Source organism: Jaculus jaculus, chromosome 2 (assembly GCF_020740685.1).
Source record: "Jaculus jaculus isolate mJacJac1 chromosome 2, mJacJac1.mat.Y.cur, whole genome shotgun sequence".
In the NCBI taxonomy this organism is placed as follows: domain Eukaryota; kingdom Metazoa; phylum Chordata; class Mammalia; order Rodentia; family Dipodidae; genus Jaculus; species Jaculus jaculus.
The window spans coordinates 13,362,592-13,480,403 of NC_059103.1; the positions used below are offsets into that span (position 1 = coordinate 13,362,592).

Here is a 117,812-nt window from a genome sequence, read left to right on the forward strand (position 1 = left end):
CGCAGCTCGCAGGCTCCGCCCGCCGGGCGCGCTCCCCTCCGCTCCCCTCCCCTCCGCCAGGCCGCCGCGGCGCTGAGCCCGGCGTCCCAGACCCAAGAAACCAGACGCGGCGGCGGTGGCGGCGGTGGCGGCGGTGGAGGGGGCGACGGCGACGGCGACGGCGGCAGCAGCGGTCCCGCGAGCTCCGAGCGCTTCGGCTCCCGGCCCGCGCTCCCCGCCTCCCGGAGCCTTGCCGGGCCGGCGGCGGGTGAGCTTGCGGGCCCGGCCAAGAATCTTGCAGCCGCCCGGCTCCGGTTCTCCGCCGAGTGCATGAGGTTGACGCTACTTTGTTGCACCTGGAGGGAAGAACGTATGGGAGAGGAAGGTGCGCCGGGGTCGGGGGTGCGGGGCGACCGGGCTTGGAGGATGGAGACGGGACACCTCGCTGCCGCGGGCGGGCGGGCGGGGGAGGGGAGCTGCAGACATCGGTGGGGACCCTTGGCTGCAGAGAGGCCGCGCCCCTGCCTCCTGGGGACGCGCTCGTCCTTCTGCGGGCCCCTCCCTGTCACCCTCTCCACCCGGGTTCCTCCTTCCTGGGGAGGCCCTCGGTCCCCGCACCTCGGGATGGACTGCGCCCCCGTGGGTGAAGAGAACCCCTCTTTCTCATCCTTGCCATCCTCTCTCTCCGCTCCATCCCCGCTCTCTCTCCGCTCCATCCCCGCTGGGCTCTACTCGGGCCCCCAAGGATTCCCAGGCTCCGCTACCTCAGCCTCTGTCCAACCCGGGGCCTCATCACCCACACACACACTCCCCTTCCCCGCCCCTTTCCCCACCCTCCCACCCTTTATCCAGTGTCCAGCCTCATCTGAGAAAACTCTAGCCGCAGCCGTGGGTCTGAGTCACCAGCCCGCATTTTGCAGGGCTCTGTGACCTTGAACCAAGCCAAGAGCTAACGCAACCCTGGGCCTCAGTTTCCCCCGTCTATGCATTTCAGGATAAGGTAGCTGGTTTCTGGTACCGCTCACCGGGATACGATGGGCACAGTTAAGAGATAGTTGTTCAGGGATCTAGTAACAAAATACTGCAGGGGGACCCCCCCCCTCTGGGCCCTCCCTTCTTTCTGCACCAAACCTGGTGCTTATCATCTGTCTTGGCTGGGATGCCCATCCCAGTGTCCACTTTAGTCTCTTCCCCTTCACTGGGGACCCCAGGCTTAAAGCTACACTGCTGTTAGCACCCAAAGACCCCCGAGACACCCTCAGCCTGCTTCAGAGTCTGGGGGGGTCTCACCTGGGTTCCCCCCCAAGTCCTTACATGGGCCCAAAGCAGGTGCTGATCTCACCAGCCCTCCCCTCCCCTCCGCTCTCTCCACAGGCCCATGATTACCAGCATGAGATATATAAGCCCACCTTAACCTTGTCACATCATCTTAGGTTTCTTGGGTACGTGGAGGGCCAGGCTTTGAAGCCTGGCTCTGTGGTGTAAGCAAGTCTTGCCTTGTCTGGGGCTCAGTTCCCACTCCTGGGACATCTCGCAGGGCACACCAGCTCCAGGGGTGGCCAGGTCCCAGGGATGACTAAGCATGGCTGGAAGCTGGCTTAAGGAGGTGTGAAAAAGCCTGGCTCATGCAGTTCCAGCCTTTCACTAAGGTACCCTTAAAGCCAGCACCCACCTTGCCCCTAGCCGCCCAGCGTGGTCCATCCCAGCCTTGCATAGTCCCTACCTTTCTGACCAGGCAGGAGACTAAAGTGGCAGTGACAAGAATGTCACTCTCTTCAAGGCCATCCTGAGACTACATAGTGAACACCAGGTCAGCCGGGGCTACAGCAAGACCCTACCTCAAAAAAAAAAAAAAAAAAGAAAAAGAGTCACTCTCTCTGCTTTCTTTCTCCCCATTTACTTTGCCAGATACTGAGTCAAAAGACACACTGCCTGAAGGGAGGTTGCAGAAGGGGAGACTGAGGCACAGAGGGACTTGGTAACTTTGCCATTGTCTAGCAGAACTCACTCCAGCAATCCTTGCTTCTCTCTTGCTTCTCTCGGATGGCGCAGTGACCATTCAGCCTGGGTGCTGTGTGTGCATGCTAAGTCGCCTGGCAGTCTACGGAACAGGCTGGAACACCAGCAAACTGCGCCCATAACAATAATGTCTTGGGCCAGAGAGATGGCTTAGTGGTTAAGTGGCTTGCCTGCAAAGCCAATGGACTCAGGTTTGATTCCCCAGGACCCACATAAAGCCAGATGGACAAAGTGGCACTTGCATCTTGAGTTCATTTACAGTGACTAGAGACCCTGGTGTACTCATTTTCTATTTTCCTCTCTCCCCCCCCCCCATATAAATAAATAAATAAGTAAATAAAATATTGAAAAAAAAAAAAAGAATGGGGTCGGAGAGATGGCTTAGAGGTTAAGGCGTTTGCCTGCGAAGCCTAAGACCCTATGTTCAACTCTCCAGATCCCACATAAGCAGACACACAAGGTGATACTAGTGCTGGTGCGCGCCTTTGATCCCAGCACTTGGGAGGCAGAGGTAGGAGGATCGCCGTGAGTTCGAGGCCACCCTGAGACTCCATAGTGAATTCCAGGTCAGCCTGGGCCAGAGTGAGTCCCTACCTCGAAAAACCAAAAAAAAAAAAAAAAAAAAACCACAAAGATGACACTGGTGTACAAGGTGGCACGTGCGTTTGGAGTTAGATTACAGTGGCTGGAGGCCCTTGTGCACCGATGCCCGCTCTCTTTCAAAATTCAAAAACAATAAAAAGAAAAGAAAAGAAAAAGAACAGTGTCTTACTCTGCTTCCACCCCTGCAGGAAGTGAGCTGCCCGTGTGTGCAAGCTGCGGCCAGAGGATCTATGACGGCCGGTACCTCCAGGCCCTGGACGCTGACTGGCATGCAGACTGTTTCAGGTAAGCTGGGCTGGCCAGGGTTGGGTGCTCTCGGCAAGGCGTGTCAGAGACTCGGATGCTCCTCCTGGTGCTTCATACGCTTGTTACCTGCCGGTAGTTGACCTCAGTTTCCCCGTGTGTAAAGCAAGGAGTGTGTTTTAATGTTGAGGATTGACCCCAGGGCTTTGTAATTGCCAAGCAAGCACTTTACCACTGAGCCATGCCCTTAACCACTGCAGGGGATTCTAGGCAGCTGTTCTACCACAGAGCCACACCCTCAGCCTCTTACTAGGGGATTCTAGGCAAATAGGCTTGCTGAGCCACGCCTCCAGCCCTTCACTGGGAATTCGAGGTTGGTGCTTGTTGCAGTCCGGTTCACATTGCTGGTAGAAATCACCCAACAAGAGTAGCTTCTGGGAAAAAAGATTTATTTTGGCTTACAGGCTTGAGGGGAAGCTTCACGATGGCAGGGGAAAACGATGGCATAAGCAGAGGGTGGACATCACCCCCTGGCCAAGAGAAGGTGGACCACAGCAACAGGAGAGTGTGCCAAACACTGGCATGGGGAAACTGGCTATAAAGTCCATAAGCCCGCCCCCAACAATACCTTCCTCCAGGAGGATTTGATTCCCAAATATCCATTAGCTGGGAACCTAGCATTCAGAACACCTAAGTTTATGGGGGACACCTGAATCAAACCACCACATTCCGCCCCTGGCCCCCATAAACTGATATCCATACATGATGTAAAATACAATGCTTTCAGTCTGACTTTAAAAGTCCCCATAGTTTTTATCAATCTCAATGATGTTCATACATCCCCATAGTTCAAGATCTTTTAACTGAGCCATATACCAAAATATAACCTCAAACCCATAATGACACAGAATAAATATTCACACTGCAAAAGATGGCATTGGGCATAGCAAAGGAACATTCAACCAATACCAGATTTAAAACAACCAGGGCAAACATCAAACTCTGTAGCTTCAAGTCCAGCAACTCTAACCAGTGACAAATCTTCAATTCCAATAATTCTAACCAGCAACAAGTCTCTGGCATTCCAATTCCGCCCCTCCAGCTAGGCTACTCACAGTCCTGGGAAACTTCATTGGGGCCGGCAGCTCCTCGGCAGCCATCTCATGGTCCCGGCATCTCCACTGGGTCTCCACTGCAAGCCACAGTTCATCCTCATGGCCCCATGGGGTCTCTATGCAGGCAACCAGCAAACCCGCTTCACACTGCCCATGGCCATTTCCAAAACACAAGACCGTGTTGCAAACTCAATGACCCTCTTTCCAGCATTTCTTATACTCCACGATATCAGGTAGGGTGCCAATTTGTTAATCCAGGGGGGATTAAAGCAGACTTTGAAGAACAGGGCCCATAAGCCCGCCCCCAACAATACACTTCCTCCAGGAGGATTTAATTCCCAAATATCCATCAGCTGGGAACCTAGCATCCAGAACACCTAAGTTTATGGGGGACACCTGAATCAAACCACCACAGTGCTCTACCACTAAGCCACACTCCCAGCCCCTCACTGGGGGATTCTAGGCAGGAGCTCTACCACTGAGCCACGCCCCAGCCTCTCACTGGGGATTCTAGGCAGGAGCTCTACCACTGAGTCACGCCCCCAGCCCCTCACTGAGAGATTCTAGGCAGGAGCTCTACCACTGAGTCACGCCCCCAGCCCCTCACTGGGAGATTCTAGGCAGGAGCTCTACCACTGAGTCATGCCCCCAGCCCCTCACTGGGGGATTCTAGGCAGGAGCTCTATCACTGAGCCAGGGCCCCAGCCCCTCACTGGGGGATTCTAGGCAGGAGCTCTACCACTGAGCCCTGCACCCAGCCCCTCACTGGGGGATTCTAGGCAGGAGCGCTACCACTGAGTCACGCCCCCAGCCCCTCACTGGGAGATTCTAGGCAGGAGCTCTATCACTGAGCCAGGGCCCCAGCCCCTCACTGGGGGATTCTAGGCAGGAGCTCCACCACTGAGCCACGCCCCAGCCCCTCACTGGGGATTCTAGGCAGGAGCTCTGCCACTGAGCCACACCCTCAGCCCCTCATGTGGGATTCTAGGCAGGAGCTCTACCACTGAGCCATACCCCCAGCCCCTCACTGGGGGATTCTAGGCAGGAGCTCTGCCACTGAGCCACACCCTCAGCCCCTCATGTGGGATTCTAGGCAGGAACTCTACCACTGAGCCACGCCCTCAGCCCCTCACTGGGGGATTCTAGGCAGGAGCTCTACCACTGAGCCACGCCCCAGCCTCTCACTGGGGGATTCCAGGCAGGAGCTCTACTACTGAGCCACCCCAACCCCTCACTGGGGATTCTAGGCAGGAGCTCTACCACTGAGCCATGCCTCCAGCCCCTCACTGGGAGATTCTAGGCAGGAGCTCTACCACTGAGCCACGCCCCCAGCCCCTCACTGGGGGAATCTAAGCAGCAGTTACCACTGAGCCATGCCCCCAGCCCCTCAATGGGAATTCTAGGCAGAGGGAGGAGAATCACTGTGAGTTTGAGTCCAGCCTGGGACTACAGAGTGAATTCCAGGTCAGCCTGGGCTAGAATGAAACCTTTCCTTGAAAAAAAAAAAAGAAAAAAAGAAATCAAAGAGTAAGGCGGAGGAGACTGGGGAGAAGGCTCACTGGTGATCCTAGCCAAGTTCTCTTGCTGAGTGAACCATGCCTACAGCTCTAAAAAAGGCATTTTTAATTTGATTTTAATTATTTGAGAGAAAGAGACAGACAGAAGGGGCACTCCAGGGCCTCTAGCCTCTGCAAACGAACTCCAGACACATGCACCACTTTGTGCATCTGGCCTTACGTGTGTACTGGAGAATCGAACCTGGGTCTTTAGGCTTTGCAGGCAAGTGCCTTAACCTCTAACCCACTCCATCCCTAAAAAAAGACGTTTTGGGTTGTCCTTCTGGATTTTTAAGGAGGGGGTGGAAGATAAACCACTTCTGAGCCAGCGCAGTGGTCCCTTGATAACCACAGAGCATTGTTCCAGAAACACCACACACACACACACACACACACACACACACACACACACGTCTTTTCTATAAAATGGCATAATACTCGCATATTGCCTACACACATCCTGCAACATACGTTTTGTTTTATTTTGCTTTGGTTTTGTTCTGAGACAGGGTCTTACTGTGTAGCCTAGGCTGGCCTTGAACTTGCTGTGTTGCCCAGGTTGGCCTTAAACTCTTTTTGGTTTTCTTTTAAGACTTTATTTAAAAAAAAAAAAAAAACTTTTTGTTCATTTTTATTTATTTATTTGAGAGTGACAGAGAGATAAAGAGGCAGAGAGAGTAAGAGAATGGGTGCGCCAGGGCCTCCAGCCACTGCAAATGAACTCCAGATGCATGCGCCCCCTCATACATCTGGCTAATGTGGGTCTTGGGGAATCTAGCCTTGAACCGGGGTCCTTAGGCTTCACAGGCAAGTGGTTAACTGCTAAGCCATCTCTCCAGCCTTCTTTTTGGTTTTTCAAGGTAGGGTCTCACTCTAGCCCAGGCTGACCTGGAATTCACTAGGTAGTCCCAGGCTGGCCTTGAATGCACAGCAATTCTTCTACCTCTGCCTCCCCAGGTTGGGATTGAAGGTATGTGCCACCACACTCAGAAAAAAAAAAAAAAACAACCCTCTTTAGATGACTTCTAATACTTAATGCAAGGTAGCTGTTGTGTCAATAACTACATTGTATTGTTTAGGGAACAGTGACAAGTCTGTATGTTCAAATGTAATTATTTTTCCCTGAATATTTTTTTCATGTATGTGTGTATGCACATGTGTGTGTCTCACATTGCCTGCATATGGAAGTCAGAGCAGGCCATCACGTGTCTTCCTCATTGTCCAAGCTTATGTCCTTATGACAGCATTTTTCACTGAACCCGAACTCACTTTGCAGCCAGACTGCCTTACCAGGGAGACCGCAGCTAGCGTCCTGCCTATGCCCCGCCCCCCCCACCCCACCCCAGCGCCGGGTTTGCAGACATCCGTGCCCATGCCTGGCTTTCTACATGGATGCTGGGGATTAAACTCAGAGCCTCATGCTGGTGCAGCAAGCCTTCCTCTCCACTGGGCCATCTTGCCAGCCCCTTTTCTGAATATTTTCTATCCGAGACTTGCCAAGCTCGTCATGGGGGGCCCGTATGAGAGAGGGGCTTGGCCTGTAATGCCGAGGCCTCCTGGAGCTCGGCGTGCCCCAGCCTCCCTGAGCGCTCTTGCTCCAATGGAAGGGGGAGACAGTTAGTCAGGGCCCCAAAAAAGATGAGCCACCGTCCCTGGGATCCAGCTGGTTGCGGAGATGCACAGGCCTTGACGACAGCCCTGACCTCCAGACACAAGCAAGGGCAGCGAGGGGACAGGGCTGTGGCCAAGGACAAAGGAGAATACTGGACACACGACGGTGGTCCAGTGACCCACTAGGAGCTTCCTGAGAAGGGAGGTGCAAAGGTTATTCAAGGTCAGCCTAAGGGACATGAGACCTTGTCTCAAACAAACAGAAAGGGTTGGGGGGGGGCGGTTATGGCTCAGTGGGTAAAGAGCTTGCCTCCCAAAGACCTGAGTTTGGATTTGCAAAACCCATTTAAAAGCCAAGCATAGCAGTATAAGCTTGTAATCCCAGAGCTACACAAGGAGAGACAGGAAGATCCCTGGAGCTCACTGGCCAGCTAGTCTAGATGAATTATGAGCTTCAGTTTTAGTGAGAGACCCTATCTCAAAAAATAAGGTGGGGCTGGAGGGATGGCTTAGCAGTTAAGGCATTTGCCTGCAAAGCCAAAAGACCCAGGTTCGATTCCCCAGGACCTACGTTAGTCAGATGCATAAGGGGGCACTCGCATCTGGAGTTCATTTGCAGCTGGAGGCCCTGGTGTGCCCATTCTCTCTTTCTCTGTCAAAATAATAAATAAATAAATTTTTTTTAAGAGAAGAAGGTGGAGCCAGGCAGGCATGTGGCACACACCTTTAATCCCAGCACTTGGTGGCAGAGGTAGGAGTATCACTGTGGGTTCGAGGCCAACCTGAGACTACATAGTGAATTCCAGTTCAGCCTAGGGGCCAGAGCAAAACCCTACCTCGATAAACCAAAAATAAATAAGTCAGTACTTTCTAGCATTTAGCAGAAGCTAAGCATTTGTCCTTTAAAAATTACTTTATTTACTTATTTATTTGCGACAGAGAGAGGCATGGAAGGAGCAAGAGAGAGAGAGAGAGAGAATAGGCGCACCAGGGCCTCTAGCCTCTGCAAACAAACTGCATGTGCTAGGGAATCGAACCTGGGTCCTTGAGCTTTGCAGGCAAGCACCTTAACTGCTAAGCCAGCTCTCCAGCCCAAACATTTGTTGTTACTGCTTTGTGTAGTCATATACTGAATTATGTCCATTTTCCCACAGGAAAATTGGGACACAGAGAGATTCATTCTCTTGCCCAAAGTCACACAGCCAGGGAGTGATAGGAACGCACAGCGCTCACTCTGGCTGGTGCAACCAGGAGACAGGCAGGTGATTCGAATTAGGTGCTCAGAAGGACACCTTGGGAAGGCTTAGAGGGTTCTTGACACACAGGAAGCCACCCACACAAGGGGACGCAGCCTTACCAACTACTGATAGGAGCAACATGAGGTGAGGGGTGTGGCTAATAGGCAAAGATGGGATGGAGCTAGGGCAGGCTTTGAATGCCAGGATTAGCCTATCTGAAGACGATAGAGAGGCAGCAGACGGGGGGGGGGGGGGGGGTTGCTGTTTGTTGAAGGGCGCCATCCCCGTTGGGCAGATGGTAGCAGGCTGCAGGGAGAGACTGTCACAGTAGTTCAGGGGTCTGAGTCATATGCTTGACTTAGGTGTGACTGAAGGAAGTGGATTCCGATACAGAGGGATGGTATTTGGCAAGTACCTTTGGCACATCCCTGATCCAAGCTGCTCAAAAAACTAAAAATAAAAAGGTTGGGGCTGGGCTAGAGGGATGGCTTAGCGGTTAAGGCACTCGCCTGCAAAGCCAAAGGACCCAGGTTCGATTCCCCCAGACCCACATTAGCCAGAAGCAGAAGAGGGCGCATGCATCTGGAGTTCGTCCGCAGTGGCCGGAGGTCCTGGCGTGCCCATTCTCTCATTCTTTCCCCCTCTTCCTCTGTCAAATAAAAAAATAAAATTTAAAAAATAAAGCCAAAATTCATTTTTTAAAAAAAAAGTTGGGGCTGGAGAGATGGCTTAGCAGTTAAGGCATTTGTCTGCAATGCCTAAGGGCCTAAGTTCAATTCCCCAGTACCAGTTTAGAGCCAGATGCACAAGATGGTACATGCATTTGGAGTTTGTTTGCAGTGGCTAGAGACTTTGGTGTGCCCATTCTCTCTGTCTCTTACTTCTCTGCTTGAAAATAAAACTTAAAAAAATTTTAAAAAGGTAACTTTCGAAGGTGGTCATAATGGCATATGCATATCAGGACTCAGGTGGCAGAGGTAGGAGAAATGCTGCTAGTTCAAGGCCAGCCTGGGACTACAGAATGGGTTCTAGGTAAGCCTGGGCTAGAGAGGGACCCTACCTTGAATTTTGAAAAGGTGTGTGTATGGATGGGGCGGGTTCTGGAGAGATGGCTTAGCAGTTAAGGCTCTTGCTTACAAAGCCTAAGGACCCAGGTTCAATTCCCCAGGACCTACGTAAGCCAGATGCACAAGGTGGTGTATGCATCAGGAATTTGTTTGCAGTGTCTGGATGCCCTGTCATGCTCATTCTGTTTTTCTCTGATTTATTTTCATTTATTTGTTTATTACAGACAGGGAGAGGCAGAGTGTATATATGTAAGAATGGGCACGTCAGGCCTGTAGCCACTGCAGACAAACGCCAAACACATGGGCCACCATGTGCATCTGGCTTGTGTGGGACCTGGAGAATCAAACCTGGATCCTCAGGCTTCTCAGGCAAGCACCTTAACGGCTAAGCCATCTCTCCAGCCCCCATTCTGTTTCTCTCTTATCTGGCTCTTCCTCTCTCCGTGTCTAATTAAGAAATAAGTAACACTGAATAAAAATTTTTTTTTAAAAAATTTTCTTTCTGCCATCTCTCTGTACTGCCATCATGGTGCACATCAACAATGCTGAAAAAGGCAAATGCCAGGTCCTTACTAAGCCCGCTCCCAAGTCCTTGTCAGGTTTCTACGTGCGGTGGTGAAGCAAGGTCACGTTGGCGAGTTTGAAATCAGTGATCACAGCGCTGGGAAGATTGCAGGTTAAACAGGCGTGGAAGTGATCAGCCCCAGATTTGATGTACACACTCGAAGACTGGCAGAATAGGAGCTGGAGAGATGGCTCAGAGGTAAAGCCACTTGCCTGGGAAGCCTAAGGACCTGTATTCCCCAGGACCCACGTAAGCCAGATGCACAAGGTGGCACATGCATCTGGAGTGCATTTGCAGTGGCTGGAGGCTCTGGTACAGCCTCTGTGTGTGTGTGTCTCTCTCTTTCTGTGTCTCAAATAAATAAAATACTAAATAAACGGCAGAATAGTTTGCTCCCATCCCGTCAGTTTGGTTTCTGTACCAACAACCTCAGCTGGCATCATGGGCCAGGAGGAAGCAAGATGAAAACACACAGGAGGGAGACTCCTAGGCTTCTTGTTCTAGGGGTGTAAAGAAAACAGACATAGGGCTAGAGAGGTGGCTTAGTGGTTAAGTGCTTGCCTGAGAAGCCTAAGGACCCCGGTTCGAGGCTCATTCCCCAGGACCCACGTTAACCAGATGCACAAGGGGGCACACGCATCTGGAGTTCGTTCGCAGTGGCCGAAGCCCTGGAGCACCCATTCTGCCTCCCTCCCTCTCTCCCTGCCTCTTTCCCTCTGTGTCGCTCTCAAATAAATAAAAATAAACAACAAAAAAAGGAATAAAATGCCGCACTGTAAAGAAAAAAAAAAAAAAAGTAAAGGCTGGAGAGATAGCTCAGCAGTTAAAGGTGCTTGTTTGCAATACCTGATGGCCCAGGCTCAATTCCCCAATGCCCACTTAAAGCCAGATGTACAGAGTGGCACAAGCATCTGGAGTTTGTTTGCAGGGGATAGAGGCCCTAGAATGCCCATTCATTTTCTCTTATCTCCCTCTCTCTCTGCTTGTAAATAAATATAAAAATAAGGGGCTGGAGAAATGGCTCACTGGTTAGAGTACTTTCCTGTAAAGCCTAAGGACACAGGTTTGATTCCCCAGTACCCACATAAGCCAGATGCACAAGGTGGTGCTTGTGGAGCTTGTTTACAGTGGCTGGGCTGCTATCTGCCTCCCCCCCTCTGCCCCCCTCTCTCTCTCACACACACACATGGAGAGAGAGAGAGAGAGAGAGAGAGAAGTAAAATACAAAAAGGGAGGACGCTGGAGGCATAGCTCAGCAGTTAAGGCACTTGTTTGTAAAGTCTAATGACCTGGTTTCAATTCCCCAATACCCATGTAAAACCAGATACACAAATTGGTACACGTATCTGGAATTTGTTTGCAATGTCTAGAGACCCTGGTATGCTCTTGCAAATAAATAATTTTTTTTACTTTATTTTATTTTATTTTATTTTATTTTATTTTATTTTATTTTATTTTATTTTATTTTATTTTATTTTATTTTATTTTTTTGGTTTTTTGAAGTAGGGTCTCAACTCTAGCCCAGGCTGACCTGGAATTCACTGTATAGTCTCAGGGTAGCCTTGAACTCATCCTCCTACCTCTGTCTCCTGAGTGCTGGGATTAAAGGTGTGCCACCATGCCCGGCAGCAAATAAATAATTTTTTTTTAATTGCACAAAATTACCTTCAGGCTCAGTGTAAGGTGTATCAGAAACATAAATGATGTCCTGTTTTGACTTGGTTTCCATTTCTAAGAGATCTCATTATGCCTGTGCAAACATTCAGAATCGTGCCAGGTCTGAAACACTTCAGGCTTTTGAGGTAAGGGGTACTCAGTCATTCTGCGTTAGTCACATTAACCATAACTTACCATATGCTTTTAAAATATTTTTCTTTCTTAATGAGAGTGAGGGCTTCCAGGGCCGACCACGTCTCTTGCCTCTTGCAAACAAACTCCAGACACAGGTGCCATGTTGTGCATGTGGCTTTATGTGTGAGTACTGGGGAGTTGAACCCAGGCCAGCAGGCTTTGCAAGCAAGTGCCTTTAAACACTGAGCCATCTCCCCAGCCCCATCAAATCATATCATATATCTTTTTGTTTGTTTGCTTTTCGAGGTAGGGTCTCACTGTAGCTCAGGCTGACCTGGAATTCACTGTGTAGTCTCAGGGTGGCCTCAAACTCATGGCGATCCTCCTACCTCTGCCTCCCGAGTGCTGGGATTAAAGGCGTGCGCCACCACGCCCGGCGTATGCTCTTTTCTTTAAAAAATTACTTATTTATTTGCAAGCAGAGAGAGATTGAAGAGAAACAGCCAGAGAGGATGGGTATGCCAGGGCCTCTAGCCACTGCAAATGGACTCCAGAGGCATGCACCACTCATCTGACTTCACATGGGTACTGGGGAATTGAACTCAGATTACACTGAAAACAAACTCCAGACACATGTGCCACCTTGTATGTCTGGCTTTACATGGGTCCTGGGGAATCGAACCTGGGTCCTTTGGCTTTGCAGGCAAGTGCCTTAACCACTAAGCAATCTCCCCAGCCCCTCAAGCATTCTTTGACTATGAACTCATTCAACTGGTGGTGTGGCCCTTAGAGCCAGTGTACGTAGGAGGGAAGCCAGCGCCTTGCTGAGGGGTGTGACCGTGGCAGCTGGGGTCAGACCCATCTTGCCTTTCTGGGTGCCAGTGAATGGAAGGTCTGGTTTTATAAGCTGTGCACTGGGAAGGGGTAGTCTGTTGGTGCAGGTGGAGTCAGGGGCCAGGTTGGTTGTGCCTGTCCGTGGCAGTTGAAAGATTTCAGAACCGGCACTCAGGTGGCAGGGAGATTTGCAGTGAGGCCATAGGAACCCAGAGAAGACCTTTCTGGGAGACCCCAGTGTAGTGCGAAGCAGGTTGCTGGGTCCCTGCCTTTGGAGTAGCCCGGCCTTGCATTGCCTTGAGTGGGATGAGGCCCAACGGGGGACTCTAGAGAGAAGGCATGTCCTGGTTGCCCCTGGCATGAGGGACACAAGGGTCCCATTAGTGAGGGAGGACCCACACACAGTGAGAACAAAACTCACATCATAGCAAGTCGGAACTTTGATCCCTCCCTCCCTGTGCTCAGAGCCTAGATTACACCCTGACTGTAGTCAGAGCCTGCATCCCTCTTCCCATCTCCCTTCCTGTGCTCAGATCCTAGATCCATCCTTGTCTCCCTTCCTTTGCTCAGAGCCTAGTTTGCACCCTGACTATAGTCAGAGCCTGCATCCCTCTTCCCATCTCCCTTCCTGCGCTTAGAGCCTAGGACCCTTTCTACCTATTGTTAGAACCCAGATCCCTCCCTTTCCACCCCTCCCATCTCTGTCCTGGTCCAAGGAGAGATGTTGCTCCCAAGACCCCTCTAACTGGCGGATAGGAAAGCAGGTCAGAAAAGGGTTGTTAACACCAGTGGCCAGGAGCACGGCTGACCGGCAGCCAGGCTGGCTTCCAGCAGGACGCCCAAGGCTCTAGATGCTACACTGTTGTTGACATTGAGACCTTTGTCCCTGAAACTCCTAAGGCAGGTAGGCTGTCCAGATGGCTCCTCAGCCCCAGGGGAAGGGCGGTAGTTCATGAATTGTCATCGTCCTGTCTTCCGGGCCCTTCCATGACCTTCTGTAGTGTCAGCCACTCACGAGCACCTACTCTGCACAGGCCCACTCAGGATCCCCTTGGAGGTGGTTGCTTGATGAGGCGGGAGGTAGTCATAGGTCCTCCCGGGTCTCCCAGGCAGCCTGGCTACAGAAGCAGCGCTGTACCCGCAGCCACGACTCCATCCCACCCTTACCAGGCACAGGAGCCCTGCCTTCCAGTGGGCAAGCAAGCCAAGGAGGAGACAGATGCAGTGTCAGAGGTGGGGAGCGAGTGGCAGGAAGCCAGAGAGCACACGGTGTTCAGACTGATGAGGAGTGCTGGGCACATCCAGGGATCAGCGAGCAGGCTGGTAGACTGGGTGGAATCATGGGCATCTTGCAGGGAGCTGCCGCAGTTCACAGCAGGTCGCTGGGCTGGTGTGCATCTGCGCTCCCCTTGCCCCCCCCCCCCTCGCCCTGCAGGAGGAGGCCTCTCGGGCTGGTGGGACGGATGGGGCCACAGATGCTGTGACCCAACGAGTACCGCCACCACACGCTTTCCGTGGACAGTGTGAGGACGCGTGGCATGTGCACCAGCTTTGTCTCCCAGAGGCCCTCGCCTCTTGTGGGCCCCACCTCCCAGGAGATTATGGTCAGGCCGGCAGACCGAGGTTCCCTTTGGCCCAGCTGCTACCACTACAGGCCATATCGACAAGGTCCCCTCCCAGAAACCTCTGGCCCAGGAGTCCTCGGGCTGCTGTAGCCTGGGTCTCTCTGGAGGCCGAGGAAACCCGCCCTAAACGAGGAAGGGTGAATGTGTAGCCGGCTGGCAGTGGGAGCCTGGATTTGGGCTGCAGACACCTCCTCTTCTGGGTGCGGGGGGGGGGGGGGAACCTTCCATGCATGGAGGATGAGCTGAGCCTGGGAAGCGGGTCTCCATTCCCCTGGGAGCGGCACCGGAAGAGCCAGCTGCTGTTAAGCTTGTCCTTGTCCCCAGGGAGGCCCAAGCTCTTCTCAGTGCCTTTGTCCAAGCTGAGGCCAAGGAGCACGCAGAGTGCTTTTTTCCAGATGTGGAGGACTAAGGGCAGCGCAGGATCAGATCTCAGACTCCTCCTTCCCCACTTCCCTGATTGGTGTCAGAGCCTGCATCCCATCCCCACCCCCTGCCTGTGGTCAGAGCCTGGATCCCCTACCTGCCTAACTGCCTTAGGTTGAGAGCCCTGGGGATGCACTTCTCGCCTGTGCTCCTACCTTTCTACGCAGGGTGGGAGCCTAGATCCTTGCCTCCTGGGATCCCTTCCTCTGCCTGGGGTCAGAGCTTAGATCGTTCCTTCCTCATTTCTCTGCCTAGGGTCAGAGACTGGATCCCTCCCCTCCCTACCTAAACCGAAGCCCAAGCTGAAGGCGGGTCAGAGGCTTCCTGTTGGAAACTCAGAGCAAGGTTTCTCTCACCCACTGCTGTTCTCTCCTCCCCTGTGGTGTGGCCAGGCTGGCCCCACCCTTCACAGCCTCCAATCCTGAGCCCCCGCAGTAGCATGGGGAAGCTCTGGCCAGGCCACCCGTGGGTTCCAGCAGGCCCACAGAGCCTCCAGCCACAGCTGCAGAGGATGCTACCGGCCCTGAGAAAGAGACGCTTTCTCCGAGGGGCTAAGTAAGTGCAGAGCTCGCCACCTCACCTGTCCCAGGGCCCTGGCCCCTGGCTTGATGGTTGGGACCGGCGTCTGAGGGCATTGTGGGACAGACCCATCTGGGGCTGGTTGTGAGGCAGAACCGAAACTTCTTGATCAGGTCAGCCGGCCGTGGGGGGGTGCAGGCCGCTTCTGCAGCCTCTGGGGTGAGCTCCTGCTTGAGGCAGACCTTCCAGCTGCTTACATGCCTTCCCCGGTGTCCAGGGATGCGGAGAGAGGGGCCTCATGTGTGTCAGAGCCTCCCCTGCCCACACTGTTCCCTCCTCCCCACGGCTGGTTCTTCCAGAGAAGACTAGAGAACCAGTCTCCTAGGGATTCCACCTTGCTTGGCCCTGAGCCAGCTCTGCAGTCAGCCCCCAGCGAGGCCTGTCTTGAACTCCTGCCCCTCCTGCCTCCACCTCCAAGTGCTAGGATTGCAGGTGTGCACCCCCACACCCAGCCTATGCTATGCTGGGGATCGAACCTGGGGCTACATGCATGCTAGGCAAGTGCTCTGCCCACTGAACTAACATCCCCTCTTGGCATGTTTTGCAGGGGGCCAAGCCAGTCCCCACCCCCACCCCGCCCCAGCCCTGCCCTGTTCTATCCTCTAGGGTTCCTAGCTGGATGCGAGCTAAAGAATGGACAGAGTCAGGAACTCTGTCAGGGCCAGTCACTGTGTGAGCACGGTTCAGGCCTCAGCTGGTCCAAAACAGACAGAAACCCAGTATGGTGACACATGCTTATAATTCCAGCATTCTATCAGAAGTTCAAGGTCAAATGTAATTTGGAGAGGGAGAAACAGAGATGGGTACCCTGGAGCAGTCCTGAGGCTGCTGGCTGGGATCTGTTTCCACCTGGGCACAACCTGCGCGCCTGTCCTGAGCAAACCTGATGTCCTCCAAAGTGTGTCTGTGAGGTCCAGGTCAGAGCGCCTGCCAGCAGGTGCCTGGCTGAGCTGGTGGATGAGCCAAGGGTGGCAGTGTAGCCTTGCGTGAGAGCCTTGGGGGCTGGGAAGGGCTTCAGGCAGGAGACCTTGAGCACTTCCAGAGCTCTTGGGCAAGCCACAGTCACATCTCTCTGTGGCTTTCCCTGGAAGGCAGCCTTGATGAGCGTTGGTGATGAGTGTGTTGTCACTCAGGAGTTTCTTCCCAGTTTTTGCCTTAGGGCGGCTGCTTCTGAATCCCCAAGCTCGGGAGGCAGGTGGAAGCCCCCTCCTTTCTGCAGCATGGCGCAGGACAGTGAGGGACAGACCTTGCGTGAAGCTTCTGTGAGCCTTGGAAGAGCAGGGAGTGGGTTTCTGATGGTGCCAGGCCTCGGGAAATGGGCGCTTGGAAGCTTTCCTGACCGGGCACAGTGAAATCCTTCCCACTGCGTCTTCCCTTAAGGGTGCACCCAGATCTCCCCATTTTAAAAAAATATTATTTATTTATTTGAGAGAGGAAGAGGCAGAGAAAAAGAGAATGGGCACGCCAGAGCCTCCAGCCACTGCAAACAAACTCCAGATGCATGCGCCTCCTTGTGCCTCTGACTTAATATGAGTCCTGGGGAATTGAACCAGGATCCTTAGGCTTCGCAGTCAGGTGCCTTAACCGCTGAGTCATTTCCCCAGCCCTCCCCATTCTTTTATTATTATTATTATTATTATTATTATTATTATTATTATTATTATTATTTAAGACAGAGAGAGAATGAGCGTGCCAGGGCCTCTAGCCACTGTAAACGAACTCCAGACGCATGCACCACCTTGTGCATCTGGTCTGTGTGGGTCCTGGGAAATCTAACCCCGGCTCTTAGGCTTCCGAGGCAAGTTCCTTAACCAGTAAGCATGTCTCCAGCCCCAGACCTCCCCATTCTGAGGCGCCTCCCACCTCCTTAGCTACCACCTCGTGTGATGCCGCTCCCCTTCAAGGCTCCTTCCCTGCAAGCCCTTTACTCACCCCTGGGGTGATCTGATCAGGCTCCCTTCCTGGGTGCAACCCCACTCTTAGGCTTCCTGCGGCCTCACTGGCCTCAGCTCCCGCCCACAGGTGCCCATACGAAGAGGAGCTGGCTGCATCTACTTAAAGGGACCCTGCCTCGCCAGCAGTCTGGCACCGTCCCACCACCCTCCTCATTCCCAGCCCCTCTCGCTTGATCTCTTAATCCTGAGTAAGCCCCCAGTGTGGTGGACGGGGAGGGCCAGGCAGTCTCACATAACTCTGGGTCTTTTTCTTCCCTACCTTTCCTGGACTGTTACCCAGTAGTGCTTGGCTCCCCTCCTGTTCAGTGCCCGCCAGCTTTCTGCACATGTGTGCACTCTGCCCCACGCACACCCGTGTGCGGGGATCCTGAGGCTCGCTCTCCAGATCCCACAGCACTAGGATGCTTCTGCTGGAAGTCACATCTCCCCAGCCACCCTTCAGCTCCCATCCCAGCCTCTTTGGAAGTTCCTTAAGTCTGGGGATGGTGGGGGGGGGGGGTCGTCACTGGCTTTGGATGACCCTGGGTGACTGGGCTGGTTTCTTCGGGGAAGCTGGGCATATTGATGCTGTGGTGGGCAATTGAAGGATTCTGGGCTCTGGGAATCTAGGGCATCCTGGTTCTTCTGTGGCCCAAGCCTGGCTCTCCATCCTGGTCTACACTAAGCCCAATCACTACCTTGCATCTTAGTGAAACAGAATAGCATTGCAGGGCCTGGGGCACCCACCCATGGGGCCTTGGGCCATCTTCCTGTGAAGGTTAAGTTTCACTAAAAAGCAGAAAGGAGGCTGGAGAGATGGCTCAGTAGGTAAGGAGTTTGCCTGCAAAGCCTAAAGACCTGGGTTTGATTCCCCAGTACCCACATAAAGCCAGATGCACAGGATGGACCATCTGGAGTTCATTTGTAGAGGCTAGAGGCATTGACATGCCCATTCTCTCTCAAATATTTTTTAAAAATATTTTATTATTTATTTATTTGACAGAGAAAGAGGGAGGGAGAGGGAGAGAGACAGAGAGAGAGAGAATGGCCTCCAGCCACTGCAAACGAACTCCAGACACATGCACCCCCTTGTGCATCTGGCTAACATGCATGGGTCCTGGGGAATCAAACCTGGGTCCTTTGGCTTTGCAGGCAAATGCCTTAAGTGCTAAACCATCCCTCCAGCCCTCTCTCTCAAATATAAAAAGAAAAAAAGAGAGATAGAGAGAGAAATGCTGCGGGTTTCATGGCCAGCTGCGCCTGCGACCTGAACTGCTGGGGGCTTGGGGAGAGGGGCGTAGGAAGCCCCGTGGCCCGTAGGAGCGAGGCCTTGGGTGACTCCATCCTGTGCCCCTGCAACCCACGCTCCAGTATCCATCCCTTCCTCTGTCTGTCCAGCTGGTGACTTAGAGCAAGTCACCCGCCTTCCAGATGGTGTTCCTTGCATGGTGGTCCAGATGAGAAGCACCTCTCACCCCCCACCCCCGCGGCTAGTAGGAGGGCCAGACCCTCTGTCTACAGAACTTCTACGGATGGCCACTCCCAATGCTGTAGGGGTCCAGTCTGTGCCCTGTTCCTCATTGCCTAGCCCTGGGCCTCAGCACAGGCTGCTTATGCCCAGAGACTCAGAGATGAGACATGGTCTTTTTCTATTATCGTTGTTGTTGTCATTTATTGTCATTTTGTCTCTGGATTGTGTGCATATGCATAGCATGTGTGGTGTGATGTACGCACGTGTATGTGCCAATGTGGTCCTCTCTGTGCTCACCTGTGGTACCGCACAGGGGCTCTCCTGCAGCAGAAGAACCTAGGGAGTTCTCCTCCATCACTTACCTGCCTGATTGTCCTTGCTACGCAGTCTCTTATTACTGGATCAGGACCATTCACGAGCCCCAGCGGTCCTCTGGTTTCTGCTCCCTGCAGGACTGGGCTTATGCATGTGTTGTGACCATGCCCCGCTATGTACGTGGGTCCTGGAGATTTGAACTCAGGCAGTGTCAGGCCCCCTCTGGCCTTTGTGCTTCTGCAGGAAGCACACTTTACCACTGAGCCATTTCTCCAGCCCATCTTCAGATTTTTGAGACAAGGTCTCATATAGCCTGGGCTGGCCTTAAACTCACCATGTAGCCAAGGATGATCCTAAACTCCTGATTCTTCCATATCCCCCACCCCAGTCTCCTCCTCCCCAAAACTGGGGTTATAGGCTCACTGCATCTAGCTGTATTTGGGTGCTGGGGATCTGAACTCAGGTCCTCACACTTATGCAGCAAACACTTTACCCACTGAGCCATCTCTCCAGCCCTTGGCTGGCTGGTGATGTGGTCTCAATAGGTATCCCACTCTGGCCTCAAATTTGGCAATCCTCCCAACTTCCAAGATTACAGGCATACAAATTTTTACTAACAACTTCCATGATTATAAAAAATATCCCATGGTAATACCCTCCCTCCCCCCACTTTCCCCTTTGAAACTCCACTCTCCATCCTATGCCCTCCCCCTCTCAATCAGTCTCTTTTATTTTGATGTCATGATCTTTTCCTCCCATTATGATGGTCTTGTGTAGGTAGTGTCAGGCACTGTGAGGTCATGGATATCCAGGCCATTTTGTGTCTGGAGGAGCACGTTGTAAGGAGTCCTACCCTCCTTTGGCTCTTACATTCTTTCCGCCACCTCTTCCACAGTGGACCCTGAACCCTGGAAGGTGTGATAGAGATATTGCAGTGCTGAGCACTCCTGTTACTTCTATCCAGCACCATGATGCCTTCTGAGTCATCCCTAGGTCACTGCCATCTGAAAAGAGAAGATTGTCTACCAAAAGTGAGAGTAGCATTAATAAACGGGTATGAACATTAAGAGAAGTGTTTACTGGGCAGTTTGATAAGCATAGTATATACATTTACCCAGACAGCAGCAGATGTTACACCCCTAGGGCTCATAACTACCCCTGTTGTAAGTTTCCAGTATCAGGGATGTATTTCCTCCCATGGAGTGGGCCTCCAGTCCAATTAGAGGGCAGTTGGTTTCCACCATGACAGACGTGCCACTATTTCACCCGTTGGCTCATTTGGCCTGGCTGGCCAAATATAAGGCTTGCAGTGTCCACTGTTGAGTATCTTCACTGGTGATTTCTCTCTCTCCCATTGAACTGCATGCAGAATGGCTTCTTCCAGCTTTCTGTCAGCTAGTCTACATGGAGGAGATTATCAGCTCAGTTCCATCACAAGCCCCCTTCTTATTGTGTGTCTGTCTGTCTGTTTTAAGACAGGGTCTCACACTATCCCAAGATGACCTGGAGCTCCTTGAACCCCAGGCTGGCCTTGAAGTCATGGCATTCTTTTTACCTCAACTTCCTGAGTGCTGGGATTATAGGTGTGAGCCACCACATGCAGCCTAATTTTTTTAATATACATACATATTGGGGGGCGGTTGAGATAGGGTCTCACTTTATCCCAGGCTGTCCTGGAATTCACTCTGTAGCCTCAGGGTGGTCTCAAACTCATGGCGAATGCCTGCCTCTGCCTCCTGAGTGCTTGGATTAAAGGCGTGCACCACCACGCCTGGATGTAAAATACTTTTGTTTATTTGAAAGAGAGAGAGAGGCCCGAGAGAATGGGCACACCGAACGAACTCGAGATGCCTGCGCCATTTTGAGCGTCTGGCTTTCCGTGGGTTCTGGGGACTTGAACCCAGGCCAGCAGGCTTTGCAAGTAGGTGCTTTCAGCTGCTGTGCCTACCCTTATTTTTCATTTTTGGAGGTCAGAGGGTAAAGCTGGGTGCCAGTCCTTCCTTTCCACCATGCTTTTTTTTTTTTTTTTTTTTTTTTGAGGTAGGGTCTCACTCAAGCTCAGGCTAACCTGAAATTCACTATGCTGCGATCCTCCTCCCTCTGCTTCTCAAGTGCTGGGATTAAAGGCGTGCGCCACCACGCCCAGCTCCACGTTGCCTGGGGCAGCTGTTTGCCACTGTGTAAGCCGACTCGCTGTCCTGCCATCCTCCACCTCTCATTTGGGCAGAGTCCCACTGGGATCGCAGCCACAAAGGCTGTAGACTCAGCTTTACATGAGTGCTGGGGGTCCAAACTCGGGTCATCGCGCCGGTGTGACCAGTGCCATTCACGGGCGGAGGGGGGGTTGCTTCTTTGGAATTCTTACGGAGATACCTACAGGCGGGTGGGGATGGTGGGCACGGCCCTCCTCAGCCCTACCCTCCTCTCCGCCCAGGTGCTGTGACTGCAGCGCCTCCCTGTCCCAGCAGTACTACGAGAAGGATGGACAGCTGTTCTGCAAGAAGGACTACTGGGCCCGCTACGGGGAGTCTTGCCACGGGTGCTCAGAGCACATCACCAAAGGGCTGGTCATGGTGAGCTCCCCTCCCCCGCCCTTCCCCCCGGCCAGGCGTGCGTGTGCACGAGTGCGCAAACATGCACATGTCTCCGCGGGTTTCCGTGCGCTCCAAGCGCATCCGTCGACGTTCCTCAGTCCGCTATCCGCGCAGCCAGTTGTGTGCAGGGCCATCCGTGTCTGTCCTTCTGACAGGAGGGTGGGAGCAGCAATGGGGGCTGCAGGCAGCACTGAGCCGCGTTGTCGCCCCCCCCCCCACCACCTCTCTGCCAGGTGGCTGGGGAGCTGAAGTATCACCCCGAGTGTTTCATCTGCCTCACATGTGGCACCTTCATCGGTGACGGGGACACCTACACCCTGGTGGAGCACTCCAAGCTATACTGGTAAGTGCCGCGGACCCTCTCCGCGCCTAGAGCACCCGCCCACGTCGCAGGAGCTCAAGGGCGCTGGTGCTCCCACGCCCGGGCTTGTGTTTTCATTGGGTGAAGTTTAAGGGGTGCGGATGCCATCCCTCCCTGCTTCCATTCTCCTCCTTGGCATCGCCACGACAGACGCTGTCACATCTGGTGGCACGGGCTTGTCATCCCAGCCTCCTGAGTGGGAGGCTAAGGCTGAGGGATTGCAAGTGCCAGGCTAACCTGGGCTGCAGAGTGAGCTCAAGGTCAGCTTGGGCAACTTGGTAAGAACCTGTCCCAACATAAAAACTAAAAAGAGGGCTGAGGATGTAGCTGACTTGCCTCAAATCCCCCGACAAGGAACTGGGGCGTGCGGTTCAGTGGTAAAACACCTGCCTAGAAACCCTCTCCCCCACCACACACACACACACACACCGAGAGGCTGGAGGCATGGCTCAGGGGGAGAGAGCACTTACCTGGCATACGTGAGGCCCTGGGTTCAAACCTTCCTTACTCCTGCAAGAAGACAACCAGACAGTGACAGACAGAGCCTCCCTCTTCCCAGCCCACCACCCCAGTGCAGTTCTGACACTGGCCACTGGAGCTGGCACAGTCCCCACAAGCTACAGCTGCTGCTCCCAGCAAGCTTGGCCCAGCTCCAGACATCCGCTGCAAGATCAAAGGTCCCCAGGTTATTCCTACATTTCAAACCACCTGGCTCCAAGTGCAGGGGTCCCCTCAAATGTGATAACCTACTGACGGGGAAGCACACTACACTTTGGATTACATTGCAGTTACAAAGGGTACAGCCTAGAAGCCACCAAGTGAGATCACTTCCCAGGTCTCCTGGGGGTTTCTCTCTGGGATTTCGTTAGGGAGTCATTTTAAAATCATCTCATGGTTAAGCTCTGTGTCTAGCTCTCTTGCCTGTCCCCGTCCCCCAACAAAGCCAGGCTGGCTGGAAGCCCCTAGCCTTCACCCCTTGTCAGTCTTCCTAGAGACCAGCCCTGATCTGACTCATCTCATTAGCATAGACGCAGGCACCCTCCGAGGGGCTCATAAATAACAAAGATCCCCCTGTTCCAAGGACTTAGAGTCTCTCTCCCAGGAACTGGGGACAAAGACCAGACAAATCCTTACTTATACAACACCAATAATGGTGGATTAGGGAACAGCGTGACTTCATCCCGAATGGGTTTTTAATGACTTCCTCCCAAACTGGATGTCTCTCTGGGCCTCATCTTGGCCATCTGACACTGTCACAGGGAAGAGACAAAGCCAAAATAACCGGGACGTCTGATCCCAAGCTCAGTGCTCACCCTGGCTCTCGCCACTCTGCCGTGGGCAACAGGAGAGGGGAAGGAGATGGAGCCAAGGGTTTGGGGCTGGGGTGGTGCTGGGAGATGAGGCTAACCCCTCCGCTGACACTGACCTTCTGTCCCTTTGGGTCCCCACCACCAATGGCCTCCACAGCAGGCACTGCTACTTTCAGACAGTGGTGACCCCGGTCATCGAGCAGATCCTGCCTGACTCCCCTGGCTCCCACCTGCCCCACACGGTCACCTTGGTGTCCATCCCAGCCTCCGCCCATGGCAAGCGAGGCCTGTCGGTCTCCATCGACCCTCCTCACGGCCCGCCAGGCTGCGGCTCAGAGCACTCACACACCGTCCGCGTCCAGGGGTGAGTGGCGGCCCGGCGTGAGTGATCGCGGTGGTGTGGCTGTGGCAGACCTCCGGCTGTGGACCCTTGAGAATGTCTTAGCATGTGCGTGCAGATGGGGCTTGGCTGTGGCTGCCCGATTAAATCAGCATTTCTTTCTTTCTCCATACATACATACATACATGTATGCGTGCGTGTGTGTTTATGTGACGTGTGTGCACATGTGTTTGCATCTTTGTACGTGTGTGGGCATGTGTGTGTGCAGGGTCTTTCACTGAACCTGGAGCTCCCCAATCCTTCTAGGCTAGTGAACCAGCAAGCCCCAGAGATCCTCCTGTGTCTGCCTCCCCAGCGCCAGGATTATACGAGGAGCAGGCCGCAATGCCCCGACTTTGATTGGGTGCCGCGGGTGCAGACTCAAGTCCCCACACTTGCACGGCAGGCACAATACTCAATGAGCCACCTCCCCACCCTTCTTAGTTAGCTTTATTTAAAATACTGATTTATTTGAGAGAGAGGCGGGTAGAGAGAATGGGCACGCCAAGGCCTCCTAGCTACTGCAAACAAACTCGACACATGCACCACCTTGTGCATCTGGCTTTCCGTGGGTCCTGGGGAGCCGAACCAGGGTCCTTTGGCTTTGCCGGCAAGCACCTTATTTGCCAAGCCATCTCTCCAACTCCCTTACTTAGTTTTGATTGCTGTGACAAAAGACCTGACTTAATGTAAGAAGGAAAGATTGATTTTTAACCCATGGTTTCAGAGGATTCAGTCCATAGTCTTTGGCTCTGTGGATGTGGTCCTGTGAGAAGGCAGGTTACCATGGTAAGGGGTGTGAGAAAGTGACTATTCACCTGTTGGCAGATAGGAAGCAGAGAGAGAGAAAGGGATTAGGGACTAGCTGTGACCTTCAAAGTTCCACCTCCAGTGACCTACTTCCTCCAGATAGGTTCCACACCCCCTCTTTTTTTTTTTTTTTTTTTTTTTTTCGAGGTAGGGTCTCACTCTGGCTCAGGCTGACCTGGAATTCACTATGTAGTCTCAGGGTGGCCTCAAACTCACGGCGATCCTCCTACCTCTGCCTCCCAAGTGCTGGGATTAAAGGCATGCGCCACCGCGCCCGGCTTTTTTCCCCTTTTTTGAGGTAGGGTCTCTCTCTAGCCCAGGCTGACCTGGAATTCACTATGTAGTCTCAGGGTGGCCTCGAACTCACAGCAATCCCCCAACCTCTGCCTCCCAAGTGCTGGGATTAAAGTCGTGCGCCACCATGCCCAGCTGATTCCACCTCTTAAATGTTTCCACAGCCTCCCAAATAGCACCACCCATTGGAGACCAAGCCCCCCAACACATGAGCCTTTGGGGGAAACACTTCATATCCAAGTCACAACACTGGTTCAGCAGACGCCTGCTGTAATCGTCTGTGAACATGACTGTAGATGCGAGACAAAATATGAACATGTTGGGCTGGAGAGTTGGCTTAGTGGCTAAGGTGTTTGCCTGCAAAGCCAAAGGACCCAGGTTCAATTGCCCAGGTCCCACATAAGCCAGATGCTCAAGGGGCGCATGCATCTGGAGTTTGTTTGCAGTGGCCCTGGCATGCCCATTCTCTCTCTTAATAAATAAGTAAATAAAATTTTTAAAAGATTAAGAAAACTGGGCATAACCATTTATACCTGCAACCCCAGCACTGAGGGGGATGAGATAGGAGCCTCACTGAGTAAACAGCAGTTTCCAGGTTCACTGAGGGACTCCCATCTCAAGGAGACCCCACAGAAGAGAGAGAGAGGAAGGCAGCCCATGTTGTTGGTCCTCTTCATGCACATGCATTGGGCTCATGTGTCTGCACACACATGTGAGTATTCTGCACATATACCATACCACACATATTAAACACACCTGCCAAAATAAACAAAATGATAATAAAAATAAATTTCAGGAAAAACAACTTTAAAAAATTGAACCACTTTAGCTGGGGTTGGTGGCATATACCTTTAATCCCAGCACTTGGGAGGCAGTAGGAGGAGGAACAGTGTGAGTTAAAAAGTTAAATCAGGCCGGGCGTGGTGGCGCACACCTTTAATCCCAGCACTCAGGAGGCAGAGGTAGGAGGATCGCTGTGAGTGTGAGGCCACCCTGAGACCACATAGTGAATTCCAGGTCAGCCTAAGCTACAGCAAGACCCTGCCTCAAAAAAAGAAAAGAAAAGAAAAAAGAAAGAAAAAAGTGTGTGTGTGTGTGTAAACAAAAGGCCCTCAGCATTCCTGATAATCTTTTGCAAGTTAGAATCATTGCCTTCTTGTCCCACATCTGGTCCCCCTGAATATTTGGCTTCCTGCTAGGATTCCAGGGGACAGGTGAGAGCCAGTCTGACCTCTATTCTATCCCCAGAGTGGACCCAGGCTGCATGAGCCCAGATGTGAAGAATTCCATACACGTGGGAGACCGCATCTTGGAAATCAACGGCACGCCCATCCAGAATGTTCCGTTGGATGAGGTTGGGAGTGAAGGCTGAGGAGTGGGGTGGGAATTAATGGAGGTAGAGCTGTCCCACCTGGGTCCCCACTCCACTGCCACCAAGGTAGACTCACAAGCCTACCTTAATTCCGCCAGATCGACCTCTTGATCCAGGAGACTAGCCGTCTGCTCCAGCTGACCCTCGAACACGACCCTCATGACTTGCTGGGCCCTGGGCCAGCGTCCGATCCCAGCCCGCTGAGTTCCCCAATACACACTCCTGGTGGCCAGCCTGGCACCTCTGCCCGGCAGAAACCTGTCTTGTAAGTCACCTGATATATTCATATAAAAAATATATATATATATGTAGATATAGATATAGATAAAACTATATTTTTTGGGGTGGGGTCTCACTGTAGCCCAGGCTGACCTGGAATTAACTATGTAATCTCAGGGTGGCCTTGAACTCCCTGCAATCCTCCTACCTCTGCCTCCCAAGTGCTGGGATTAAAGGCATGCGCCACCATGCCCGGCTTTAAAAATTTTTTTTTTTTTTTTAAATAAACCTGCCTGTCGTGGCATGGTGGCACACACCTTTTTTTTTTTTTAATTACCTATTTATTTATTTATTTGAGAGCGACAGACACAGAGAGAAAGACAGATAGAGGGAGAGAGAGAGAATGGGCGCGCCAGGGCTTCCAGCCTCTGCAAACGAACTCCAGACGCGTGCACCCCCTTGTGCATCTGGCTAATGTGGGTCCTGGGGAATCGAGCCTCGAACTGGGGTCCTTAGGCTTCACAGGCAAGCGCTTAACCACTAAGCCATCTCTCCAGCCCTAAAAATATTTTTTATTAGAGAGTAGAGAGAGAGAATGGGCACACTGGAGCCTCTAGCCACTGCAAACAAACTCTAGATGTATGTGTCACCTTGTGCATATGGCTTATGCTGGATCTGGGGAATCAAACCTGGGTCCTTAGGCTTCGCGGGGAAGCACCTTAACTGCTAAACCATCTCTCCAGCCCTGATATTTGACTTTTTAAAAATATACATATGTATATAAAAATATATGTGTATATCTATATGTATGTGTGTATATATAGTTTTTTGTGTTTTTTTTTCTTTGCTTTATTAGAAATGTACATACTCGGTGTGTAAACAGCAGATGTTGGTACCGTCCTCGTTGGGATTGCCAGTTATCCCCATTGGGATTGTGGATCATGCATTGTGGGGATAACGATCAGTTAATGGGGAAGAGGCAATGTCTCTGTGCATAATGTCCCAACTTGTGGCTCTAACAATCTTTCTGCCCCCTCTTGCATGAATATTTTTTGTTTTTTTGAAGTAGGGTCTCACTGTAACTCAGGCTGACCTGAATTCACTATGTAGTCTCAGGATGGCCCCCAACTCAAGGCAATCCTCTTCCTACCTCTGTCTCCAAAGTACTGGGATTAAAGGCATGTGCCACCATGCCCAGCTTAAAAATACATATTTAAAAAAACTTTTTATTTAATTTAATTAATTTATTTATTTGAGAGAGAGAAGCAGAGAGAGAATGGGCACTCCAGGGCCTCCAGCCACTGCAGATGAACTCCAGACGCGTGCGCCCCCTTGTGCATCTGGCTTATGTAGGTCCTGGGGAATTGAACCAAGTCCTTTGGCTTTGCATGCAAGTGCCTTACTGCTAAGCCATCTCCCCAACCCTAAAAAAAAATTTTTTATTTATTTGCAAACAGAGAGAATGAATACACCAGAGCCTCTTGCCACTGCACACGAACTCCAGATACATGTACCACTTTGTGCATCTGGCTTTACATGAGTACTGGGGAATTGAACCCAGGCCATTAGGTTTTGCAAGCAAGTGCCTAAGTGTTGAACCATCTCTCTAGTCCCTGATATTTTGTTTTGTTTTGTTTTTCAAGGTAGGGTTTCACTTTAGCCCAGGCTGATCTGGAATTCACTATGTAGTCTCAGGGTGGCCTTGAACTTACAGTAATCCTCCTACCTCTGCCTCCCAAGTGCTGGGATTAAAGGTGTGTGCTACCACACCCGGCTCCAGTCCTGATATATTTTTTTAATAGTTTATTTTTATTTTTTTATTTATTTATTTGACAGAGAAAGAGAGAGAGAGAAAATGGGTGCTCCAGGGATTCCAGCCACTGCAAACGAACTCCAGATGTGTGTGCCCCCTTATGCATCTGGCTAATATGGGTTCTGGGGAATCGAACCTGGGTCCTTCGGCTTTGCAGACAAATGCCTTAACCACTAAGCCATCCCTCCAGCCCCAGTCCCTGATATTTGACTCTTGCAGACATTGTCTCTGGTGCCAAGGTTTGGGGAACTAGGACCCAGGACCATCTACCAGCATAGAGGTGCAGGTGCCAGAGACTTTAAGGCTGACCAGGACCTCAGCTTCAGGGAGCAGTCAGTGACCAGCCCAGCATGATGAGAGCATCGGGGGCTTGGGAGGGTGGGCCTTGAGGCAGAGGCTAATTCCAGGACAATGAGGTGTGTGCCTGGCAGGCAGGTCCCCTTGCAGGGGTATCACAGCAAAGGCCTGTCTGTCACATGTGTATCCGCCAAATGGGAAGGACTTAATAGATGTCCTGGACTTAATGGATATCCCAGAGCAGAAGGTGGCTAGTGGACTACTGTAGTGGTCCAGGCAGCAGATACCAAGGCTCCCCTATCCTTGAACCTGCAAACGTAGTAGGAGGGGCACAAGGAACCAACCAGGGGTAGCCTGGTCCTTGCCTTCCCTCCGTACAGCGGGATCTGCTCGGGATGCTTGGGGAAGCCTTTTGGCGGGATACTTTCTTAGGTGACCACCTCCTTCTACTTCTAGGTGGTGCTGTTAATGGCACGTAATTTCTTAGTATTCATTGGAAGCTCTGGTCACAAGTGAGGAGGCTGTGTGACGGGTATCTCAGAGCATAGAGACAAAACATGTGACCCTGGGCCACCAGGCAGAGGAGGCCATGGGCACCTGCAGAGGAGAAGGCAGGTTTGGGACCACCACAGGACGCTGGGCTGTGGTACCAGAACGGGGGTTGGGCTCCATAGGCGGATGTGTGTATATGGGACCAGAAGTCAGGAGGAAGTAGAGGGCGGGGCGCCAGACGGATAGCCCGGCTCCCGTGTCTTCCCAGGAGGAGTAGCAGCATCGACGCGTCTCCCGGTGCCGGCTCTCTGGCCTCCCCAGCATCGCAGCGCAAGGACCTCGGTCGGTCCGAATCCCTCCGTGTCGTCTGCCGGCCACACCGCATCTTCCGGCCGTCGGATCTCATCCACGGGGAGGTGTTGGGCAAAGGCTGCTTCGGCCAGGCCATCAAGGTACAAGGCTCTGGGGTGAGGGCAGGCTGACTCCCCTTCTCTGAGCCCTGCCTCCTGGAAGTCCATTGTAGAGGATCTCTAGCCACGTTCCAGCCTTCACTGTGGTCTCCCTGAACCAGTGAGGGAACTAACACTTCCACAGGTAGACTCGGAATGTTTTGGGGTTTTTTTTTTGCTTTTAACATTTTTATTTTGTGTGCGCATGTGTAGCGTGTGAGCTTGTGGAGACCAGAGGCTGACATCGGGGTCTTCCTCGACCGTGTCCCACTTTATTTGCCGAGGCAGGGTCTGTTACTTGTATTCACCAGCTCATCTACTCCAGCTAGCGCCTCGCTGACCCCATCTCCACCTCTGTTGAGCTAGTATTACAGGTGGCCTCTGTGCCCACCCTGTGCTTATGTGGGCGCCGGCGGCTGGGGATCTGATCTCTCGCCACCAGCACCCCTTATTTGTTTTATCGAGACAAATTCTCATGTAGTATATATGCTGGCCTCAAACTCATTATGTAGCCAAGGCTGGTCTTGAACTCCTGATTCTCCTCCTGCCTCCACCTCCCAGATGCTAAGATTACAGACACATGCCACCCTGTCTGGCTTTGTCTTGTCTGCTTAGTCAGGCTAGTTTTTTTATATATATATATATTTTATTTTTATTTATTTGTTCAACAGAGAAAGGTAGGGGGAGGTTGGAAGAGGGAAAGAGAGAGAGAGAGAATGGGCATGCCAGGGCCTTCAGACACATGCACCCCCTTGTGCAGCTGGCTAACGTGGGTTCTGGGGAATTGAACCTGGGTCCTTTGGCTTTGCAAGCAAACGCCTTAACCGTTAAGCCATCCCTCCAGCCCCCAGGCTAGTTTCTTACTATGTAGCCCAGACTGACCTTGAACTTGAGATCCCTCTATACTTCACCCTCCCAAGTAGCTGGAATTACAGGCATGTGCCACCATGCCAGGCCTTGCCCTGAGTCTTTGTGCCTCTCCTTGTTCCCAATGTAGGTGACGCATCGAGAAACAGGCGAGGTGATGGTGATGAAGGAACTCATCCGCTTCGATGAGGAGACCCAGAGGACATTCCTCAAGGAGGTCAGTGGGGAGGAGCCATCAGAGGCCTGTGGACTAGATATGCAGGTCCCCGCCTACTTCTCCATTGAGGAGGGGTGACAGAGGGTTGTTCCAGGAGGATGTGAACCTCAAGCCACATGTTGAAAGGGAAGGGGTCTGCCTGAAGGACAACAGGGGTCCAGTATCATTGGAAGTGGGAGCAGCCTGAGCAAAGATACAAAAGCCACGGACTGGGAAAGCGGCTGGGCGGGTAGAGGGCCTGCCTAGCGCACAGGAAGCCCTGGGTTCCGCCCCCAGCACCGCATCATCTGGACACCATGTACACACACCTGCCATCGCGGCGCTTGGGAGGTGGAGGCAGGTGGAGCGGGAGTTCAAGGTCATCTTTGGCTACATAGCAAGTTTAAAAGTATCCTGGGCTACAAGTTCTTGTCTCACAAATACATCAATCAAGAGCTGGAGAGATGGCTCAGTGGTTAAGGCGTTTGCCTACGAAACCTAAGGACCCAGGTTCAATTCTCCAGGTCCCACATAAGCCAGATGCACAAGGTGGCGCACGCATCTGGAGTTCATTTGCAGTGGCTGGAGGCCCTGGCACGCATATTCTCACTCTGTCTCTAATAATTAAATAAATAAATAAGTAAATAAATCTTTAAAAAAAAAATACTGAGCCAGGTGGTGGCACATACTTTTAATCCCAGCACTCAGGAGACAGAGGTAGGAGGATTGCTGTGAGGTCAAGGCCAGCCTGAAACCACGTAGTGAATTCCAGGTCAGCCTGAGCTAGGGTGAGACACTACCTCAAAAAACCAAAAAAAAAAAAAAATCAGGAGGAGAGGACAGGGAGGAGGCTAACGATGGTACCAACATGACTGTATACATTGTGTACTAACTAATAATAATAATAATAATAATAAACATCAATCTGGGGCTAGAGAGATGGCTTCAGTGGTTAAGGTGCTGGCCTGCGAAGCCTAATGACCTAGGTTCAATTCCCCAGTACCCACATAGAGCCAGATGTGCAGGCTGGCACGTGCATCTGGAGTTTGCTTGCAGCATCTAGAGGCCCTAGTGTGCCCATTCTCCCTCCTTCCCATCCTCCTTCCCTCTTTCCTCACCCCCCCCCAATCTGCTTGCAAATAAATAAATTAAAATAAAAAGTCCCTGAGTTGCAGCAGTCAGCCTGAGCTGGGGGAGGCGGAGGCCCCCGCTCTTAGGACAGCGGGGGCAGGAAGTGCAGGCCCGCATGTGTCTGTCCCTCCAGGTGAAAGTCATGCGGTGCCTGGAGCACCCCAACGTGCTCAAATTCATCGGGGTGCTATACAAGGACAAGCGGCTGAACTTCATCACAGAGTACATCAAGGGCGGCACCCTACGGGGCATCATCAAGGGCATGGTGAGTGGGACTGGCACACAGCTCGGTGGGTAGAGCGTTTTCCTGGCATGCAGGAAACCTCTAGGTTCCAGTCCCCAGTGCCAGATATAGCAGGAATGGAAGTGTGCCCCAGTCACCCCAGCATTTGGGAGGAGGAGTCAGAAGGATTGGAAGTTCAAGGTCACCCTCATACAAAGCAAGTTTGAGGCCAACCTGGTGACGAACAAACGTCTGTAATGCCAGCATTTGGGAGGTGGAGGCAGGAAGATCAGGGGTTTCAGGCCAGCCACAGCTACATAGCAAGATCTTGTCTCAAATATAAAAAATTTTGGCTGGCCTGGTGTGGTGGCACATACCTTTAATCCCGGCACTTGGGAGGCAGAGGTAGGAGGATCGCCATGAGTTCGAGGCCACCCTGGGACTACATAGTGAATTCCAGGTCAACCTGAGCTAGATTGAGACCCTACCTCAAAAAAACAAAAAAGTAAAAATAAGTAAATAAATAATTTTGGCACTGGAGTGATGGTTTAGTGACTAAGGCATTTATTTACCTGAGAAGCCTAAGGACCTAGGTTTGATTCCCCAGTGACCACGTGAGCCAGATGCAAAAGGTGGCTCATGCATCTGGAATTTGTTTGCAGTAGCTGCAGGCCCTGGTGCTCCCATTTTCTCTCTCTCTGTATCTTCCTCTCTTTCTCCTTCTCTCAAATAAATAAAAATTAAAAAAAAATTTCCAGGCTTGATGGCACACATCCTGACTCTTGGGAGGCAGAGGTACAAGGATTGCTTTGAGTTCCAGGCCAGCCTGGGACTACAGAGTGAGATCCAGGTTGGCCTGGAGGCTAGAGTGAGATCCTACCTCAAAAAAAAAAAAAAAACAAAACATAAAGTAGGGGCTGGAGAGATGGCTCAGCAGTTAAGCACTTGGCCACAAAGCCTAAGGACCCAGGTTTGATTCCCCAGTATCCACATAAAGCCAGGTGCATAAAATGGCACACTCATCTGGAGTTTGTTGGCAATGGCTAGAGGCCCTGGTGCACCCATTCTCTCTCTTTCTTTCTCTCCCTCCCTCCTTATCTCTCTCTCTCCCCCCCCCACCTCTTGCAAATAAATAAAATATTTAAAATAAATCGTAAAATAAATTTTTAAAAAATCTTGAGGGGCTGGAGAGATGGCCTAGCAGTTAAGTCACTTGCCTGCAGAACCTAAGGACTCATTTCTACTCTGCAGTTCTCACATTAGCTGGACACACAAAGGTGAGGCAAGCACAAAGTCGCACATGCCCAGTAGGTGGTGCATTTGATTGCAGTGGCCGAGGCCCTGGGGTGCCAATTCTGTCTTTCTCTCCCAAATTAAAAAAAAAAAAAAAAAAAAAAAAAAAAAAAGTAGTTGTTGTTGGTTTTTAAAGAAAGCATGATTTGGCCGGGTGTGGTGGCACACACCTTTAATCCCAGCACTCGGGAGGCAGAAGTAGGCAGATTGCCGTGAGTTCGAGGCCACCCTGAGACTCCATAGTGAATTCCAGGTCAGCCTGGGCTAGAGTGAGACCCTACCTCGAAAAAAAAGAAAAAAAATGCATGATTTGTGCCTGGAACAGCCCACATCCACCATTGCACCCCTCCCACCGTGTGGCCCGCGCAAGGCAGCTCCCTCTCAGGGCATCGGTTTCTTTGTTCAGTGGGGACTGGCCACAGGGCTCTCCAACATCCTCCTAAGCCTGCGTTAATAATGGTCTTGGTACTGCAGCAGTTAACCTTCTTGTTACTGGGACGAAGCACCTGCCCTGAGGGAGGAAAAGGGTTTACTTGGGCTCTCCGTGTGAGGGGAGGTTTCATCATGGGGGGAAGGCATGACAGAGCCAACAGCAGGGCTCACATCTGGTCACAGCAGCAGGAAGGAACTAGTCTGAGCCAGCCACCACCAGCAAGTGGGCTGAACTGATTAAACCCCAAGGCCCCACCCCAGTGACACAAGTCGCTCCAGCAAGACTGCACCTCCCAAGGGCTGCACCAGCTAGGGAGTAAATGGGAGGCTTCATCACAGACACTGGAGGCTGTGGGGGACGATTGACATCCAAACCGCCAGGGGTGTGTTCTTTGTTTTGTTTGTTTTGGTGTTTCGAGGTAGGGTCTCACTCTAGCCCAGGCTGACCTGGAATTCACTATATAGGCTCAGGGTGGCCTCGAACTCATGGGGATCCTCCTAGTTCTGCCTCCCGAGTGCTGGGATTAAAGGCGTGCGCCACCACGCCCAGCAGTTCTTTTCTTTTTATTTTTCTTCCTCGAGATAAGGTCTCACTCTAGTCCAGGCTGACCTGGAATTCACTAAGTAGTCTCAGACTAGCCTTGAAGTCACACAATCCTCCTAAAGGTGTGTGCCACCACACCTGGGCTGTTTTGTTTTGTTTTGTTTTGTATGTGATGTGCATGTGTATGTATATGTGTGTTTGCATGTGTGTGGGCACACACGTTGCATGTGCATTTAGAGGGCAGAAGTCTTTGATTTCTTTCCATTTTTTATTTTCAAATTGTTTTATTTATTCATTTGAGGGAGAGAGAGAAAGAGAGAATGGGTGTGCCAGGGGCTCCAGCCACTGCAAAGGAACTCCAGATGCATGTACCAACTTGTGCATCTGGCTTATGTGGGTACTGGGGAATCGAACCTGGGTCCTTAGGCTTCTCAGGAAAGCACCTTAACTGCTAAGCCATTTCTCCAGCCCTCTTTCCACTTTATTTATACAGGTAGGGTCTCTCACTTGAAGCCAGAGTTCACCAGCTGGTTAGTTTAGCTAGCCAGCTTGCCTCAAGATTCCTCATCTCGAATATGATGGAGAATGGAGTTTCAAAGGGGAAAGTGGGGGAAAGGAGGGTATTACCATGGGATATTTTTTATAATCATGGAAAATGTTAATAAAAATTTAGAAAAAAAAAGATTCCCCATCTCTGCCTCCCAGGATTATGGGTGGGCCTCCACACCCACCAGGCTTGTGCATGGGTGGTAGGAATTGAAATTTTAGTCTTCATCGCCCCAGGCGCTGGTTATGGTGTTTTGTGAAATAGGGTCTCATTCTGGATACTAGGCTGGCTTTGAACCTTGCTATCCTCCTACCTCACCCTCCCAAGTGTTGGGATTATAAGCATGCTCCTAGCTTCGAGAAGTGGCCAAGAGCATGTACAAGCTAAGCGTCATGGAGGGTGGCAGTTTCTCTAAGGGCATCTGGCAGCTATTCCAGTCACCTGCCTACTGAGCTCTTTGTCACCTCCAAGCAGCCGGAGCCTACAACACGTATGCTACGCAGAAACTCTAAGAGGCAGGTGTCCCCATGACCAACCCATGGTTGGGCCTGTGATTTGCTATAGTAGAGCTAAACCGTTTTCACCACTTAACACATTCCAAGCAACTCAGACCTGTCTTTGGTGATTTGTCTGAAACTGCAAATCCAGCCTTTTTTATTTTTTTAAATATTTTATTTATTTATTTGACAGAGGATGAGGGAGAGAGAGAGAGACAATAGGCACACCAGGGCCTCCAGCCACTGCAGATGAACTCCAGATGCGTGAGCCCCCTTGTGCAGCTGGCTAACGTGAGTCCTGGGGAATCAAACCTGGATCCTTTGGCTTCGCAGCAAACACCTTAACGGCTCAGCCATCCCGGCAGCCCTGTAAATCCAACTTTAGGGAAAAAAAAAAAAGAGCTAGAAGACATAGTGCACACTTGTAATCCACATTTGGTGACAGCAAGAGGATCAGAAGTTCAAGGCTAGCCTCAGCTACATAGTCAGTTTGAGGTCGGTCTGACATTCTTGAGACTGTCTCTCTCTCTCTCTCTCTCTCTCTCTCTCTCTCTCACACACACACACACACACACACACACACACACACGAGCGCGGGGGTGGCACAGTGGGAGACACTTGCTGTCCAAGCGTGAGAACCTGAGTTGGCCTCCCTGGCACCCATGTAAAATGCCAAGTGTGGTGATGCACACACCTGTAATGCCAGCATCAGAGAGGTGGAGGCAGGAGGAACATAAATTCAGGGTTATCCCCGGCTTAAGGACAGCCTGGGTTAGAGACCCTGTCTCAACCAAAAGTAAATAAATAAATAAGGGCTGGAGAGATGGCTTAGCGGTTAAGGCGTTTGCCTACAAAGCCAAAGAATCCTGGTTCAATTCCCCAGGACCCACGTAAGCCAGATGCACAAGGGGTCGCACACATCGGCACTTCGTTTGCAGTGGCTGGAGGCCCTGATGCGCCCTTCTCTCTCTGCCTCTTTCTTTCTCAAATAAATAAAAATATATTTTAAAAAATAAATACAACACGGAAGGACAGGGGTTCTGTAGAACATACAGTCAGCCCTCCATGTCCCCTGATCCAGCATCTTCACATTCAACCATCCCAGACTGAACACAGCCAGGATGAAAACAGTTTCGTGTTTACAAACTTGTGCAGATATTTTCCCCCGCCATTAGGCCCTGACTACTGCGGCATAACCACCGTTTGCGCGGCCTTTGCGCTGTATTAGATAATGTCATCTGGAAATGACGTAAAGCCTATGGAAGCAAGGTGTGCTGTCACATGCACTCCCGTGATCCCAGCATGCGGGAGACTGAGGCATGAGGATCATGAGTTCCAGCCCAGCACGGGCTTCTATCTCAACAAGCCACAAAAAAAGGGGTAGGGAGGTGGCTTACTGGTTAAAAGTACTTGCTTGCTAAACATGATGACTTGGGTTCAATTCCCTGTACCAGATGCAAAAAGTGGTTCAAACATCTGGTATTCACTTGGAGCAGCAAGAGACCCAGGTGTGCACATACACACACATGCAAATGATGGATAGACGATTGATTGATTGGTTGATTGATTGATTGATTGATTTTTTTTTAGTATATTTTTTGTTCAATTTATTTATTTATTTATTTATTTGAGAGTGACAGAAAGACAGATAGAGGGAGAGACAGAATGGGCGAGCCAGGGCTTCCAGCCACTGCAAACGAACTCCAGACGCGTGCGCCCCCTTGTGCATCTGGCTAACGTGGGACCTGGGGAACCGAGCCTCGAACCGGGGTCCTTAGGCTTCGAACCGGGGTCCTTAGGCTTCACAGGCAAGTGCTTAACCGCTAAGCCATCTCTCCAGCCCAGATATTTTTTTTTTAAAAAGAAGTGGTAGATAAAAATAAATAGAAGTCAAGCATGGTGATTCACACCTTTAATCCCAGCATTCAGGAGGCACAGGTAGGAGGATCACCATGAGTTTGAGGCCACCCTGAGACTACATAGTGAGTTCCAGGTCAGCCTGGGCTAGAGTGAGACTCTACCTCAAAAAAAAAAAAAAAAAAAAGTATGCAGGAGAATTGTGTAGGTTAATACAACATTACTATAATTAAATATTTGTTAATATTTATTTTGATTTTGATATATTTATTTGAAAGAGAGGGGGAGAGAGAGAATGGGCACGCAAGGCTCTCCAGCTGCTGCAAATGAACTCCAGATACATGTGCCTCTATCTCTCTGCTTGTAAATAAATAAAATATTAAAAAAGAAAAAGAAAAACAAATACAGGTGTGGTTGGCACACGCCTTTAATCCCAGCACTCGGGAGGCAGGGGTAGGAGGATCACGGTGAGTTCAAGGCCAGCCTAAGGACTACAGAGTGAGTTCCAGGTCAGCCTGGGCTAGAGTGAGACCCTACCTAACCCTCAAAAACACACATACACCCCACAAAAAAGACGGGGAGGAGGAGGAGAAAGGGGAGGCAACAACAGACCTACCACCACTCGTGCCCATGGCTCCCATTTGTCACCATCCCTAAAGTCCGTGCTGGGCTCCAACCCAGACACTCCTCTGTGTCCCCAGGACAGCCAGTACCCATGGAGCCAGAGGGTTAGCTTTGCAAAGGACATCGCATCAGGCATGGTAAGTTACTTGCCACTAACCTGCAACCACAGGGAAACTGGGGTGAGGCTGTATCGATCTGTAGTACTCCAGAGAGAGGCCTCAGGGGTCACTCAGTAGTAGAGCCCTTGCCTAGAATCTCTCACTGGCCTGATGGGGGGGAGGGGGAGGGGGACAGTCAGGGCTGCAGCAGGGGCGGAGGGGGCCGGGGAGAGGGGGGATCTGCTGACCTCCCTTCCTCGGTTTTCCAGGCCTACCTCCATTCCATGAACATCATCCACCGAGACCTCAACTCTCACAACTGCCTGGTACGCGAGGTAAGCAAGGCGCCGGTGGAGGACGGGGCGGTGAAGCGGCCGTGGCTGTGGGGCAACAGCACCTGCTGTGTACTCCTTGCCTAAGGATTTCCCTGCCATCGGAGGGCAGGGCAGCAGCCTGTGGCGAAGTAGCCCCAGGGCAGGAGGCAGAAAGCAGACCTGGTGTGCCATCCAGGTTCTGCCACTCCCAGCATGGCAACAGCCTGCCCTCCAAACCAGCAGTAGCTCGGTAAGTCAGTGTTGAGAAAGTGACGGGAAGGGGTTTACGGAGGACAGCCACACCACAGGGACCACTGGCTAAAGAGGTATGACTTACAACGGGGGCATCGCCATACGGATAGGGTCATCAGGGCAGGCCTCCTGGCAGGATGCATTTCTGTGAAAGCAGGGCAGGTAGAGACAAGCAGCCTCGGGGGGGGGGTCTGCAACTTAATTGTTGAGGGGCCCCCTGGGGCTCCACACAGTGCGGAGGAGCAAGGAAGCAGGCTCCTTGTTTCGCTGCCAAACTCACCGAGGCCCAGTGGTACAGGTCTGTCATCAGAGCTACTCAGAGGCTGAGGCAGTAGAACCACAAGTTCAAGGCCTGCCTGGTCCACAAAGTAAGTTCAAGGCCAGCCTGGGTACTTTGTCTCCAAATGCAAAGTACAGAGGTGAGAGGATGGGGTGAAGGATGTAGCTCAGTTGGGAGAGTGCTTGCCTAGCATGCAAGAAACCTTGGGTTCTGTCCTCATCTCTGCTATATAAGCCGGGCATGGTGGCATTGCCTGTGATCTCTGCAGTCGGGAGGTGGAGGCAGGAGCATCGGGAGTTCAAGATCATCTTACACTACATAGCAAATTTAAGACCAGCTTGAGCTACAAAGGACTGTGTCTCGAAATATAGAGGCTTACAGCTGGGATGTAATTCAAACTTAGAGCACTGATTTGACCAGAATTGCCAGTGAGGGGCTGGGGGCGTGGCTCAGTGGTAGAGCACCTGCCTAGAATCCCCCAGTGAGGGGCTGGGGTGTGGCTCAGTGGTAGAGCTCCTGCCTATCATCCCCCAGTGAGGGGCTGGGGGTGTGGCTCAGTGGTAGAGCTCCTGTCTAGCATACCCCAGTGAGGGGCTGGGGGAATGGCTCAGTGGTAGAGCTCCTGCCTAGAATCCCCAGTGAGGGGCTGGGGGCGTGGCTCAGTGGTAGAGCTCCTGCCTAGAATCCCCCAATGAGGGGCTGGGGGTGTGGCTCAGTGGTAGAGCCCCTGTCTAGAATCCCCCAGTGAGGGGCTGGGGGCGTGGCTCAGTGGTAGAGCTCCTGCCTAGAATCCCCCAGTGAGGGGCTGGGGATATGGCTCAGTGGTAGAGCTCCTGCCTAGACTCCCCCAGTGAGTGGCTAGGGGCATGCTCAGTGGTAGAGCACCTGCCTAGAACCCCCAGTGAGGGGCTGGGGGCGTGGCTCAGTGGTAGAGCTCCTGTCTAGAATCCCCCAGTGAGAGGCTGGGGGCGTGGCTCAGTGGTAGAGCTCCTGTCTAGAATCCCCTAGTGAGGGGCTGGGGTGTGGCTCAGTGGTAGAGCTCCTGTCTAGAATCCCCCAGTGAGGGGCTGGGGTGTGGCTCAGTGGTAGAGCTCCTGTCTAGAATCCCCCAGTGAGGGGCTGGGGCGTGGCTCAGTGGTAGAGCTCCTGTCTAGAATCCCCTAGTGAGGGGCTGGGGGCGTGGCTCAGTGGTAGAGCACCTCCCTAGAATCCCCCAGTGAGGGGTTGGGGGCATGGCTCAGTTGCAGAGCTCCTGCCTAGAATCCCCAGTGAGGGGCTGGGGCCGTGGCTCAGTGGTAGAGCTCCTGCCTAGAATCCCCCAGTGAGGGGCTGGGGGTGTGGCTCAGTGGTAGAGCTCCTGCCTTGAATCCCCCAGTGAGGGGCTGGGGTGTGGCTCAGTGGTAGAGCTCCTGCCTAGAATCCCCCAGTGAGGGGCTGGGGGTGTGGCTCAATGGTAGAACTCCTGCCTAGAATCCCCAGTGAGGGGCTGGGGTGTGGCTCAGTGGTAGAGCACTTTCCTACCATGTTGCCTCTGAATTCAGTCACCACCAATACCAGTGGGGGAAAAGAAGAAAGTTCTTTAAGACCACCTAGCTTGTTAGTGACAGAGCTGACATCCTAAGCCAGGACACACAGCCCTTTTACTTTTATTAGAGGTTCAGAGTCCTAGGGTGCTGGACAGAAGCAAGGCTAAGTGCTAGGCTTCTCTAGCAAGACAAGAAAACCTGGGCAGGGGCATCCTGGGAGGTGAAGGACAAGGACAAAGCACTGGGCATTGGTGTGACAGCAGCCAGTAGCCCTTAAGCTAGTACACAGCCTGCTTGAGCTTGATGTGTGGGGTCCTGGTGACCTGCACCCTGTTTGCAGCTGCAGGGTCGGGCACTATACATAAGCATTGAGAAGTGGCCCAAAGAAAGAGAGGAGGCAAGGGTCACTCCAAAGGCAAGAACTTACCATAGCCACGGTGAGGAGGTCACCTGAAGAGATCTGCGGCTAGCTATATCCTCAAACCCGTTAGGCCACTTTTTTTTTTTTAATCTACATAGGACTGTTTCTCAAAAAGTAAAGGCTTAGGGCTGGAGGGATGGCTTAGTGGTTAAGGTATTTGTCTGCAAAGCCAAAGGACTCAGGTTTGATTCCCCAGGACCCATGTTAGCCAGATGCACAAGAGGGCGCATGCATCTGGAGTTCGTTTACAGTGGCCGAAAGTCCTGATGTGCCCGTTCTCTCTCTCCCTCTCTCCCCCTTTCTGTCAAAAAAAAAAAAAAAAGGGCTGGAGAGATGGCTTAGCGGTTAAGCGCTTGCCTGTGAAGCCTAAGGACCCCGGTTCGAGGCTCGGTTCCCCAGGTCCCACGTTAGCCAGATGCACAAGGGGGCACACGCGTCTGGAGTTCGTTTGCAGAGGCTGGAAGCCCTGGCGCGCCCATTCTCTCTCTCTCCCTCTATCTGTCTTTCTCTCTGTGTCTGTCACTTTCAAATAAATAAATAAAAAATTTAAACAAAAAAAAGCTAGGCACAGTGGTGCATGCCTTTAATCCCAGTACTTGGGAGGCAGAGGTAGGAGGATTGCTGTGAGTTCAATGCCACCCTGAGATTAGATAGTGAATTCCAGGTCAGTCTGGGCTACAGTAAAACCCTACCTAAAAAAAAAAAGCAACAATTATCTATCTCTCTATCTATCTATCTATCTATCTATCTATGTATATATATATGTATATATATATAATTTTTTTTTTAAGTAGGGGTTTAGAGCTGTGTAGTCCAGGCTGACCCAGGACTAATTCTCCTTCCTCTGTCCTGAAGGCTAGAATTACAAGCATGGGCCACCACACCAGGCCTTAATTTTGTCTTTTTGGTCTTGTTAAGCAAGTGTTCTGCTGTTGCACCACACCCCCAGGCCCCACAGTGGCACTTTTAGCCAACAGCAGGGAGCATTGGGGACAGAGGGCGTGGCTCCGCTCCCTGCAGTTCCTTGATGGCTGGTGTGTTCTCTGGTCCACTGTGGGCCGGAGGGGAAGCAGGGGTGCCCCAGCTTGGAGCAGACAGAGCTAGCCCCAGGTCTCAGTGCTAACCGTGCGTCATGGAATTGCCAGAACAAGAACGTGGTAGTGGCCGACTTCGGGCTGGCACGGCTCATGGTAGATGAGAAGACTCAGTCAGAAGACGTGCGGAGCCTCAAGAAGCCCGACCGCAAGAAGCGCTACACCGTGGTGGGCAACCCCTACTGGATGGCCCCTGAGATGATCAACGGTGAGTGGGTGGCTGGGCCAGCCACGTGCCCTCGGGAGTTACCCCCGGGGGCCCCAGGAAGAGGCACGCCACCCCACACCCCAGCCTCTTCATGCCACTCCACCCCTTGTTACCCCCCACCAAGTAACATAGTCACCTCTTTATTTTTTAACTTCTGTTTATTGATTGATTTCTTCATTTGCATGCGGGAACCAGAGTCTCTTGTGCTTGCAAACAAACACCAGCCAAGTATATCACTTTGTATCTGGCTTTATATGGGGGCTGGGGAATAAAATTCAGGCCGGCAAATTTAACCTCTGAGCATCTCCTCAGCCCCTGTATCAGCTATTACTAGTGCTCCTCCTCCTCCTCTTTTTTTTTTTTTTATTTATTTTTATTTTATTTTTTTAATTTATTTGAGATAGACAGACACAGAGAGAAAGGCAGATAGAGGGAGAGAGAGAATGGGCACGCCAGGGCTTCCAGCCTCTGCAAACGAAGTCCAGACGCGTGCGCCCCCTTGTGCATCTGGCTAACGTGGGACCTGGGGAACCGAGCCTCGAACCGGGGTTCTTAGGCTTCACAGGCAAGCGCTCAACCGCTAAGCCATCTCTCCAGCCCTTTTTTTTTTTTTTTTAAGAGATAGAGAATAGGCGCACCAGGACCTCTAGCCACTGCAAACCAACTTCAGATGCATGCAACCACCATGTGCATCTATCTGGCTTGCATGGGACCTGGAGAATTGAACCTGGGTCCTTAGCCTTTGCAGGCATGTGACTTAACTGCTAAGCCATCTCTCCAGCCCCTCTTCTTCTTCTTTTTTTAATTTAATTTTTATTAATATTTTCCATGATTATAAAAAAAATCCCATGGTAATACCCTCCTCCCTCCCCCCCCCACACTTTCCCCTTTGACATTCCATTCTCCATCATATCTTTTTTTTTTTTTATAAATGAGAGAGAATTGGCACACGAAGGCCTCTAGCCTCTACAGTAGAACTGTTTGTTTATTTCTTTTATTTATTTTTATTTTTGTTTGTTTGTTTGTTTTGCTTTTTGAAGTAGGGTCTCACTCTAGCCCAGGCTGACCTGAAATTCATTATGTAGTCTCAGGGTGGCTTCCAACTGACGGTGATCCTCCTACCTCTGCCTCCCAAGTACTGGGATTAAAGGCATGCACCACCACGCCCAGCTTATTTTTTTTTAATATTTTTTTGATCATTTTTTATTTATTTATTTGAGAGCGACAGACATAGAGAGAAAGACAGATAGAGGGAAAGAGAGAGAATGGGCACACCAGGGCCTCCAGCCACTGCAAACAAACTCCAGGCGCGTGCGCCCCCTTGTGCATCTGGCTAACGTGGGACCTGGGCAACCAAGCCTCGAACCGGGGTCCTTAGGCTTCACAGGCAAGTGCTTAACCGCTAAGCCATCTCTCCAGCCCACGCCCAGCTTATTTTTTGAGGTAGGGTCTTGCTATAACCCGGGCTGACCTGGAATTCACTATGTAGTCTCAAGCTGGCCTCAAATTTACAACGATCCTCCTAACTCTGCCTCCCTAGTGCTGAGATTAAAGGCGTGCCTCACCACATCCGGCCTATATACTCCCTCCTTCTATCTTTTTTATCTATCTGTGCCAGCTTAGAAATAAATAATAAAAATACAAAAATGAAAACATTTTTAAAGAATTAGGTGGGGAGCAACTGAGGAAGACGCCCAATGGCAACCTCTGGCCTCCACATGCACGCACACCAGCACACACACAAAAACATCACTCATACACACGCGCACACACACACACAAAATTGTTTTTTGTTTTTTGGGTTTTTTTTTTTTATTATTTTTCTAGGTAGCGTCTCACTCTAGCCCAGGCTGACCTGGAATTCACTATGGAGTCTCAGGGTGGCCTAGAACTCACGGCGATCCTCTGCCTCCAGAGTGCTGGGATTAAAGGCATGCGCCACCACGCCCGGCTACAAAATTGTTTTTAGAAGTGTGTTTATAGCCAGGTGTGATGGTGCAAGCCTTTAATCCCAGGACCCTGGAGGCAGAGGTAGGAGGCTCCCTGTGAGGAGTTCCAAGCCACCCTAAAACTACATAGTAAATTCCAGATCAGCCTGGGCTAGAGTGAAACACTACCTCAAAAAAAAAAAATTTTTTTTTAAACTTCCTTTTGTCTTTTGTATGGTGTTCAGGATTAAACTCAGTGCCTTCCCATCACACTCCACCCTGAGATCTTTTCTCCAATTTAGTAACATTCATAAATTCCAGGGATTAGATGTCGCTGGCTTTTTTTTGGGGGGGGGGGGCTTACAGCATGACTGACTTGTCCAGAGTCACCCCGCAGAGCCTAGAGCCCCTTGTTCAGATCAGTTGTCACTACCTGCAAGCACTCCCAAGGGCTCGTAGGAACCTAGCGGAGATGGGGGCCAGGCCTGAAAGTCCCTGTCATCTGTTCCTGATCCCACCTGCGTGTCCCTGTCCCCCTCGCCCTCCTCACGCTTGGTCTCCCTCCAGGCCGCAGCTATGACGAGAAGGTGGACGTGTTTTCCTTTGGCATCGTCTTGTGTGAGGTAGGTCATGTGGGAAGCAAGGGCATCGGGGACTGTCAGGCACCTCTCTCCTCCTCCTCCTGCTCCCCAACTCCACCCTGGACCTCCATAGGGACTGCCAGCCAGGGAGGCTCCTGGGACCAGTGCTTCCCAGAGCAGGAGTTGGGGGGATTGCCTGGTCACAGATGGGTAGTATGGTCAGTGCCTTCTGTGACCTGCCCTCTCCCCCACCTACCCCCAAGGATATGATACCCAGATCCCCCAGGCCACAAGGCCCCAGATTAACTGCCAAGCTTTGTGCTGGACAGATCATCGGGCGGGTGAACGCAGACCCCGACTACCTGCCCCGCACTATGGACTTTGGCCTCAATGTGCGTGGTTTCCTGGACCGCTACTGTCCACCAAACTGCCCCCCAAGCTTCTTCCCCATCACTGTGCGTTGCTGTGACCTGGACCCTGAGAAGAGGTGAGTTGCGGGTGGGGGGGGGGGGTTCGTGCAATGCTCAGGTACCTTAGGGGTGGATTCAAGGAGAGCCAGACCCACCGCCCACCCATCTGTCACCTCAGGCCCTCCTTTGTGAAACTGGAGCAGTGGCTGGAGACCCTCCGCATGCACTTGGCCGGCCACCTACCACTGGGCCCACAGCTGGAACAACTGGACAGGGGCTTCTGGGAGACTTACCGGCGGGGCGAGAGTGGACTGCCTGCCCACCCCGAGGTCCCCGACTGAGCCTGGCCCTCCCATCCAACCCTGACCCCATCTCCAGAGAATCTACCCTCACAAGTTTCCTCTGCACGAGGTGGCTCAGCGTGGAGTCGTCTCAGTTGAGACGGGGGTGCCCAGGCCCTTCCCCCTGTGAGCCAGGCCTTCTCCCCTCACTCACCATGCCACCGTGGTCTCTGCCTCCAGCCCCAGGCCACACGCCCATTGTTCCATTGCCCTGCCTTACCTCCATCTCGGTGGGGCCACCCCCCACACTTGTCCTTGCATGAGCTGGAGGATCGGGGAGCTGAGCCCATTCCATGCACTGCCCCCAGCCGTCCGCACACTGCGCCTGCCCGCGGTGCCCACACACACGGGCGAGGCTGGGCTGGGAAGGTCATGTGATAGCCAGGCACGGAGGACGGTGTGTGCCAAGAGAGAGAGAGAATACATTCTCAGGAGCCAAACAGTAAATCTGGGGCTCCATCAGCCTCCCCGGGGGAGTGGGGGGGGGGGGCGTACGAATAGCAGGTATCAGATGGTCCGAACCCCAGAGCAGAAAGAGAGCCGACTCCACCGGCCCAGCCCCAACTCTCGCTCTTGCTTTGGGGTCTTTTTCATTTCTCGATCAAAGCCACTTTAGTGAGAAGCAGGTACCAGGCCTCAGGGTGGACAGGGGTCCCTCGAGGAAGAGGAGGAGGAGGCATGGGGCTGACTTGGAGGAGCTGGCCACGTGCCCCATGCTGTGCCGAGGGTGAGCCAGGTACCCACCAGTTCCCCGGCAGCCCCAGGTTCATCTCGGCGTCCTCTCCTCCCTCTTGTGCCTCTGGCCTCTGCATTCTTTCTGTGTAATCTATTTTTTAAGAAGAGTTTGTATTATTTTTTCATATGGCTGTAGCAGCAGCAGCTGGGGGTGGTGGGGGGGGTTCGGGTTGTTTTTGTTGTTTGGTTTTGTTTTTTGTTTTTTTGTTGTTGGTGGGTTTTTTTTTTTTTTTTTTTGGCGGGTGGGGGTTGGGAGGGCCATTTTGTCATTTTGCCTCAGTTGAGCATCCAGGACGTATTAAAACTGTGAAGATCTCTCTCAGTGCACTTTGAACCCGTAAAAAAATCCAAGCAGGCCCCTCTGTGGGACCACAACTGACCGAGGTTAGGCGGGACACACTTGCCTCCGCCCAGCAAGGCTGATATTGAAGGACCAGAACTCACACTCAGAACAATAAATTAATTCTGTGCTCACCGTGCAGGCTCTGTGGTATGGTGCGCGCCCGGGGGCTCCAAGGGAAGATTCAAGGTGACAGGAATTAAATGCTTCATGAGGACAGACAATATACAGGAGGAAGACTGGAGAGATGGCTCAGCAGTTAAGGTGTTTGCCTGCAGAGCCTAATGATTTGAGTTTGATTCTCCAGTAGCCACGTAAAGCCAGGTGCATAAAGGGCCGCATGCATCTGCAGGCCGTTTGCTGTAGCTAGAGGCTCTTGTGTGCTCATTCTCTATGTCTGTCTCTAATTTGAATTAATTTCGTTTTTGTTTTTGTTTTCCCAGGTTGGGTCATGCTGTAGCCCAGGCTGACCTGGAATTCACTACGGAGTCTCAGGATGGCCTCAAACTCACTGCCACCCTCCTACCTCTGCCTCCCAAGTGCTGGGATTAAAGGCGTGCACCACCATGCCTGGCTTAAAATAACTTTTTTAATATTTTATTTTTATTTATTTATTTATTTATTTGAGAGAGGGAAAGAGGCAGAGAGAGAGAAAATGGATATGCCAGGGCTTCCAGCCACTGCAAACAAACTCCAGATGCATGCGCCACCTTGTACATCTGGCTTATGTGGGTCCTGGGAAATCAAACCGAGGTTCTTTGGCTTTGCAGGCAAGCGCCTTAACAACTAAGTCATAAAAAAAGAGAAGGGCCAGGCAGGGGGCCCGAGTGCACCCCAGTTGATGTGGAGTGGAAATAGTCCAGCTAGGATAAGAACAGACCTGAGTTAGACCTGGACACGGTGGCACATCACCTGTAATTCCAGACTTCAAGAGGCTGAAGCAGAAGGATCGCTGTAATTTTCAGGCAATTCTGGGCTGCATTGCAAAATCCTATGGGGGGGGGGGACTTTCAGAGCGCTTGGGAGGTGTTTGAAATGGTGAGTGGTGAAGTGCTTGCTGGGAAACATGAGGATCCGAATTCAACTCCTAGCAGCCACACAAACCCAGGCATAGCCAGGCAGGGGGCACACGCCTTGAATCCCAGCACTCGGGAGGCAGAGGTAGGATCTCTGTGAGTCCAGGCCAGGCTGAGACTTCTTTGTGAATTCCAGGTCAGCCTGGCCTACAGTGAGAACCTACCTCAAAAAAAAAAAAAAAAAAAAAATGCTGGAGAGATGGCTTAGCAGTTAAGGCATTCGTCTGCAAAGCCTAAGGACCCGGGTTTGATTCCCCAGTACCCACGTGGTTCAGATGCACAAGGTGGCACATGTGTCTGGAGTTTGTTTGCAGTGGCTAGAGGCCCTGGCGTGCCCATTCTCTTTCCCTATCTGCTTCTTTCTCTCTCAAAATAAATACATAAAATATTTTTTAAAAAGCACAAAAAAAAACCAGCCATGATGTACACCTATAATTTTGGCTGCATATGAGTTCAAGGCCATCCTGGGCTATAGAGTGAGTTCCAGGTCAGTCTAAGATACAGTAATATCCTGCCTCAAAAAAAAAAAAAAATTTAAGCCGGGCATGGTGGCGCACGCCTTTAATCCCAGCACTCGGGAGGGAGAGGTAGGGGGATCACAGTGAGTTTGAGGCCACCCTGAGACTGCATAGTGAATTCCAGGTCAGCCTGAGCTAGATTGAGACCCTACCTCAAAAAAAAAAATTTTTTTTTAACGAGACATGTGCGGTGGTACGTGCCTTTAATCCAAGCATTTGGGAGACAGAGGTAAGAGGATCACTGTAAGTTCAAGGCCAGCTGGGACTAGAATGAGACCCACCTCAAAAAACAGGGAGGGTGGCACATTTATACAATGGAGTTCTACTCAGCAGTAAAGAAAAATGAAGTTATGAAATTTGCAGAAAAATGGATGGATCTGGAAAGGATTATACTAAGTGAGGTAACCCAGGCCCAGAAAGCCAAGCGCCACATGTTCTCTCTCATATGTGGATCCTAGCTACAGATGATTGGGCTTCTGCGTGAGAAGGAAAATACTTAGTAGCAGAGGCAAGTTAAAAAGGAGACATACAGGGAAGAGAAAGGAAGGGAGGAGGGTATTTAATAGGTTGATATTGTATATATGTAAGTACAATGATTGAGATGGAGAGGTAATATGATGGAGAATGGAATTTCAAAGGGGAAAGTGGGGGTATTACCATGGGATATTTTTTATAATCATGGAAAATGTTAATAAAAATTGTGAAAAGAAAAAAAAAAAACAAAACAGGGAGGGGACTGGAGAGATGGCTTAGCAGTTAAGGCGTTTGCCAACAAAGCCAAAGGATCCCAGTTCGATTCTCCTGGACCCACGTTAGCCAGATGCACAAGGGAGCACATGCATCTGGAGTTCCTTTTCAGTGGCTGGAGGCCCTGATGCACCCATTCTCCCTCCCTCCCTCTCTCTCTCAAATAAATAAAATATATATTAAAAGAAAACAGGGAGGGGGTATAGGGAGATGGCTCAGCAGGTAAGTGTGCTTGCTGTACAAGCATGAGGACGTGAGTTCAGTTCCCCGGCATGCATGACAAAAGCTGGATGTGGCCACACATGCCTGTAACCCCAGTTCTATTTGTTTTAGGGTTTTTGTTTTTGTTTTCGAGGTAGGGCCTCACTCTAGCCCAGGCTGACCTGGAATTCACTCGGTAGTCTCAGGGTGGCCTCAAACTCACAGCGATCCTCCTACCTCTGCCTCCTGAGTGCTGGGACTAAAGGCGTGCACAGCTTCAGGTTCAGTGAAAGACTGTCTCAAAGAAGCAACATGGTTCCAGGTCAGCCTGGGCTAGAGTGAGACCCTGCCTCGAAAAACCAAGAAAAAGAAAAGAAACAACATGGAAGAGCAATAGAGGAGGACACCCAGTGTTCTACACTGTCCTTCCCACATGTGTGCACAGGGCATGCACATCTGCACACACTTGCATCACTATACATGCAACACACCACATGTACTACACACACACTAAGAAGTATTACACAAAAGGTTGGGGCTGAGGAGATGGCTCAGTGTATAAAGGTTCCTGCCTACAAAGCTTACTGGCCTGGGTTCAGTTCCCCAGCCACCCATGTAAAGACAGATGGGTACTTGATTGCATGGAGAGACCCTGGACTCCTCATACACATACATGCAAAAAGTAATTTTAAAAACATTACACAAAGCCGGGCGTGGTGGCACACGCCTTTAGTCCCAGCACTCGGGAGGCAGAGGTAGGAGGATCGCTGTGAGTTCGAGGCCACCCAGAGACTCCATAGTGAATTGCAGGTCAGCCTGGGCTAGAGTGAGACACTACCTCGAAAAACAAAACAAACAAAAAAAAAATTACACAAGGCAGGACCGGAGAGATGGCTTAACGGTTAAGGCACTTACCGCAGAGACAAAAGACCCGGGTTCGGTTCCCTGGTACCCATGTAAAACTAGATGCACAGAGTGGCATATGCATCTGGAGTGCTTATGCTGTGGCTAGGAGGCCATGACACACCCACTCTCCCTTTCTCTCTCTCTCTCTCCCTCTCAGATGGACAGATAAGTAAAATATTTAAGTCATACAACTGAAGGGAAAAGTAGACTTCCTAGAGGTCCCAACCTGCCAGGCAGGTGACAGTACCTTGAGGTCAACCCTGACTGTGACCACACCAAGTAGCTCACCTGTAATTTCCTTTAGAAGCGGTGAGACAGTAGATAACAGTAGCTGATAACCAGTTAATAATCACCATCAAACCTCTCCTCCTTGTCCATGACCTGAGCTAATATGCAGCCCCAAACTAAATCTGACCTTGTAAATTCTTTTTTGTTTGTTTGCTTGCTTGCTTGCTTTTAAAAAGACTTCTGGGGGATGGAGAGATGGCTTAGCAGTTAAACGCTTGCCTGTGAGGCTCAAGGACCTCGGTTTGAGGCTCGATTCCCCAGGACCCACAAGGGGCACATTCATCTGGAGTTTGTTTGCAGTGGCTGGAGGCCCTAAATGTGCCCATTCTCACTTTATCTGCTTCTTTCTGTGCTTGTCTGTGTCAAATAAATAACTTTAAAAAGACTTCTGGGGCATCCCCAACAAGCTAGCTTGGCCACCCATCCTCAGTATAGCAATTAAAGAGACAAATGGGGGCTGGAAAGGTGGCTTAGCAGTTAAGGTGCCTGCCTGTGAAGCCTAAGGACCGAGGCTCAATTCCCCAGGACCCACATAAGCTAGATGCACAAGGGGGCACATGCATCTGGAGTTCACTTGCAGTGGCTAGAAGCCCTGGCATGTCCTCTCCCTCTCCATCTTTCTCTGTCTCTCAAATAAATAAATAAATAAATAAAATATTTCTTAAAGAGACAAAAAATAAAAATAAAAATAAAAAGACTTCTGGTATTCTCTTCTTCTATTGTATTTCAGAGAGAGAAAGAGGCAGAGAGAGACTGGCACTCCCGAGCCTCCAGCCACTGCAAACTAACTCTAGACACATGTGCCACCCTTTGCGTCTGGCTTACATGGGTCATGGTGAAAACCTGGGTCCTTAGGTTTCACAGGCAGGCGCATTAACCACTAAGTCATCCCTCCAGCCCAATTCTTTTTAAATATTTTATTCATTTATATGAGAGAAAGAGGCAAATAGAGAGAATGGGCGCACCAGGGCCTCTAGCCAATGCAAACAAACTCCAGACACATGCAACCCCACCCCACCCCTGTGTATCTGGCTTTATGTGGGTACTGGGGAATCAAACCTGGATCCTTCGGCTCTGTAGGCAAGTGCCTTGACTGCTAAGCCACAGCAATCAGACTTAGTACAGGGTAGGCCTGGTGGTTCGGGACTGTCACCCCCAAGATAGTGTGACCTTGCATCAAAATAGAACAAAGCAGGCTGGAGAGGCAGCTCAGCACTTACGGCGCTTGCCCATAAAGACTTAACGACCTGAGTTCAATTCCCCAGCACCCCTGTAAAGCCAGATGAACAAAGTGGCACGTGTGTCTGGAGTTTGCAGTGGTTAGAGGCCCTGGTGCGTCCATTCTTTCTCTAACTCTGCCAGGCATGGTGGCTGGCACATGACTTTAATCCCAACACTGGGAGACCAAGGTAGGAGGATCGCTGTGAGTTTGAGGCCAGCCTGAGGCTACATAGTGAATTCCAGGTCAGCCTGGGCTAGAGTGAGACTCCCTACCTCAAAAAAAAAAAAAAAAGAAAGAAAGAAAGGAAGAAAGAAAGAAAGAAAGAGAGAGAGAAAGACAGGAAAAAGAAAAAGGAAAACAAAAAAAATCTAAAAGAGATATGGAGCTGGAGAGGTGGCTTATCAGTTAAAGGTACTTGCTTGCTTACAAAACCTGCTGGCCCAGGTTCAATTCTTTACTTCCCTAGTACCCACATAGGGTCAGATGTACAAAGTTGTGCCTGCATGTGGACCTCATTTGCAATGGCTATAAAGCCCTCGTTCTCCTCCTCTCTCTCTCCCCCTCCCTCCCTTTCTCTTTTCCTCTCTCTCTCTCCTCCCTCTCTCCCTCCCTCCCTGTCTCCCTCCCTTTCTCTCTCTCTCTCAAATGAGTATTTTTAAAAAGAGGTATGAGGACTGGAGAGATGACTTAGCAGTTAAGGCACTTACCTGCAAATCCTAAGGGCCCATGTTTGAGTCCCCAAAACCCACATAAGCCAGATGCATATGGTGGCATATGTGTCTGGAATTTGTAATGGCTGGAGGCCCTAGTGCACCCATTATCTCTATCTGCCTCTTCCTCCCTCCTTCACGCACTCACCAAATTTTTTTTTTTAAAAAAAGAGGTATGACTTAGGCAAGGTGTGGTGGTGCACCCTTTAATCCCATCACTGGGGAGGCAGAGGCAAGAGGATCACCATGAATTTGAGGCCATCCTGAGACTATATAGTGAATTCTAAGTCAGTTTGTGCTACAGTGAGACTCTCTGGGGGGTAGGGGGGAAGTGTAACTCAGCAATACAGTACTTGGTCAGAATCCTCCAGTGAGGGGCTGGGGGCGTGGCTCAGTGGTAGAGCTCCTGCCTAGAATCCCCCAGTGAGGGGCTGGGGGCGTGGCTCAGTGGTGGAGCTCCTGCCTAGAATCCCCCAGTGAGGGGCTGGGGGTGTGGCTCAGTGGTAGAGCTCCTGCCTAGAATCCCCCAGTGAGGGGCTGGGGGCGTGGCTCAGTGGTGGAGCTCCTGCCTAGAATCCCCCAGTGAGGGGCTGGGGGCGTGGCTCAGTGGTAGAGCTCCTGCCTAGAATCCCCCAGTGAGGGGCTGGGGGCGTGGCTCAGTGGTAGAGCTCTTGCCTAGAATCCCCCAGTGAGGGGCTGGGGGCGTGGCTCGGTGGTAGAGCTCCTGCCTAGAATCCCCAGTGAGGGGCTGGGGGCGTGGCTCAGTGGTGGAGCTCCTGCCTAGAATCCCCCAGTGAGGGGCTGGGGGCGTGGCTCAGTGGTGGAGCTCCTGCCTAGAATCCCCAGTGAGGGGCTGGGGGCGTGGCTCAGTGGCAGAGCTCCTGCCTAGAATCCCCCAGTGAGGGGCTGGGGGCGTGGCTCAGTGGTAGAGCCCCTGCCTAGAATCCCCCAGTGAGGGGCTGGGGGCTGGGGGCTTGGCTCAGTGGTAGAGTGTCTGTCTAGAATTTCTCATGGAAGGGAGAAGACAATGGAAGAGGAAGGGATAAAAGCAATGGAGAAATAGTCTAATCCACCCTTTGTGTAGATGTCAAGGTCCTGGCTTCCAAGATTGCTTCATCTCAAGCAACTACAGGATGACAGGGAGATGAGCGGAGATGACGCTTTGTGTCAAGGGATTCCAATATCCCATTTACACTGCGCGAGTGCTCAAAGCTGTTCAAGGTCAAAGACACAGCCAAGGCAATTTCACAATCCCACAGTTGAAGGTCTGTCTGTCTTGCCAGCTGGCTTGCTTCTGACAGAAAACACTTAAAGAGATCTTGGAGGATGGACAGAGGGAGGGCAGATATCCTTCCAGGTTTCCAGGAATTGTCTGTATTACTTAAGCAAAAGCAAATGTTTGGCAGCACATGCAGCCTGGGATGCCTGGAGCTGTCTGCAGAAGTCTGTGCACCAGCTACAAGGTGCCTCCTCCTCAGAGGCCTGAGCATCACTCACAGACGTTTCTGTTTTGTGTGCTTGTTTAGAGACCTGGTCTTGCCTGTAGCCCCGAGTAGCCTGGATTTTTTTTATATTTATTTATTTACAGAGAGAGGGAGATAGAGAGAATGGTCGCGTCAGGGCCTCTAGCCGCTGCCACAGTGACCCTCCTACCTCCGCTTCCCAGGTGTTGGAATTAAAGGAAAGTACCACTGTGCTCGGCATATTAAACCTTGTAAAATAAACATAAAATGGGGCTGGAGAAATGCCTCAGCAGTGAACGCACTTGCCTGCAAAGCCCCTCCCCTAGGCCCTCACTGGGGATGCCAGCCAGTTGTTCCCCTACTCAGCTACATGGCTAGCATCCCAGTTGCCTTCTGTTTTGGGTTTGTTTTTTTTTTTTTAATATTTGTTTGTTTATTTGCAAGGAGAGGGAGGGAGAATGGGCACACCAGGGCCTCTAGCCACTGCAAACAAACTCCACATACATGCACCGCTTTTTGCATCAGGCTTTATGCAGGTGCTGGAGAATCAAACTCAGGTCATTATGCTTTGCAGGCAAGCGCCTTAACCACTGAACCATCTCCCCATCCCCTGTTTTTATTAATTTGTGAATAGAGAGAGAATGCACTCTGGAGCCTCTCTTCCCTGCAAATGAATTCTAACTACACACATCACTTTGTCATCTGGCTTTATGTGAATGCAGGGGAGTTGAACCCAGGCCAGCAGGCTTTGTAAACAAGTGCCTTTAACCACTGAGCCATCTCCCCAGTCCCAAGTGACCTTCTAAAAGAAGGTATGCCAATTTACACCTGTATTCAAGAAGCTGAGATAGAAGGGTTGCTGAGAGTTCCAGGTCAATCTGAGCTAGGGTGAGACTGCCACAAAAAAAAAAAAAAAAAGCCGGGCATGGTGGCGCACGCCTTTAATCCCAGCACTCAGGAGGCAGAGGTAGGAGGATCATGGTGAGAGTTCAAGGCCACCCTGAGACCCCATAGTGAATTCCAGGTCAGCCTGGGCTAGAATGAAATCCTACCTTGAAAAAAACAGAAAAAAAAAAAAAAGAGAGAGAGAGAAAGAAAGAAAGAAAAGAAGGAAGAAACAAAGAAAAGGGAAGAGAAGAAAAAAAGAAGGAGAAAGGAAAGGAAAGGAGATGGGCTGGAGAAGTGGTTTAGTGGTTAAGGGTTTGCTGGTGAAGCCTAAGGACGCCAGTTTGAGGCTTGATTCCCCAGGACCCACGTTAGCCAGATGCACAAGGGGGCGCAGGCATCTGGAGTTCGTTTGCAGTGGCTGGAGGCCCTGGTGTGCCCATTCTCTCTCTCTCTTTCCTCTGCTCCTTTCTCTCTCTCTCTCTCATTCACTCTCAAATAAATAAATAAAAATAAAACAAAAAAATTTTAGAAAAAAGAAAGGAAAGGAGAAAAAAGAAACGAGAAAAACAATTGTAGCCAGTTGTGGTGGTGCATGCTAGTAGGAAATTGGTGAAGACATAGAGGTAGGAGAATCAGGAGATCAAGGCCAGCCTGGGCTTCACATGCCAGACATGGTGGCACACGCCTTTAATCCTAGCACTTGGGAGGCTGAGGTAGGAGGATCGCTGTGAGTTCAAGGCCAGTGACATAGTGAATTCCCGATCAGCCTGGGCTAGAGCAATACCCTACCTCGAAACAAACAAGATTTCTGTGGTCTATCATTTGCATCCAAATAACCTAACCTCCTGTGCTATAGTAATTATAGAAGTGTGAGAGTCACATGGCAGTTTTATGAGGTAGACATATGTATAACACTGAAAGTCATGAACAACTGATTCTTTGGGTAAATCAAGAGTATAGTCCAAGCCGGGCATGGTGGCGCACGCCTTTAATCCCAGCACTGGAGAGGCAGAGGTAGGAGGATCGCCATGAGTTCGAGGCCACCCTGAGATTGCACAGGGAATTCCAGGTTAGCCTGGACTAGAGTGAGACCCTACCTCAAAAAAAAAAAAAAAAAATGCTGGGCGTGGTGGCGCATACCTTTAATCGCAGCACTCGGGAGGCAGAAGTAGGAGGATCACCATGAGTTTGAGGCCACCCTGAGAATACAGAGTGAATTCCAGGTCAGCCTGGGCTAGAGTGAGACCCTATCTCATAAAACAAACAAACAAACAAAAAAAAAGACTATAGACTGTAGTCTACATATAGGTCATATTTTCCAGCTAAATAGTCACCCTACCATGTAGCATTCTACATCATGAAGACATTTGGAAATACATAGATAAGGAAAGTCATACCTTTTCCAAATTATAAAATCTTGGCAAATTATTGCAACACTTTTTAATATAAGAAAGCTGCATTTTTGTTGGAGTCCTGTGTTATTTCAACAATCATTTATAGGGCAAAAATTCTGTGTCAGTGTTAAATCAAATTACTGAGGTTTTACATGAGACTCTGTAGCCAAGCTTCTTGTCTTAGTTATATATATTAATAGAGTTTTATAGATTACGTAGTTATATATATTAATAGGGCTTTATAGATTACGTAGTTTCCTTCCTTTGGAGCACATTTCTCTTGCATGCTGCTGAGCACCACATCAGGGCAATCCATTCATATAAAGCATGCCCTGGTTCCATCTGGGGTTGGTCCAAAAACGCATAAAGCTTTAAAACCAGCAGCCAGGTACATTGGCTCACACCTATAATCCCAGCACTGGGGAAGCTGAAGCAGGTGGATCACCAAGAGTTCAAGGCCAGCCTGGTATATGTAATGAGTTCAGGACAGCCTGGGCTCCAAAGTGAGACTTTGCCTCAAAAAATCAAATAGAGCTGGGTGTGGTGGCACACGCCTTTCATCCCAGCACTCATAGGCAGGTAGGAGGATTGCCATGAGTTCAAGGCCACCCTGAGACTACATAGGAGAATACATAATGAATTCCAGGTCAGCCTGGGCTAGAGTGAGACCCTACCTCAAAAAAAAATAATAATAATAATTACTAAATAAAATAATAAATAATAGAATACAGCTGGATGTGATGGCATATGCCTTTAATCCCAGCACTCAGAAGATGGAGGTATGAGGATGACCATGAGTTCAAGGCCACCCTAAGACTAATTCCAGGTCAGACTGGGCTACAGTGAAACCCAAAATAGGACTGAAGAGATTGCTTAGCAGTTAAAAGGTGGTACATGCATCTGGAATTTGTTTGCAGCAGCTGGAGGCCTTGGTGAGCCCATTCTATCTGCCTCTTTCTCTCTCAAATAAGTAAATGTTTTAAAAGATATTTTAAAAAAGAAGAAGGGCTAGAGTTCTGGAGAGATGGCTTAATGGTTAAGGCACATGCCTACAAAGCCTAAGAACCCAGGTTCAATTCTCCAGGTCTCACGTGAGCCAGATGCACATGGTGGCACATGCATCTGGAGTTCTTTTGCAATGGCTAGAGGCCCTGGCATGCCCATTCTCACTCTTTCTCTCTGTCTCTCTCCCCATCTCTGTCTCAAATAAATAAGTCTTTATCCAGGTGTAATGGAACACACCTTTAATTCCAATACTTGGGAGGCAGAGGTAGGAGGATCACCATGAGTTCAAGACTACCCTGAGGCTACCTAGTGAATTCCAGGTCAGCTTGAGCTAAGAGTGAAACCCTACCTTGAAAAACAAAAAAAAAAAATCTCTAAAACGGGGAGGGGGGGCCTAGAAAGATGGCTTAGAGGTTAAGGCACTTGCCTGCAAAGCCAAAGGACCCAGGTTCAATTCCCCAGCACCCATGTAAGCCAGATGCACAAGGTAGTGCATGAGTATGGAGTTCACAGCAGTTAGAGGCCCTGGTGTGCCCTTTCTCTCGGCCTTTCTCTCCCTCCCTTCCCCCCCCCCTTTCTCTGCCTCCTTTATCTCTTTTCTAAATAAATAAACAAACAAACAAATAAATAAATAAAATAGAACAATTAAAAAGATGGTTACTTCCTGGTAAATTGGTAGCATAGTAACCATGCCAAAGCGGCCTGTTTTCCTGAAACAGAAAAATAGTAAAATATACTCTTCTACCAAAAAGTGAAGGTATATGTTATTAACCACCGTAAAGGAGAGACTCAGGTCTTCTAGAAAATTGGAAACGGGGGGTGGGGGCAGTTCTTTGTATTAATCCCCACTACTATATAAGTACTCTGTGCTGGTTTGGATTGACTGTGTATATTGCTCAGCTGAATTTTACAATTTGCCAGTAACTTGTTCCACCCAGCTCACTAGACTATTTGAATAGCAGGCAAACTCAACACCTAAGGTCACTTCTGTTGTTTCTCTTGAAGTATAAGAGCTGCACCTGGAACCTTAAACTCCTGCCCTGAAGGTATAGAAACTTGGATTACATGACTAAGAACACTGTAGATAATTAGAAAACCCAAGCATCAAATTAACTCAAGATGCAAAAATCTTAACATTAGCCAGGTGTGGTGATGCACGCCTTTAATCCCGGCACTTGGGAGGCAGAGGTAGGAGGATCGCCGTGAGTTCAAGGCCACCCTGAGACTACATAGTGAATTCCAGGTCAGCCTGGGCCAGAGTGAGCCCCTACCTTGAAAAGAAAAAAGAGAGAAAGGATAAACAAGATTGATAAACCCTTAACAAATCTGACCAAAAGAAAGAGAGAAGAGGGCTGGAGAGATGACTTAGCGGTTAAGCGCTTGCCTGTGAAGCCTAAGGACCCCGGTTCGAGGCTTGGTTCCCCAGGTCCCACGTTAGCCAGATGCACAAGGGGGCACACGCGTCTGGAGTTCGTTTGCAGAGGCTGGAAGCCCTGGCGCACCCATTCTCTCTCTCTCCCTCTATCTGTCTTTCTCTCTGTGTCTGTCGCTCTCAAATAAATAAATAAATAATTAAAAAAAAAAAAGAAAGAGAGAAGAGACACAAATTAATAAAATTAGAGATGAAAATGACACCATCACAACAGATACCAGAGAAATTCAAAAAATCATAGGGACATACTATAAGAATATATATTCCACTAAGTTTGAAAATCTGAAAGAAATGGATGGTGTCATTGATTTGTATGACCTACCAAAAATTGAATCAAGATGAGATTAACCATTTAAACAGACCTATAACAAGTATGGAGATCTAAGCAGTTATAAAAAAAAAAAAAAATGTCCCAACTAAAAGAAAAACATCCAGGCACAGATGGATTCACTAGTGAATTTTACCAGACCTTCATGGAAGAACTAACACCAGTGCTTCTTATACTTTTCCATAAAACAAAAAGAAGAAATCCTACCAAACTCCTTCTATGAAGCCAGCATCACCCTGATACCAAAACCAGGCAAAGATAGAACAAAAAAAGTAAATTACAGACAAATCTCCCTCATGAGCATAGATGTAAAAATTCTGAACAAAATATTGGCAAACAGAATACAAGATTATATCAGAAAGATCATTCACCCTGACCAAGTAGGCTTTACCCCAGAGATTCAGGATGGTTCAACATATGCAAATCAATAAATGTAATACACTATATAAATTATCTGAAGGACAAAAATCACATGATCATCTCATTAGATGCAGAAAAAGCATTTGACAAAATCCAACATCTTTACATGGTAAAAGTCCTACAGAGACTGGGAATAGAAGGAACATATCTCAATACAATAAAGGCTATTTATGACAAACCTACAGCCAACATAATACTAAATGGAAAACAACTTGAAGCTTTTCCACTAAAGTCAGGAACAAGACAAGGGTGTCCACTGTCCCCACTTTTATTTAATATAGTACTGGGAGTCATAGCCATAGCAATAAGGCAAGAGACACACATAAAAGGGATACAAATTGGAAAGGAAGAGACCAAGTTATCATTATTTGCAGATAAGATTCTATACATAAAGGACCCTAAAGACTCTACCAGCAAATTATTAGAGCTGATAAACACTTATAGCCATGTACGGCTACAAAATAAATGCACAGAAAACAGTAGCCTTCCTATATGCGAACAACAAACATGCTGAGGATGAAATCATGGAATCACTTCCATTCACAATCCCCCACCCAAAAAAAAAAGTGCCTTGGAATAAACCTAACCAAGGAAGTGAAGGATGTCTACAATGAAAACTTTCAAATACTCAAGTCAGAAATTGCAGAAGACACAAGGAACCAGAAAGACATCTCTTATTCTTGGATTGGAAGAATCAACATTGTGAAAATGTCAATCTTAAACTGGGAGTAGTGGTGCACACCTTTAATCCCAGCACTTGAAAGACAGAGGTAGGAGGATCACGGTGAGTTCGAGGCCACCCTGAGACTACATAGTGAATTCCAGGTCATCCTAGAGTAGAGTGAAACCCTACCTCAAAAGAATAATAATAATAATAATAATAATAACAACAAGAAGAAAAAGAAAGAGAAAATGTCAATCTTATCAAAAGCAATCTATACATTTAATGCAATTCTCATCAAAATTCCAATGACATTCTTCATGGAAATAGAAAAAAATCTAAAAATTCATTTGGAAGTACAAAAAACCTCAAATATATAAAACAAAATTGAGCAACAAAAATAAGGCTGGTGGTATCACTCTTCCTCCCTCCCTCTCAAATAAATAAATAAATCATTTTAAAAAAAACTTTATTTAAAAAAAAAGAATTAAGGCTAAATGTATCAAAGATCTTAATATCAGACCTGAAACTCTGAAGGTGCTAGAGGAAAAAGTAGGAGAAACCCTTCAACCTATTGGTCTTAGCAAAGACTTTCTGAATATAACCCCAGTTGCTCAGGAAATCAAACCATGAATCAGCCACTGGGAGCTCATGAAATTACAAAGCTTTTGTGCAGCAAAGGACACTATGAACAGAGCAAAGAGGCAACCTACAGAGGATATATTTAAAAAGAAAAAAAAAATATATATATATATGAATATATCAAAAATTCACCCATCAGAGATGCAGGGATGGTTCAACATACATAAATTGGTAAATGTAATACACTATATATATGGACTGAAGGGCAAAAATCACATGATCATCTCAATAGCTGCAGAAAAGGCATTTGACAAAATCCAACATTCCTTCATGATAAAAGTCCTACAGAAACTGGGAGTAGAAGACACATATCTCAACATAATCAAGGTGTTTATGACAAACCTATAGCCAATATATTACTAAATGGGGAAAAACTTTTCCACTAAAATTGGGAACAAGACAAGGGTGTCCACTGTTTCCACTTTAATATAGTACTGGAAGTCCTAGCTATAGCAATAAGGCAAGAGACAAACATAAAAGGGATGCAAATTGGAAAGGAAGAGATGAAATTATCATTATTTGCAGATTATATGATTCTATACATAAAGGACCCTAAAAACTCTACCAGCAAACTGTTAAAGTTGATAAACACTTTTAGCAACGTAGCAGGATACAAAATAAACAGCCTTTCTATATACTAACAACAAACATGTTGAGGATGAAATCATGGAATCACTTCCATTTAAAACTGCCTTTAAAAAAAAAAAGTACCTTGGAATAAGCCTAACCAAGGAAATAAAGGATCTCTAAAATAAAAACTTTCAAGCACTCAAGACAGAAATTGCAGAAGACAATAGGAAAGAGAATGACTTCCTATGTTCTTGGATTGGGAGAATTATTTTGTGAAAATGTCAATCTTACCAAAAGCATTCTATACCTTTAATGCAATTCCCATCAAAATTCCAATGGCATTCTTTGTGGAAATAGAAGAAAACAATCCAATGGCTTAGCAGTTAAGATGCTTACCTGCAAAGCCAAAGGATCCAGTTTAATTCCCCAGGACCCACGTAAGCCAGCTGCACAAATGGGTGCAGGCATCTGGAGTTCATTTGCATTGGCTGGAGGCCCTGGTGCACCCATTCTCTCTCTCTCTCTCTCTCTCCCTCTCTCAAATAAATAAATGAACAATAAGTAGATAAAATATTTAAAACAAGAAAAGAAATCCAAAACTTTGTTTGGAAGCACAAAAACTCTCAAATATCTAAAACAATTTTGAGCAACAAAAATAAGGCAAGTGATATCACCATACCTGATTTTAACCTATATTGCAGAGTCATAACAAAAACAGCATGGTACTGGTACAAAAACAGACACGTAGATCAATGGAACAGAATAGAGGACCCAGGTGTAAGTCCGGGCAGCTACAGCCACCTGATCTTTGACAAAAATGCAAAAAACAAAACAAAACAAAAAAAATCATTGCAGAAAAGACAGCCTCTTCAACAAATGGTGCTGGGAAAACTGGATATCTATGTATAGATGGATGAAAATTGATCCTTATCTCTCTCCATGAACAAGAATTAAGTCCACAACCTGACGTGATACTCATACAAGTACAATAGTGGCACATAGCCATAGTGGGGAACCAACTGCTCTCAATTTGACTAACTGATCTGCTCAGTGGAATGGAACCCATAGCTGGAGCTGGGAAACAAGTCAGAACCATATCCAAAAATGAGCCCATTCTCCATTAAACTCTCTCTAAATGCTTATCACATTACCTTCATGCTAATTTTACTCTCTGTTGGAGAATCTGTTTCTCTTTTTTAGATAGACACAGATGCTAAGGAGAGAACCACCCCATCATACCTCAAAAGGGCCTCAGCTGAAACTAAGAATAATTGGGGAAACATGCAAGAGTTCTGTTTTCTTGCTGAACCGGGAACCAGCACAATGGTGAAGGAGATAGACACAGAGAACAATCAACTCCTACCAAACCAGATATCCAGAAACACAGAGGCCCCCAAGATCTCAACACTGAAGCAGACCTAATATGAACCCAACATGGCTCAGGGAAATTTGCGGAACAGGGGCCAGAAAGAATGTCAGAGCCACACATTGGGTTATGACACGCAGAGACATTTCCTCCTACCCCAAACTGAAGGCTAACCCTACAATGCATGATCCATATACCCCAACAAGGAGGGTCCCTATGAAGGGGGAAGGACAGGGAGGAGGCTAACAATGGTACCAACATGACTGTATTCACTGACGACAAAAATAAAAAATAATAAATAAATAAATAAGAAGTCCAAATGGATCAAAGATTTTAATACCAGACCTGAAATTCTGAAACTGCTAAAAGAAAAAGTAAGGGAAACTTCAACATATTGGCATAGGCAATGACTTCTCAAAAGAAAATAATAGGGCTGGAGAGATGGCTTAGCGGTTAAGCGCTTGCCAATGAAATCTAAGAACCCTGGTTCAAGGCTCAATTCCCCAGGATCCACGTTAGCCAGATGTACAAGGGGGTGCACACATCTGGAGTTCATTTGCAGTGGCTGGAGGCCCTGGCACACCCATTCTCCCTCTCTCTCTATTTGCCTCTTTCTCTCTCTGTCACTCTCAAATAAATATTTTTTTTTAATACAGATGGCTTATAAACATCTAAAAAATGTTCTACATCCTTAGCCATCAGGAAAATGCAACTTAAAACTACTTTGGGATTCTATCTCACTCCTGTCAGAATGGCTATTTTTTTAAAATTTTTATTTATTTATTTGAGAGGAAGAGAGAGAGAGAGAATGGGCATGCCAGGGCCTCCAGCCATTGCAAACAAACTGCAGATGCATGCGCCACCTTGTGCATCTGGCTTATGTGGGTGTTGGGGAATTGAACCAGAGTCCTTTGGCTTTGCAGGTGATTGCCTTAACCGCTAAGCCATCTTCTCTAGCCCAGAATGGCTATTTTGAAGAAAATGTATGACAACAAATGCTGGCGAGGATGCAGAAAAAAGAATCCTTCTACACTGTTGGTATGGATGTAATCTGGCACAGCCATTGTGGAAATCAGTGTGGAGGTTCCTGAGACAGCTATAAACAGATCTACCATATGATCCAGCTATAGCACTCCTAGACATATATCCTAAGGACGCATCTCACTACCTTAGAGATACTTGCTCAACCATGTTTATTGCTGCTCTATTCACAATAGCTAGGAAATGGAATCAGCCTAGATGTCCCTCAACTAACGAGTGGATAATGAAGATATGGCATATTTATATAATGGAGTTCTATTCAGTGGTTTTAAAAAAATGAAATTATGAGCCAGGCGTGGTGGTGCACACCTTTAATCCCAGCACTCAGGAGGCAAAGGTAGGAGGATCACCATGAGTTCAAGGCCACCCTGAGACTACATAGTGAATTCCAAGTCAGCTTGAGCTAGAGTGAGACCCTACCTCGAAAAAAAAAAAAAAAATGAAATGTTCAGGGAAATGGATGGATCTAGAAAGGATTATACTTAGTGAGGTAACCCAGGCTCAGAAAGCCAAATGTCACATGTTCTCTGTCATATGTGGATCCTAGCTGAAAATTTTTGGACTTGTATGTGAGTTGGAATAAAACTCAGAAGTAGAGGCCAGTAAGCTAGAAAGCAGGTATAAAGAAGGAAGGAGAAGGGAGGACTTAAGGGGATGGTACTATTTATATGTAAGTAGAAGAACAGATTACTAAGGATGGAAAGGCCTAATTGAGGTCAGAGGAATGGATTGGGTAAAAGAAGGGCAGGGGGAAGGTTAATCAAAACCTAAGAAGGTATGAATAAGTCATATGGAAACCTACATTTTGGGACAATAGTGCACCCAGAAACCATAGATTGTTACTAGAAAAATTTCATTGTCAAGGATGGGATACCTTCCACTGAGTTGTTGGCCAGGGAGGTCCTGATGACCCCAAAGCATTACAAGCCATTGCTGAGGCGTTTGGCTTCCCACCAGGAATAGATGGAAAGACCCTACTGCTGAAGACTCCGCATGCCAGCGGTGCAAGGTCACTGAGAAGTCCTGCTAAATCAGAGCCGAAAACCTCCTCCCTGTAGACCAGCTGACATAAAGCTGGAAAAAAACTATGCTGCATGCTGCTCAATGGGAGATAGAGAAGTCATTAGTGGAGATAAACAACAGTGGACACTGCAAACCAGGCCAAATGAGCCAACAGGTATAATAGTGGCATGTCTGTTACGGGGGAAAACAACTGCTCTATAGTTGGACTGGAGGCTAGCTCCATGGGAGGGAATATATCCCTGATACTGAAAACCTATGACAAGGAAAGTCATGAGCCCTAAGGGTATAATGTCTGCTGGTGTCTGGTTTAAATGCATATATTACACTCCCTAAACTGTCTGGTAAGCACTTCTCTTAACATTCATAGCCATATATTAATGCTACTCTCACTTTTGGTTAGAGAAGCTTCTCTTTTCAGATGGTGGTGACCTCTGGAATGACTCAAAAGGAACCATAGTACTGAGAAGTGACAGAGGAGTGCCCAGCACTGATACATCTCTATCACACCTTCCAAGGCTCAGGGTCCATTGTGGAAGAGGTGGTGGAAAGAATGTAAGAGCCAAAGGAAGGGTAGGACTCCTTACACAAAATGGCCTGGATATCCTTGACCTCTCAATGGCTGGCACTACCTACACAAGGCCATCATAATAGGAAGAAAAGATGATGACAACAAAATAAAAGAAAAGATGATGACATCAAAACAAAAGAGAGATTGGTTAGAGGGGGAGGGGATATGATGGAGAATGGAGTTTTGAAGGGAAGAGTGTGGGGGAGGGAATTATCATGGTTTATTGTCTATAATTATAGAAGATGTCTAAAATAAAAAATGGAACCAGACATGGTGACACACGCCTTTAATCCCAGACTCAGGAGGCAGAGGTGGGAGGATTGCCAAGAGTTCGAGGCCACCCTGAGAGTACATAGTGAATTCCAGGTCAGCCTGAGCTATCGTGAGAACCTAACTCAGAAAAAATAAAGGGGGGGCTGGGTGTGGTGGCACACGCCTTTAATCCCAGCACTTGGGAGGCACCGTTAGGAGGATCACTGTGAGTTATGTGGGAAACCTGAGACTACATAGTGAATTCTAGGGCAGCCTGGGCTACAGTGAGACCCTACCTCAAAAAAAAATAGGGGACTTGGGAAGCTGAAGAAATACCTTAGTGGTTAAGGCACTTGCCTGCAAAGCCCAAGGACCCAGGTTCAATGCCCCAGTACCCACATAAATCCAGATGCACAAGATGGTGTGTGCATGTGCCTGGAGTTCTCTCCCTCTCTCTCTCAAATTTACTTACTTATTTATTTATTTATTTATGCAAGAGAGGCAGAGAGAGAGAAAGACATAGTGTGAATGGGTGCGCCAGGACCTCCAGCCACTGCAAACCAACTCCAGATGGATGTGCCACTGTTAGCTTTACGTGGGTACTGGAGAATTGAACCCGGGTCCTTAGGCTTCACCAGCAAGTGCCGTAACTGCTAAGCCATCTCTCCAGCCTTCAAATGAATTTTTTTTTGTTGTAATTATTTGCTTATGGAGGTAGGGTTTCACTCTAGCCCTACTGACCTTGAATTCACTGTGTAGTTTCAAGGTGACCTTGAACTCACAGCAATTCTCCTACCTCTGCCTCCCAAGTGCTGGGATTTCAAATGAAATATTTTTAAAAAGTGGGGGGCTCAGGAGACGGCTCAGCTGTTAAAGGTGCTTACTTGCAAAACCTACTGGACTGGGTTCAATTCCCAAGCCACACACTTAAGCTGTACACAAAAATGGCCCAAGTGTCTGGTGTTTGTAGCAGCAATAATCCTGGGGTGCCCATACACACACACTGGCTAAGAAAAAAATGTCTGGAGCTGAAGAGATAGCTTAATGATTAAGGCACTTGCCTGCGAAAGCCTAAGGACCCATGTTCAAGTCTCCAGATCCCATGTTAGCCAGACACACAAAGGTGATGCAAGCACAAGGTTGCATATGCCCACTAGGTGGCGCAAGCATCTGGAGTCCAATTGCAGAGGCTGAGGCCCTGGCAAGCCAATTCTCTCTCTCTCTCTCTCTCTCTCTCTCTCTCTCTCTCTCTCTCTCTCTCTCTCTCAAAAAAAAAAAAAAAGTCTGGGACAGGCCAGGCAATAGAGATGTACAACTAATCCCAGAACACCAGAGGTAGAGACAGGAGAATCAGGAGTTCAAGGCCATCCTTGTCTACATAGCCTGAGACCAACCTGAGCTATAAGTTACATGAGACCTTGTCTCCAAAAAAGAGAAAGAATCCAGGTGTGGCAGTGCACACCTTTGCAGCAGAGGCAGGAGGATCACTGTGAATTCAAAGCCAACCTGAAACTATGTAGTGAATTTCAGGTCAGCCTGGCTTACAGTGAAACCCTACCTCCAAAAACAAAAAGAAATAGAAAGGAAGGAAGAAGGAAGGAAGGAAGGAAGGCAGGCAGGCAGGCAGGCAGGCAGGCAGGCAGGCAGGAAGGAAGGAAGGAAGGAAGGAAGGAAGGGAGGAAAAAGAAGGGAGGGAGGGAGGAAGGAGAGAAAGAAAGGAGAGAGGGAAGGAGGGAGGGAGGGAAAGTGGGAGGGACGGAAGGAAGGAAGGGAATAAAGAGGAAGGAAGGAAGGGAAGGAAGGAAGGGAAGCTGGAGGGATGGTTCAGTGATTAAGGCACCTGCCTGCAGAGCCTAGAAACTACGTTTAATTCTCCAGTACCCACATAAATCAGATACACAAAGTGGCACGTGAATCTGGAGTTCATTTGGCTGGGCATGGTGGCACATGCCTTTAATTCCAGCACTTGGGAGACAGAGGTAGGAGGATCGCTGTGGGTTTGATGCCAGCCTGAGATTATGTAGTGAATTCCAGGTCAGTCTGGGCTGTATCAAGACCCTACCTCAAAAAAAAAACAGTGGAGGATCTGGACGGATGGCTCAGTAGTTTAAGCACTTGCCTGCAAAGCCTAACCCCCCAGTTCAATTCCCCAGTACCCACATAAAGCTAGATACACAGTGGCACATATATCTGGAGTTTGTAGTGGCTGGGGGCCCTGATGCTCACATTCTCTCTATCTATCTATCTACCTTGCAAATACATACATAAATAGAAATATGTAAAAGGGAGCCAGGCATGGTGGTACACTCCTTTAATCCCAGCACTTGAGAGGCAGAGATAACAGTGTCGCCATGAGTTCGAGGCCAGCCTGAGACTACATAGTGAACCCCAGGTCAGCCTGGGCTAGAGCGAGACCCTATCTCAAACAAAACAAAACAAAACAAAATTTAAAAGCGGGGGACTGCAGAATGTGTCAGTGGTTATGACGTATGCATCTGGAGTTTGTTTACACCAGCTGGAGGCCATGGTGTGCCCATTCTCTCTGTCTGTCTGTAGCTGCTTGCAAATAAATAAATACTTTTTTTAAATATTTGATTTTTATATATTTTTGGATTTTTTGTGGTAGGGTCTCACTCTAACCCAGGCTGACCTGGAATTCACTATGTAGTCTCAGGCTGGCCTCGAACTCACAATGATCCTCCTACCTCTGCCTCCCGAGTGCTGGGATTAAAGACGTACACCACCATGCCTGGCTTAAATAATATTAAAAAAAGAAAGAAAGAAAAAAGAAAGAAAGACAATGGTGGCACAACCCTCTAATCCCAGCACTCGGGAGGCAAAGGTAGGAAGATCACGGTGAGTTCGAGGCCAGCCTGGGACTATCGAGTGTGTTTCAGGTCATGGTCACCTGGACTAGAGTGAAACCATATCTTGAAAAAAGAAAAAAAGAAAGAAAGAGACAAGATTGAGTCAAATGTGGTATAGTGAGGCACATTTGTAATCCTAACACTCAAGACTACTGAGGTAGGAACATTAACGTTTGGAGGCTAACCTGGGCCGGCAAGACCTAACCTTAATAAAAATAAAAAACAACTAGTGGGGGCTGGAGAGATGGCTTAGCGGTTAAGCGCTTGCCTGTGATGCCTAAGGACCCCGGTTCGAGGCTCGGTTCCCCAGGTCCCACGTTAGCCAGATGCACAAGGGGGCACACGCGTCTGGAGTTCGTTTGCAGAGGCTGGAAGCCCTGGCGCGCCCATTCTCTCTCTCTCCCTCTATCTGTCTTTCTCTCGGTGTCTGTCGCTCTCAAATAAATAAATAAATAATTTTTTAAAAAATTATTAAAAAAAAACCAGCTGGAGATAGGGTTCAGAGGTAGAGCATTTCTGGGGTTCAATCCCAGCACCAGCACCACTGGACATGATGGTGTGTGCCTATGCAGCACTCAGGAGGTAGAATCAGGAGGCTCAGGAGTTCAAGGTTTTTCTAGGCTACTTAGGAGAGTTTGAGGCCAGCCTAACCTATATGAGATTCTGTCTCAAATAAATGAATGTGCGACCAAAGTTCAGGATCATTCCAATGGCCACAGTGGATACGCTTCAGGTGCTTCAGTATAGCTCACTGAATATTTCTCAGGCATTTCTGATTTTGGCCTACAAAATTACCTGCAGCTGACCTTGAAGTCCTAATCCTGCCTCCACCTCTCAAGTGCTAAAATTACAGGAGTGTGCCACCATGGCTGTCAGCAGCACGTCTTTTATGTAAACTGAATGTAAGATGCTGTTGACCTTGGGCTGGGGAAATGACTCAGCGGTTAAAGGTGCTTGCTTGCAAAGCCTAATGGCCCACGTTCAGTTGTCAAGCACCTAGACACCAAAAAGTATTGCAAGTATCTGTAGTTCATTTGGAGCTGCAAGAGACCCTGGTGTGCCCATACACATGGACACACGGCAGCAAATAAAATGTTAATTATTTTATTTTGAGGGTTTGCAGTGGGTTTTTTTGTTTGGTTTTTATTATGTTTTGTTTTTCAAGGTAGGGTTTCACTCTAACTCAGGCTGACCTGGAATTCACTATATATTCTCAGGCTGGCCTTGAACTCATGGTGATTTTCCTACCTCTGCCTCCCTAGTGCTGGGATTGAAGGCGTGCACCACCTGGCCCGGCTTTGTTTGTTTTAATTTTGTTTTATTTTTATTTATTTATTTGAGAGTGTCAGACAGAGGGAGAAAGAGGCAGAGAGAGAGAGAGAGAGAAATACAGAGAGAGAATGGATGTGCCAGGGCCTCCAGCCACTGCGAATGAACTCCAGATGCATGTGCCCCCTTGTGCATCTGGCTAATGCGGGTCCTAGGGAATCGAGCCTCGAACTGGGGTCCTTAGGCTTCACAGGCAAGCGCTTAACCGCTAAGTCATCTCTCCAGCCCCTGTTTGTTTGTTTTTTTAAGATAGCCTAGGCTAACCTGAAACTCACTCTGTAGCTACAAACTGGACTTGAACTCACAGCAGTCCTCCTATCTCAGCCAAAGCACTGGGATTAAAGGTGTGTACCACCTCACCTGGCTTCTTTTGTTATCCATTATTTCCTGCATGGTTTGTTTCCTGGCTCATGGTCTACAGGACTCTGAGAAGCGGTAGTAATATCCAGGTGCAGACTCAAGGTCTGGCTTCATCTCTGATGTTGTGGAAAGAGACTGTACACTATGGGGCAGAGCCATATGCTATCCTATACCACTTGGATAGAGCCCAGAGAAGAGCAGCCTCCGGGGATATTCACATTGGAATAGCCAGCCCTAAAAAATTTATTTATTAACCAGGCATGGTGGTGCATGCCTTTAATGCCAGCACTCGGGAGGCAGAGGTAGGAGTTCGAGGCCACCCCAAGACTCACAGTGAATTCCAGGTCAGCCTGAGCTAGAGACCCTACCTCGAAATACCAATATATATATATATATATATATATATATATATATATATATATATATATATATATATATATTATTTGCTTATTTATTTATAGAGAAGATTTCACTCTGTAAACCAGGCTGGCCTAAACTCACTGAAATCTTCCTACCTCAGTCTCTTGAGTGTACATTGAATAATTCATATTTCAAATTATTTTAGGTAACAAATGAATGGCATTGTACTAGCAAAACACTAACAATTCAGATCTTTAAAACAACAGGAATAAAGAAAACAACCAATAACCAGCCATGGTGGCGCACGCCTTTAATCCCAGCACTCAGGAGGCAGAGGTAGGAGGATCACCATGAGCTCGAGGCCACCCTGAGACTACAGAGTGAATTCCAGGTCAGCCTGGACTAGTGAAACCCTAACTCAAAAAAAAAAAGAAAGAAAGAAAGAAAGAAAGAAAGAAAGAAAGAAAGAAAGAAAGAAAGAAAGAAAGAAAGAAAGAAAGAAGGAAGGAAAGAAAGAAGAGAAAAGAAAGAAAAGAAAACCAAGGCCAAGTTTGGTGGTGCACACATTTAATCCCAGCACACTCGGGAGGTAGAGGTAGGAGGAATTAAGGTGAGTTTGAGGCCATTCTCAGACTACAGAGTGAACTCATTCCAGGTCAGCCTGGGCTAGTACAAGACCCCACCTCAAAACCACCGCCACCACCACCCCACCAAAAAAGCAAGGGTTATTGCCACTTTACAAAGAAATGAGAGATGAAGCAACCTGCTTGAAGTCATCTAGCTAGGACAGTCACGGGGTGCTCAATGACAGCATACATTCTCTGAAAGGAACCATGGGTTCATCTGGTCATTGTGCAAGCGGCATACTGTGCCCAAACCTGAATGGTGTGGGCCCGTCATTCAACATGACCTCTTGATGAAATCAAGAGAGACTTGGTGAACAAGATGCCTCAGGTGGCTGCAGGCAAAACACCCAGTCCTGAGTTACAGTAAACTTTAAAAAATTTATTTGAGTGAGAGAGAAAGAATGGGTAAGCCAGGCCCTCCAGCCACTACAAAACAACTGCAGATGCATGCCACCACCTTGTGCATTTGGCTTGCATGGGTCCTGGGGAACTGAACCTTAGTCTTTCAGCTTTGCAGGCAAGTGCCTTAACTATTAAACTACTAAGACATGTCTCTAGTACAGTGAACTTCCCTCTCTCTCTCCCTCTCTCTCTCTCTCTCTTTCTCTCTCTCTCTCTCTCTCTCTCTCTCTCTCTCTGTAGATAGGGTGTCACTTTAGTCCTGGCTGACCTGGAACTCACTCTGTAGCCCCAGCCTGGCCTCAAATTCAAAGTGATTCTCTTACCTCTGTTTCCCAAGTGCTGGAATTAAATGCATGTGCTACCATGCTTGACCCCCAGTAAATTTTCTTTTCTTTTCTTTTCTTTTTTTTGGTTCTTCAAGGTAGGGTTTTGCTCTAGCCCAGGCTGACCTAGAATTCATTACGTAGTCTCAGGGTGGTGTTGAACTCACATCAATCCTACAACTCCCTCCTGAGTGCTGGGATTGAAGGTGTACCACCACATGCAGCTTTTATTTTAAAATTAAATTAAATTTATTTATTTGCAAGCAGAGAGAGAGAGGAGATAGACAAAGAGAATGGGTGTGCCAGGGCTTCTAGCCACTGCAAACAAACTCCAGATGCATGTGCCCCTTGTACATCTGGCTTATGTGAGTACTGGGGAATTGAATCTGGGTCCTTTGGCTTTGCAGGCAAGCGCCTTTACCACTAAGCCATCCCTCCAGCCCTTGTTTTTTTTTGTTTTTTGAGGTAGGGTCTCACTCCAGCCCAGGCTGACCTGGAACTCACTCTGCAGTCTCAGGGTGGCCTGGAACTCACAGTAACCTCCTACCTCTGCCTCCCAAGTGCTGGGATTAAAGGCGTGCGCCACCACGCCTGTCTTCCAGCCCTTTATTTATTATTTTTTTAAGCTACAGTAACATCTCAGGCTGTTTCCAATTCAAAGTGTAGCAGAGAATGACCTTGAATTTCTTTTTGTTCAAGGTAGGGTCTCCTCTACCCCAAATTGACCTGGAATTCACTCTGTAACCCAGGCTGTCATTGAACTCAAAGCTATCCTCAACCTCCCAAGTGCTGGGATTAAAGGCATGTGCCACCACACCCAGCTTTGAACTTGAATTAATGATCCTCCTGCCTCTACCTCCCTAGTGCCAAGAATACAGGTGTGTGTCATTATGCTATTTCCTTCCTTCTACTTTCTTTCTTTTTTTGTTTCCCCCAGTTTTTTCAAGGTAGAGTCTCACTCTAGCCCAGTCTGACCTGGATCTCACTTTGTAGCCTGGCTATTTTTCTTTTTTTGTTGGGGGGTGGTTTTCGAGGTAGGGAGGTCTCATTCTAGCCCAGGCTGACCTGGAATTCACTATCTAGTCTCACGGTGGCCTTGAACTCATGGCAATTCTCCTACCACTGACTCCTGAGTGCTGGGATTAAAGGCGTGCGCCACCATGCCCAGCTTTTTTATTTGTTTATTTTATAGACAACTTCCATAAGTGTAGACAATAATCCATGGTAATTCCATCACTCCCCTGACTTTCCCTTTTGAAACTCAACTCTCCATCATATCTCCTCCCCTTCTCAATCAGTCTCTTTTTTTTTTTTTTTTTTTTTTTTTTGCTTTTTTGAGGTAGGGTCTCATTCTAGCTCAGGCTGACCTGGAATTCACTCTGTACTCTCAGGGTGGCCTTGAACTCTCAGTGATCCTCCTACCTCTGCCTCCCTAGTGCTGGGATTAAAGGTGTGCGCCACCACTCCCGGCCTCTCTTTCATTTTGATGTCATCATCTTTTCCTCCTCTTATGATGGTCTTGCATAGGTGGTTTCAAGCACTGTGAGGTCATGGATATACAGGCCATTTTGTGTCTGAGGAGCAGGTTGTAAGGAGTCCTACCCTTCCTTTGGCTCTTACATTCTTTCCATCATCTCTTCTGCAATGGACCCTGAGCCTTAGAAAATATGATAGAGAAATTTCAGTGCTGAGCACTCCTGTCACTTCTTCTAAGCACCATGATGCCTTCTGAGGCATCCCAAGGTCACCGCCATCTGAAAAGAGATGTTTCTCTAACCAAAAGTGAGGGTAACGTTAATATAACGGTATGAACATTAAAAGAAGTGCAGACACCAGCAGACGTTACACCCCTAGGGCTCACGACTACCCCTGTTGTAGGTTTTCAGTATCAGGGATGTATTCCCTCCCATGGAGTGGGCCTGAAGTCAAATTAGAGAGCAGTTGGTTTCCCCCATAACAGACATGCCACTATTGCACCCGTTGGCTCATTTGTCCTGGCTGGCCAAATATAAGGCTTGCAGTGTCCACTGGTGAGTATCTTCACTAGTGATTTCTCTCTCTCCCATTGAACTGCATGTAGTGTGGCTTTTTCCAGCTTTCTGTCAGCTGGTCTACATGGAGGACATTTTCAGCTCAGTTCCAACAGGACTTCTCAGTGGCCTTGAAGCTCAAGTATGTGGAGTCTTCAGCAATAGGGTCTTACCATCTATTCCTGGTGGAAAACCAAGGGCCTCGGCAATGGCCTGTAATGTTTGGGGGACATCAGGGACCTCCCTAGCCAACAACTCACAGGAGGATATCCCATCCCTGGCACTGAAAATTTTCTAGTAACAATCTATAGCTTCTGAGTGTTCCATTGGCCAAAAAAGTAGGTTTCCATATGACTTATTTATATCCTCTTAGATTTTGATTAGCCCTCCCTCCACTTTTCCTTACTCAATCTCGTCCCCTGGCCTCACTTAGGCCTTTTCATCCCTATTAATCTGTTCTTCTACTTACATATGTAAATATATACAATACCATCCTATTAAGGCTCCCCTCCTTCCCTTTCTATTCCCTTTCTAGCTTACTGGCCTCTGCTACTGAGTTTTATTCCTTCTCACATAGAAGTCCAATCATTTGTATCTAAGAACCACACATGAGAGAGAACATGTAATGTTTACCTTTCTGGGACTGGGTTACCTCAGTAAGTACAATCCATTCCAAACCCATCCATTTCCTGCAAATTTTGCAATTTCAATTTTCTTTACCACTGAGTAGAACTCCATTGTATAAATGTGCCACATCTTCATTATCCACTCATCAGAGTTGAGGGACATCTAGGCTGGTTCCATTTCCTAGCTATTGTGAATAGAGCAGCAATAAACATGGATGTGCATGTATCTCTAAGGTAGTGAGATAAGTCCTTAGGATATATGCCTAGGAGTGGTATAGCTGGGTCATATGGTAGATCTATTTTTAGCTGTCTCAGGAACTCCACACTGATTTTCACAATGGCTGGACCAGCTTGCATTCCCACCAACAGTGTAGAAGCATTCCTCTTTTCCACATCCTCACCAGCATTTATGGTCATTTGTTTTCATGATGGTAGCCAATCTGACAGGAGTGAGATGGAATCTCAACATAGTTTTAATCTGTAATTCCCTGATGGCTAGAGATGTATAACTTTTTTTAGATGTTTATATGCCCTCTGTATTCCTGCTTTTGAGAATTCTCTATTTAGTCCCATACCACATTAAAAAAAAAAAAAAAAAAAAAACCTTGGGGGCTGGAGAGATGGCTTAGTGGTTAAGCACTTGCCTGTGAAGCCTAAGGACCCCAGTTTGAGGCTCGATTTCCTAGTACCCATGTTAGCCAGATGCACAAAGGGGCCCACACGTCTGGAGTCTATTTAAGCTATTAATTTCATCTTGATTTAATTTAGGTATGTCATATAAATCAAGGAAATCATCCATTTCTTTCAGATTTTCATACTTAGTAGAGTATATGTTTTTATAGAATGTCCCTATGATTTTTTCAATTTCTCTGGTGTCTGTTGTGATGTTGCCTTTTTCATCTCTAATTTTATTAATTTGTGTCTCTTCTCTCTTTTGGTCAGATTTGCTAAGGGTTTATCAATCTTGTTTATCCTTTCAAAGAACCAACTCTTTGTTTCATTGATTCTTTGGATTGTTTCATTTTTGTTGTTGTTGTTTGTTTCTATTTCACTAATTTCTGCCCTAATCTTTATTATTTTTTCCCATTTACTGATTTTTAGTTTGCCTTGTTCTTCTTTTTCCAAGACTTTAAGGTGAAGCATTAGGCCATTTACTTGTGACCTTTCTAATTTCTTAATATAGGCACTTAAAGCTATAAATTTACTTCTTAGGACTGCCTTCATTGTGTCCCAGAGATATTGGTTTGTTGTGTTCTCATTATCGTCTGACTCTATGAATTTTTTGATTTCCTTCTTGATTTCTTCATTGACCCATTCATCATTTAGTAGTGTATTGTTTAGTTTCCATGATTTTGTGTATGCTCTATGGCTATTTTGTATTATGTTGGCCTTAAGGTGACAGACACAGAGAGAAAGACAGAGAGGGAGAGAGAGAGAATGGGCGAGCCAGGGCTTCCAGCCACTGCAAACGAACTCCAGACGTGTGCGCCCCCTTGTGCATCTGGCTAACGTGGGACCTGGGGAACCGAGCCTCGAACCGGGGTCCTTAGGCTTCACAGGCAAGCGCTTAACTGCTAAGCCATCTCTCCAGCCCTGATTTCCTTCTTGATTTCTTCATTGACCCATTCATCATTTAGTAGTCTATTATCTAGTTTCCATGAATTTGCATATGCTCTATAGCTTTTCTTGCTATTGATTTGTAGTTTGATCCCATTGTGATCAGATAGAGTGCAAGGAATTATTTCAATTTTCCTGTATTTGTTAAGATTTGCTTTGTGTCCTAATATATGGTCTATTTTAGAGAATGTTCCGTGTGCTGCTGAGAATAATGTATATTCTGCAGCATTTGGATGAAATGTCCTGTATATATTTGTTAGGTCCATTCCTTCTATGACCTCATTTAGTCCAGATGCATCTCTGTTTATTTTTTGTAGAGATGACCTATCAATTGATGAGAGTGGGGTGTTGAAATCATCCACTACAACTGTGTTTGGTGTTATCTGTGACCTTAGTTCTAATAGTATTTAAGTTGGGAGCCCCCATGTTAGGTGCATATATGTTTAGACTTCTAATGTCCCCCTCTTGGACTGTGCCTTTAATCAATATAAAGTGACCTTCCTTATCTTTCCTAACTAATGTTGGACTGAAGTCTACCTGTCAGATATTAGGATAGCAACCCCTGCTTGTTTTCTAGGCCCATTTGCTTGAAACACCATTCTCCTACCTTTCACCCTAAAATAGTGTTCATCCTTTGTAGAAAGGTGGGTTTCTTAGAGGCAACAAATTGAAGGATCCTGTTTTTTAACCCAGTCTGCAAACCTATGCCTTTTGGTTGGGACATTGAGGCAGTTGACATTAAGACTTATTATTAAGGACTGGAGGGATAGCTTAGCAGTTAAGGCATTTTCCTGCAAAGCCAAAGGACCCAGGTCGGAGTCCCCAAGACCCATGTTAGCCAGATGCACAAGGGGGTGCACGCGTCTGGAGTTCATTTGCAGTGGCTGGAGGCCCTGGCGCACCCATTTTCACTGTCTTGCTCTCTCTCCCTCTTTTCTGTCAAATAAATAAATTTTTTAAAAAAGAGTTATATTGAAAGGTGTGTGTTTATTTTTGCCATTTTTCTTGTTTTGTAGTTCTTCCTGTTTAACTTTGGTCTCTTGTGTTAACTAGTATTTGAGTATGGTTTGTTTTTTCCAAGTTCCTTATATGTGTGCTTTTCTTTCTCTTCAGCATGGAGGATCCTTTCAAGTTTTTTTTTTTTGTTTATTATTATTATTTTTATTTTTTGGTTTTTCAAGGCAGGGTCTCACTCTAGCCCAGGCTGACCTGGAATTCGCTATGGAGTCTCAGGGTGGCCTCAAACTCATGGTGATACTCCTACCTCTGCCTCCCTAGTACTGGGATTAAAGGCATGCGCCACCATGCCTGACTCAAGTATTTTCTGTAGAGCTGTTTTTGTCTTCAAATATCCCTTTAGCCTGCTTTTGTTGTGAAATGTCCTTATTTTCTCCATCTATTTGAATGGATAGATTTTCTGGATAAAGTAACTTTGGTTGACAGTTGTTATCTTTCAGAACTTGGAATACATCACTCCAAGCCCTTGTGGCTTTTAAAGTTTGTGTTGAGTAATCTGCTCTGATCCTGATGGGCTTGCCCTTGTATGTGACTTTATTTTTGTCTCTTACTGTTTTCAATATATTTTCTTTAGTTTGCATATTTGGTAACTTAATCATAATATGGTAAGAAGGGGTTCTTTCTAGGTTTTGTCTGTTTGAAGTTATCTTCTGGGATTTTGTTGAAAACACCTACTATGCCTTTGCAGTGAAATTCTTCTCCTTCTGCTATACCCTGAATTCTTATATTGGATCTTTTCATAGTGTCCTGAATATCTTGAAATTCCCATGCATACTTTCCTATTAGTTTGTCTTTCTCTTTGTTGGACTGTATTAGATCTGCCACCCAGTCTTCTAGTTTAGTTATTCTGTTTTTATTTGTTTTGTTGTTTGTTTTTTGTTTTTTTGAGGTAGGATCTCACTTTAGCCCAGGCTGACCTGGAATTCACTATGTAATCTCAGGGTGGCATTGAACTCATGGTGATCTGCCTACCTCTGCCTCCTTAGTGCTGGGACTTAAGGCATGTGCTACCATGCCCAGCTAGTTTAGATATTCTGTTCTCTCCTTTACCCATTGTACTGGTGAGATTTCTACAGAGTTTTTTATTTCACTGTTTTTCATTGTTAGTATTTCTGACTTTTTTATTATTATTATTATGTCTATCTCCTTATTCATGTCTTGTATTGACTTCCTTATTTCATTAAATTGGTTTCCTCTGTCTTCTTTGATTCCTTTGATTTCTTTTTTTTTTAATTTAATTTATTTTCAAACAGAAAAACATAGAGAGAGAGAGACAGAGAATGGGTTCCTTGTTGATTTCTTCGAGCATATTTAAATCATTCTTTTTAAATCTTTTTCAGGCATTTCATCTAAATCAGTCTCACTGGAGGTCATTTCTTATGGATTTATAATTTTTGGTGGGTATGTATCATCTTGATTTTTTTGTGTTTCTTGTATCATACTATAGAGATTTTTGCATCTTGGATTAATTTAGTGCTTAGGTTTTCTAATTATCTGCAGTATTATTAGATATATCAAACAATCTGTCATCATATATCTTCAGGGTAGGAGCTTAAGGTGCTAGGTGTGGCTCTTAAGACTCTCAGAGTAACCGCAAAAGTGATCTTAGGTGCTGGGTTTGCCTGCTATGAGAGTATTCTAATAGGCTGGGTGGAACAAAATATAGGCAACTTCTAAATTTTAACTAAATAATATACATGACAACCAGCACAGTTTATGCATGAGTAGGTACTATGACAAACAGATCCTCTAACAAAGTCAAAGTCCCTAAGGATGTGTATTGCCTCACATCCTTAATCCTGTCAACTGGGAGGCTGAGATTTCTGGTCTGTAGATGGTTCCAAGGTTAGCTTGTGGCTGAGTGAGACCCTGCCCCAGTGAATGACAGGCGACAAAGGCACTACAAATCAGGAAGCAACAAATAACAAGCCCAAAATATAGTTTATTTAAGAATGGCAAATCTGGCTGGGCGTGGTGGCACATGCCTTTAATCCCAGCACTCGGGAGGCAGAGGTAGGAGGATTGCCGTGAGTTCTAGGCCACCCTGAGACTCCATAGTGAATTACAGGTCAGCCTGGGCTAGAGTGAGACCCTATCTTGAAAAAATCAAAAAAAAAAAAAAAAAAAAAAGAATGGCGAATCTGGACTGGAAAGATGGCTTAGTGGTTAAGACGTATGCCTGCAAAGCCCAAGGACCCTGGTTCAATTCTCCAGGTCCCATGTGAGCCAAATGCATATGGTAGCGCATGCGTCTGGAGTTCATTTGCAGTGGCTAGAGGCCCTGGTGCACCCATTCTCACTTTCTCTCTTTCCCTCTCTCTGTCTCAAAATATAGTTTATTTAAGAATGGCAAATCCAGGCTGGAGAGATGGTTTAGGGGTTAAGGCACATGCCTATGAAGCCCAAGGACTCCAGTTTGATTCTCCAGGTCTCATGTAAGCCAAATGCACATGGTGGCACATGCATCTGGAATTCATTTGCAGTGGCTAGAGGCCCTGGTGCACCCATTCTCACTTTTTCCCTCTCTCTCTCAAATAAATAAATAAAAATAAGATCTTAGGGAGAAAAAAAAAAAAAAGAATGGCAAATCCACTGGGCTTGGTGGCACATGCCTTTAACCCCAGCACTGGGGAGACAGATGTAGGAGGAATGCTATGAGTTTGAGGTCACCCTGAGACTACATAGTGAATTCCAGGTCAGCCTGAGCTAGAATGAGACCCTACCTTGGGGGGGGGGGTGGGGGGAAAGAAGGGCAAATCTGACCATCCATCAGATTTAACATATAATTTGCCCTGACATGGAAGGTGTAATCAGCACTTCCGATGCAAGCCTATATACCAGGGTTTTTTTTTTTTTTTTTTGGGTGGGTACTGACCTGGTGTAATCCCAGTTATCTTTTGGGATGGCTTTGGTCTTAGTTATGCTGCGTGCCTGTTTGGGTCCCTCTTTACTGTGCTGTGGGCTCAGACAGGCTGGCTGCATCAGTGGGTCACTGCTCTGATCGCCCGTGCCAGGTGCTGGTGCTTGCTGGGGCTTGTGTTGGCACTGGGGGAGGGGAGGCTGTGGATGTTGGCTGGAGTTCTCCCCCTGGTCCTCGCAATCCTCTCCCTCACGAGCTGCTCCACTGGTCCCTGCTGTCCTCTCTTCACGTTTCTCGAGTTTGCGGGGAGGCTGGTGTTAGTGGGAAATGCCCTCACCTGGATTCTGTTGCCACCGAGCAGACCTGGTGCTCCTGCTGCTGGAGCCACTTCTGACTGCTTCTGTGGTCTCTAGATGCTCTGGAACTCTCCTACTTACTTCTCTGCTATGGTTGACAATTCTTTATACACTTTCACTTTTTAGTAAAAGGGTGTACTGCTGGGTTTTGTTTGTTTGTTTTGTTTTGTTTTGTTTTTCTCCCTAGGCTGCTTTGGCATGCTTCCTATGCTGTCATCTTAACCATTAGTCCCCCAGCCATCTTTCTTCTCTTTCTTTCTTTGTTGTGTTTATTTATTTAGAGTCCGAGACTGACTCTAGCCCAGGCTTATCTAGAATCCACTAAGTAGCTCAAGCTGGCCTTGAAATTGTAGCAATCCACTTGCTTCAGCCTCCTGCCTGATTGCTGAGATTATAGGCAGTTTTTCTAAAAGTTGGAATTACTGTGAGGTTCTTTTTTTATGTTTTATTTCATTTTATTATGATTTATTTATTTGAGAGAGAGAGAGAGAGAAAATGGGCACACCAGGGCTTCCAGCCGCTGCAAACGAACTCCTGACGTATGCTCCCCCCTGTACATCTGGCTTACGTTGGTCCTGGAGAATCGAACCGGGATCCTTTGGCTTTGCAGGCAAATGCCTTAACCACTAAGCCATCTCTCCAGCCCTTATGGTTTATTTTTATTATTATTATTTATTTATTTGAGAGAGAGAGAGAAAGAGGGAGGGAGAAGAGGGTTTCTTTTATTTGTTTGTTGTTTGTTTGTTTTTTTGAGGTGGGGTCTCACTCTAGGTCAGGCTGACCTGGAATTCACTGTGTCGTCTCAGGGTGGGAGGAGATTCTTTTTAATTGTCCCTCAGACACCTTAGGGTTGGTCAATGTTGATACACCCAATGATAATAGCATACTATCATACCTCAGTGTCAATCACAGGCCCAAGGCATCCTTAGTATTATTAATTCTCACCATGTACCCACCCTGCTATTGCAAAAAGATGCCATGCTGATTGGGATTCTTGTTCCAGCACAGTGATTTCTATGAGCTGCAACCTATGCTTATTCTCATCTCAAATATGCAGGCAGTAAGGCTGGGGATGTGGCTCAGTGGATAGTGTGCTTGCCTAGTATGCTCAACATCCTGGATTTGACTCCCAGTACTCCATACACTGGGCATAAGGGGGCATGTCTGAAATCCCAGCACTTCAGAGGTGGAGGCAGAAGGTTCAGAAGTTCAAGGTCATCCTCAACTAGATAGTAAGTTTGAGCTCAGCCTGGGATACATGAAACCCTGTCTCTATAAAAGGGGGGGTGGGCTGGAAAGATTGCTCAGTGGTTAAGGCACTTGCTTACAAAGCCTAACAATCCCAGTTCAATTCCCCAGTGCCCATATAAAGCCAGATGCACAAAGTGGCACATGTATCTGGAGTTCATTTGCAGCAGCTGGAGGCCCTGACATGCCCATTATGTCTGTCTTCCCTCCCTCTCTCTCTCTTTCTTTGCACAAATAAATAAGAATGTTTAGAGAAAAAAAGAGGGCCGAGCCAGTTGGTGGTGACACAGACCTTTAATTCCATAACTTGGGAGGCTGAAATAGGAGGATCACTCTGAATTTGAGCCAGCCTGAGGTTACAGTAAATAAATTAGTAAATGAAAGCACTGACTCTTGTTTTGGGTCCGCAAGAGTATGTGATGAGTGACTAAAAAGGGGTGTGTGTGCATGGGCTGGAGAGATGGCTTAGCAGGTAAGGTGCTTGCCTGTGAAGCCTAAGGACCCAGGTTCGATTCTCCAGGTCTCAGGTACATGCGTCTGGGGTTCATTTGCAGTATCTAGAGGCTCTAGAGGCCCTGGCATGCCCATTCTCACTCACTCTCTATCTCTCTCTCCCTCTGTCTCTAATGAATAAATAAATAAATAAGTTTAAAAAAAAAAGGGCACAGGGGAGATGGCTCAGTGTTTAAGAGTGTTTGCTTGCGGAGGGAATTACCATGGGATATATTTTATAATCATGGAAAATGCTAATAAAAATTAAAAAAAAAAGAGTGTTTGCTTGCAAAGCCTTCTGTCTTAGTTGTTAAGAGCGCTAAGCATGAGGGCCTGAGAGTAATGGAGTTTGATTACTAGAACCCAATTAAACAGATGCAAGTGGCTATGCACTTTGGTATCCCCAATCCCTAGGGGAACAGAGACTAAAGAACTGCTGAAGTTTGCACAAGCTCAGCCAATCGGTAAGAGACGCCAGCTCAAATAAAAATGGTATGAGAAGCCAGGTGTGAGAAGCCCTACCTCGAGAAACCAGAATAATAATAAAATTTTTTAAAAAACCAAAAAAATGGTATGAAAGATGGAGTGGGACCCCCCAACACAACTTGGCTGCAGTCACCACAGGCAAGCACATCCCATAGGGCAGAACATGTGCACACTATAGCGCGTGCACTCACCCGCGCATACACACACACACACACAACCAAAATACAAAACAAAGAAAAAGAATTCAAGCAGCCAGTACATCCTTTTTGTCTTGTTTTATTTTGCAGGTAGGGTCTCACTGTAGCCCAGAATGTCCTGGAATTCCTTCTGTAGTACCAGGCTGGCCTCAAACTCACGGAGATCCTCCTACCTCTGCCTGCCAAGTACTGGTATTAAAGACAAGTGCCACCACGCCGGGCTATTCTTTGTTTATATTTTTCCGGATGGCTTAATTAATTAATTAAATTTGGAGTGGGCGTTTTCTAGGTGGGGGTCTCACTGTAGCTCAGGCTGACCTGGAACTCACTATGTAGTCTCAGTGTGGCCTTGAACTCATAATGATCCTCCTACCGCTGCTTCCCAAGTGCTGGGCTTAAAGGCGTGAGCCACCACACCCAGCTAATTTATTTTTTTGAGACAGTGTTTCTGTATCCCGGGCTGTCCTTGAGTGTAGGGATTATGCACCGCCACGCCTGGTTTGTAGACCCTCGAAGCAAGCATGTGTCCCTTGGTCTTACACCTCCCCACCCCACACCCTTCTCAGCCTTTGGCCCCTGGGCATCCACAATCATGTGGCCCGCATTAAGGGTGCCTCCACCTAGAACAGGTGACCTTCATTTCGGCGTTTCCAGAAAAGATGGTCAGAATATAGCACGTTAAGATCAAGGGTTCAAGGTCATTCTCAGCTGTACGGCGAGTTCGAGCGCAGTCTGGGCTATATGTGACCCTATCTCAGCACCAGAGGAAAAAAAAAAAAAAAAAAAAAAAAAGCACCCCAATGTACAAAGTGACAGCACGATGCGCGCCTGGCAACCTGCGCAAGGTGCCAGCCAAGAACAGAGAGTCCGAGGGGGGAGCCTCCAAGGGAAGGGGAGCACCGAGGGAGGGGCGGGTGCGTGTCAGCCACCCCGACCGGCCAGCACACAATGGGCTGCGGAGCATGCGTGCCAAGCACTGGGCGAGGGTGGGTGAGTGGGTGGGTGGGCCGCCGCCGCCGCCGCCCCCCCGCCCCCCACGACGCGGTCCACAGAGCGCTCGGGGGACTCCCCCAACAAGCGCGGCCCGGGTCCGCCCCAGGCCGGGCGCGCGCGCGCGGCTCGGCTCGGCAGACGTGAGTGCGCACGCGCACGCATGCGTCCGTGCGTGCGTGCGTGCGTGCATGCGTGCGATTTGCGATCAGGCAGCGCGGTGGACAGCCCCGGGTTTGGGTGTGTGTGAGAGAGAGCGTGTGTGCGTGTTTTTTTTTTTTTTCTCTCTCTCTCTCTCTCTCTCTTTCTCTCTCTCCCTTCCTTCCTGGGCGGGGGAGGAGGAGTTATATTGCGGGGTCCTTCCTCGCTCAGCCTGGTTCCTCACGGAGCGGAGACGGCAAATGGCGGACTTCGACACCTACGACGATCGGGCCTACAGCAGCTTCGGCGGCGGGAGAGGGTGAGGCCAAAGGCGGGCACGGAGGGGGGGTTGTGGGGGGGGTCCCTGCCGGGCGGAGTCCGGGGGTGGTGGCGGGGGGGGGTGGTTGGAGGAAGGATTTAAGGGGTCCGGAAGGACCTTGCAGTACTCACTCTTGGGTTAGGGTGGAGGAGGAAGAGGCGGCGGCCTGATGGACCGAAGAGGAGCCCCCCCCTCCCCACAACCCCCAGCGCCCCGGGAAAGAGAAGAGACGGGCCTTGGAAATGGCGCGCTCCGGGAGCGGGCGGCGGCGGTTAGGCCCCCCGGGGGTCTTGCTCGCGGCGCCCGGCCCCTCTTCCCGCCCTGAGCGTGGCACCTTGCGGGGGGCCCCTTGAGCCTCCCGAGCTGGGCGGCGGTGGCCGGGGGAGAAGGGGGAAGAAAGGGGAGTTCTCCGCGTCCATGCTCCCCGCCCCATCCCCCCCTCCGGCGCGGCGCGGCGCGGCGGGCTCGGCCTGTGCTCTCTCCGTGCCCGCTCCACCGAGAGGCCCCGCTGCCCGCCCGGGTTCAGGCCCGGACACCTCCCCCCCCACCCCCCCGTACACACCAACTTGTTTTCCCGAGGCCCCGCAGGCAGATCGGATCCGGGCGCACGATGCGCCAGAGAGAGGGGCAAGTCCCCTCCTCCCTTCTTCCTCTCCTGGATCCTGAGACGATCGGCTCCCCCGCGGAGAGGGTGGGGGGGGATCAAGCCAGACAGACCCGTGGTGCCCGGGGTTGGGGGGGCTTGCGAGCCGGCGGGTGGAAATGAATCCTTGTGCGTGTTGTATTAGTGCCTTATGTTGACGGGTGCTGCGTGTTTGCGGGCGGAAATATATATGTGTATTTTTTTAAATCCCCCCACCTTTTCCAAGTTTCCCCCTCCTGACCTGAAGGAAGGAATCGCAGGTAGCCTCGTTCTGACTCCGCTTAAGTGCAGAGTTCTGTGTGTATCCGTAGTCAAATCGCCTGTGTATGGGGGGGGGGGGAAACAAACCCTTCCCTTATGGATTGAAAGCTCCAGATGTTTTAATTCCAGCATCGACCACCACCACTTTTTTGGTTGGTTAGTTGGTTTTGAAAACTACACTACCCACATACAGAATTGTCAGGAGATACAGGCCCCCCCTTTTTTTCTTCCCCCTTTGCTATTTGTCAAGGGCACACTTACTTGGACTTTGTGTCCTTTTACCGAAAACATCCCCCCCCCAACATCATAATAGTTCCTACTGAGGTGTTAGGTCGCCTAGAGTTGCAGTGTCTTTTGTTTGGTGAAGAATGATTTCACTTGGAAGTACTTTGGGTTGGGAATGGCTCAAAAACAAAAGGATTGTTTTGGTGCAGGAATATATACCCTATTCTGGACACTATAAGCAGGAGGTTGGGTAGCACAAAGCCGTGTGTACTTCGAAGAATGTTTTATTTGCTAATAAAATTAGAACTAGGTGTTGGATGACATGTTAAAATAAATACCTTTAGGGTAGCTTTCTAGGCATCACTTCTGTATTTCAGGCTTACTGAAATTTGATAACTAGGTGCCCACACACACACACCAGTTACCAAAAAAAGCATTTTTTAACTTTTTAAAAAATATAAGTAATATATTTTTTTAATTTGACAGTGAAAGAGGGAGAGAGGATGGGTGTGCCAGGCCCTCCAGCCACTGCAAGCAAACTACTCCAGACGCGTGAGCCCCCGTGTGCATCTGGCTAATGTGCGTCCTGGGGAATTGAATCTGGGTCTGTTGGCTTTGCAGGCAAACGCCTTAACGGCTAAGCCATCCCTCCAGCCCTCATTTTTTAACTTAAATATTTATTTATTTATTTACAAGAAGAGAGACAGAGAATGGGCATGCCAGGGTCTCCAGCTGCAGCAAACTCCAGATGTGTGTGCCACCTTGTGCATCTGGCTTTATGTGGGTGCTGGAGAATTGAACCCAGGTCGTTATGCTTTGCAGGCAAAGAACCTTAACTAAGCCATTTCTCCAGCTCCCTCCCCCTCCCCCCAAAAATTTAAAACTACAAGAGTCTTCTTTTTTTTTTTTTTTTTGGTTTTTCGAGGTAGGGTCTTACTCTAGCCCAGGCTGACCTGGAATTAACTATGTAGTCTCAGGGTGGCCTTGAACTCACGGCGATCCTCCTACCTCTGCCTCCCGAGTGCTGGGATTAAAGGCATGCGCCACCACGCCCGGCCTACAAGAGTCTTCTTAAACAGAGTAGTTCAATTTAAAGCAGGTCCAAGGAATTACATTTGTATTAGGGCTAATATTTTTATTTATTTATTTGAAAGAGACCATGGGTGTGCCAGGGCTTCTTATCATTGCAGACAAACTCCAGATGCATGCGCCCACCACTTTGTGCATCTGGTTTTATGTAGGTATTAGGAAATTGAACCCAGGCCTGCAGGCTTGTAAGAGGCGACTTTCTGCTGAGCCATCTTCTCAGCCCCAGGAATCACTTATTTTAAAATACTTCTCAGAATCAAGCAGGAGTGGCGTGGTACACCTGTAATCCTAGAACCTACCACTAAGTAATTGAGACCGAAGAACCATGAATTTGAAGCCAGCCTGTCTCCAAAAATGAAAGAATTGCTTTATTGCCTTTTTTTTTTTAAGTTACATTCTGGGTTTAGTCCATGGTGGCCTCAAACGCACAGCCATGCTCCCACCTCTACGCGGAATTCAAAGGTGTATATCACCACACCCAACTAAGAATTGCTTTTGAACAGATTTGCCATCTTTTTGGTGATGGTGAGTTAAAGTTAGCTATGAAGGCACAACAACAACAACAACAAAAGATCAGAGCTGGAGTGATGGCTTAGCAGTTAAAGGCACGTGCCTGCAAAGCCAAAAGACCCAGGTTCAATTCCCCAGGACCCATGTAAGCCAGTTGTCCAAGGTGGCATATGTGTCTGGACGTTTGTAGTGGCTGAATGCTCTGGCATGCCGATTCTCTCTCCCCCCCCTTCTCTCTCTCAAATAAATAAAAATAGTTTAAAAAAATTGAAAAGCTAGATCAGCCAGGCGTAGTGGTGCATGCCTTGGGAGGCAGAGGTAGGAGGATCTCTTAAATTCAAGGTAAGCCTGATGGACCCATTCTCTCTCCTCTCTCTACTTGCAAATATTTGGCTGGGCATGGTGGCGCACACCTTTAATCCCAGCACTAGGGAGGCAGAAGTAAGGTCACTGAGTTCAAGGCCAGCCTGAGACTACATAGTGAAATACAGGTCTGCCTGGGCTAGAGATACACCTTACCTCAAAAAGAAAATTAAAAATTGAAAAAATACATTTTGGGCTGGAGAGATAGACAGGTTAGCAGCTAAGGTGTATGCCTGCGAAACCTAAGGACCCAGGTTCAATTCTCCAGGTCCCGTGTGAGCCTGATGCACATGGTGTTGCATGTGTCTGGAGTGCGTCTGCAGTGGGTTGAGGCCCTGACATGCCCATTCTCACTCCCTCTCTCCCTCTCTTTGTCTTGAATAAATAAAATGCTTTAAAAACTATATTTTAAAAAAAAACTTTAAAAATGGGCTGGAAAGATAGCTTAGTGGTTAAGTGCTTGCCTCAGGACCCCGGTTTGAGGCTCGATTCCCCAGGACCCACATTAGCCAGATGCATAAGGGGGCACACGTGTCTGGAGTTCGTTTTGCAGTGGCTAGAAGCCCTGGCATGCCCACTCTCCTCTTTCTCTCTCTGCCTCTTTCTCTCTGTCACTCTCAAATTAAAAAAAAAAAGGCCATTCAAATATTAATTTCAGAATGAAGTATAAGTAAAGTTAATAAAACTAGTTTGAATTTAAAAAAATGGGCCAGAGAGATGGCTTAATGGTTAAGGTGCTTGCCTACAAAGCCTAAAAACCCAGGTTGGATTCCTCAGGACCCACATAAGGCAGCTGCACAAGGTGGCGCATGTGTCTGGAGTTTGATTGCAGTGTCTGGAGGCCCTGATGTGCCCATTTTCCCTATTTCTCTCCCCCTCTCTTGTACAAATAAAAAATAGATCAAGGGTTGAGGATAATGCTCATTGATTAAAGGTGTTTCCTTGCAAAGCCTTCCAGGTTCAGTTTCTTAGCTACCCACATAAGCTGGATGCAGAGAGTGTGGTGTTCATTATTTGCTGTGGCAAACAGACAAGTGAACACGTAGCATTTGTCTCGTTGCACTCCCAAAGCTGGTATGAGAATCCAGAGTAGTATTGTGCATCTCTAAACCTACTCAGAAAGTCCCTTAACTGTTAAGCACCTTCTGCAGCTGATCTGGAATTTTACAGCTGACTTGTTTTGAGACAGGGTCTCATGTAGTGTGGGGCTGGCCTTGAGCCAAGTATGTACCTAAGGATGACTTTGAATTCCTGGTCCTCTTGCTACTAATACCTGTTGCTGGAATATAAGGGCATAAGTTCTCCCCCGTTGGTTTGTGTAGGCTTTTGGTGATTTTTGTCTTGTTGTTCTCCCCCCCCTCCCCCGCCCCCCAGGTTGGGTTTCACTCTAGTCTCAGGGTGGCCTTGAACTCCCTTCCCAGTGCTGGGATTCAAGGCGTGCATCACCACGCCCAGCTTTTTTGTTGTTGTTCATTTTATTTATTTGAGTGTAACAGAGAGAGAGGGCGTGCCAGGGCTTACAGCCACTGCAAAGGAACTCCAGACCCGAGCGCCCCCTTGTGCATCTGGCTAATGTGGGTCCTGGGGAATCGAGCCTCGAACCAGGGTCCTTAGGCTTCACAGGCAAGCGCTTAACTGCTAAGCCATCGCTTCAGCCCCTTTTTTTTTTTTTTTTTTTTTTTTTTTTTGAGAGAGAGAGAGAAGCATATATGTAGAGAGAATGGGCATGACTGGACATTGACCACTGCAAAGGAACTCCAGGTCAGCATGGACTAGAAGAGGCCCTATCTGAAAAAAATAAAATAAAATAAAATCTATTGGTGGAAGCAGGTCTAGTTGTGTAGACTTGTCATACCACTTACTCGGGAGGCTGAGGTAGGATGGTAGGTCCAGGCCAGCCTGTGGAATTCAGTGAGGTATGACCCTCTCTCAAAAGAGAAAATAAAAAGAGCATCTGCCGTTGTGTATAAGGCCCCATGTTTAATTCCCAGAGCAGAGATTGAGATGACATGGGACACACAATACTGTTGGTGAATTCTTTATATCTGAATGGAACTTAAACATGACCATATCAAGAGTTCTTTTTCTTCATTGGAATCTGAAATAAAGCAGTATTACGGGAAAGTTAACCAGATATTCTTTCTTTCTGCTTGTTTTGAGGTAGGGTCTCACTCTGGCCCAAGCTGACCTGGAATTCACTCTGTAGTCAGGGTGGCCTCAAACTTATGGTGATCTTCCTATCTCTGCCTCCCAAGTGCTGGGCTTAAAGTTATGTGTTATCACCCTGGCTTCTTCTTTTTGGGAGGTAGGGGTCTCACTGTAGCCCAGGCTGGCCTGGAATTCACTATGTAGTCTCAAGGTGGCCTTGAACTCACAGTGGCGATCTTCCTACCTCTGCCTCCTGAGTGCTGGGATTAAAGGCATGCGCCAGCATGCTCGGCCTTTCTTCGTTTTTTTATACTAGATGATTTTATTTATTCATTCATTCTTTAAATATTCTGTTTATTTGAGAGTATGGGTTTGCCAAATCCACTTCTGCAAACAAACTCCAGACACATGTACCACTTTGCACATTTGGCTTTATGTGGGTAACTGGATGGACAAACTTGGGCAAGTGTTTACAACCACTGGGAGATCTTTCCAGCCCTATTTCTTAATTTTTTGATGATACTTGGGGTTGAGCCTAAGGCTTATGATGGTATACATGAACTTAAATCACTGGACTACATCTGCAGCCCCAGATACTCATTAATGGTGGATTGTTAATTGCTGTTTGAGTTGTGTTTATCTCAGCAAATGTCTCGGGGCTGTGCAATGCTTACGTGTGCTGATCCACATGCTAGAGGATCAGTGGATATTGGGAAGCCTATTTGTACTGCATTGCATTGTTTGGTGCTTGTGTAAGGTGCCTTTCCCCTAGTCCAGAATGCCGTAGACATCTCCACTGTGAGTCACAAGGATCCCAAGCAAATGGAACAACTATGACGTGAACCTGGATTTAAAAGACACACATTCTCATAAGCCTGTTTGTGTGAGGCAGCTCAGGTTGGCCTCCAACTCACTATGTAGTGGACGATGATATTGAACTTCTGAACCTCCTGCCTCCATTGTGCCTGGTTTAAACAGTGCTGAGAATCAAACCTAGGGCCTCATGCATGTTAGGCAAGCACTCTGTCAACTGAGCTACATTCCCAGCTCCTTGGAGCCTGTTTTGTATCACCATGCAGTTATTAGAGGATGTTTTTCCCCAAGCCTACATAGGGCAGGGCCCCAGTGGGGGCCAGGGACTGCATTGTTCTCAAGCAAATCTAAACACAGTTCCAAATGGCCAAGAGTTGATTGTAGTAGAACTTGAATGGACATTGTTTTGCAGTTTACTAATATACTTTTTTTTTTAAGGCAGGATCTCATTATGTAGGTCTAGAAATCAACATGTAGACCAGGCTAGCTTCTAACTGGACTACTCCTCTTTGCTATTGGCCATAAAGAAGAGAGTAAGGTGATGTCACTCTTGTAGGGCAGCAGAGGCAACTGTCAAGCCTGAGGAGGAGGAGGTAGCAATTGCTTATGTGTACCTGCCAAAATTGCTGAAGTTGCAGATTAAAGTTTTATGGAAGTTTGGCGCTGTGGTGTGAGCTGTAGACCAGCTCAGTTGGGCATGTAGCTCAGTGGCAAAATGCCTGTTTGGCATGTACATGTTCCTGAACTCAGTCCCCAGGAGGCTGAGGCAGAAGGATAACCTGGAGCCCAATAGGTCACTAACCTGGACAGCATAGCCAGATCCTTGCCTCCAAATACACAGAAGACGGCGGCAGGAGTGCTGTGCCTATGACCCCTGCACTCCCTGTGGCTGAGGCCGGAAGCCCAGATCTCAGGGTCAGCCTGGGCTGTGGTGATAATACCTGTTTCCCAAAAGAGAGGAGATAGGCGTCAGGTTCTAGTTAGGGAATTTTACATTACAGTTCTCACCTTTGACCTTGGCACTGGTGTCTATGTTTTTGCGGTTTTGAAATTATTTTCAGGCCTAGGCTGGTCTGCTCCCAGCGCGCCACCTCACCTGCCTTTGTCTCTGTCTCTTCCCCCCCACCCTTTGGTAAAATACATATACCATCAGAGTTAGCTCTTTGCATTTTCAAGGTGGTGGGGTCTCGCTCTAGTCCAGGCTAACCTGGAATTCACTATGTAGTCTCAGGGTGGCCTCGAGCTGACAGCAATCCTACCTCAGCACTGGGGTAAAGGTGTGCACCACTACACCCGGCTCACAGTTTGCACTTCAGCCACTTTAAGTATGGCGGGCACCTCCACCTCCTTGACTCTTCTGCTGCTGAAGCCCAAACCCTGCTCCTGAACAGGAGTCATCTCCCTCCCCTAGTCCTGCTCACCACCACTGCTGCTGCTTGCACTGAGCCAGTGGGGATTTTTTGTTTTGTTCATGTGTTTATTTTTGGCAGTCCTGGAATTGAATCTGGGCCTTCTCTGCTAAACAGGTAGTCTGGCATTGAGCTCTAGCCCCAGGCCAGTTTTTTTATTTACTTATTTTTCTGTTATTTATTTACTTACTTTTTGGAGACAAGGTTTCACTCTAGCCAAGCATGACCATGAACTCCTGATCCTCCTTTGCCTCTCCTGCCTCTCGTACTAGAATCACAGACCTATGCCACTGTGTCCAGTTTTTGTGGGTGTCTTCCCCAGTCCCCATGGGGTCTCACTGTAGCCCAGGCTCACCTGGAGCTCACTCTGATCTCAGGCTGGCCTTGGACTCACAGAGATCCCTCCACCTCTGCCTCCAGAGTGCTGCGATGAGTGATGTGCGTCACCATACCTGCTGCTTTTTGTGTTTTTAATTTGTTACTGCTTTCACCAGGCAGTGTGTTTTGTAGCAGACTGCAGAAACCTGGCCTGTCCCCCAGTTTTTACTGTTCGAAGCACAGGAAACTCCATGAAAGGTTCTTAGTGCTTGTCACAACTGTGGAGTCTTTTGTTTTTTTCCAATTGTTTACTCTTCTACCCCCAGGATATTACCTCCAAGAAGACTGGAATTGCAGTGAATTTTGTCCACTAAGATTAGGACAGTCACGATTCTGCTGTAAAGTGATGTTAGTGGAAGGATCAGTGGAGCTGAGCTGAGCTGAGTGAAGGAACCAGGCTCAGGAAGACAGACAAAGGCTACATTTTCTCTGCTGCACAATCCAGAATTGCATCCGTGTAAATGGGGGTATATGACACGAAGCCAGAAAGAGGGTCAGCTGCGAGCAGAGTGGAAGTGTCACGAGGAGTGCTGGGGGTACGGTCAAGGCACAGTGCTCGCCTAACACATGGGGACTAAGTTGAGTCCTCAGTACTACAAAAAAGGAAAAACAGTGAAACTAATTATTCCTTCTGCTACCAGGTAATGAGAGAAAACTGTAATCTGAGTGGCACTTCAGGACAGGGAGAGAAACTGGAAAGGCCAGGCAGAGAGCTGGAAAGTTGGATCCTGTTACCTGCCTGCCATGGGTCTGGTGTTCAGTTTGCTGTCTTCCCTTAGCTTCACTGGGACCATTATGCTCTGTGACAGTGGTTGCCAGCAGTGCTTTCTGAGAGCTTTGCACAGAACAGTACAGGCAGAACCTTGGCCTGAGAGCCCAGAGGGCAGTGTGTGTGGATCCCTGTAATCTCTGGAGCAGGGTTCCCCCCCCCCCAGGGTCTCTCTAGCTCAGCCTGACCTGGAATTCACTATGTACTCTCAGGATGCCCTCAAACTCACGGCAGTCCTCCTACCTCTGCCTCCCAAGTGCTGGGATTAAAGGTGTGTGCCACCATGTCCAGCTTGTTTATTTTTTTATATTTATTTGTACATATGTGTATATGGGTGCGCCAGGGTCTTTTGCTACTATAAATGAAGAACCATCTGGCTTTGTATGGGTTGGGGAATTGAACCTGGGCCAACAGGCTTTGTAAGCAAGGGCCTTAAGCACTGAGCAGTCTCCCCAGCCCCGCCATTTTATTTTGTAAATATCTTACTTACTTGAGAGAGCATAGGCACGCCATGGTCTCTTTGTGGCTGCAAACTAACCATGTGCCACTCTGTGCATCTATCTGGCTTTACCTGGGTACTGGGAAATTGAACCCTAGCTGGCAGGCTTTGCAAGCAAGTGCCTTATCTACTGAGCCACCACCCCCCTTTTGGGGACATTCAAGATATCTCTGATGGAGGACAGCTGGTTTCTCATAACCAGCTTCTGTCTTTACTCTTGGTTTATGCTGCTTTTGTTGACATAAAAAAGGCATCCAGCCTTCTGCATATAAATAGTTGGCAAAATGAGGAATGTGCCAGCCTTACCACCTAATTGTGGGTATCCTGACACGCTATGCCAAGATTCAGCAGAGTGCTCGTTCATCAAACTTTTCTTTTTGTGTTCTGCTGCATTAGATTCTGTCCTCACATGTAAATTGAATGGATTCTGTGCTTTTGTACTGTGTGTCTGTTGGCAGCATTCTATATACATTTTCCATGTGTGATATACAGTATCATGAATCGTATTAATACCAGTTTCCTCAGAAAATGTTAGAATAGTGGGAGGCTGGCAAGATTTTATGTTGCTGGGCCTGGGTCGTCTGTGTTACCATGTGTGGTGAGTGTGCGGCATCCTCCCGTACTTGTTGACGGTAGTGCTGTTTGCTTGTCTGTAGTCCGGAGATTTCCTCCATCAGGCCACCTGCCTGGTTTTCATTGGGAAGGATCCCTCCACTTCCCACGGGACTAGGGTACAGACTTCTGTATGGGTTTTAGAGATTCCTGTGTCAGATGGGAGGATGGGGACCCTCAGGCCTTCATGCTTACTAAAGAAACATCCTTAGCTACTGAGACATCTATAGCATTTCTTTTCTTTTCCTTCCTTTTCTTTAGTTCTTTTTTTGGCTTTTTGAAGTAGGATCTCGCTTTAGTCCAGGCTGTGTAGTCGCAGGGTGGCCTCAAACTCACATTACTCCTGCCTCCCAAGTGCTGTAATGGAAGACATGCACCACCACATCTGGCTGTTTCATTCTCGACTATGTCTCATGCATTCTAGGCCCTAGGCTGGCCTCAAACTCACTGTGTATCCTTCATCCTGCCTCCGCCTCCCAGGTGCTAGGATCAGGGTTTTTGTATGCTAGGCAGCAACTTTACCATTGAGCTATATCCCTATCCCTGCAAGTTTTCAACAAATAAGATTATGTTCCTTTAAGCAGTAGGGCAGGCTGACTGCATCTTCAAGGGGATGTCTGCCTGGTGCTAAATTCTGATAACCATAGTCTGTCTTCAGTGCTTTCAGGTAAAATGATCTCTGAGGATAGAGCCAGCAGCCTGGCTCATAGCTAGCTGCCCAGTGCTTTTCCTTGCTGTGGCTGCCCACCTTGTATGTAGCAGGAATGCTTAGTGTCCCACCCCTCTCCTGACATTAGTAGTAAAAAGTAGGAGGGGAGGGGAGGGAGGGTATTACCATGGGATTTTTAAAAATATTTTATTTACTTTATTTTTTTTCCATGCAAATTAAGCAGATTATTTTATGGCAGAAGTGATCAGTATTTCATGTGACCTTGGAAGTAACTCATGGCCCTCCTTGAATGACAAGCTTCGGGAATTCAAAATTCTTATGCAAGCCATGGACAGTGGTGAGGGATTGAGAGCTTCGTAGTTCGCTTGTCCCTTCATGTTTGCTTGTTTGGTTTCTGAGCCAGTGAGAACCATGACCGCATCTGTGCTTTAGGAGTGTGGAGACTGGATTGGAGTACATCAAGCTTGGCCACAGGAAATCAGCTGGGGAGGGTAGACTTTTCATTCTACTTTGATCTTCACAGTTTGAAAGTGACTGTTTACATATAAACACACAAATACCTAAGCAGAACACTTGCCTAGGTGTGAGTGCCACGTCTGTGTGCACACCAGCCCTGCTATACATAGTACTGGCATCCTGCATACTGTAGCGGGGTCCGATGTCGCACAAGACCACCACCAGGGCCACACACGACAGGCCAGGATCTCTGCGTGCAGCCTCGAACTGTCCCGGAGTGTCAGCTTTTATAGGAAATAAACTCATGATGTTTATAGTAAAAATGGGATGGGAGTTAAACCCCAAAATTGCATACTGGTAAACATGGGGGGGGGTATTTCAAGAAGTCACGAGGTTACATAGGTCACATAGGCAGAACTGAGGCAAGAAACATTCTATGCTATGTAATCACAAAGACATCTATTTTATTTATTTATTGGAAAGGGGGCATAGAGAGAATAGGCATGCCAGGGCCTCCAGCCTCTGCAAATGAACTCCAGACGCATGTGCCACCTTGTGTACCTGGCTTACATGGGTCCTGGGGAATTGAACGTGGGTCCTGGGTTTTTTGTGGGTTTTTTTGAGGTAGGGTCTCACTCTAGCCCAGACTGAGCTGGAATTCACTATGGAGTCTCAGGGTGGCCTCAGACTCACGGCAACCCTCCTACCTGTGCCTCCCAAGTGCTGGGAGTAAAGGCATGTGTCACCACGCCAGGCCCATGGTCTGTTTTTTATAATCATGGAAGTTGTTAGTAAAAATGTGAAAAAAAAAGTAGGAGAGCCTGGAAGGATGGCTTAGGAGTTAAGGCACTTGCCTGTGAAGCCTAAGGATTCATGTTCTACTCTCCAGAGCCCATGTTAGCCGTGTGCAAAGGTGAGACCAGCACTAGGTCACACGTAAGCTTCTGGAGTTCCGTACAGTGGCTGCAGCCCTGGCGCGCCAGGTCTCTCTTCTCTCCTGCATGCGCGCGTGCGCGCGCGCGTGCTCTCTCTCTCTCTCTCTTTCTCTCTCTCTCTTTTTAAAGGTAAGTCAGGCTTGGTGGTGTGTATATCTGACCCCAGCTCACTTTTTTTTTTCTTTAAATGATTTTTATTAGCGTCTCTTAATTATACACAGTAGTGGATTCTTCATGACAGTTTTGTGCTTGTATGTTTCCATCAGCTATTCCTGCTCTCCCCCTCACTGCTTGCCTTCTTTTTTCCTAACTTGCCCCTACCCGTTCAACTGTCATGTCTTGTAGTGACGCAGTGAGTTTCATTAGGGCTGCTTACAGGAGCATACATTTCGAACCAGTGGTTCCAACCATGGAAGAAGACATCCCCTGCCTGCCCTATCAAGTATTAACTGCTTCTGAATCCTTAGGGGGAGTTGGACCCACGAGCCCCGCCCCTGCATGACAAGACACTCTTGTGCAGGTAGTCAGAGCTGATGTGAGTTCAAGAATACAACAACCATATCATGCCCAGACCACCTTCCTTTTTTGGTTTTTCAAGGTAGGGTCTCACTCTAGCCCAGGGTGATCTGGAATTCACTATGTTGTCTCAGGGTGGCCTCAAAATCCAGGGTGTGGTGGTGTGCACCTTTAATCCCAGCACTCGGGAGGCAGAGGTAGGAGGATTGCAGTGAGTTTGAGGCCACCCTGAGACTCCATAGTGAATTCCAGGTCAGCCTGGACTAGAGTGAGGCACTACTTTGAAAAAACAAACAAAAAAAAACTATATATGTATGAATATTAAGAAAAGTGCTTACAGGGCAGTTTGGTGAGCATAATATATGCATTTAGCCAGACAAGAGCAGGCGTTACACTCCTAATGCTCATGACCTCCCCCTCCATGGGCTTTTAATTATGTTTTCAATACCAGCCATGTATTCCCTCCCATGGAGTGGGCCTCAAGTCCAATTACAGACCAGTTGGTTTCTCCTATAAGAGACATGCCACTATTGTACCTTTTGGCTCATTTGGCCGGCTGGCCAGACTTAAGGCTTGCAGTGTCCACTGTATCACTGCTGATGACTTCTCTCTCCCATTGAACTGTGTGCTGCGTAGCTTTTTTCAGCTTTCTGTCAGCTGGTCTATAGGGAGGAAGTTTTCAGCTCAGCTCCACAAGATTTCTCAGTGACCTCGCAGCCCAGGCATGTGGAGTCTTCGCCAGTAGCAGGTGGTTTCTTGTGTAGGCACCCTCTCTGTGGTCTGTTCAATACCTGCATATCCTTGCTAGCTTTGTTTTCTTGTCTCTGTGTGGCAAGTGTGGGGTTGAGGTTCCAGCAGCTCCCTGCTAAGAGTAGTGCCACGGGCTGGAGAGATGGCTTAGCGGTTAAGCGCTTGCCTGTGAAGCCTAAGGACCCCGGTTCGAGGCTCGATTCCCCAGGTCCCACGTTAGCCAGATGCACAAGGGGGCACACGCGTCTGGAGTTCGTTTGCAGAGGCTGGAAGCCCTGGCGCGCCCATTCTCTCTCTCTCCCTCTATCTGTCTTTCTGTCTGTCTGTCGCTCTCAAATAAATAAGTAAATAAAAATTTTTTTTTAAAAAAAAGAGTAGTGCCACGCCGTAGGCTTGTTGTTTCAGATTCTGGGGCCGCTCAGTTGGTTCAGCTCCTGCAGGGCAGGAACTGCATCGGAGTCATGTGCTTTTGTACTCCTACCTCTGACCAAAAACATTCAGAGATGCAGTTAACTTGAGTGAAGAAAAGTGATGTGTCTAAAGGATCTGGTTCATACTGCATGACTATGACCGCATTGTTTGGAGACCGTAGGCTGGCTGTCCCAAAGGGGCAGTGAAGTAACCATAATGGGCACCGAGGACCCTGGGTCAGCAAGGCCACTGACAGCCTGGGAGCACAGAGCTTGACTTAGGTTCAGAGTTGGGTGCAGGGCCCTTTTCCAGCCTGCTTCCCAGTTGATACTCATCCCTGACAGTTTATGTGCCTGTGCTTGGAATGTAGCCTGAGGTGTGTGAGCCTAGCCGGGTGGTAGCTAGAATTACTAGATTTTATATAGCACTCTCTTCATGAAGTAGTTTTTATAGTCAATTAAACTACTTCAGAAAGCTGAATGTTTCATGTATTTATAAAGTAACACAAGAAAACTGAGGCAGAGCTGAGTGTAGTAGGGTATACTTGTGATCCCAGCCCTGGGAAACCTCAAGCAGGAAGAAAATTGAGAGTTCTAGACCAAGGCCAGTAGAGGTGGCTGAGTGATTAAAGCCACTTAACTTGTGAAGTCTGTCTGCCCAGGCTTAATTCCCCAGTACCCATGTAACCTGACAGCCAGGTGCATGTTATCTGGAGTTGGAGTGGCTAGAGGTCCTTGCGCACCCATACTCTGTGTGTGTCTCTCTCTTGCGCGCACGCTCTCTCTCATACTATCTCTGCTTGCAAATAAAGTTTTTTTTTCCAGGTGGGTCCTAGTGAGCTGACCTGTCACGCGCTCAAGTCCCAGGCTAGTTTTGAACTCACAACAATCCTACTTCTGCCTCCCAAGTGCTGGGATTAAAGGTGTGTGCCACCACACCTGGCTTTTTCTTGTCTTGGTTTATTTGAGATAAGGTCTCAATCCTAGCCCAGGCTGGCCTCAAACTCGCATGATCCTCCTACCTCTGCCTTCCCAGTGCTGGGACTAAGGGCATGTGACACCACACCCAGCCTGTTTCAGTTACCTTCGGTCACCTGTACTTGAAAATATTAAATAGAAAATTTCAGAAATAAACAGTGTTTTACAGCATGCAGCTTTACATGCTGTCACGGAAGTTGTGCCATTCTCCCTTGCTGGGGGTGAGTCATCTGTCAGCCCAGCCATGCCGTGTGCCCCGTGCACCTGACGTTACCATGGCTAGTTGTCGCCCCCCGCCCCCCCCCCCACACGTTGTCAGGTCAGTGGTAGTGTGTGCTGTCCTTCTCTATCTCTTCATGTAGCCCCCAAATCTCACCCAGCATGAGAAGTTCAATGCAGACAGCAGAGTTTGAGAGACATGTTGGCACATGGCTGTGGTGGTTCGGCTGTTAGTCAATATTGCCGTCACTGTGCCTGATTTACAAGTCCAACGAGCTTATAGTGTTTAAATCATTGGTGGTGCAGTTTTCAGATGTTCTGATGGTACCGTGCATTTCCTTTCTTTTCTTTTCTTTTTTCTTTTTTTTTTTTTTTTTCCTTTTTCTTTCTTTAGACAGGGTCTGTCCTCAAACTCACTATGTTGCCAAGGGTTACTTTGAACTGACCTTCCTGTTTCTGCCCCCTAGTGCTGGGAGTATAGGCATGCTCCACCACACTCAGCTTCTGTGGGTGCTCCTATCATCACAGAGCAGACAGATGCATGCACATGGCAGTCAGAGAATAGCCTTGGGTGTTGGTCCTCTCCTTCCATATGCTTTCTTTGGGACAGGCAGGGAGTCTCCTGATTCCACCTTCCATTGACATATTGGTACTGCAGATGCCTGGGCCACTTTTACATTAATGAGGGCACTAGAGTAACTTCTGTAGGCAGGCTTGTGGAATGGGTCCCCCGCCCCCGGTACGCCTTGTAGGATCTCACTCTAGCCCAGGCTGGCCTTGAACTCAATGGTCCTCCTTCCTCTGCTTCCCAAGTATTGGGGTTAAAGGCATGCGCCACCACACCCAACCATGGGTACCTATTTGGTGAGAAGGGAGGGTTTCAAGGTAGGGTCTTGTTCTAGCCCAGGCTGACCTAGAATTTACCGTGTAGTCTCAAGGTGCCTAGGCAATCCTACCTCTGCATCAAGAGTGCTTGGATTAAAGGTGTGTACCACCATGCCTGGCCTACAGGTACTCTTTTGATAAACAATGTTTTAAAATACATAAGAATCTGTGATTAAGGTAACATGGGTGGGATTGCTGGGTGGCCCTTGTGACAGTACTAAACAGTGTGGCAATTCCTGCTATAGCGACTTGAGCCCTGTGTTTTTCCCTAGGTCCCGAGGCAGTGCTGGTAGCCATGGTTCCCGGAGCCAAAAGGAGCTGCCCACAGAGCCCCCCTACACAGCCTACGTAGGGAACCTACCTTTTAACACGGTTCAGGGAGACATCGATGCTATCTTCAAGGATCTCAGCATACGGAGTGTACGGCTAGTCAGAGACAAAGACACAGACAAATTTAAAGGTGAGTTTGGGTGCTTTGTGTTACGGGTCAGGACTGGGGGGAGGTGTAAAGAGAGTGTGTGTAAGCTGCTTGTGCAAGTGTGTCCCATGGTAGCCTGGTCCATGGAGTTCTTTTAACTCATAGGTCTGCATTTCCATTTGGAGCACTGTTGTACATAGAGGCCCATTTGCAGCAGTATGTGCTGTGTACCCAGATATGCCAGTCCTCTCCCTGCTGGCACAGGAGCTATCCCCGAGGTGAAAGGGGGGGTGGAGTGGAGGATTGGAGGATGGGACCAACACCTTTTAATCTTAAGTTGGGCTTTTGTTTTTTTATTTTTTTTTAATTATTTATTTATTTATTTATTTTTTTTTTAATATTTTTTGTTCATTTTTTATTTATTTATTTGAGAGTGACAGACACAGAGAGAAAGACAGACAGAGGGAGAGAGAAAGAATGGGCGCGCCAGGGCTTCCAGCCTCTGCAAACGAACTCCAGACGTGTGCGCCCCCTTGTGCATCTGGCTAACGTGGGACCTGGGGAACCGAGCCTCAAACCGGGGTCCTTAGGCTTCACAGGCAAGCGCTTAACCGCTAAGCCATCTCTCCAGCCCTGTTTTTTTATTTTTTAAGATAAGCTCTCACTATAGTTCAGGCTGACCTGCAGTTCACTATATAGTCCCAGGCTAACCTTGAACTTACAGAGATCCTCCTACCTCTACCTCCTGAGTTCTGAGAGTAAAGGCATGAACCACTATACCCAACACTTAGGTTCTTTTCTTTTTTTCTTTTACTGGTGGGGGGTGGGGGATCGTTGAGGTAGGGTTTCACAGTGGTCCAGGATGACCTGGAATTCACTGCATACTCTCAGGATGGCCTCGAACTCACGGCAGTCCTCCTACCTCTGCCTCCCGAGTGCTGGTATTAAAGGTATGCATCATTACGCCCAGCTTTTTTTTTATATTAATTTTATTTATTTATTTGCATGCAGAAAAAGAATGAGAATGGGTACACCAGGGCCTTTAGCTACTGCAAATGAACTCCAGATCCATGCACCACTTTGTGTATCTGGCTTTATGTGGGTACTGGGGAATTGAACCTGGGTCCTCTGGTTTTGCCACTGAGCCACCTCTTCAGCCCTCTTAAGTTCTGTTTTTATAACAGACTGTGGATATGCCAGGACCTTTTGTTGGCAGGCATGCTTTGTGAGCAAGTGCCTTTAACTACTAAGTCATCTCCCCATCCTGGAGACAAACAATTTTTAAGGCACTTTTCTCCTTTGCTGACATGTTTTTCTTGGTAGTTTGCTTGTTATTCGGTAGTCATAAAATCAGGTTTTAGCCAGGCGTGGTGGTGCACACCTTTAATCCCAGCACTCGGGAAACAGAGGTAGGAGGATTGCTATGAGTTCAAGGCCACCCCGAGACTACGTAGTGAATTCCAGGTAAGCCTGGACTACAGTGAAACCCTACCTCGAAAAACCACAAAGAAAAAAAAATCATGTTTTAGGGGCTAAATGGATGGCTCAGAGGTTAAGGCGCTTGCTTATAAAGCCTAATGGCCTAAGTGGCACATGAATCTGGAGTTAAATTGGCAGTATTAGGATGCCCTGATATGCCCATATTCTTCCTCCCTCCCTCCCTCTCTCTCTGCAAATAAGTAAAAATATATAAAACCGGGTTTTGAGTCAGCCATGGTAATTTAGCCCTTTAATCCCAGCACTCAGTAGGCTGAGGTAGGAGGATCACTGTGAATTTGAGGCCAGCCTGGGCTAGATGAAACCTTGCCTCAAAAAAAAATACAGGGATGGAGGGATAGCTTAGCAGTTAAGGTGTTTACTTACAAAGCCAAAGGACCCAAGTTCGATTTCCTAGGATCCACGTTAGCCTGGTGTGCCCATCCCCCCACTCTTCCTCCCTCCTTCCCTCTCTCTCTAATAAAAGTTGAAATATTTTTAAAAATGATAAAGCCCAAGTTTTGTCAGTTTCCCTTGGAAAAGTCAGGGACATGGGAAAGACTGGCTCCTTTCTGCACACCCGTGTCATGGGGTACTTTGAGAGAATGGAAATGATGGCGGGAGCAGTAGCCTGCTTCCCAGACCTTGAGGGAAAGTGCAGGTGCCCAGTTCGGTGGATTTATATCATGTCAGCAAACCACAAAGAGTGACCTTGCACTGTGCCACTTCCTGCTTTTAGACCCAGTGATGCTCCAGCAGGGACACAGGCCTCAGGGAAGCCCAGCAGCTTGCCTGCCAACGAGCACTAGGAGACCAGGCTTGTGTAACTGTTAGTGTGGGAAGCCAGCTTCATGCTGTGTCCGTATTGTGAGTTTTGGAGTTTGGCTCCTAACGGGGAGAAGGGTGTGTTCACTTAGCGCTCTAGAGGGCGAGGTGTGTGTCTGTGACCCATCATTGCCTCCTTGAACTTGGCACTTCTCCTAGTTGCCCTTCAGTGGCAGTGGTGTGTTCTCAACACAGTGGTGAGAAGTCAACTTAGACCTTCAACACCTGCCATCTTGAGGGCTTCTGAGTGGAGTATGACTGTCCCACGAGATTAGGACATTCTGGGGGAGGACAAGGTACGGCGTGAGCATATGGGGCTGAGCAGTGCTTTGCCCACGTTGAGACTTGGCAGTGAGGAAGATGATGTCAGCATCACAGATGTCATTAGCCTGTGCAGGTCCCAAGGCCACTGACACCCACAGAATGAGTGCCCTTCTTGCTGAGTATATATGTTTTAGGCTTGTGGGACAACTCATACCAGCTCTCTTGAGTAGGAAGTGGGTACATCCTGAGCCCCTTTTTTCAAAGCATTAATTTGAATCTAAAATGTAACCCCCAGTTATATCGTGTAAAGCAGAGTTACCTAGAAGCTGAGTAGCTCTGCAGTGACCCAAGGAAGGCTTTACTGTTATGGTTAGTAATGCGCAGTAGGCTGGGCTGTGCTTCCCTGCAGTCTGGATTCCATCTCAGCACCACAAAAGAAAGGAGGGAAGGGGAAACAAGTAAGAAGGGAACTTTGGGAAGCAGTGCTGTGGTCTCTGTTCCCTTAGCATTTTCTAACTGATGAGGTAAACGTGGGAAGACCAGCCTTCTTCTGATGGGGAAACACTCCCTTTGGGGCTTTGCAGTCTGCTGTCACCTACATGCCTCCACGCATTCCTGTGGCATAGAAAAATGCACAGGTGCCTTTAGAAGTTAAATTTGAGTTCTGTTGTCTTCCAGGGTTCTGCTATGTAGAATTTGATGAGGTGGATTCCCTGAAGGAGGCCCTGACATACGATGGTGCAGTAAGTACCTCGGCTTCCCTGCCCTGGCAGTGACGAAGGTTTGTGTTCTCTCCATACTCTCTTACGCTGCTTTCCTTTGTTGTCAGCTCTTGGGTGACCGGTCACTTCGAGTGGACATTGCAGAAGGCAGAAAACAAGATAAAGGCGGCTTTGGCTTCAGGAAAGGTGGACCTGATGACAGAGGTGATTGGTTGTTCAGTGACTGAATATCACTTATTGTGTGTATGCCCACCACCTACCTCTCCTTGGTGCCACTCGCAGAGCAGAGCTGGGGAGATCCTTGGGAGCCTCAGAGCTGTTCCTAACACCTTAGGGAATAGTGGTGCTCCGGCAAGCTGTTTGTTTGTTGTGGGTTTGTATTTTAGGTAGTCTTGCTCTAGCCCAGGCTGGTGTGGAATTCACTGGTCTCAGGGTGGCATTGAGCTGAGCTCATAGCAGTCCTCCTACCTCTGCCTCCTCAGTGCTGGGATTAAACTTGTGCACCACCATGCCCAGCTGGGGTTTTTTTGTTTGTTTGTTTGTTTGTTTTGTTTTTAATTTTTACTTATAAGAATGAATGAATGTATATGAATGGGCATTCCAGGGCCTATCACCACTACAGACAAACTCCACATGCATGCACCATCATTTGCATCTGGCTTAAGTGGGTCTGGGGGGATCGAACCCTAGGTCCTTAGGTTTCGTAGGCAAGCACCTTAACCAGTAAGCTATCTCTACAGCCCTCCCCACCCACCTCCCTCACAGGTTGTGTGTCTTTCCATATTGCTGCAGCAAGGTAAGGATGCAACCTGAACTTTGTCCTTTTTGGGTCTCTTCAGGAATGGGTGGCTCTCGAGAATCTAGAGGTGGATGGGATTCCCGCGATGACTTCAATTCCGGTACAAGTACTTCAAGTCTCTCACTTTCCCCTTCACCTTGCTGCCCTGCCCCCTTAGCTTCCTTCATCAGTAACTCATGGCATCATGGGTGGAAGGCAGATCAGGCCTGTCCCCCAGTGTGTCCCCTCACCTGAGCCAGCTCTTGGTTGTGCAACTCCTCAGTATGTGTTTGTGGTTTTTGTTTTGTTTTGAGGCAAGCCCAACAGACCAACCTTTTTGAGTTGTGTGTGTGTGCAACCTTGTACATCTGGTTTAGGTGGCATCTGGGGAGTTGAATGTGGGTCCTTAGGCTTTGCAGGCAAGTACCTTAACTGCTAAGCCCCTCTGATTTTTTTAAAAAATATATTTATTTATTTATTTATTTGACAGAAAGAGGGAGGGAGGGAGAATGGGCACACCGGGTCCTCCAGCCACTGCAAATGAATTACACTGAACCATCTCTGCAGCAACTATGATTTTTTTCTTTTTGGTTTTCGAGGTAGGGTCTCGCTGTAGCTCACGCTGACCTAGAATTCACTACGTAGTCTCAGGGTAGCCTCGAGCTCATGGCGCTCCTCCTACCTCTGCTTCCGAGTGCTGGGATTAAAGGTGTGCGCCACCACGCCCGGCAGCAACTCTTAATTTTTAAGAACAGGAGGAGGAATTCAGACATGCACAGAAGAGGAAATGAAAATGTCCCACTGCGTGTTGTTAGCCTGCTTGAGGCCACACACACACATAAATCCCCCCCCCCACCCCACTGGAAGTGAACAGCCAGTGTGCTACAAACTAAGGAGTCCTTCCTTCCCATGGGTAGTGTGTTTCATCGAAGTCTTTAAACACCTGCTTCTCATTTCTGCATCATTGCCCATTGTGCATCTGGAGTCCACTTGAAATGAGTGCCCTTGGTTTTGCTCCCAAGCCCTCTTCATGCCCTTGTCTTATCAGCAGTGTTTGTCTCCTTGGCATGGGCGTTGGCTAATTTCTGTGGTGCCAGACACTGAGAGCCACGATTACTTAACTTCATGCTGAAGGGGGTGGAACACAGAAAGGTAACTCCAGTCTAGAGTATGGTAATGTCAGACTAAAAGATTTGAATTTGTTTGTTTGTTTTTTGAGGTAGGGTCTCCCCCTAGCCCAGGTTGACCTAGAATTCGCTATGTATTCTCAGAGTGGCCTCGAACTCTCGTCAATACTCCTACCTCTGCCTCCCAAGTGTGTGTGCCATCATGCCCAGCAAGATTTGAATATTAAGACAAATGCGCACACACAGGAAAGACAGATAAACTAATCTTTAGTTATTAGGTAGGACCTTGGGATTCACTGTGTGTGTACAAATGTATTGACCTTCTCAGTCCTCCTGCTTCCACTTCCAGAAAGTGCTGGGATTACAGACAGGTGGCACCCATACCCAGCTTTCATTGCTTTTTTTGTTAGATACTGTGTCACTTGACCTGTTTTCAGAATCCTTGTTCCAGTTGGGTACAGCAGCTCACACCTGTAATCTCAGCATTTGGGAGGCTGAGAGGATCGCCGTGAGTTAGTTCAAGTCTTGCTTGAGCTCCAGGTCAGCCTGGGCTAGAGACCCTGCCTCTCACCTTGGAAAGTGAGAAGGCTCACAGTCAGTCCTTTCCATTGACGATGTCTGTGTGCTGTGAGGCACCCTGGGTGCTGCATTAGACATGCCCAGGGAATTGCAGTGCCTTCCAGTACAGCCTCCTCCTTGCCCACTCCATTCCTTACCCTGTTTATTGTGTCATTTTAATCAGTAGTGCTGATGCTGGACCTGTAGCTTTCTCTCTCACTCTGGAGGGCTATGACTTTAGGCTGAGTGGAACTCCTGGCCTGTTTGTAGGGCACAGCCTGATGGCACTTAAAAGCTTCCAGCACTGGCAAGAGGGCTACTTTGAAACAGCAGTTCTGTGCTCCTAACATGGGAGCTGAACAGGCAAGAGAACAACAAGTCTGAGGTCAGCTTGAGCAGCACGCCCACCGCCCTATCCCCAGAAAAAAATACTCAGAATTATATATAATTTTCTTCAGGGAGGGTTTAATTCTAGCCCATGCTGACATCGAACTCATGTTGATCCTCCTACCTGAGCCTCCTGAATTGGGATGATAGGCATGCATAGTAACAACATTACAGGGTACAAAAGACAGTCCCCTCTGGGAACAGTGACTAAGGAAGCAAGCTTACACGTTCACACTCGTGTCTTGCATGCTACTGATGCTAACTCCACTCCATGGGCTGTGCTGGTGAAGGAGGTATCCTGTCCTGAGCACTGCCCATGAAGACAGCCTCTACAGCTTCAGTGAAGGCCTGAAGCTCGCTTTGGAAACTAAACTGCCCTTAAATTGGCAGCAATCTTCCTGCCTCTAGGAAGCCTTCTGCAAACTGATGGGAATTGCAGCATCTGTAAGTGAGGTAGTTTATACTGTGGGGACTTAGTAGGCAGAGCAGGGGACCTGAAGATGTATCACTGTGAGGTGCCCAGATGCTGGTGCTATTTCTGGTTTTTCGAGGTAGGGTCTCACTCTGGTCCAGGCTGACCTGGAATTCACTATGTAGTCTCAGGGTGGCCTCGAGCTCACAGCGATCCACCTACCTCTGCTTCCCGAGTGCTGGGATTAAAGGTTGCGCCACCACGCCCAGTTATTTTATTTTTTTAATGTGTGAGACAGAACTGGCATGCCAGGGCCTCTAGCCACTGTAACTGAACTCCAGGCACATGTCCCACCTTGTGTGTCTGGCTTATGTGGGATCTGGAGAGTCAGACATAGGTCCTTAAGCTTCACAGGCAAATGCCTTAACTACTAAGCCATCTTTCCAGCCCCTAGCTTGTTTTAATTTTGTCTTAAGAATTTTTGTGTCTTTGTGGTTTTATGTTTTAAAGTGCAAATACTTGGGCTGGAGAGATAGTTTAGTGGTTAATTAAGGTGCTTGCCTGTGAAGCCTAAGGACCTGTTGCACAGTCAGATTAACATTGCTGGCAGAAATCGCCCAACAAAGAGCAGCTTTTGTGGGGGGAGATTCTTTTGGCTTACAGACTCGAGGAGAAGCTCCATAATGGCACGGGAAAATGCATGAGCAGAGGGTGGACATCACCCCCTGGCCAACGTAAGGTGGACAGTAGCAACAGGGGAGTGTGCTGAACACTGGCAAGTGGAAACTAGCTATAACACCCATACTCCCACCCCCAACAATACATACACTGCCTCCAAGAGGCATTAGTTCACAAATCTCCATCAGCTGGTAACCTAGCATTCAGAACACCTAGGTTTATGGGGGACACCTGAATCAAACCACAACACAACCCAAATTCAGTACCCACATAAAGCCAGATGCACAACGTTGTGCATGTATATGGAATTCATTTGCAGTGCCTGGAGATCCTGGCACACCCATTGTCTCTGCTCTTCTCTCTTTGCTCAGACATCTGTTTCTGAGGCAGTAGTGGAAAGCTGTTGTGAACTTGGTGTCTCTTCTTTTCCTCAGGCTACCGGGATGACTTCTTAGGAGGCAGGGGTGGCAGTCGCCCTGGGGACCGGCGAGCAGGCCCTCCTATGGGCAGTCGCTTCCGAGATGGCCCTCCCATGCGTGGTTCCAACATGGACTTCAGAGAACCCACAGAAGGTGAGGCTGCTGTCACCTTCAGACAGGGTGGTGGTTCCCTTGTAACCTTGCCTTCTTGCTCTATGTACTTGTTACCTAGGTCAGACCCTAGTAAGTTGGCCTTGTTAGAATGTCTGGCATTGTATTTGTGTGAGGCTGTTTAGAAACTGGGCTGGGCACAGCATGGTGGTCACACCTCTAAACCCAGCACTCAGGAGGCAGAGGTAGGGTGGTCTGTGAGTTCGAGGCAGCCTAAGACTACAGAGGTAGTTCCAGGTCTACCTGGGCTGGAATAAGATTCTATCTCGGAAAAGAAAGAAAATTGGGTGGGTTGGTCTAGATAGCACATCGGAGGTAGAGGCAGGAAGATCAGCAGTTTAAAGTATGTTGACTTTTAGGTCAGCCTGGATTATATGACACTCTGCCTCAGACAGACAGAACAAGGTGGGCTGTGTCACTGCGGCCCCGTCACTTGGGCTGTCATGCCTAGATGTGAGGTACAGCCACTTCACGAGAACTGCCTTGTTTTCTCTCCCCAGAGGAGCGAGCACAGAGACCACGGCTGCAGCTTAAACCTCGGACAGTGGCAACACCCCTCAACCAAGTAGCCAACCCCAACTCCGCCATCTTCGGGGGAGCCAGGCCCAGAGAGGAAGTGGTTCAGAAGGAGCAAGAATGAGCCGGGGTTGGGAGGGGTGGGGCATGGGGAGCTAGAGCAAGGCCATGGCCCAGTGGCCCAGCCGTCCACCGTGCAGGCCCCATTCCCGCGCCTGGCACCGTCCTCCTTTCTTTCAGCGGAAACACAGAGCTTGTGAGTGCATGTCAGCTGTTAACAAGTGGTTTCTAGTACATTCTTGGCTTTGCTGTATCTATCTAGTGCCTGTTTTGTGCTTTCTTTCTCCTTCCTTCCTTCCTTCCTTCCTTCCTTCCTTCCTTCCTTCCTTGCCCTCCTTCCTGTCCTCTCCTCGCTCCTCTGCACAGTGTCTGCAGGAGTGGTGGTGGACAGGACAGGACAGTGCCCAGCTGCTGCTCCTTCCTCCGCCGTCCTCTGCTTCCTCTTTTCTTTACGCTCCTGGCCGCACTGCGGGCCGGTGGCTGCTTCCTCTGCTTTTGCTCAGAGCTGCTTCACCTGCATGTGGAGTTCTGTGTTGCTGCGGCTTCAGGGAGAGCCGGAGTCGCCAGCAAGGAGGCCGGTGGTGTCTTGTTTCCATCCGGGATGAGCGAGCGTGCAGAGTACCGGCCCTGCTGATCCTTGCAAACTGCTGTCGGGGTGCTGGTGGGCAGTCCCCTGCTGTCGTGGCTTTGCTCTGGCTCCCTCTGCAGACTGCAAGTTTGTTCCTTGCTCTCCAGGGTCTTGGAGGCCCTGCGGGGTGCAGCCCGCTGCAGCTCAATCTGTTTCCCGGGGCTGAGGCCTGCCGGAAGCAGGGGTGGTGCTGGAGCCGCATCGGCAGCTGTGCCAAGTCTGCGGGGTCTCCCTCTGTCTGTCCTGTCTGTCTGTCCCTGGGGCACTGAGTATGGGCGCCTTCTTCCCAGCACATCCAAAGTCCATAAGGAAAATGGGCCTAGAATCTGGCACTTTACCTGGTGAGGCGCTGGCTGTGCGCAGCTGCGGAGAGGTGAGGACGAGCCCGTGCCGCCGCCGCGCCCGCTGCCCTCCTCCCCCTCGGGGTGCTGGCCGCTCCCACCGGGAGTAAGGCTCAGGCCTCTGAGCTTGAACAGCTGTGTAGGAACCAAGTCCGTCTGTCCTGGTGGGAGCACTTGAGGGGCAGCCAGCCTCTAGAGCCCTAGGGAAAGACCCGACTGCAAGGCCCGCAGCTGTGCAGCTTGCTGAGGCGGCGCCTCCTCTCAGCCGGCAGCCCTGGCTCGAGCTTGTCTTTGTCACAAGGCCTCAGCAATTCACAGAACTCTCGCTCCTTCCTTACGCCTGCCATCTTCTCTGCTTCTGAGATAAAGAACCATTTGTGTAACACCAACACCTAACTTAAGACAGACATGCCTTGCGTGGTCGTAATCAAAGCTGACCTAGTACATCTCCTATGCGGAAAAGACAGAACACACATCCACGTGCACTGCCGGGCGGCCAGGGGACGCAGTGTGAGAATGGGATTCCAAACACTTCACACATTCAGTTCTACGACAGAAAGGGATCTATGGATGTGGTATTTTGTGAATGACCTTTTAAATAAAAGACAACCTTACATAATGTTGAATGCTTGTCCTTCTGGCCACTTGTGAAGTGCCATCAACAAAGCACAGATTGTTTAAGTGTCAGGCTTTGTGAACTAACTCGGTAATGCGAAGGAGCAGACCCAGGCCTTCACGCATGCTTGCCGGTCACCGCCACTGTGTGTGTGTGTGTGTGTGCGCGCGCGCCCCAGCCTCCAGTGTGCAGGCCGGGCAGAGGCAGGAGGGTTGCAAGATCCAGGCTGTCCTGGGGTTACAGAATAAAATACTGTCTTGAGAACAAGGGGAAAAAAGATAGTATAGGGCGAGACATGGCATCACTTGCCTTTAGTATCAGCACCCTGGAGGCAGAAGTAGGAGGGTCTGCAAGTCTGCAGGTTCAAGTGGAAGTAATGCTAGGGGTTTTGAAGCTAGCCTGAGCTCCATAGCTAGGCTAGGGGTTAAGTGTCATTGGGGCATTGAGCCTTTGTGCTTGATAGACCACCTCCTGTCACCTGGTTGTCCCTACAGGCACCAATGCCCTTGGCAGGTAAGTAATAGCTGCTGGGTCCCTTCTTTCCCTCCATACATCACAGCATTAGGAGTGAGCATGCCAGTAGAAAAACCTTCGATGAAAAGGGCCCCTTGCACCCAACTGCTTGGGTGTCCCCCAAAGGGGTTGGCCACACTTTTTTTTATATTGCAATACTGGGATTGAACATGGCCACCTCTGTTCTATACAAGCGCTCTACCACTGAATTCATGAGGTATGTCTTACCCAAGGAAGTGAGTGGGTAGCTTCATCAGCCTAGAACTCTGCCTTTGTGGTGTTCTGAGGTTAATGAGCCGTTGTGTTGTCATGGGAGGACGTGTGGGACATGCCACAGTTGCTCAGCCATGAACAGGGATACCAGCTCACCTCCATGTGCGTTGATGGGCAGGTTCTAAAAATGGTGCCAATGTTGCTCAACAGAATGAACACCACTGATTGCACACTTTAAACAGTTAAGGTGGGGGCCAGGAAAATGGCATAATGGATAAGAACTTGCTGTGCAACATGAAAACCTCAGTTCAATCCCCAACAGTACCTGTAAGCCCAGTCCTGAGTGGGGTTAAGACAGTTCTTGGAACTCATGGGTTTTCCAGACCAAAACAGCTCCAAATTCTGTAAGACCTCCTGCAAACAAACTCCAGTTGCATATGCCGTGCATCTGGCTTTACGTGGGTACTGGGGAATCCAACCCCGGCCATCAGGCTTAGCGAGCATCTGACCACTGAGCCACCTCTCCAGCTCTGATGAGAGACTTAAGGAGCCCTTGCCTGCAAAACGTGAGAACCTGGGTCCAATTTCCCAGTTCCCACTTAAGTTAGATGCACAGAATTGCATATGCATTGAGTTAATTTGCATTGGCAAGAGATCCTGGTGCGCCCATTCCCCCACCAAATGTTTTTAAACTAGGAATGGTGGTGCACATCTAATCCCAGCACTCAGGAGGCAGAGGTAGGATTGCTGTGAGTTCAAGGCCAACCTGAGACTACACAGTTCCAGGTCAGCCTGGACTAGAGTAAAACCCTACCTTGAAAAACAAAACAAAAATATATATACACACACACTTTAAAAAAAGGCAGGCATGGTGGTGCACGCCTTTAATCCTAGCACTCAGGAGGCAGAGGTAGGATTGCTGTGAGTTCAAGGTTATCCTGAGACTACATAGTGAATTCCAGGTCAGCCTGGGCCACAGTTGATACCCTACCTGGGCAGGGGAGGGGGGGAGGGCTTAGTGGTTGAGGTGCTTGCCTGCAGAATGACCCAGTTTTGATTCCCAGTACCCATATAATGCCAGATGCACTAGGTGGCGCATGCATCTGGAGTTTGCAGCAGCTGGAAGCCCTGTCGTGTCCATTCTCTCCCACTCAGATAAAAGAAAGTTTAAGAAAGCCAGGAGTGGTGGCGCACGCCTTTTATCCCAGAACTCAGGAGGCAGAGGTAGGAGGATCGCCATGAGTTCAAGGCCACCCTGAGAATACAGAGTTCCAGGTCAGCTTGGGCTAGAGTGAGACCCTACCTTGAAATCCCCCCAAAAAAATTTAAAAAACAAACAATAGAGGGGGATATCTAATATTCTTTTCTGTGGCCTCAACACATGCACACGAGCGGCATACAACTTCACACGCATGCATTATACGTATGTTCACATTTTTTATTTTTTAAAATTTTATTTTAGAATTGGCACGCCAGGGCCTCAGCCAGTGTAAATAAACTCCAGGCGCTTGTGCCATCTAGTGGATATGTGCAACCTTGCTTTTGTGCTTCTGGCCTATGGGGGATCTGGAGAGTTGAACATGGGCCAATAGGCTTGGCAGGCAAACACCTTAACCGCTGAGCCATCTCCAGCCTCGCACAAATTTTTAATTCATTTTTTGTTTTTTGGGTTTTTTTTACTTATTTATTTGAGAGTAACAGACAGAGGCAGAGAGAGGTGCACCAGGGCCTCCAGCCACTGAAAATGAATTCCAGATGTGCGCCCCCTTGTGCATCTGGCTAACGTGGGTCCTGAGGAATCAAGCTTCAAACCTGGGTCCTTAGGCTTCACAGGCAAGTGCCTAACCGATACATCATCTCTCCAGCCCAGTAAAATATTTTTTTAAATATTTGAAGCTTGGCGTGGTGGCACACTCCTTTAATCCCAGCACTTGGGAGACAGAGGTAGGAGGAACACCATGAGCCATGAGTTCAAGGTCACCCTGAGACTAAATAGTTAATTCCAGGTCAGCCTGGGCCAGAGTGAGACCCTACCTCAAAAAAAAAAAAAGAAAAAAGAAAAAGGGTGTGCCACTTTATACATCTGGCTTTATGTGGGTACGGGGGAATCAAACCTGGGTTGTTAGGCTTTCCAGGCAAATGCCTTGACTGCTGAACCATCTCTCCACCCCTCCCCCCCATACACGCTTTTTTTTTTTTTAACCTGAGCTGGGTGTGGTGGCACTAAAGAAAAGGTAAAATAAGGCTGGGCGTGGTGGTGCACACCTTTAACCCCAGAACTCAGGAGGCAGAGGTAGGAGAGGATCTCCGTGAGTTCGAGGCCACCCTGAGAATACAGAGTGAGTTCCAGGTCAGCCTAGGCTAGAGTCAGACCTTCCTCAAAAAGCCAAAAAAAAAAAGAAAAAAAGAAAAATAGTAGATTTAATGACTTAGATAGGTAGCTGTGTGTATGCCACATCCTGTTTAGAGGTCAAAGGACACCTTGGATGTCAGTCTTCATCTCCCACTTTGTTTAAGGCGGGGTCTACCTCCCGTCTTGCCGTAGGAACACTGGGGTTGCAGACACTGGTGCTACAGCACCTGGCTTAACATGGGATTCAACCAGACCACAGGTGTGTGGGAAAGCATTGGACCTACTGATCCCTCTCCCCCGTCCATGATGTGATAGATAGATAGATAGATAGATAGATAGATAGATAGATAGATAGATAGACGTTACATGGTTTTATTTACAAGTATATGTACACATACATGGTTGGAAGTAAGGCATACCTATATCCAAGCTCTAAGTGCAGTAGGATTTCTATAATCAGACCTGAGCTGTGTATGATTTTTGTTTTTACAGATCATTAGGTAGTCTAGGCTGGCCTCAAATGCACGATCCTCCTACCTCACCTTTCTGAGTACTGGGATTGCATTCATTTATTTGAGAAAGAGGCAGAGAGAGGGAGATGGAGAATGGGTGCGCCAGGGCCTCCAGCCACTGCAAACGAACTCCAGGCGCATGCTCCCCCTCGTGCATCTGGCTTACCTAATAGGTCCTGGGGGTCAAACCGAGATCCTTTGGCTTTTCAGGCAAACGCCTTAACCACTAAGCCATCTCTCCAGCCCTGCACCTGGCTTTTTGTTTTGGGTTTGGGGCTTTTGTTTGTTTTCCAGGTAGAGTCTTACTGTAGCCCAGGCTGACCTGGAACTTATTATGTAACCTCAGGCTAGCTTTGAACTCACGGAGAGCCTCTTACCTACCTCCACTTCCTGAGTGCTGGAGTTAAAGGCATGCTCTGCCATTGTTTTCTGAAACAAGGTCTCTCGTAACCCAGGCTGGCCTGGAACTGTAACCAGGATCATCTTGAGCTTGTCATGATCTTGCCTCAAATCTCCCAGTGCTGGGAAAACAGGCCTGAGCCCAGCTTCTAGATTTTGTTTTCTCCCCTTGGCTGCTTTGGCGTGGTTCCTATGCCGCCATCTTAACCGGAAGTCAGGCTTCTGTTACTCTTTTATTGGGAGAGATCCAAGTGTGGAATGTCCAGGCTAGAGAGGACAACCCCAGGGGTCCTTCCCCAGGAATGCTGTCCACATTGGTGTTTTCTTTTTTTTTATTTATTTATTGGAGAGAAACAGAAAGAGGCACATAGAATGGGCATGCCAAGACCTTCAGCCACTGCAAATGGACTCCAGATGCATGTGCCAACTGTGCATCTGGTACTGGGTACTGGGAAATCGAACCTGGGTCCATAGGCTTGATAGGCAAGTGCCTTAGCTGCTAAGCTGTAAGATCCCCAGAATGAGGACCCCATGCTCTGCCCGGAAATGGCGACACCCCAAATCACTCACGAGAAATGGTCTTGATGCAAACAGCAAGAGGATTTTTATTCCAAGCGCGCTGGGGCCCACAGTCGTACACCACACTGGGGTAGAGGACTGCAGAGCCCCGAATGCAGGAACGGGACAGTTTTTATAGGGTTTCTAACAAAGCCTGTGCATTAGACCAATCATTTTTTTAACATCAGGAGCCCGTGGGGTGTGAGCCAGTCATTTTGTGCCACTCCATAGCTTCTAAGCCAATTAGTTTAATTTGTTCAAGCCCCTCGTGGACCAATCAGTCTCCTATGACCTTGGTGGTCAGCATTTGCTCAGGTCCTTGGGTGGGGGTAGCAGAGTGTGGTATCAGTCTCCTATGACCTTGGTGGTCTGAGGCAGGCTGCTACAGCTTATGGTGCGGGCTACTAAGGCTTACGGTGCAGGCTATTTACAGAAACCAAATAAGTGGTTCACTTTATTACTCATTTCCCATCCTTGAGGGCTATCTCATGCCCTTTTTACCTAGTTTTATATTAGGAGCGGGCTCTGATATAATGAGAAGAGGGATTCTTTGCTTGCTTCCAACAGAGAGTAAAGCCTGGAGTTTGAGGTATGCAGGGGCCCGCTTAAGCTACCTTTGGAGCGTGGTAGTATTTCTGGGCTTCTGAATTCTTGGGCCTCTCAAAGCCATCTCTCCACCCCTTTGATTTTGTTGTTGTTTTGAGGTAGGGTCTCACTCCCACTCAGGCTGACCTGGAATTCACTATGTAGTCTCAGGGTGGCCTCGAACTCATGGCGATCCTCCTACCTCTGCTTCCCAAGTGCTGGGATTAAAGTGCTGGGATTAAAGGCGTGCGCCACCACGCTCAGCTTCGCACTTTGATTTTTCTAAGTTTATTTTATTTATGAGAGAGAATTGGGCCTCCAGCCACTGCAATCAGAACTCCAGATGCATTTGTTTAAGTAGCTGGAGGCCCTGGCGCACCCATTCTCCCTCTCTCTCTCTCTCTCTCTCTCTCTCCTTCTTTCTCTGTCAAATAAATAAATAAAATATTTAAAAAGAAACCCCTCCAGACGCGTGCACCATCTTGTGCACATGTATGACCTTATGCTCATGCACCACCTTGTACGTCTGGTTTACATGGGTTCTGGAGAGTCATACCTGGGTCCTTAGGCTTTGCAGCAAGCACCCTAATCATTAAACCATCACTCCAGCTCAAATTTTTTATTTTATTTTATTTTATTTTGAGCCAGTCCCTCATTGGTCTGGAGCTCACCTGTGGGGTGAACTGTCTGACCTTTGACCTGAAATTCACTATGGAGTCTCAGGCTGGCCTCAAACTCAGTGATCCTCCTACCTCTGCCTCCTGAATGCTGGGATTAAAGGCATGCGCCACCACACCTGGCTCCAACGTTTAGTTTTTTTTTTTGTTTTGTTTTGTTTTTTAAATTTTTTATTTATTTATTTGAGAGCGACAGACACAGAGAGAAAGACAGATAGAGGGAGAGGGAGAGAGAGAGAATGGGCGCGCCAGGGCTTCCAGCCTCTGCAAACGAACTCCAGACGCGTGCACCCCCCTTGTGCATCTGGCTAACGTGGGACCTGGGGAACCGAGCCTCGAACCGGGGTCCTTAGGCTTCACAGGCAAGCGCTTAACTGCTAAGCCATCTCTCCAGCCCCAACGTTTAGTTTTTAAACCTTATTTTCTGATTCACAGCTGAAGGACGATATATTGCGTAATCAAAATCCAATTTGGCCAGGCATGGTGGCACACTCCTTTAATCCCAGCACTCGGGAGGCAGAGGTAGGAGGATCGCCATGAGTTCGAGGCCACCCTGAGACTCCATAGTGGATTCCACCTCAGCCTGGGTAGAGTAAGACCCTACCTCATTAAAAAAGAAAAAAAAAAAAGTCCGATTTGGAGAATGATTACATAAAGAGGCCAACCCTTTGTCACTCAGGTCCAACCTTAAGAGATTTGGGACTGACAACCCGACCCTTGATTTGTAAAATGCAATAAATGGACACCAAACACTGGGAAGCTTGGCAGCTCCTTGGGCGTCTATAGGTCACTCCCCTCCCAGCCTGCTGGTGCTCCCAGACAAATCGCATAGCCCAGGGATAGTCAACTGGCTTGTTTCCAGAAGTATGGGAAGAACCCCCGAGTCGGGAGCATTAGCTTTGGGTCTGAGTTCAAGAGCAGCTTTGCCTCTAGGGAGCCCCTCTCTCTGCCTGTCTCAAGAGGAAGAAAATGGCATCAAGAACTCATTACGCCCGGCACTACCCCCACAGAACAAGGGGGTGAGGTACAAGACCTGGGAATCCGATGAAGCTGGCTTCATGTCAGTCCCTGGGCCAAGGCGGGCCTTGGAGAGAGCCCATGGCACCATCCCCAGGTCTCCAGAAACCAATTCCCTGAACTGTGCTACCTTGCTTCGCCACAGGGTGGCAGTGCTTGGCCTTGGGCACCAGGAATGAAGGAGAACCCCAGACCCAGGCCACCAGGGGGCCCCTCAAACTGGTATACGTACTTTGGAACCAGCCGTGACTGGGTACTTGGTTCTGAAATAAGCTCATCGCAGGATCGATGTCCTAACCCCGGGGGGGGGGGGGGGGGGGGGGGGGGGCTGGGATGCCACTCGGTTCTGTGGCCTGGGGCAGGTTGTGTAATGGGGCTAGCTGGTTGTGGGTGTTTGACCTTTTGTGGGTATCAGGGCGCTGTGCCTGCAGGCTTCCCTCCTACTCACTGCCCAGAGCCTCCCTGTGCCATGGGCAGTGACAGTTACTCGTGACTCAGACATGGGATGGCCGTCTGCTGCCTCTGACATTCTGGTGGTCTGTTTATTCCAACTACCACGCCCTTGTGGGCTCCAGGATTCTTGTCTCTGGGTTCTTGACAACCTCCCCCCCAAAAGGGGCCCAGGCAACCCCGGTGGGTGAGCACCGGAAAGTAAAAGACTTTCAGGAGGAGTTTCGGTGTGAACAGCTCTCTCTCGGTTTATTGTCAGGGAAATGGGTTTATAAGCATCTGAGCATGGGGGGAGAGTCCTAAGGGGATTGGAGGTGGTGGTGGTGGGGTGGTCAGGTGATCTAGGGTCTCAGGGGGATGGGCTAGGTGGAGGAGTTTCCTAGGCAGCTGGCCAAAGGTCACAGGGCTATGGGCAGAGCCCAAGTTCAGGTGTGCTGGGTTTGGAGAGGGAGTGCCCTCCTGTCTCCTGGTTTGGGGGGCGGGGGGTCCTTAGCCGTGTCTGGCAGCTCAGGCCCCTCTCCTGAAGGTTCCAGCCTGTGCCTGGCAGTGCCTGACACGCCCTGTGCACATGGGCCACACACCTCTCCCTCCCTGTGTCCCCCGAATATCGTCCGTGTCCCTGGGTGCATGCCCCCGCCAGGACTCTCATGTCTCTGATCGCTCGTTCCCTCCCCATAGGTAGGTGCGGGCTGGCTGTGGGTCTGTCTGCCTCATACCTCTGGGTCTCCCCTGTGTGTGTCCTCAGCGTCCTCCTCCACACCTTCCCATGCGTGTGACATTTTGTGGGCGCCCGCAGCGTCATGGGAGGGCTATGTGTCCTTGCCGTCTGGTCTTAGTACCACCTGCCCCTCTCCTTGCCTCGCTTCTTCCCTCTCTCCCTTCCTTGTATTTTTGAGACAGGATCTTACCGCCCAGGCTGACCTCAAGCTCACAGTGTAGCTGAATATGACCTTAAACTTCTGATCCTTTTGCCTCCACCTCCCCAGGCCTAGGCTCACAGATGTGCAGTCATACTTGTTTCCCTCTCACTCTCTCTCTCTCCTTCTCTGTCTCTGTTTCGGTCACTCTCTCTCTCTTTTATTTCTTCTTTTTTTTTTATTTACTTGAGAGCGACAGACACAGAGAGAAAGACAGATA

General features: G+C 48.6%; 2 protein-coding genes and 1 non-coding gene across 4 annotated transcripts; 2 read left to right on the forward strand and 1 right to left on the reverse strand.

The window, feature by feature from the left end:
* The first annotated feature begins 213 nt into the window (after positions 1-213).
* Limk1 (LIM domain kinase 1) lies at positions 214-45,897 on the forward strand. Its single transcript, XM_045144349.1, has 16 exons — positions 214-364; positions 2,790-2,886; positions 21,403-21,541; positions 21,796-21,905; positions 23,391-23,597; positions 25,965-26,070; positions 26,187-26,353; positions 29,178-29,361; positions 30,356-30,442; positions 31,686-31,817; positions 37,647-37,706; positions 37,937-38,002; positions 41,606-41,762; positions 44,258-44,313; positions 44,601-44,758; positions 44,860-45,897. Exons 1-16 carry the CDS (start codon positions 310-312, stop codon positions 45,020-45,022), a joined length of 1,944 nt encoding a protein of 647 aa, XP_045000284.1. The 5' UTR covers positions 214-309; the 3' UTR covers positions 45,023-45,897.
* Positions 45,898-69,392: 23,495 nt separating this feature from the next.
* Positions 69,393-69,597, reverse strand: LOC123459099. The gene has a single exon (XR_006636015.1). It is a non-coding gene; the product is annotated as a small nucleolar RNA SNORA73 family (small nucleolar RNA).
* Positions 69,598-83,266: 13,669 nt separating this feature from the next.
* Positions 83,267-109,401, forward strand: Eif4h (eukaryotic translation initiation factor 4H). 2 transcript variants are annotated; one of them, XM_004666254.2, is made up of 7 exons: positions 83,269-83,464; positions 99,275-99,462; positions 102,664-102,728; positions 102,815-102,911; positions 103,547-103,606; positions 107,082-107,219; positions 107,738-109,401. In XM_004666254.2, the coding sequence occupies exons 1-7, from the start codon at positions 83,406-83,408 to the stop codon at positions 107,875-107,877; spliced, it is 747 nt and encodes a 248-aa protein (XP_004666311.1). In that variant the 5' UTR covers positions 83,269-83,405; the 3' UTR covers positions 107,878-109,401. The 2 variants fall into 2 exon arrangements, with proteins under 2 accessions (XP_004666312.1, XP_004666311.1); XM_004666255.2 differs by lacking the exon at positions 103,547-103,606 and having other exon boundaries at positions 83,267-83,464.
* Positions 109,402-117,812: the final 8,411 nt, after the last annotated feature.

What these genes read in the sequence shown, in the direction of transcription:
- Limk1 (XM_045144349.1), top strand. Translation starts at nt 310, where the DNA reads ATGAGGTTGACGCTACTTTGTTGCACCTGGAGGGAAGAACGTATGGGA. An exon ending in CACACCGTCCGCGTCCAGGG is followed by an intron (nt 23,598 to 25,964) that starts GTGAGTGGCGGC and finishes TTCTATCCCCAG; the next exon opens with AGTGGACCCAGGCTGCATGA. An exon ending in AGAATGTTCCGTTGGATGAG is followed by an intron (nt 26,071 to 26,186) that starts GTTGGGAGTGAA and finishes TAATTCCGCCAG; the next exon opens with ATCGACCTCTTGATCCAGGA.
- Eif4h (XM_004666254.2), top strand. Translation starts at nt 83,406, where the DNA reads ATGGCGGACTTCGACACCTACGACGATCGGGCCTACAGCAGCTTCGGC. An exon ending in AGCTTCGGCGGCGGGAGAGG is followed by an intron (nt 83,465 to 99,274) that starts GTGAGGCCAAAG and finishes GTTTTTCCCTAG; the next exon opens with GTCCCGAGGCAGTGCTGGTA. An exon ending in CCGCGATGACTTCAATTCCG is followed by an intron (nt 103,607 to 107,081) that starts GTACAAGTACTT and finishes TCTTTTCCTCAG; the next exon opens with GCTACCGGGATGACTTCTTA.